The sequence below is a fragment of the Arachis stenosperma genome, chromosome 5, assembly GCF_014773155.1.
Source record: "Arachis stenosperma cultivar V10309 chromosome 5, arast.V10309.gnm1.PFL2, whole genome shotgun sequence".
NCBI classification, from domain to species: Eukaryota; Viridiplantae; Streptophyta; class Magnoliopsida; order Fabales; family Fabaceae; genus Arachis; species Arachis stenosperma.
Window position 1 is genome coordinate 18,814,977 of NC_080381.1, and position 136,130 is coordinate 18,951,106.

General features: G+C 37.5%; 5 protein-coding genes and 1 pseudogene across 5 annotated transcripts; 4 read left to right on the forward strand and 2 right to left on the reverse strand.

The window, feature by feature from the left end:
- The first annotated feature begins 58,622 nt into the window (after positions 1-58,622).
- Positions 58,623-60,966, forward strand: LOC130983094 (11-beta-hydroxysteroid dehydrogenase B). The gene is made up of 6 exons (XM_057907276.1): positions 58,623-58,862; positions 58,969-59,161; positions 59,379-59,464; positions 59,548-59,679; positions 59,782-59,946; positions 60,082-60,966. The coding sequence occupies exons 1-6, from the start codon at positions 58,680-58,682 to the stop codon at positions 60,382-60,384; spliced, it is 1,062 nt and encodes a 353-aa protein (XP_057763259.1). The 5' UTR covers positions 58,623-58,679; the 3' UTR covers positions 60,385-60,966.
- Positions 60,386-63,468, forward strand: LOC130980521 (pentatricopeptide repeat-containing protein At4g20770-like; annotated as a pseudogene).
- A 344-nt stretch (positions 63,469-63,812) lies between these two features.
- Positions 63,813-66,076, forward strand: LOC130981718 (butanoate--CoA ligase AAE1). The gene is made up of 2 exons (XM_057905368.1): positions 63,813-64,102; positions 64,519-66,076. The coding sequence occupies exons 1-2, from the start codon at positions 63,905-63,907 to the stop codon at positions 65,989-65,991; spliced, it is 1,671 nt and encodes a 556-aa protein (XP_057761351.1). The 5' UTR covers positions 63,813-63,904; the 3' UTR covers positions 65,992-66,076.
- A 2,832-nt stretch (positions 66,077-68,908) lies between these two features.
- LOC130982533 (ethylene-responsive transcription factor ERF014) lies at positions 68,909-69,715 on the reverse strand. The gene has a single exon (XM_057906570.1). It carries the CDS (start codon positions 69,681-69,683, stop codon positions 69,057-69,059), a length of 627 nt encoding a protein of 208 aa, XP_057762553.1. The 5' UTR covers positions 69,684-69,715; the 3' UTR covers positions 68,909-69,056.
- A 4,675-nt stretch (positions 69,716-74,390) lies between these two features.
- Positions 74,391-76,133, forward strand: LOC130980522 (uncharacterized). The gene is made up of 3 exons (XM_057904192.1): positions 74,391-74,713; positions 74,822-75,347; positions 75,453-76,133. Exons 1-3 carry the CDS (start codon positions 74,391-74,393, stop codon positions 76,131-76,133), a joined length of 1,530 nt encoding a protein of 509 aa, XP_057760175.1.
- A 23,197-nt stretch (positions 76,134-99,330) lies between these two features.
- On the reverse strand, positions 99,331-101,518 carry LOC130979215 (uncharacterized). Its single transcript, XM_057902597.1, has 3 exons — positions 100,976-101,518; positions 99,898-100,158; positions 99,331-99,797 (listed from the first exon to the last, which is right to left on the reverse strand). Exons 1-3 carry the CDS (start codon positions 101,426-101,428, stop codon positions 99,609-99,611), a joined length of 903 nt encoding a protein of 300 aa, XP_057758580.1. The 5' UTR covers positions 101,429-101,518; the 3' UTR covers positions 99,331-99,608.
- Between the last annotated feature and the right edge of the window lie 34,612 nt (positions 101,519-136,130).

Genomic DNA, 136,130 nt, shown 5'->3' on the forward strand with positions numbered 1-136,130 from the left:
GAGAAAGAGGAATCACACCAAGAAGTATCCTGATTCAGCTGCTAAGTGCAATGCAACCTACATCCAGTCTCCATCACAATAATGATATGGAATTTCACTATAATAATGCAGATTACAGACACCAATTCTCCCTAGGAACTACCCTTCCTATCCGGGACAAATCCAGAATCTATCCCCACTCCTGAACTTGACTTGGTCACCTACCAAGCTTTCAACTGCTAAGTGCTAACCCAACTTGTAAGGGGATTCCCACAGAATCATGAAACACAATACAGATGTACAAAGGACCTTTAGGACATCTATGATTTTTTCTTTTAATTTTGTATTCTCTGCCTTTTTCCGCTCTATAGCTTTTTTATAAAAATCTCACTGTTTGTCTTTTTTCATGAGACTTAAGACAGACAAAATTAAACAGAAAAACACAACATGAAACACATTGAAGGAGAAGAACTTCTGTTAGCTTGGGTAGCTATGAGAACTCTGTGCTTTCACTCTTTTCTTCTTGCCTCAAGCCTTGGCTATTCACCCTTATTATAGAAGGGGAAGCCTCCAAGGTTGAAACGGTTGAACCAAGCCAACTTCTTCTTCTTCAAACATCAAACCGGTTCGGACAGAGAGAGAAGAGAGGGAACCAACTGCAAAAACTAACATGCAATTACCTTTTCTTTATCCCTTCTCACCAAGCTTCATCAATCCGGGCCTTCCATCTTGACTTGCTCCCCAAGAAGGATTCCTGGCCCTTGATGAGTCCTTAATGCTTGACAGCTCCATCTGCTCTATCTTCTGCCTCTTCCTCCACGTAGCTACAGTAGCTACCTCCTATGATGGATGATAAAAAAGTAGAGACGAGCCATACTCCAGGGATCTTCTTCTCTGACCGAATTGGATTTCTTCTATTTTTTGGATATGGAGAGCTTGAGACTTCTTCACCACATGTTACCATTAGTGGCAAAGATCTTAGCCACACCATACTGTAGATCTTCTTTTTGCTAATGCCATCATCACAATGGCCTCTTGCTTGCACCTAGCTTCTCTGCTACTGTACTTAACTACTGATGGCTTGCTTCTTCTTCTTCTTCTTCTTGACATGACCGAAACTGGTGAGAGAAAAGAGAGAAGAGAGAGAATGCAGAAAAGCTTTCAATGTAATCGAAGAAAGAAATTAAAATTGAATTAATTCCCCACTCCCCATGCCTAGTAACGTGTAAGTAATTAAATGCCATCATTCACTTGCACTTTCTCTTTCATGTTACCAAGGCAATTAAAGCTAATTTATAAAATTTGAATTCAATCATAGATGAGAGGGGGTAACTGTGGAAAGCATGCAACCTAGCTTTTTTCCTTCTTTTAATTTCGGACCATGCTTTGTTGGTCATGCTTCAAGGATTATTTTTGGGCTTGCACAAAAAATTCTGGCCCAGCTATCATAGCAATAATTCAGCCACATATATTTTTACAACATTTTATACCAAAGGCTGAAAGTTAACTCCACATTGGGCTTTGTAATTTTCGGCCCAAAATAAAATCTGCACAACACAATTATTAATCAACTAATGTGAATTAAAATACAAATTAATAATTTTGTAATTGATCATTTTAATAATGTTTGATCATTATCAAATTAATTTGAAGTTTTCCAAACTCATCAATCTCCCCCTTGATTACAAACATTATTAAAAATTGAAATGAAAAGAGTAAGGATTAAGAGTACTTCCTTTGAAGGTTTGGAATCCTCCCCCTTTCCATCTGTTACATAGCTCTCCCTTAATATGTGCCATTTTATTAAAAGAAGCATTACCTGTAACATTCTTATAATCAAGCTTAAAGCCACAATGTATTCAACATATGAAATTTTAAATCATGTTGAACAGCTTGATTTATGAGCAGAAGTAACATGATAATCACCGCCTGATTTGTTATCATCTAATGATTATCTGCTCAATAGTAAACATAAAGTATGCCTGAGTACAGAGTACATTGCAATCAAACTCAGCATGTGTTCAAAACAGAGAGTTTCAAAAAAATTTTGTTGTCAAAGCGTGTAGACTAGAAATCAGATCATAAATACTAAATCATGAAAAATAAAATTAGAACACACGCACACGGGTAATCATTAATCAATTTGATTTCAGCCCCTGTTTTTCAATTTTTCCCAACTTTCCTCCCCCTTTTGTCATCAATGGGGAAACCTGCAAAACAAATGAGAATAACATACTAATAGCAAAATATTTATTTTTACTAAAACACAATGGTCCAGAGTATCCAAGAGCATGCAGCTAACAATTAGTTACAAAATACTAAAAAAAATAAACAGAAATAAAGTTCAAAAGGCCGGCTAATAGCATATCAATCATCAGAGAGATTAAAATCTGAGCCAAGGGATTCATCGTCCTCATCTGCAGCAGCCATATCTTTCTCAAAACTATTAAGCAGCAGGGTGATTCTTTCATTGCACTTAACCCAAGCTTTTTCATTTTCATATGCCTGCTTGCGAGCATCTTTGTATGAGCGTATCATCAGTTTTGACATGTTTGAAAATTCAGTTAGAACGTCCTTGATGGATTCAGCAAACTTTGTTGGCTCAGTAGGACGACTTTCAATATCACTTTTTGAAGATGCAGAGGGAACAGAGCATTTTCCTTTGTTACTTTTCACGGATCCAGAGACTCCTCCGCCTTTGATGGTGGACACCTTGTTTTCTACATGCTCATTAGTTAAATCAACATGAAAATATTCAAACATGCATGTAAGAAAAATGCCATAGGGCAAATTTTCCTTCTTGTCACTGCGTACACATTCCCACATGTGACGCACCATTAAGTAAGCAAATGAAATAGGAGAAGAAGTAATGATTGCAAAAAGAACTAATGTATCACAAACAGTTACTCTTTGGTAGGAACCACTCTGAGGCATCAAAATATGATTGATGATTCTGTGAAGTAGCGCTCTTACATGACCAAGAGCCTTATGCGTCAGAATCGTTCTATCCAGTGCAGAGAAATTTACACAAGTTTGATTCAGGCCAATCTGATAGAAGATCCCTACTTGAGAATCCCACTTTTCAGACATGTAGGCAGTTGCTCCTTCATCAGTATATCCTAATGTAGTGCTGATGGTTTCTCTGTTCAGAGATAAGTGAACCTTCTTGACATAGGAGTGAATCACTCCGTCAAGGTACATCATGTTCGCATAGAATTCGCGAACCAGGGATGGATACATAGGCTTTTGAATGTTGAATAAAGGAGTCCACTTCACATTATTAAACAGAGTGGCAAAGTTGATTCTTTTTGCAGTTAGTGTCTCTAAATTCACTATGTGAGAGGCACATAAGTGACGCTTAGCCAGAACTTGATTGTGAAACTCATATGCAACACAAGAGGTGAATCTGCCCGGATCAAAGTGAGAATGGCCCTTGTTGAACTTGTTTTTGAAATCCAGAGATTCCAAGTTTTTCGGTTCTCTAGTGTTGCGGAGAACATAGCTTTTTGCACGCTAAGAACTGCAGCCAGAAGCATGCGGAGTTGATTTCCTTGGTAGTGAATGGAGTGGAGAGGATTGTGACTCTTCTTCTTCTTCTATCACAGGCTCCTTTTCTTTTCCAGTTTTCTTGCAAGATGAAGACCTTGTATGCATAATCTTTTTTCTCATGGCTTTTGTTAAGTGGGAAGAAAGGGATGAAGATGATATAGAATGTATGTGAATGTGAATGTGAGTTTGAGGAATAGAAGAAAATTGAGGATTTTTAGAATGTGGGGTGCGGCTACTCCTTTTAGAAGCCACTTTCTTCTTCATGATATGAAAGTTAAGAATGGAGTGAGAAGATGAAAGGATGGCCAAAAGGATTGAAGAGTGGTGGAAGGTTACAATTGCATTTAATGCTGAGTGGAGAGTGGTTAAGTGGACCATTAATGACACGGTTATCAACAAGGAAGGTTTTTAAATTAAAAAAAATTGTTCCTAGAATCAAGGGAATAGGTAGGGGAAAAGATTATGATTTGACAAGAACTCCTTCCTACAAGATATGATATGACAATTTCCCAAAAAATATTATTTAAAAAATGAGGAACTCGAAACGGGCCAGAGTCATGCAGAAAGTCAAAGAAGGATTGGTTGGGCCCAAGATCATTAACATCAAATTCAGTCTCCTCTTGTATCATGGCATGATCATCACGTCCTCAAATTTGTCTCCTCCCTTACTATGAGACAAAACCAAACAGAATCATCAAAAATCACAATTTATCAACAGAATTCAATTCTAACATTCCCAAACTGTTTCTCAGTGAACAGAACCTATCTTCACACAAGGGTTTAGTGAATATATCAGCAAGTTGTTCTTCGGATTTCAAAAATTGAATATCAATAGTACCCTTTTGCACATGTTCTCTAATAAAATAATATTTAATTTCAATGTGCTTTGTTCTAGAGTGTTGATGAGCGGCTAATTTATACGCTTTTTGGCATTGTTTTTAGGTAGTTTTTAGTAGGATCTAGCTACTTGTAGGGATATTTTCATTAGTTTTTATGCTAAATTTACATTTCTAGACTTTACTATGAGTTTGTGTGTTTTTCTATGATTTTAGGTATTTTCTGACTGAAATTGAGGGACCTGAGCAAAATTCTGATAAAAGGCTGACAAAGGACTGCTGATGCTGTTGGAATCTGACCTCCCTGCACTCGAAATAGATTTTCTGGAGCTACAAAACTCCAATAGGCGCGCTCTCAACGGCGTTGGAAAGCAGACATCCAGAGCTTTCCAGCAATATATAATAGTCCATACTTTATTCGAGATTAGATAACGTAAACTGGCGCTCAATGCCAGTTCCATGCTGCATTCTGGAGTCAAACGAGAGAAACACGTCACGAACCAGAGTTGAACGCCAAAAATATGTTACAACTTGGCGTTCAACTCCAAAAGAAGTCTCTGCACGTGTAAAGCTCAAGCTCAGCCCAAGCACACACCAAGTGAGCCCCGGAAGTGGATTTATGCATTAATTACCTATTTCTGTAAACCCTAGTAGCTAGTCTAGTATAAATAGGACATTTTATTATTGTATTAGACATCCTGGATTGTATTTTTGATCCTGTGATCACGTTCAGGGGGGCTGGCCATTCAGCCATGCCTGGACCATCACTTATGTATTTTCAACGGTGGAGTTTCTACACACCATAGATTAAGGGTGTGGAGCTCTGCTGTACCTCGAGCTTTAATGCAATTACTACTATTTTCTATCCAATTCAGTTTATTCCTGTTCTAAGATATTCGTTGCACTTTAACATGATGAATGTAATGATTCGTGACACTCATTATCATTCTCACCTATGAACGCGTGATTGACAACCACTTCCGTTCTACCTTAGACCGAATGCATATCTCTTGGATTCCTTAATCAGAATCTTCGTGGTATGAGCTAGAATTGATGGCGGCATTCATGAGTATCCGAAAAGTCTAAACCTTGTGTGTGGTATTCCGAGTAGGATTCAGGGATTGAATAACTGTGACGAGTTTCAAACTCGCGATTGTTGGGCGTGATGACAAACGCAAAAGAATCAATGGATTCTATTCCGACATGATCAAGAACCGACAGATGATTAGCCATACTGTGACAGAGCATTTGGACCATTTTCACTGAGAGGATGGGATGTAGCCATTGACAACGGTGATGCCTGATGAGCGGATAATTTGTACCCTTTTTGGCATTGTTTTTAGTATGTTTTTAGTATCTTTTAGTTAGTTTTTATTATATTTTTATTAGTTTTTAGCTAAAATTCACTTTTCTGGACTTTACTATGAGTTTTTGTGTTTTTCTGTGATTTCAGGTATTTTCTGGCTGAAATTGAGGGATCTGAGCAAAAATCTGATTCAGAGACTCAAAAGGACTGCAGATGCTGTTGGATTCTGACCTCCCTGCACTCGAAGTGGATTTTCTGGAGCTACAGAAGCCCAATTGGCACGATCTCAACGGCGTTGGAAAGTAGACATCCTGGGCTTTCCAGCAATATATGATAGTCCATACTTTGCCCAAGATTTGATGGCCCAAACCGGCATTCAAAGTCACCTACAGAAATTCCAGCGTTAAACGCCGGAACTGGCACCTAAATGGGAGTTAAACGCCCAAACTGGCACCAAAGCTGGCGTTTAACTCCAAGGAGAGTCTCTACACGAAAATGCTTCATTGCTCAGCCCAAGCACACACCAAGTGGGCCCGGAAGTGGATTTTTATGTCATTTACTCATCTTTGTACACCTTAGGCTACTAGTTTTCTATAAGTAGGATCTTTTACTATTGTATTAGAGGGCTTTTGATCATGTTTTTATGATTGAACTCACTTTGGGAGGCTGGCCATTCGGCCATGCCTAGACCTTGTTCTTAAGTATTTTCAACGGTGGAGTTTCTACACACCATAGATTAAGGTGTGGAGCTCTGCTGTACCTCGAGTATTAATGCAATTACTATTGTTCTTCTATTCAATTCCGCTTGTTCTTTGTCCAAGATATCACTTGTTCTTCAACTTGATGAATGTGATGATCCGTGACACTCATCATCATTCTCACTTATGAACAAGGTGACTGACAACCACTTTTGTTCTACAAGCACCCAAGGCTTTAGTGTTTATCTCTTGGATTCCTGATACACGATGCATGGTTGATCGCCTGACAACCGAGTGCTCGCCTGACAAACGAGCCAACCATTCCGTGAGATCAGAGTCTTCGTGGTATAGGCGAGAACTGATGGCGGCATTGAAGAGAATCCGAAAGGTCTAACCTTGTCTGTGGTATTCTGAGTAGGATTCAATGATTGAATGACTGTGACGTGCTTCAAACTCCTAGCAGGCGGGGCGTTAGTGACAGACGCAAAAGGATCGATGGATTCTATTCCGGCCTGACCGAGAACCGACAGCTGATTAGCCATATGCTGTGACAGAGCATAGGAACATTTTCACTGAGAGGATGGGAGGTAGCCACTGACAACGGTGAAACCCTTGCATAAGCTTGCCATGGAAAGGAGTAAGAAGGATTGGATGAAGACAGTAGGAAAGCAGAGAGACGGAAGGGAAGGCATCTTCATTCGCTTATCTGAAGCTCTCACCAATGATATACATAAGTATCTCTATCTTTATCTTTATGCTTTATTCGTTTATCACTATACCCATTTGAGTCTGCCTGACTGAGATTTACAAGGTGACCATAGCTTGCTTCATACCAACAATCTCCGTGGGATCGACCCTTGCTCACGCAAGGTATTACTTGGACGACCCAGTGCACTTGCTGGTTAGTTGTACGAAGTTGTAGTGATCACAATTTCGTGCACCAATGCCCTACATACATCTTGCCATGAAAAGGAGTAAGAAGGATTGGATGAAGGCAGTAGGAAAGTAGATATCCAACAGGGACAAAGCATCTCCATACACTTATCTGAAATTCTCACCAATGATTTACATAAGTATTTCTATCTTTATTTTCTGTTTACTTATTATTATTATTCGAAAACCCCATAACCAATTATTATCCGCCTAACTGAGATTTACAAGATGACCATAGCTTGCTTCATACTAACAATCTTCGTGGGATCGACCCTTACTCACGTAAGGTTTATTACTTGGACGACCCAGTGCACTTGCTGGTTAGTTGTGCGAAGTTGTGAAGTTATGTTTGGACCATGGTATCATGCACCAAGTTTTTGGCGCCATTACCAGGGAGAGAACGAACATGAATGCCATTATTAGAGATCACAATTTTGCCTATTAATTTTTTGGCGCCATTGCCGGGGATTGTTTGAGTTTGGACAACTGACGGTTCATCTTGTTGCTCAGATTAGGTAATTTTCTTTTCAAAAAGTTTTCAAAAAATTTTCACAAATTTTTTTCTTTTTTTTCGTTTTTCTAAAAATTATTTTCGAAAAAAAATCAATAAAATCATAAAAACCAAAAATATTTTGTGTTTCTTGTTTGAGTCTAGTGTTAATTTTTAAGTTTGGTGTCAATTGCATGTTTTTTTTTAATTATTGCATTTTTTGAAAATTCATGCATGGTGTTCTTCATGATCTTCAAGTTGTTCTTGATAAGTCTTCTTGTTTGATCTTTAAATTTTCTTGTTTTGTGTTTTTTGTTATTTTTCATGTACATCTTTGCATTCATAGTGTCTAAACATGAAAGATTTCTAAGTTTGGTATCTTGCATGTTTTCTTTGCATCAAATTTTTTTTTCAAAAATATGTTCTTGATGTTCATTATAATCTTCAAAGTGTTCTTGGTGTTCATCTTGACATTCATAGTGTTCTTACATACATCATTGATTTTGATCCAAAAATTTTCATGTTTTGGGTCATTTTTATGTTTTTCTCCCTCATCATCAAAATTCAAAAATAAAAAAATATATTTTCCTTATTTCTCTCAAAATTTCGAAAATTTGAGTTGACTTAATCAAAAATTTTTTAAAACTTAGCTATTTCTTATAAGTCAAGTCAAATTTTTAATTTTAAAAAAAATCTTATCTTTTCAACATTTTTTCGAAAATCAAATCTTTTTCATTTTTTCTTACTATTTTTTCGAAAATTTTTAATTTGATTTTCAAAATCTTTTTCTTAATTTTATTTCATAATTTTCGAAACTTTACTAACAATTAATGTGATTGTTTCAAAAATTTGAAGTTTGTTACTTTCTTGTTAAGAAAGGTTCAATTTTTAAATTCTAGAATTATATCTTTTAGTTTCTTGTTAGTCAAGTAATCAATTTTAATTTTAAAAATCAAATCTTTTTCAAAAATATCTTTTTAATCATATCTTTTCAATCATTTCTTTTTCAAATAATATTTTTTTTCAAAATATCTTTTCTAACTTCTTATCTTTTCAAAATTGATTTTCAAATTATTTTTTTCTAACTTATTGACTTTTTGTTTGTTTCTTATCTTTTTCAAAACCACCTAACTACTTTTCCTCTCTAATTTTCGAAAACTTCTCCCTCTTTTTCAAAATTCTTTTAATTAACTAATTATTTTAAATTTTAATTTTAATTTTAATTCTTCTTTTAATTTTCGTAAATTACTAACCCTTTTTCAAAATTAATTTTCGAATTCTCTCCCTCTCATCTCCTTCTATTTATTTATTTATTAACTAACACTTCTCTTCATTTCAAAGAATCTGAACCTATCTTCACCCTTATGTTTGGATTCTTACCTTTTCCTTCTTCTATTCCCTTTTTCTTCTACTAATATAAAGGAATCTCTCTACTGTGGTAAAGCGGATCCCTATTATTATTTTCTGTTCCCTTCTTTTTCATATGAGCAGGAGCAAGGACAAGAATATTCTTGTTGAAGCAGATCCTGAACCTGAAAGGACTCTGAAGAGGAAACTAAGAGAAGCTAAATTACAACAATCCATAGACAACCTTACAGAAATTTTCGAAAAGGAAGAGGAGATGACAGCCGAAAATAATAATACAAGGAGGATGCTTGGTGACTATACTACACCTACTTCCAAATTTGATGGAAGAAGCATCTCAATCCCTGCCATTGGAGCAAACAATTTTGAGCTGAAACCTCAACTAGTTGCTCTACTGCAACAGAACTGCAAGTTCCATGGACTTCCATCAGAAGATCCTTACCAGTTTTTAACTGAGTTCTTGCAGATCTGTGAGACTGTTAAGACTAATGGAGTAGATCCTGAAGTTTACAGGTTCATGCTTTTCCCCTTTGCTGTAAGAGACAGAGCTAGAATATGGTTGGATTCACAACCTAAAGATAGTCTGGACTCATGGGATAAGCTGGTCGCGACCTTCTTGGCTAAGTTCTTTCCTCCTCAAAAGCTGAACAAACTTAGAGTGGATGCTCAGACCTTCAAACAAAAAGATGGTGAATCCCTCTATGAAGCTTGGAAAAGATACAAGCAGATGACCAAAAGGTGTCCTTCTGACATACTTTCTGAATGGACCATTTTGGATATATTCTATTATGGTCTATCTGAATTCTCTAAGATGTCATTGGACCATTCTGCAAGTGAATCCATTCACCTAAAGAAAACGCCTGCAGAAGCTCAAGAACTCATTGACATGGTTGCAAATAACCAATTCATCTATACTTCTGAGAGGAATTCCGTGAGTAATGAGACGCCTCAAAGAAAGGGAGTTCTTGAAATTGATGCTCTGAATGCCATATTGGTCAGAACAAAATGTTGACTCAGCAAGTCAACATGATTTTTCAAAGTCTGAATGGATGGCAAAATGCATCCAACAGTACTAAAGAGGCATCTTTTAAAGAAGAAGCTTATGATCCTGAGAACCCTGCAATAGTAGAGGTAAATTATATGGGTGAATCTTATGGAAACACCTATAATTCATCATGGAAAAATCATCCAAATTTCTCATGGAAGGATCAACAAAAGCCTAATAATGGTGGAAGAAATAGGCTCAGCAATAGCAACCCTTATCCATCATTTTCTCAGCAACAGACAGAGAATTCTGAGTAGAGCACCTCTAACTTAGCAAACTTAGTCTTTGATCTGTCTAAGGCCACTTTAAGTTTCATGAGTGAAACAAGGTCCTCCATTAGAAATCTGGAGGCACAAGTGGGCTAGCTGAGTGAGAAAATCACTGAAACTCCTCCTAGTACTCTCCCAAGCAACACTGAAGAGAATCCAAAAAGAGAGTGCAAGGCCATTGACATAATCAACATGGCCAAACCTAGAGAAAAAGGAGAGGACGTGAATCCCAATGAGGAAGACCTCATGGGACGTCTCTCAAGCAAGAAAGAGTTCCCTATTGAGGACCTAAAGGAATCTGAGGCTCATATAAAGACCGTAGAGATTCTATTAAACCTCCTTCTGCCATTCATGAGCTCTGAAAACTATTCTTCCTCTGAAGAGGATGAAGATGTAACTGGAGAGCAAGTTGCTCAATATCTAGGAGCCATCATGAAGCTGAATACCAAATTGTTTGGTAATGAGATTTGGGAAGGTGAACCTCCCTTGCTCATTAATGAATTAGATACATGGATTCAGCAAAATTTGCCTCAAAAGTGACAAGATCTTGGCAAATTCTTAATACCCTGTACCATAGGCACCATGACCTTTGAGAAGGCTCTATGTGACCTAGGGTCAGGCATAAATCTTACGCCACTCTCTGTAATGGAGAAGCTGGGGATCATTGAGGTACAACCTCCCATATTCTCATTGCAAATGGCAGACAAGTCAGTAAGACAAGCTTATGGATTGGTAGAGGACGTGTTAGTGAAGGTTGAAGGCCTTTACATCCCTGCTGATTTCATAATCTTAGACACTAGGAAGGAGAAGGATGAATGCATCATCCTTGGAAGACCTTTCCTAGCCACAGCAGGAGCTGTGATAGATGTTAACAGAGGAGAATTAGTCCTTCAATTGAATGGGGACTACCTTGTGTTTAAGACCCAAGGGTGTTATTCTTTAACAATGGAGAGGAAGTATGAAAAGCTTCTCTCAGTGCAGAGTCAAACAAAGCCCCCACAATCAAACTCTGAGTTTGGTGTTGGGAGGCCACAGCCAAATTCTAAGTTTGGTGTTGAATCCCCACAGACAAACCCTAAGTTTGGTGTTGGGAGTCTACAACATTGACCTGATCACCTGTGAGGCTCCATGAAAGCCCACTGTCAAGCTATTGACATTAAAGAAGCGCTTATTGGGAGGCAACCCAATTTTTATTTATCTAATTTTATTTTTTTATTTTATTATTCTTTTATGTTTTATTAGGTTCATGATCATGTGGAGTCACGAAATAAATACTAAAATTAAAAACAGAATCAAAAATAGCAGAAGAAAAAGCACACCCTGGAGGAAGAGCTTACTGGCGTTTAAACGCCAGTAAGGAGCATCTGGCTGGCATTCAACGCCAGAACAGAGCATGGATCTGGTGTTGAACGCCAGAAACATGCAGCAATCTGGTGTTTAAATGCCAGGATTGCACACTGAGGAAAGCTGGCATTCAATGCCAGAAACATGCTGTAGACTGGCATTGAACGCCCAAAACAAGCATAGAACTGGCGTTTAACGCTAGAAACAAGCATCAATCTGGCGTTGAACGCCAGGATTGCATGCAGAGGGCGTTTTACACGCCTCATTGGTGCAGGGATGTAAATCCTTGACACCTTATGATCTGTGGACCCCACAGGATCATCTCAGGATCTGTGGACCCCACAGGATCCCTACCTACCTCAACTCACCTTCTCTCCTCTTCACACAATCCAATAAAACTCTTCCCCAAAACCCTTCACCAATCACCTCAATCTCTTTTTTCTATCACCTTTTCACCACTCACATCCATCCACTCTTCCCCATAAACCCTACCTACCTTCAAAATTCAAAATCTCTTTTCCACCCAAACCCACCCTAAATAGCTGAACCTACTCCCGCTCCCTTCACTATATAAACCCCTCTATCCTTCTTCATTTCACACACCACAACCCTCTCTTCTTCACCTTGGCCGAAACCACACACCTCTCCCTTTCCTCCATATTTTCTTCTTCTTCTTCTCTTCTTTCTTCTTTTGCTCTAGGGCAAGCAATATTCTAAGTTTGGTGTGATAAAAGCATAGCTTTTTTGTTTTTCCATAACCACTTATGGCACCTAAGGCCGGAGAAACCTCTAGAAAAAGGAAAGGAAAGACAAAAGCTTCCACCTCCGAGTCATGGGAGATGGAAAGATTCATCTCAAAAGCCCATCAAGACCACTTCTATGAAGTTGTGGCCAAGAACAAGGTGATCCTGAGGTCCCTTTCAAACTAAAAAAAAAATGAGTATCCAGAGATCCGACATGAGATCCAAAGAAGAGGTTGGGAAGTTCTGACCAACCCCATTCAACAAGTCAGAATCTTAATGGTTCAAGAGTTCTATGACAATGCATGGATCACTAGGAACCATGATCAAAGTGTGAACCCAAATCCAAAGAATTATCTTACAATGGTTCGGGAAAAATACCTAGATTTTAGTCCAAAAAATGTGAGGCTGGCATTCAACTTGCCCATGATGCAAGGAGATGCACTGATAAACCCCATTTTTAGGGTTTATCCTGTATTGAATTTAGGATATTTTGATAACCTTTTCTTGCATTTAACCTATGGATTGGCATGGTTTTGTAATCTCTCCCGTATTTGTGCCTAAGTGTAAAAACATGCTTTTTAAGCCTTGTTTTGATGAATTCTAGTTCTTCTTTGATTCCATAAGATGCCTTGATGTGTTTGCTAGTAATCTCAGGATGAAATAGGTTAGGCATGGATCAAGTGAGCAAGGAAGAAAGCATGCAAGTGGAGAGAAGCACAAAAAGCCAAAGAATTGATCTAGGCCATGCACGCGCACGCGCACAAGGCGCTCGCGCGCACATTGCGAAACAAACCAGGGACGCGCAGGCGTACCGTGCGCGCACGCGTACCGTGCGCGCACGCGTACCGTGCGCGCACGCGTCGATGACGGCACATGACCTCATTAATGCAACACGTGCCTGGCGATTTGAGAGGGTTTCTGAACCCATTTTTGGCGCCAATTGCTAAGGGAAAAGAATAAAAGGATGAAGGATTAAGGGGAATGCATCAATTATCAATGAGGAATCAATTAGGGAAGCATAGAGAATATACTTAGAATTAGTTTAGGAGTAGTTTCTAGAGAGAGAAGCTCTCACTTCTCTCTAGAATTAGGATTAGGTTTAGTTCTTGGATCTAGGTTTTAATCTTTGCTTTCTTCTACTTCTATTTCTCAATTCCTTGTAGTTACATTCATTCTTCTCCTATTCTTTTGGTGTAATCTCTTTTATATTGTTCTTATACTTTGTTGTAGATCTACTATTGCTACTTTCATTTTCTTTCAATTCAATAAGAGGTAATTCATAATAATTGTTCTTTATTGCTTTTCTATTGTTGATCTCTTGTTTTTGTAGTTGTAGATTCCTTTAATTCTTGCATTTAATAATGTTTACTTGTATTGCACTCTATGTGTTTGATGAAATGTCTCTTCTAGATATAATGTAGGTTTTGTTCCTCTTGGCCTAGGGAGAGTAATTAGTGACTCTTGAGTTATCTAACTCCTTTGTTGATTGATAATTAGAAGTTGCTAATTGATTTGAATATCTCTAAAGCTAGTCATTCCTTTAGGAGATGATTAGAGCTTGAGAAATCAAATTGATTCATCCACTTGACTTCCCTCCATAGTTAGAGGTTAACTAAGTGGTAGCAATGAACAATTCTCATCACAATTGAGAAAAGTAACTAGGATAGGATTTCTAGTTCTCACACCTTGCCAAGAGCTTTGTTAGTTGTTAGTTTATTTTCATTGTCATTTACTTTCATGCACCTTATCCAAAACCCCAAAATAACTCATAATCAATAACAAGACACTTTATTGTAATTCCTAGGGAGAATGACCCGAGGTTTGAATACTTCGGTTTATAAATTTTAGGGGTTTGTACTAGTGACAAACAACTTTTTGTATGAAAGGATTATTGTTTGGTTTAGAAACTATACTTTACAACGAGATTTCATTAGTGAAATTCTAAACCGTCAAAAATCCAATCATCAAAATGGCGCCGTTGCCGGGGAGTTACAATGGTGTTATGTTATTGGTTATTGTACATATGTGAATAGTGTAAATAGTTTGTCTTTTGCTTGTTTTCTAGTTTTTGTTAGTTTCATTTTTGCTTTTCCACCATGAATTCTCACTTTGGCTATGAGTTTGGTTCCAACTATGTTGTAGGAAATGAGAGCTACAATGAGGATGTGTATCAAGGATGGGACAATCAAAGGCGGAAGGAGCCATATGCATATGATCAATCTTCATGGCAACAACCTCCACCAATGCACTATGAAGAAAAGCCATTCCATGATGCATACCAATCCAATGGCTATGGTGAATCTTCTTGTGACACTCAACAACCACCATCATATGCCTATGAATCTCATCCTCAACATGAACATCAACCATACTCACAAGCCTTTCCATACCAAGCACCTTCCTATGATCCATATCCATCATATGACCAATCATCCATACCATACTCTTATGACCATTATGAGCAAGAACCCTTAGAACCACCACAACCCTATCAAGAGTACTACCAAGAGCCACCTCAATACACACAATCTCCACAACCTTACCAAGAAGAACCACATTCCTATTATGAACCCTCTCTCCAAAATGATGAACCTTCCTACCCACCACAAGCCCCAATAGACGATTCTCTCACTTTGTTACTTCAAGGACAAGAGGCCATGAAGCGGGATACACTTGAGTTTGTGACCAACTTGACCAAGGTAGTGTCTACCTTAGCCTACCAATGCTTGAACACTCAAGGTGCTTCCGTAGCCCCATGTGAAAAGTCAAAAGAAGAACAAAGCATGAAGGAGAAAGTGGAAAATCCGGTGGAGAAGGAGGAGTCAAATTTTGTATTGGAACAATTGGAGGAGCCAATGATCATTAAAGAAAAGGAAGAAGTGGTTGAAGATTTAGGAGATGTTGAAAGTCCATGGGAATGTAGCATCACGGAGCACTCTTCCAAGAAGCTTGATATTTATGTTAAGGAGCGTGCGCAACCTCCAAGGCATACCATCGTTGGAGATTTGGAAGAAGCTTATCAAGAGATGGATTCAATCATGGATGAGTTTCTCTCTACAATGGAATCCTCTTCCCTCGGACATGAAGCTAGAATTATAGAAGAGTGTGCACAACCTCCCAAGGAAGACGGAAATGGCATGATGTATATTGAAATTGAAGAATATGAAGAGGTTGATCGAAAGATGGATTCATTCATCAATGAATTCCTATCTCAAATTGAATCACCTCCCATTGGCCAAGATGAAGTTCTTGAAGACGACACCAAGCCAAGCGGAAAAGGGGATAAGGTTGAAATCAAAGCAGTTTGTGAAGAGGTGGAAACAACCAAAGAAGAGCCTAAAGAAGTAGCCCTTGCATTGTCTAAGTGTGGGGAGGCCCCCCTTCCCAAGTCATCATCCAACATAACATTCAAGTGGGTAAAATTCTTATCCCTAAGCTTTACTTTCTCACTTGAATATGGTTTAATTGAAAATGATGGTCAACTTAGAGCTCTTTGTGGAGTTAAGAGTAGGAAAGAGTTGTGTAGTGGTTGGAAATTCGGTATAACAATCATAAAGGTCAAGACTCTAAGGTATAGGAATGAGGATGGAACGGAAATCACCGTATATGGGTTTAGAAGGAAGCATTGGTGGAATAAAGAGAATTCTACATGTCAATCACCCTTATGTCAACCACCCATCCGACAAAATTATGAAACTCAACTAACGGACGGGTGCGAAGATAAGGTATGGGATCCCGGCTCGCTTTGTGAAGACCAACTAAGGGAACTCATATCTTGGGTAGAACTTTGCCCAAGCTTGATGAAGATGGTTGGAAATTCTGTCAACCAATTGAGAAGCATGAATCCTTGGAGATTCAAGGATGAGCACAAACATAAACCACCATGACAACAAGCATCTCAAAATGTCCAACTTAAGGACTTAAACTAAAAGTGCTAGGTGGGAGACACCCCACCATGGTAAACTCTTTCCACTCTCTTTTAAATTTGCTTAATAAGTGATTTGAGTTGCCATTGTAGGTAGATGTTTCATACAAATTTGTTTGTACAACTTAATTGTTAGCTTAGTCACATGTATGTTGTGTTTAGTAGTAGATGAATAATATCAAACTGCATTTTTTTGTGAACTGTATGATGGTTGATTGAATAAAGAGTTGTGAACAGTATGGGGAGCACCCAGCTAATTTTTTCTGAAAAAAAAGGGGGGGTGGACGCGCGCGCACCATGTACGCGCACGCTGATGAGCGGATAATTTATACGCTTTTTGGCATTGTTTTTAGTATGTTTTTAGTATATTTAGTTAAGTTTTTAGTATATTTTTATTAATTTTTAGTTAAAATTCACTTTTCTGGACTTTACTATGAGTTTGTGTGTTTTTCTGTGATTTCAGGTATTTTCTGGCTGAAATTGAGGGCCCTGAGCAAAAATCTGATTCAGAGACTAAAAAGGACTGCAGATGCTGTTGGATTCTGACCTCCCTGCACTCGAAGTGAATTTTCTGGAGCTACAGAAGCCCATTTGGCGCGCTCTCAATGGCATTGGAAAGTAGACATCCTGGGATTTCCAGCAATGTATAATAGTTCATACTTTGCCCGAGATTTGATGGCCCAAACTGGCGTGGCAAATCAGCCTCGAAATTTCCAGCGTTTAACGCTGGAACTGGCATAAAACTTGGAGTTAAACGCCCAAACTGGCATAAAAGCTGGCGTTTAACTCCAGAAAAGGTCTCTACACGAAAATGCTTCATTGCTCAGCCCAAGCACACACTAAGTGGACCCAGAAGTGGATTTTTACGTCATTTACTCATTTCTGTACACCCTAGGTTACTAGTTTACTATTAATAGGATCTTTTGACATCGTATCTGTACCTCATGACACTTTACACGTTTTCTTTGTGTACCTTCCACGGCATGAGTCTCTAAACCCCATGGTTGGGGGTGAGGAGCTCTGCTGTGTCTTGATGGATTAATGCAATTACTACTGTTTCTTATTCAATCATGCTTGCTTCTATTCTAAGATATCACTTGTTCTTAACCCGGATGAACGTGATGATCTGTGACACTCATCATGTTCTCAACTATGAACGTGTGCCTGACGACCACCTCCGTTCTACCTTAGATTGAGTAGATATCTCTTGGATTCCTTAATCAGAATCTTCGTGGTATAAGCTAGAGCTGATGGCGGCATTCAAGAGAATCCGGAAGGTCTAAACCTTGTCTGTGGTATTCTGAGTAGGATTCAATGATTGAATGACTGTGATGAGCTTCAAACTCCTGAAGGCGGGGCGTTAGTGACAGACGCAAAAGAATCAATGGATTCTATTCCGGCCTGATCGAGAACCGACAGATGGATAGCCGTGCCGTGACAGGGTGCGTTGAACATTTTCACTGAGAGGATGGGAGGTAGCCACTGACAACGGTGAAACCCTACATACAGCTTGCCATGGAAGGAGCCTTGCGTGTTTGATGAAGAAGACAGTAGGAAAGCAGAGATTCAGAAGATGGAGCATCTCCAAAGCCTCAACCTATTCTCCATTACTGCGTAACAAGTACTTATTTCATGTTCTTTTGCTTTTCACAATCAATCCTGATAATTTCTGATATCCTGACTAAGATTTACAAGATAACCATAGCTTGCTTCAAGATGACAATCTCCGTGGGATCGACCCTTACTCACGTAAGGTATTACTTGGACGACCCAGTGCACTTGCTGGTTAGTTGTGCGGAGTTGCAAAAGTGTGATTGCAATTTCGTGCACCAAGTTTTTGGCGCCGTTGCCGGGGATTGTTCGAGTTTGGACAACTGACGGCTTATCTTGTTGCTTAGATTAGGACTGTTTTCTTTTTGTTGGTTTAGAGTCTTTTAGTTGAGTCTAGTTTCATATTTTAAGTTTGGTGTCAATTGCATGCTTTTGTTTTTCTTTTAATTTTCGATTTTGCATGTCCTTAGTCCCTTTTTGATTCATAAAAGTTCTAAGTTTGGTGTCCTCTTTATGTTTTTCCCTTAAAAATTTTCGAAAATTAGTGTTTGATTTTCTAAAAATTTTAAGTTTGGTGTCATTTTGTTGTTTTTCTCTGTCCTCTTTTCAAAAATCAAATCTTTATCTTAAAAATTTTTTCAATCATACCTTTTTAATTGCTACTTTCAAAATCTTTTTAATTAACTAATTGATTCAGTTCTTAATTTGCTTTGATCTTATTTTCTTTTTGATTTTCGAATTTTTATTTTAATTTCCTTTTGTTTTATTTTAATTTTTTCGGCTAATTCAAAAAAAAAAAAACAACAAAAATTTATCTATTTGCAATCCATATCATTTCCCTTTATCCATTATGGAACTAAGTGGGATTGATCAGTCCAGAAGGACTCTGGGGTCATATGCCAACCCCATTACAGCTGCATATGGGAGTAGCATATGTACACCTCCCATCAAAGCAAGCAGCTTTGAGCTAAATCCTCAACTCATTATCATAGTACAGCAAAATTGCCAGTATTCCAGTCTTCCACAGGAAGAACCTACTGAGTTTCTGGCACAGTTCTTACAAATTGCTGACACAGTACATGATAAAGAGGTGGATCAGGATGTCTACAGACTATTACTGTTTCCATTTGCTGTAAAAGATCAAGCTAAAAGGTGGTTGAATAACCAACCTACAGCAAGCATAAAGACAAGGAAACAGTTATCAGACAAATTTCTGAATCATTTTTACCCTCCAAAGAGGATGACACAGCTAAGGCTGGACATCCAAGGCTTTAAACAAGAGGATAATGAATCCCTTCATAATGCCTGGGAGAGGTATAGAGGTATGCTAAGAAAATGCCCCTCTGAAATGTTTTCAGAGTGGGTACAGTTAGACATCTTCTACTATGGGCTTACAGAAAAAGCTCAGATGTCTTTAGACCACTCAGCTGGTGGATCTATACACATGAGGAAGACAATTGAAGAAGCTCAAGAACTTATAGACACTGTTGCTAGAAACCAATATTTATACTCTAGCAATGAGTTCTCTCCAAAAGAGGAAGTCATGACAGTAGTCACTGATCCTAATCCTCAAGAACAGATGAATGAGCTTAATCAATAATTGCTCCTGATGACAGAACAGTTAGCAGAATTTAAATAAATGCTCCATGAGACTAAAGTTGCTAACAAGAACATGGAACTGCAGTTGAATCAAGCAAAACAGCAGATATCTAAACAGATAACAGGAGAGTGTCAAGCAGTTCAACTGAGGAGTGGGAAGACACTGAACAACATCACTCCAAAGAGTAAAAAGTCAAACAAGGAACAATTAACAGAGGATAACCAAACCACTGTTCAAAATCCCTCTGAGGACAGTAAGAGCCCAGAGAGGAATGCTAGTGGCGTTCAAACGCCAGAAAGGGAGGGAAAGCTGGCGTTAAACGCCTATTCCCTGCCCAGTTCTGGCGTTCAAACGCCAGAAAAGGGAGAGAAGTTGGCGTTTAACGCCCAACCTTCACCCATTCCTGGCGTTCAGACGCCAAGGGAGGATCAGACACCTGAGAGTGTTGACAGTAATCCCTCTAACAAGGCTTCTTCAACCACTTCTGTAAGGAACAAACCTGCAGCAACTAAGGTTGAAGAATATAAAGCCAAGATGCCTTATCCTCAGAAACTCCGCCAAGCGGAGCAGGATAAGCAATTTGCCCGCTTTGCAGACTATCTAAGGACTCTTGAAATAAAGATTCCGTTTGCAGAGGCACTTGAGCAAATACCTTCTTATGCTAAGTTCATGAAAGAGATCTTAAGTCATAAGAAGGATTGGAGAGAAACTGAAAAAGTGTTTCTCATTGAAGAATGCAGTGCAGTCATTCTGAAAAGCTTACCAGAAAAGCTTCAAGATCCTGGAAGCTTTATGATACCATGCACATTAGAAGGCGCTTGCACCAAGACAGCCCTATGTGATCTTGGAGCAAGCATCAATCTAATACCTGCATCCACTATCAGAAAGCTTGGGTTGACTGGAGAAGTCAAACCAACCAGGATATGCCTCCAACTTGCTGATGGCTCCATTAAACATCCATTAGGCATAATAGAGGATATGATTGTCAAGGTTGGGCCATTTGCCTTTCCAACTGACTTTGTGGTGCTGGAAATGGAGGAGCACAAGAGTGCAACTCTCATTCTAGGAAGACCTTTCCTAGCAACTGGACGTACTCTCATTGATGTACAAAAAGGGGAAGTAACCCTGAGAGTCAATGAGGATGAGTTCAAGTTGAATGCTGTGAAAGCCATGCAGCATCCAGACACACCAAATGACTGCATGGGCGCTGACATCATTGACTCTTTGGTGGAAGAGATCAATATGACTGAAAGCCTAGAATCAGAGCTTGAAGACATCTTCAAGGATGCTCAGCCTGATCAAGAAGAACCACAGGAAACAAAGGAATTTTCGAAAATTCCTCAGGAGGAGGATAAGCCTCCCAAACCTGAACTCAAACCACTACCACAATCCCTGAAGTATGCATTTCTGGAAGAGGGTGACACTTTTCCAGTGATTATAAGCTCTGCTTTGAATCCACAGGAAGAGGAAGCACTGATTCAAGTGCTAAGGACACACAAGACAGCTCTTGGGTGGTCCATAAGTGATCTTAAGGGCATTAGCCCAGCTAGATGCATGCACAAGATCCTGTTGGAGGATAATGCCAAACCAGTGGTCCAACCACAGAGGAGGCTAAATCCAGCCATGAAGGAGGTGGTGCAGAAAGAGGTCACTAAATTACTGGAGGCTGGGATTATTTATCCTATTTCTGATAGTCCCTGGGTGAGCCCTGTCCAAGTTGTCCCCAAAAAGGGAGGCATGACAGTGGTTCATAATGAAAAAAATGAACTGGTTCCTACAAGAACAGTCACAGGGTGGCGTATGTGTATTGACTACAGAAGGCTCAATACAGCCACCAGAAAGAATCATTTTCCTTTACCATTCATAGACCAAATGCTAGAAAGACTAGCTGGTCATGATTATTACTGCTTTTTGGATGGCTATTCAGGCTACAACCAAATTACAGTAGATCCTCAGGACCAAGAGAAAACAGCATTTATTTTCCCTTCTGGCGTGTTTGCCTACAGAAGGATGCCTTTTGGTCTGTGCAATGCACCTGCAACCTTTCAGAGGTGCATGCTCTCTATCTTCTCAGATATGGTAGAAAAATTTCTGGAAGTCTTCATGGATGACTTCTCAGTATATGGAGACTCATTCAGCTCCTGTCTTAACCACCTATCACTTGTCCTGAAAAGGTGCCAAGAGACTAACCTGGTTTTAAACTGGGAGAAATGTCACCTTATGGTGACTGAAGGAATGGTCCTTGGGCACAAAATTTCAAGCAGGGGAATAGAGGTGGATAAGGCAAAGGTAGAGGTAATTGAAAAATTACCACCACCTGCCAATGTTAAGGCAATCAGAAGCTTTCTAGGGCATGCAGGATTCTATAGAAGGTTTATAAAGGATTTTTCAAAAATTGCAAAACCTTTGAGTAACCTGCTAGCTGCTGACACACCATTTGTGTTTGACACACAGTGTCAGCAGGCGTTTGAGACCCTGAAAGCTAAGCTGGTCACAGCACCAGTCATCTCTGCACCAGATTGGACATTGCCATTTGAATTAATGTGTGATGCCAGTGATCATGCCATTGGTGCAGTGTTGGGACAGAGGCATAACAAACTTCTGCACGTCATTTATTATGCTAGCCGTGTTCTAAATGATGCACAGAAGAATTACACAACCACAGAAAAAGAATTACTTGCAGTGGTTTATGCCATTGACAAGTTTAGATCTTATCTAGTAGGATCCAAAGTGATTGTGTACACTGACCATGCTGCTCTTAAATACTTACTCACAAAGCAGGATTCAAAACCCAGGCTAATAAGATGGGTGTTGCTTCTGCAAGAGTTTGATATAGAAATAAGAGACAGAAAAGGGACAGAGAACCAAGTAGCTGATCATCTGTCCCGAATAGAACCAGTAGCTGGGGCGTCCCTCCCTTCTACTGAGATCTCTGAGACTTTCCCAGATGAGCAACTCTTTGCCATTCAGGAAGCTCCGTGGTTTGCAGATATTGCAAACTATAAAGCTGTGAGGTTCATACCCCAGGAGTACAGCAGAGTGCAAAGAAAGAAATTAATTTCAGATGCCAAGTACTACCTATGGGATGAGCCATATCTCTTTAAGAGATGTGCAGACGGAATAATCCGCAGATGTGTACCCAGAGAAGAAGCACAAAGGATTCTATGGCATTGCCATGGATCACAGTATGGAGGACATTTTGGAAGTGAGCGAACAGCCACTAAAGTCCTCCAATGTGGCTTCTACTGGCCTACTCTCTATAAAGATTCCCGAGAGTTTGTGCGTAACTGTGACAGTTGCCAAAGGGCTGGTAACTTGCCTCACGGATATGCCATGCCTCAGCAAGGGATATTAGAGATAGAATTGTTTGATGTATGGGGAATTGACTTCATGGGTCCATTCCCACCATCATACTCAAACACTTACATTCTGGTGGCAGTGGACTATGTATCTAAGTGGGTAGAAGCAATTGCTACACCCACTAATGATACCAAGACCGTGCTGAAATTCCTCCAGAAACACATCTTCAGCAGATTTGGTGTTCCCAGAGTACTAATCAGTGACGGGGGCACTCATTTCTGCAATAGACAGCTATACTCTGCTATGGTTAGATATGGAATTAGCCATAAAGTGGCAACTCTGTATCATCCACAGACAAATGGGCAAGCTGAAGTCTCTATCAGAGAGCTAAAAAGAATCCTAGAACGGACTGTGATAGCCCGAAGAAAGGATTGGGCAAAGAGCTTGGATGATGCTCTGTGGGCATACAGAACAGCATTCAAGACTCCTATAGGAACCTCTCCATACCAACTGGTGTATGGGAAGGCGTGTCATCTGCCCGTGGAACTGGAACATAAAGCCTACTGGGCAACCAGATTCCTAAACATGGATGCTCAGTTAGCTGGTGAAAAAAGATTACCCCAGTTAAATGAGCTAGAGGAGTTCAGACTCAATGCCTTTGAAAATGCAAAAATTTATAAGGAAAAGGCAAAGAAGTGGCATGACAAGAAGTTGTCAACCAGAGTCTTTGAGCCAGGACAAAAAGTTCTGCTCTTCAACTCTAGGCTCAAATTGTTTCCAGGAAAACTTAAATCCCGGTGGAGGGGTCCGTATGTGATCACAGGAGTGTCACCATATGGATATGTTGAGCTTCAGGATATTGATTCTGACAAAAAGTTCATTGTTAATGGACAGAGAATCAAGCATTATCTTGAAAGCAATTTTGAGCAGGAATGCTCAAAACTGAGACTTGAGTGAGTCTCAGTAAAGGTCCAGCTAAAGACAGTAAAGAAGCGCTTGCTGGGAGGCAACCCAGTCATTAGGAGGTTATATGATTTGTTTTTACAGAGGCAAGTATCAAAAATGAAGGAATTCACAGAGTTACAGAAGGATTCAGCTCAAAAAGTAGAGAAAAATAGCTTGCTGGCGAAAAAACGCCAGTAAGGGGGCATTTTGGGCGTTAAACGCCAGAATGGGTACCATTCTGGGCGTTTAACGCCAGGAATGGTGCCATTTTGGGCGTTAAACGCCAGAATGGGCACCATTCTGGGCGTTTAACGCCAGGTGTGCAGCATCCTGGGCGTTTAGCAAAACGCCCAGTGATAAAGGAATTCTGGCGTTTAACGCCCAGCCAGGTTGGGCATCAAATGGGCGTTAAACGCCAGAAAGGTGGGGGGACCAAGATTTCATTTTTCAATCAATTTTTTTAAACTTTCCTTTTCTTACCCAAACTCTTCTACATAAATACACTTCAACCTCTCATTATTCACTCTCAAATCTTCAAAAATCAAAACCATTCTTCAAATCTATCTCAAATCAATTCCAAATCTCATTCAAAAACTCACCCTTTTTTTTTCAAATTCTCTCCATATCTTCTCAAATCTCTTCTTATTTTTTTCGAAATCTCCTTTCCCCCCCTTATAAGAACACGTTCGGCCTCACCATTCCCCCACACCATTCGAATTTGCTCTTCTCCTCTCTCTTCTCCTTCCTTTCTTTTGCTTGAGGACAAGCAAACCTCTAAGTTTGGTGTGCTTTTCCGTGATCACTAAAGCCAAGATTCATCAATATCATGGCTCCTAAGGGAAAACAAACCAATTTAAGAGGAAAGAAAGAAAATAATCCAAAGAATCTTTGGAATCAAGAGAAGTTCTTAACCAAAGAACATGAAGACCATTATCACAAAATAATGGGTCTGAGGTCAGTGATCCCGGAAGTAAAATTTGATCTGAAAGAAGATGAATATCCGGGGATCCAAGAGCAAATTCGAAACAGAGGATGGGAAGTTCTAACTAATCTTGAGATAAAGGTTGGAAGGAACATGGTTCAGGAATTCTACTCAAATCTGTGGCTAACAGATAAGCAGAGAATGACTGGAACCGCTTACCATACCTACAGAACCATGGTCAGAGGGAAAGTTATGTACTTCCATCTGGATAAAATAAGAGAAATCTTCAAGTTGCCTCAACTGCAAGATGATCCTGACTCCTTTAATAGGAGAATGGTGAGAGCAGATAAAGGGTTGGATCAAGTTCTAGAGGACATATGCCTCCCTGAAACTAAGTGGATAACCAATTCAAAGGGTGTCCCAAACCAACTCAAGAGGGGAGACCTCAAACCAATTGCAAGAGTTGGCTAGACTTTATTGGGCGTTCCATACTGCCCACTAGCAACCGTTCTGAGGTCACTATCAAAAGAGCAGTGATGATTCATTGCATTATGCTTGGAAAAGAAGTGGAGGTGCATCATGTGATTGCTTGTGAGATCTACACAATTGCAAATAAGAATTCCACTGAAGCCAAATTGGCTTACCCAAGCTTGATCTCCTTGCTCTGTAAAGAGGCTGGGGTAAAGATGGGAGTAGATGAATTCATACCCATTGAACATCCAATCACCAAGAAGTCAATGGAAGGACAAATGCAAGACAACTCTATCAAAAGGAGGGCGCAGGAGTTCCTCCCTGAATTTCCTGAAATTGGCTACTGGGCCAGCCTAGAGGCATCTATCAACAAGTTGCAAGAGACTATGGAGCAACTTAACGAAGAACAGCAGAATCAGAACTGCATGCTCTGCAAATTGCTGAAGGAACAAGAGAAGCAGGGGCGTGAACTCCAAGAGTGGAAACGCCAAAAGCTCTCCTCCCAAGCTGAGGGAGCATCCACTTCTCAAAATCAAGGTTGTTGAGTCCTAACTCTGTGAAAACCTCTATCATTAGGAGCCTATTTAAATTTTTGTCTTCTATTTTTTAGTTTAGTTTCATTTTATATCTATTTTTGAGTCTTGTTCTTAATTCATAATTAATAAAATTTAAAGTTTATGCCTTAAAGCTATGAATGTCCTATGAATCCATCACCTCTCTTAAATGAAAAATGCTTTAATCACAAAAGAACAAGAAGTACAGGATTTCGAATTTAGCCTTGAAACTAGTTGAATTAGTTTGATGTGGTGACAATACTTTTTGTTTTCTGAATGAATGCTTGAACAGTGCATATGTCTTTTGAATTTGTTGTTTTAAGAATGTTAAAATTGTTGGCTCTTGAAAGAATGATAGAAAAGAAGAACTGTTATTGAGGATCTAAAAAATCATCAATTGATTCTTGAAGCAAGAAAAAGCAGTGATTCAAAAAAAAAAAACGAAAAAAAATATAGAAGAAGAAAAAAAAAGAAAGGAAAAGAAAGAAATAAAGTTGTGAACCAAGGCAAAAAGAGTGTGCTTAAGAACCCTGGACACCTCTAATTGGGGACTCTAGCAAAGCTGAGTCACAATCTAAAATGGTTCACCCAATCATGTGTCTGTGGCATGTATGTATCCGGTGGTAATACTGGAAGACAGAGTGCTTTGGGCCACAGCCAAGACTCATACACTAGCTATGTTCAAGAGTCATTATACTTAACTAGGAGAATCAATAACACTATCTGAGTTCTGAGTTCTTATAGATGCCAATCATTCTGAACTTCAAAGGATAGAGTGAGATGCCAAAACTGTTCGGAGGCAAAAAGCTACTAGTCCCGCTCATCTAATTGGAACTATGTTTCTTTGATATTTTAGAGTCTATAGTATATTCTCTTCTTTTTATTCTATTTTGATTTTCAGTTGCTTGGGGACAAGCAACAATTTAAGTTTGGTGTTGTGATGAGCGGATAATTTATACGCTTTTTGGCATTGTTTTTAGTATGTTTTTAGTATATTTAGTTAAGTTTTTAGTATATTTTTATTAGTTTTTAGTTAAAATTCACTTTTCTGGACTTTACTATGAGTTTGTGTGTTTTTCTATGATTTCAGGTATTTTCTGGCTGAAATTGAGGGCCCTGAGCAAAAATCTGATTCAGAGACTGAAAAGGACTGCAGATGCTGTTGGATTCTGACCTCCCTGCACTCGAAGTGGATTTTCTGGAGCTACAGAAGCCCAATTGGCGCGCTCTCAACGGCATTGGAAAGTAGACATCCTGGGCTTTCCAGAAATGTATAATAGTCCATACTTTGCCCGAGATTTGATGGCCCAAACCGGCGTGGCAAATCAGCCTCGGAATTTCCAGCGTTTAACGCTGGAACTGGCATAAAACTTGGAGTTAAACGCCCAAACTGGCATAAAAGCTGGCGTTTAACTCCAGAAAAGGTCTCTACACGAAAATGCTTCATTGCTCAGCCCAAGCACACACTAAGTGGACCCAGAAGTGGATTTTTACGTCATTTACTCATTTCTGTACACCCTAGGTTACTAGTTTACTATTAATAGGATCTTTTGACATCGTATCTGTACCTCATGACACTTTACACGTTTTCTTTGTGTACCTTCCACGGCATGAGTCTCTAAACCCCATGGTTGGGGGTGAGGAGCTCTGCTGTGTCTTGATGGATTAATGCAATTACTACTGTTTCTTATTCAATCATGCTTGCTTCTATTCTAAGATATCACTTGTTCTTAACCCGGATGAACGTGATGATCTGTGACACTCATCATGTTCTCAACTATGAACGTGTGCCTGACGACCACCTCCGTTCTACCTTAGATTGAGTAGATATCTCTTGGATTCCTTAATCAGAATCTTCGTGGTATAAGCTAGAACTGATGGCGGCATTCAAGAGAATCCGGAAGGTCTAAACCTTGTCTGTGGTATTCTGAGTAGGATTCAATGATTGAATGACTGTGACGAGCTTCAAACTCCTGAAGGCGGGGCGTTAGTGACAGACGCAAAAGAATCAATGGATTCTATTCCGGCCTGATCGAGAACCGACAGATGGATAGCCGTGCCGTGACAGGGTGCGTTGAACATTTCCACTGAGAGGATGGGAGGTAGCCACTGACAACGGTGAAACCCTACATACAGCTTGCCATGGAAGGAGCCTTGCGTGTTTGATGAAGAAGACAGTAGGAAAGCAGAGATTCAGAAGATGGAGCATCTCCAAAGCCTCAACCTATTCTCCATTACTGCGTAACAAGTACTTATTTCATGTTCTTTTGCTTTTCACAATCAATCCTGATAATTTCTGATATCCTGACTAAGATTTACAAGATAACCATAGCTTGCTTCAAGCTGACAATCTCCGTGGGATCGACCCTTACTCACGTAAGGTATTACTTGGACGACCCAGTGCACTTGCTGGTTAGTTGTGCGGAGTTGCAAAAGTGTGATTGCAATTTCGTGCACCACACGCGTCCCTGAGCTGATGCAACATCGCCCACGTACCCAAGAGTTGGGCCTCTCTTGGGCAAACATTATGCCCTGAGCCCAACATGACCCACGCGGACGCGCACTACGTGCGTGCGTGCCGATTATGCGAACATGGAAGTTCGCGCGGACGCGCACCTGCCGCGTCCACGTCGATTTGCTGCTGCAAGATTTTAAGCCAAGCCCCCGAGAGTTGAGCCAGCTCTGGGCCATCCTTAAGCCCCTGGCCCAACTCAACTCACGCGGACGCGTACATACCGCGTGCGCGTCCATGCGCCAAGAGAAGAAAAGGACGCGAGTGCACGCATCGCGCTTGCGCGCCCTATGTTAAACTGCCAAATATACGCGGACGCGTACATGCCGCGTGCGTGCAGGCCTAGTAGCGCAACCTCCAGGCCATTTTTCAGAGAGTTAGGCCTGATTTGGGCCAACTCTAAGCCCCTAGCCCAATTCCAAGCACGCATGCGCGCATGGCACGCGCACACGTCCTTGCCTATTTTGATCATCCACGCTTAAGCGCGTTGTACGTGCACGCGTAGGTCCCTAGACTCTTCAATGCACGCGGACGCGCAAGGTGCGCGCTCGCGTCGATTCAAAAAGATGATAACCCTAACACGCGACTGCGCAGTCACTCCTTTCCTTCTCCCATTTCCATCTTCTTCTTCTAACCCCTCCGCCACCTCTACTCCACCGGCAACCACCACCGGACGGCCATCCTTTCTTCTTCTCTCATCACCACCTGATCTCTCTCTCTCCCTCTCACCCATCCAGTTCGCCGCAGCAACCGCCGTCGCCGCCATCACCGCAGCCGCCATTGTTCACCATCAACCCTCTCTCTCTCATCCACTCACTCTCTCCTCTTCCTCTCGGACCTCAACCACCGTAGCCACCCATCTTCCCGGCCACCGTCCATGGCGGCGCGGACTTCTGCCCTGTCTCTCACTCACTCATCCCTTCCGCCCTGTCTCCCACACGCCGCCGTGAACACCCCTGCCCCATTCTTTGATTTTTGCTCTGCTCCAGGTTTCTGCTCTAACTCTTGTAAATTTTGATTCCGTTAGCTACTGTTAATTTTCTTTCATTAGTTAGAATTGATATTTTGCATGTTGGGTTAGTTAGAAATAATTGCAGTTAGGTAGCTAGGGCTGGATAGAGGATTCTAGGCCTGATAAGTGCTCTGTTTGTGCATAATTTGCTATTTGTTTCCTTGGGTGCTGTATGATTGATTTTGGGTTGCTCCTCTCTGCAATATGTGTTGCTAAATGCTATCTGATTGCTGCTGTACTTGATTGATGTTGTGATCATGCTATTTGTGCTATTTTGCTATCCGGGAACGTCCAATTTCAAGCCGGAATGCTGCCCGATTTTCAAGAAAATTAGTTTCATTTTGGTCTTTATTTCAATTTTGGGCAAATTTCCGTTTCCTTTCAACTTCCCGGATTTGCACAATCATTGTGAACATGAACCGCAACTTCTCTTTTAATTGAGCCTATATATCATCATATCACTAATCCACCTTTTTAACTCACTAATTTCTTTAACCATTTAACTTCGACTCACTTTTAACCATCTTTAACCATTTTTTCTAAAGTATGATGATTTTATGCTTAATGAATAGGAGTTGTTGACTTTAATGAAGATTACATTCTGGGTTTATTTGTTCACTTATGCTTACTTGTTACCAATTCTTTTCAAGTTCATTTCAACATCATGATTGTTATTAGCCATTTGTATCCTGAACATGCCTTCTCTGTTACATGCTAAGTGTTTCATTGCTTATATTCTATCATATTTTTCAGGATGTCGGATAAAGGAAAGGCTATAGCCACCTCTTCCAAGAAAAGAAAACACTCTGCACCTTCCATCCCCTCCATCTACAAGCATTATGCTAAGAATCCTTTAAATGACGAAGAAAAAGAAAATCAGCAGTTACCTTCTACCGATCCGACTAAGTTTCCCAATCTCTACTGTGAGCTTCGATTTTCCAAATATCGAACAACAAAGCTGAATATCAAGAAGAAATTGCTCCTACCCAATGATGTCCGACGGTCCATTACTAGTCGGATCCTTGAGTTGGGTCTCGATTTTATTGATAGAGATTTGGGAGATATTAACATCTCTTGGGTGAAGAAATTTTACTGCAACTTCTTCTGTCTGACTTTGGATTCGGTTCAGTTGAGAGGCAAAGAGATCATGATTACTGAGACTGCCATTGGGGAGGCATTACAGTGTCGACACATTCCTGATGACATGTGTGCCCATCAGCAGGAAGAGATGGCTATCCATACCATGACCTTTGATTATGAGGCACTTAGGCGCGTGATTGGGTTACCAGATGCTACTTGGGTCATGGATGCGACCAACACCAAGCCTAAGGGGATGCTGTTTGTTCACTTGACTAGAGAGGCCAAGACTTGGCAGATGATCTTTGCCCACTACGTCTTGCCTACCACTTACTTCTCTGAGATCCCCATGGAGATGCTTCTGCTGATTGGGTGTGTTATGGAGGGGAAGGATGTCTCTTTTCCTCGACTTATCCGACAGTGCATGTGGCGGGCGCATATTCGTGGCTGGTGCACGAAATTGTGATCACTACAACTTCGCACAACTAACCAGCAAGTGCACTGGGTCGTCCAAGTAATACCTTACGCGAGTAAGGGTCGATCCCACGGAGATTGTTGGTATGAAGCAAGCTATGGTCACCTTGTAAATCTTAGTCAGGCAGACTCATATGGATATGGTGATGAACGAAAATAACACAAAGGTAAAGATAGAGATACTTATGTAATTCATTGGTAAGAACTTCAGATAAGCGCATGAAGATGCCTTCCCTTCCGTCTCTCTGCTTTCCTACTGTCTTCATCCAATCCTTCTTACTCCTTTCCATGGCAAGCTCGTGTAGGGTTTCACCGTTGTCAGTGGCTACCTCCCATCCTCCCAGTGAAAATACGTCCCTGATGCTCTGTCACAGCATAGGCTAATCATCTGTCGGTTCTCAATCAGGCCGGAATAGAATCCAGTGATTCTTTTGCGTCTGTCACTAACGCCCCGCCCTCAGGAGTTTGAAGCACGTCACAGTCATTCAATCATTGAATCCTACTCAGAATACCACAGACAAGGTTTAGACCTTCCGGATTCTCTTGAATGCCGCCATCAGGTCCTGCCTATACCACGAAGATTCCGATTAAAGAATCCAAGAGATATTCACTAGAGCCTTGGTTGCTTGTAGAACAAAAGTGGTTGTCAGTCACCTTATTCATGAGTGAGAATGATGATGAGTGTCACGGATCATCACATTCATCAAGTTGAAGAACAAGTGATATCTTAGAACAAGAACAAGCGGAATTGAATGGAAGAACAATAGTAATTGCATTAATACTCGAGGTACAGCAGAGCTCCACACCTTAATCTATGGTGTGTAGAAACTCCACCGTTGAAAATACATAAGAACAAGGTCTAGGCATGGCCGTGAGGCCAGCCTCCCAATGATCTAAGAACTAGATGTCCAAAGATGAAAAATACAATAGTAAAAGGTCCTATATATAGAGAACTAGTAGCCTAGGGTGTACAGAGATGAGTAAATGACATAAAAATCCACTTCCGGGCCCACTTGGTGTGTGCTTGGGCTGAGCAATGAAGCATTTTCGTGTAGAGACATTTTCTGGAGTTAAACGCCAGCTTTCATGCCAGTTTGGGCGTTTAACTCCAAGTTTTATGCCAGTTCCGGCGTTTAACGCTGGAATTTCTTGAGGTGACTTTGAACACCGGTTTGGGCCATCAAATCTTGGGCAAAGTATGGACTATCATATATTGCTGGAAAGCCCAGGATGTCTACTTTCCAACGCCGTTGAGAGCGCGCCAATTGGGCTTCTGTAGCTCCAGAAAATCCACTTCGAGTGCAGGGAGGTCAGAATCCAACAGCATCTGCAGTCCTTTTGAGTCTCTGGATCAGATTTTTGCTCAGATCCCTCAATTTCAGCCAGAAAATACCTGAAATCACAGAAAAACACACAAACTCATAGTAAAGTCCAGAAAAGTGAATTTTAACTAAAAACTAATAAAAATATAATAAAAACTAACTAAAAGATACTAAAAACATACTAAAAACAATGCCAAAAAGCGTATAAATTATCCGCTCATCAGTGGCCTACTTCCATTTCCTACCTTGGTCACGAGTATGGCGGCCCTAGCTGAGGTCCCATGGCTAGACGATGATGTGATACCACCACCCCCTGATGCAGATGACAGGGAGGTTACTATTCCTTGGGGTGGTTGGGTACACGAGAGACCCCCTGCTAGACGCCGTTCTAGGGCCAGAGCAATAGTGGGGACACCTTCGCCATCAGCCCCTACAGCAGCCCCATCCTCTTCCACGGCAGCAGCTCCATCTTCATCTACAGTTCCTCCTGCAGCACCTGAGCCTACTTATCTACTGGTCCAGCGTCTATTTCGGTTTTTAGAGCGCGAGAGGCGCCATGTCAGACGCCGACTGGATCGGATGGACCAGACGCTCATTTCCCTAGGTGCTGAGTTACCTCCGCTTTCCGACTCTCCGGCCTCCGATGAGCAGGATCATCAGGAGGAGGATGCGGAGGCACCGATTCAGCAGGATGCCCCTCCAGTTGCTCCGGACACCACAGAGACACCACAGACTCATACAGAGCCGGTTCCACAGCCACAGCCAGAGCCAGAGCCTACCGTTGTACCTCCCACTGATCCTCCGGTTTAGCATCGAGGACGATGCTTGATCTTAAGTGTGGGGAGGGCACCGGTAGCATTATTTGGGGACCGGTGAACTTTTCGGCTACTCTCCTAGTTATCTTATTTTGCATACCTATTGTATATATTTTGATGCATTTTGAGTTTATTTTGGACACCTTTACTGCTTATTTTGGATTTTAGATATTTTGGGCTACTCTCCTAGTTATCTTATTTTGCATACCTATTGTATATATTTTGATGCATTTTGAGTTTATTTTGGACACATTTACTGCTTATTTTGGATTTTAGATATTTTGATGTTTTTGATGCTTATGGATATTTTTAGATGTTTTAGATGATAGATTTCATACTTTTAGTTGGATTTTTCTTTATGCATTTTTGCTTATCTTTCTTTTTAGTTGTGGTTGTGATTAGAAATCATACTTTGGATTGCAAACTTAGTGTCACCCTTTTTGCATAAGAAATTGGTTTTAAGAAAAAGGAAAGGGTAAACTAAGGAAATTTTTGGATTTTTTAATCACAACAATGCTTAGTCAAACATTGAGATTTTTCAAGAAGTTTAGACATAAGGCACCAACCCAATTGATTGAAAGAAAATTTTTTGTGAAACTTGCTTGAATTTCATACTTTGTGAATCATGTATTGAATTGAGAACACAAGCTTGTGAGACTTGAGCCAATTGATGTGGTTGCATTTTATAACCACTTATTTTCCATTCTTGTGTGAAATTGTTCTCTATTTATGATTGTGATCCTTGATTTGTTTGATTCTATATGTCCAATTATTTCTTGTATTTATGCATTTATATGATTGAGGCCATCATTTCATTAGCTCACTTATCCAAATATCCAACCCTTTTATATTCTCTTGTTAGCCAATTTGAGCCTACGATTAACCAACTTATTCTCATTTTAGCACATTACGAGCCCAAGGTGGAAAACCAATGAGAAGTCCTTGTTTGGATCTTTGATTAGCCTAGGCTAGTGAGAGTGTTTATTATTCAAAGTTGGTGAGGCTTGGGAATATTGGATGGGATAAAAGGGGTAGTACACTTTCGTGTTTAGGAATTGGGAACATATTCATGTATTGATTAAATGTATAGACCTTATGCATTGATGTTCTTGTATATAGTTTGAAAAAGAAAAGAGAGAAATGAAAAAAAAAAGAGAAAAAAGAAGAAAAAAAAAGTGAAAACGAGAAAAAAACAAAAAAAAGAAAGAAAAGAAAAAAAAATTGTATATAGAAAAAGAAAGAAAAAAATAATAAAGAGGGGACAAAATGCCCCAAAGTGAAGTCAATAAAAAGGAATCAATGCATAGGTGTTATGAATCAAATAAGAATGCATGAGTATGTAAGAAAAAGTGAAGAATGGGTAGTTAGAGTAGTTTGAATTTATATAGGTCATTATGTAGGTTAGTGGGAAAGTCTATACTAATCAAAGATTCAAATTCTAGTCCACTTAACCATAAATGATCCTACCTTGACTCTAACCCCATTACAACCTAAATGGAAGACCTCATGATGAATGTATGCATGCATTAAATAAGTGTTGATTGTTAGAAGGAAACCAAATTTTGGAAAACATGATTAGAAGAGAATTGAGTGGATTGACCCTTAAACACTTGAGTGAATAGAGCGGATACACATCCGGTGAGGGTTCAAGAGTTCAATCACATGTGTTCACCCATATTATCTATATTCTTGTAAGTTTGAACTCTTTTTGACAATTCAATACAATTGTGGTTTGGACTTAATTCCTATTGCCTAGCTCTTGTGCTTACACATGCTCTCTTGGGAATTGATTTGTTTGAACTAAGCATTTCCATTTGCTTAGATAATTGCATTTAGATAGGATTCATATAGTTTAGTTGCATTCAATAAATGTCATAACCCCTAGTTCCTTCTTATTTTAGCATGAGGACATGCTAAGGTTTAAGTGTGGGGAGGTTGATAAACCCTATTTTTAGGGTTTATCCTGTATTGAATTTAGGGTATTTTGATAACCTTTTCTCGCATTTAACCTATGGATTGGCATGGTTTTGTAATCTCTCCCGTATTTGTGCCTAAGTGTAAAAACATGCTTTTTAAGCCTTGTTTTGATGAATTCTAGTTCTTCTTTGATTCCATAAGATGCCTTGATGTGTTTGCTAGTAATCTCAGGATGAAATAGGTTAGGCATGGATCAAGTGAGCAAGGAAGAAAGCATGCAAGTGGAGAGAAGCACAAAAAGCCAAAGAATTGATCTAGGCCATGCACGCGCACGCGCACAAGGCGCTCGCGCGCACATTGCGAAACAAACCAGGGACGCGCACGCGTATCGTGCGCGCACGCGTCGATGACGGCACATGACCTCATTAATGCAACACGTGCCTGGCGATTTGAGAGGGTTTCTGAACCCATTTTTGGCGCCAATTGCTAAGGGAAAAGAATAAAAGGATGAAGGATTAAGGGGAATGCATCAATTATCAATGAGGAATCAATTAGGGAAGCATAGAGAATATACTTAGGATTAGTTTAGGAGTAGTTTCTAGAGAGAGAAGCTCTCACTTCTCTCTAGAATTAGGATTAGGTTTAGTTCTTGGATCTAGGTTTTAATCTTTGCTTTCTTCTACTTCTATTTCTCAATTCCTTGTAGTTACATTCATTCTTCTCCTATTCTTTTGGTGTAATCTCTTTTATATTGTTCTTATACTTTGTTGTAGATCTACTATTGCTACTTCCATTTTCTTTCAATTCAATAAGAGGTAATTCATAATAATTGTTCTTTATTGCTTTTCTATTGTTGATCTCTTGTTTTTGTAGTTGTAGATTCCTTTAATTCTTGCATTTAATAATGTTTACTTGTATTGCACTCTATGTGTTTGATGAAATGTCTCTTCTAGATATAATGTAGGTTTTGTTCCTCTTGGCCTAGGGAGAGTAATTAGTGACTCTTGAGTTATCTAACTCCTTTGTTGATTGATAATTAGAAGTTGCTAATTGATTTGAATATCTCTAAAGCTAGTCATTCCTTTAGGAGATGATTAGAGCTTGAGAAATCAAATTGATTCATCCACTTGACTTCCCTCCATAGTTAGAGGTTAACTAAGTGGTAGCAATGAACAATTCTCATCACAATTGAGAAAAGTAACTAGGATAGGATTTCTAGTTCTCACACCTTGCCAAGAGCTTTGTTAGTTGTTAGTTTATTTTCATTGTCATTTACTTTCATGCACCTTATCCAAAACCCCAAAATAACTCATAATCAATAACAAGACACTTTATTGTAATTCCTAGGGAGAACGACCCGAGGTTTGAATACTTCGGTTTATAAATTTTAGGGGTTTGTACTAGTGACAAACAACTTTTTGTATGAAAGGATTATTGTTTGGTTTAGAAACTATACTTTACAACGAGATTTCATTAGTGAAATTCTAAACCGTCAAAAATCCAATCATCATGCACGCCCCTACACTAGAAGGGTCAACTTTGATCAAAGGTTGGACCAAGTCCTTATGGACATATGTGTGGAAGGAGCTCAATGGAAAAGAGACTCCAAAGGCAAGCCGGTTCAATTAAGAAGACTGAACCTCAAACCTGTGGCTAGAGGATGGTTGGAGTTCATCCAACGCTCCATCATTCCCACTAGCAACAGATCCAAAGTTACTGTGGATCGGGCCATCATGATCCATAGCATCATGAATGGAGAGGAAGTAGAAGTTCATGAAGTCATCTCCATTGAATTCTACAAAATAGCCGAAAAGTCCTCCACCATGGCAAGGCTAGCTTTTCCTCATCTTATTTGCCATCTATGTTACTCAGCTGGAGTTATCATAGAAGGAGACATCCCCATTGAAGAGGATAAGCCCATTACTAAGAAGAAGATGGAGTAAACAAGAGAGCCAACTCATGGATCCCAAGAGATGCATGAGGAAGCTCATCACCAAGAAATCCCGGAAATGCCTCAAGGGATGCACTTTCCTCCCAACAATTATTGGGAACAACTCAATACTTCTCTAGAAGACTTGAGTTACAATATGGATCAGTTAAAGGTGGAACATCAAGAGCACTCCATCATTCTCTATTAAATTAGAGAAGATCAAAGAGCAATGAGGGAGGAGCAACAAAGGCAAGAAAGAGACATAGAAGAGCTCAAGGACATCATTGGTTCTTCAAGAAGAAAGCGCCACCATCACTGAGGTGGACTCATTCCTTGTTCTTATTTCTTTGTTTTTCGATTTTTATGCTTAAAGTTTATTTATGTTTGTGTCTTTCCTACATGATCATTAGTATTTAGTAACTATGTCTTAAGGCTATGAATAAATCCATAAATCCTTCATCTCTCTTAAATAAAAAATGTTTTAATACAAAAAGAACAAGAAGTACATGAGTTTTGAATTTATCCTTGAATTTAGTTTAATTATATTGATGTGGTGACAATACTTTTTGTTTTCTGAATGAATGCTTGAACAGTGCATATTTTTTATCTTGCTGTTTATGAATATTAAAATTGTTGGCTCTTGAAAGAATGATGAACAAAGAGAAATGTTACTGATGATCTGAAAAATCATAAATTTGATTCTTGAAGCAAGAAAAAGCAGTGAATAGCAAAAGCTTGCGAAAAAAAATATATATATTTGGCAAAAAAAAATTAAAAGAAAAAAAGAAGCAAGCAGAAAAAGCCAATAGCCCTTAAAACCAAGAGGCAAGGGTAAAAAGGATCCAAGGCTTTGAGCATCAATGGATAGGAGGGCCCAAGGAACTAAATTCCAGGCCTAAGCGGCTAAATCAAGCTGTCCCTAACCATGTGCTTGTGGCATGCAGATCCAAGTGAAAAGCTTGAGACTAAGTGGTTAAAGTCGTAATCCAAAGCAAAAAGAGTGTACTTAAGAGCTCTGGACACCTCTAACTGGGGACTTGACGATTAGATTTTTGACGGTTTAGAATTTCTCAAATAAAATCTCGTTGTAAAGTATAGTCTCTAAACCAATCACTAATCCTTTCGTACAAAAATTTGTTTGTCACAAGTACAAACCCCTAAAATCTATAAATCGAAGTATTTAAACCTCGGGTCGTTCTCCCTAGGACTTACAATAAAGTGTCTTGTTATTGGTTTGAGTTGTTTTGGGGTTTTGATAAGAGGCATGAAAGATAAATGGCAATGAAAGTAAACTAATAACTATAAAAGGCTCTTGGCAAGGTATGAAAATTAGAAGTCCTATCCTAGTTATCCTTCTCAATTGTGATGAGAATTGTTCATTGCTACCACTTAGTTAACCCTTACTAGATAAAGGAAAGTCAAGTGGATGAATTGACTCGAGCCACAAGTTTTAGCCAACTCCCAAGGAAAGACTAGCTCTAGTGCACTCCAAACCAATTAGCAATCTCTCCAATTATCAATCAACAAGGGAATTAGATAACTCAAGAGTCACTAATTACTCTACCTAGGCCAAGAGGAACAAAACCTACACTAAAATCCAACCAAGCATTTCATCAAACACTTGGAAGGCACAAAAGAAGAGTAAAGCAAATTGACAACAAGAATAGAATCTAACAACATTTATTGAAAGGAATTAACAACAACAATCAAAAGAAACACATTTATTATGAATTACCTTTTATTGAATTGGAAGAAAGTAGAAGGAACAATACTAGATCTACAACAAAATATAAGAACAACATAAAGGAAATTGCAACAAAAGAATAGAAGAAGATGAATGTAACAACAAGGAATTGAAGAGTAGAAGTAGAAAAAAGCAAAGATTAAAATCTAGATCTAAGAACTAATCCTAATCCTAATTCTAATTCTAGAGAGAAGTGAGAGTTTCTCTCTCTAGAAACTATCTCTAATTAAAACTATCTAACTAATGATCTAGAATTAGTCTATGGGTGTGTATGTGTTAATGTCATGTCAACCCCCTTCAATCCTTGGCTCTTATATGCATTTTGGCGCCAAAGTTGGTTGCTGAAACCTTCCCAAAATCGCCAGGCACGTGCTGCATTAGTGGGGTCATGTGCCATCATCGGCGCGTGCGCGCATGGTACGCGTGCGCGTCCTTGGCCTGTTTTGCAATGTGCGCGCGAGCGCCTTGTGCGCGTGCGCGTGCATGGCTGGTTTTGCTTCTTTGGCTTTTTATGCTTCTCTCCACTTGTATGCTTCCTTCCTTGCTTCCTTTGATCCATGCTTAGCCTATTTCACCCTGAGATTACTAACAAACATATCAAGGCATCTTATGGAATCAAAGAGGAAACAGAATTTATCAAAATAAGGCTTAAAAAGCATGTTTTTACACTTAAGCACGAATACGGGAGAGATAACAAAATCATGCTAATTTATAGGTTAAGTGTGACAAAAGGTTATCAAAATACTCTAAATTCAATACAAGACAAACCCTCAAATTGGGGTTTGTCAACCTCCCCACACTTAAACCTTAGCATGTCCTCATGCTAAAATAAGAAGGAACTAAGGGTTATGACATTTATTGAATGCACTAAACTACATGGATCCTATCTAAATGCAATCATCTAAAGCAATTGAAAATGCTTAGTTCAAACAAATCAATTTGTCAAGAGAGCATGTGTAAGCACAAGGGCTAGGCAATAGGAATTAATTCCAAACCACAATTGTATTGAATTATCAAAAAGAATTTAAACTTGCAAGAATATAGATAATATGGGTGAACACATGTAATTGAACTTTTGAACCCTCACCGGATATGTGTATCCGCTCTATTCACTCAAGTGTTTAAGGGTCAATTCGCTCAATTCTCTTCTAGTCAAGCTTTCCAAAATTTGATTTCCTTCTAACAATCAACATTTATTCAATGCATGCATACATTCATCATGAGGTCTTTCATTTAGATTGTAATGGGGTTAGGGTCAAGGTAGGATCATTTATGGTTAAGTGGACTAAGATTTGAATCTTTGATTAGCATAGACTTCCCCACCTAACTATATAATGACCTATACAAATTCAAACTATTCTAACTACCCATTCTTCACTTTCTCTTACATATTCATGCATCCTTATTTGATTCATGACACCTATGCATTGATTCCTTTTTATTGACTTCACTTTGGGGCAATTTGTCCCCTTCTTTATTATTTTCTTTCTTTTGTCTTTCCCTTTTTTTTTCTTCTTTTTGTTTTTCTCATTTTCACTTTTATTTCCTTTTCTTTTCATCATTTTTTTTCCTTTTCATTTCTTTTTCTTTTTGTCCAACTATATACAAGAATATCAATGCATAAGGTCTATTCATTTGATTAATACATGAGTATGTTCCCAATTCCTAAACACGAAAATATACTACCCCTTTTATCCCATCCAATGTTCCCAAGCCTCACCAACTTTAGATAATGAACACTCTCACTAGCCTAGGCTAATCAAAGATCCAAACAAGGACTTTTATTGGTTTTCCGCCTTGGGCTTGTAATGTGCTAAATTGAGAATAAGTTGGTTAAGCATAGGCTCAAAATTGGCTAACAATGGAGAGTAAAAGGTTGGCCATTTGGGTAAGTAAGCTAATGAAGTAATGGCCTCAATCATATAAATGCATAAATACAAGAAATAAATGGACATATAGAATCAAGCAAATCAAGGATTACAATCATAGAAAGAGAATAAATTCACACAAGAATGGAAAAATAAGTGGTTATAAAATGTAACCACATCAATAGGCTCAAGTCTCACAAGTTTGTGTTCTTAGTTCAATACATGCTTCACAAGGTATAAAGTTCAAGCAAGTTTTACCAAAAATTTTCTTTCAATCAATTGGGTTAATGCCCTATAATTAAACTTCTTGGAAACTTTCAATGTTCAACTAAGCATTGTTGTGATTGAAAAAAAATTCAAAAATTTTCTTAGTTCACCCTTTCCCTTTTTCATTTAAAACCAATTTCTTATGCAAAAAGGGTGACTAAGTATTTGCAATTTCAAAGCACGATTTCTAATCACAACTACAACTAAAACTAAAGATAAACAAAATGTATAAAGAAGAATCCAACTAAAAGTACGAAATCTATCATCCAAAATATCCAAAATATCTAAAAATATCCAAAAGCATCAAAATATCTAAAATCCAAAATAAGCAATAAAAGTGTCTAAAGCAAACTAGAGATGCATCAAAATATATACAAAGTGTGCAAAATAGAATAACTAGGCTGAAAAAGTTCACCGGTTCCCAAATAGTGCTACCGGTGCCCTCCCCACACTTAAAACTGAGCATCGTCCTCGATGCTGAACTGGAGGATCAGTGGGAGGTACAACGATAGGCGTAGGCTCTGTCAGTGGGACCGGCTCCTCATGAATCTCTAGTGGCTCTGTAGTGGCAGGGGAGTCCTGCTGAACCGGCGCCTCTGCAACCTCCTCCTGATGATCCTGGTCATCGGAGGCCGGAGAATCTGGGAGCGGAGGTAGCTCAGCACCCAAAGAGATCAAGGCCTGATCCATCCTGTCCAGGCGGCGCATGATCTGGCGCTTACTGCGCTCCATGTACCGGAAGAGATGCTGGACTAGGAGATATGTAGGCTCAGGTGCTGCTGGTGGATCAGTGGATGATGAAGGAGCTGCAGCAGTAGAAGATGATGGGGCAGCTGTAGGGGCTGAAGGTGAAGGTGTCCCCACGGGAGCTCTGGCCCGAGAACGGCGTCTAGCAACTGGTCTCTCGTGCACCCAACCACCCCAGGGAATAGTAACCTCCTTGTCATCATCATCAGGGGTCGGGGGTCGCACATCATCATCCAACCAAGGAACCTCAGCTAGGGCCGCCATACTCGTGACCAAAGTAGGAAATGGGAGTAGGCCACGAATATGCGCCCGCCACATGCACTGTCTGATCAGCCTGGGGAAAGAGACTTCCTTCCCCTCCATGACACACCCAATAAGTAGGAGCATCTCCATAGGAATCTCAGAGAAATGGGTGGTGGGAAGGACATAGCACGCAAAGATCATCTGCCAAGTCTTGGCCTCCCTAGTCAAGTGAGCAAACAACATCCCTTTCGGCTTGGTGTTGTTGGCATCCATGACCCAAGTAGCCTCTGGTAACCCAATAACAGTCTTGAGTGCCTCATAATCGAAGGTCATACTATGTATGGCTAACTCAGCCTGCTGGTGGGCACACAACTCATCCGGAACATGCCGGCACTGTAATGCCTCCTCAATGGCGGTCTCAGTGATCATAATCTCCCTACCCCTCACCTGAACCGAATCTAATGTCGGACGGAAGAAGTTGCAGTAAAATTCCTTCACCCAAGAGACATTGATATCCCCCAAATCCCGGTCAACAAAGTCCATACCCAAATCAATGATCCGACCGGAAATAGGACGTCTCACATCCATCGGGAGAAGTAGCTTCCTTTCAATGTTGAGCTTTGTTGTCCGATACTTAGAAAACCGGAGCTCACAGTAGAGATTAGGGAATTTGTCAGGGTTGGTTGAAGGTAACTGTTGATTCTCTATGTCCACATCATTTAAAGGGTTCTTGGCATAATGCTTATATGTGGAAGGAAGAGAAGGGGTAGAGTGTTTTCTCTTTTTGGAGGTAGTGGCTATGGCTTTGCCTTTGTCCGACATCCTGAAAAAAAATATGATAGAATTTATAAGACATTTAGCATTTAACAAATAAAGCATGTTCAGGAGACAAATGACAAAAACAATCATGATGTTGCCATGAAGGTGCACTAGTGAACAAATGACCCAAGAATGCAAATGTCATTAAAAGTAATAACTCATGTTCACAATGCTAGAATATCATCATAAATTTGAAAGAATTGTTAGAGAGTAAGCGGAAATTAGATGGTTAAAGAAATTAATGAGGTTAGAAAAATGGATTAGTAATATGATGATATCTAAACATGATGAAAAGAAAAGTTGTGGCTCACGTTCACAAAGAATATGCAAATCCGGAAAATCAAAAGGAAAAGAAAGTTGCCCAAGTTTGAAATAAAGATCAAAGTAAAACCAATTTCCTTGAAAATCGGACAGCATTCCAGCTTAAAATAGGACGTTCCCGGATAGCAATTGATCACAATAAGCATAGCAAACAACATCAAATAGTACAGCACCACTAGAATGGGAATCGGGCAGCAAGAAATACACAGAATTAGTCCAAGAGCATCATACGACTTCCAAATAAACAGACAGCAAGTAAGCACATACGGAGCACTTATCAGGCCTAGAATCCTCTATCCAGCCCTAGCTACCTAACCGCAGTTATTTCTAACTAACCTAGCATGCAAAGTTTGAATTCACTAACTAACATACACTGAAACTAACTAACAGAAATTGAAGACTAACAGAAAAAACAGAACAAAATTGAGTGGAACCTGGGGGCAGAGGAATCAATAACGGAAGGGAGAATAGGGAAGAAATAATGCTAAGCACTGCGCCGCCGTGAACGGTGGCGGGAAAGACGAGTAGTGGCGGTGAATGGTGGTTCTGCCGGAGGAGTGAGGAACCGAGGGAATGAATGAGAGAGAAAGAGTGAGAGGGGACAGAGCGGGAGGAGAGAGATGAGACTGAGTTGGTGAAGAGGAGGGAGGGAGTGAGAGAATGGGAGAAAGAGGGTTGTGGGTGAACAGTGGTGGTCACGGTGGTGGTTAATGGCGCTGCTGTGGCGGGCGTTGGAGGTTGAGAGAAGGAAGAAGATGATGGGAGTTGAGGGGGTGAGTGCGCGACTGCGCAGGATGCGTCGCGCATTAGGGTTATACCAAATTTTGAATCTACGCGCGCGCGCACCTTGCGCGTCCGCGTCTATGAAGAAAACTTGCGACCTACGCGTGCGCGTACACTGCGCTTACGCGTGGATGAGAAATATAGGAAGGTACGCGTGCGCGTACAGTGCGCGCACGCGTGCATGAGGTTGGGCTAGAGGCATAGAGTTGGCCCAAAGCAGGCCTAACTCTCTGGAGAATGGCCCGGAAGTTGCGCCATCCGATCGGCGCGCACGCGGCACGTGCGCGTCCGCGTACATTGTTGATGTATGAATCGGCGCGTTGGCGCGATGTGCGCGCTCGCGCATACCGAGTTGGGCCTGGGGCTTAAAGCTAGCCCAGATCTGGCTCAACTCTCTGATGTTTGGCTCAAAATCTTGCGGCAGTGAATCGGCGCGGACGCGGCATTTGCGCGTCCGCGTAAACGTCCATGTTCTTAAGAACGGCGCGCACGCACGATGTGCGCGTCCGCGTGGGTCGAGTTGGGCTCAAGGCATGATGTTTGCCTAAGGGAGGCCCAACTCTCGGGTGTGTTGGCTCGTGGTGCATCCACTCAAGGGCGCGTGCGCGTGCATGGTGCGCTCGCGTCCACCCCTTTTTTTTTTTTTTTCAGAAAACAATCTGCTGGGTGCTCCCCTCAGTGTTCACAACTCTTATTCACTCAACCATCATACATTTCACAAAAAATGCAATTTGATATTATTCATCTACCACTAAACACAACATGCATATGACTAAGCTAACAATTAAGTTGTACAAACAAATTTGTATGAAACATCTACCTTATTAAGTAAAATTAAAAAGAATGGAAAGAGTTTACCATGGTGGGGTGTCTCCCACCTAGCACTTTTAGTTTAAGTCCTTAAGTTGGACATTTTGGGAAGCTCCTTGTCATGGTGGCTTATGCTTGTACTCATCCTTGAATCTCCAAGGATCCTTACTTCGCAATTGGTTGACAGAATTTCCAACCATTTTCAGTAGGCTTGGGCAAAGTTCTACCCAAGATATGAGTTCCCAAAATTGGTCTTCATATTGTGATCCGGGATCCCATATCTTATTTTCGCATCCATCCGTTAGTTGAGTTTCATGGTTTTGTCGGATGAGCGGTTGACATAAATGTGATTGACATATAGAATTCTCTTTATTCCACCAGTGCTTCCTTCTAGATCCATACAAGGTGATCCTTGTCCCAACATCATCCCTATACCTTGGGGTCTTGATCTTGATAAGCTTAACACCTACTTTCCAACCACTACACAACTCATTCTTACTTTTAATTCCACAAAGAGTTCTAAGTTGACCATCATTTTCAATCAAACCATATTCAAGCGAGAAATTAAAGCTTAGGGATAGAGATTTTACCCACTTAAATGTCGTATTGGATGGTAACTTGGGAAGGAAGGCTTCCCCACACTTGGGCAATGCAAGGTCCACTTCCTTGTGCTCTTCTTGGATTATTTCCACCCTTTCAAAGTTTTCTTCGATTCCAACCTCATCGTCTTTGTTACGGGGTTTGGTGTCATCTTCAAGAACTTCATCTTGTCTAATGAGAGGTGATTCAATTTTGGATAGAAATTCATTGATGAATGAGTTCATCTCTTGATCAACCTCTTCATATTCTTCAATTTCGATGTACACCATGCCATTTCCGTCTTCCTTAGGAGGTTCTGCACACTCTTCTATAATTTCAACTCCACGTCCAATGGGTGAGGATTCCATTGTAGAGAGAAATTCATCCATGATTGAATCCAGCTCTTGATAAACCTCTTCTAAGCCTTCAATGATGGTATGCCTTGGAGGTTGCGCACCCTCCTCAACATCAATATCACGCTTCTTGGAAGAGTTCTTCATGATGCTACATTCCCATGGACTTTCAACATCTCCTAAATCTTCAACCACTTCTTCCTCTTCTTCAATGATCATAGGCTCCTCCAATTGTTCCAACACAAAATTTGACTCCTCATTCTCCACCGAATTTTCCAATTTCTCCTTCATACTTTGCTCTTCTTTTGACTTCTCACATGGGGCTACGGAAGCACCTTGAGTGTTCAAGCATTGGTAGGCTAAAGAGTGCACTACCTTAGTCAAGTTGGTCACAAACTCAAGTGTATCCCGCTTCATAGCTTCTTGTTCTTGAAGTAACAAAGTGAGAGGATCGTCTATTGGGGCTTGTGGTGGGTAGGAAGGTTCATCATTTTGGAGAGAGGGTTCATAATAGGAAGGTGGTTCTTCTTGGTAAGGTTGTGGAGATTGTGTGTATTGAGGTGGTTCTTGGTAGTAATCTTGATAATGTTGTGGTGGTTCTAAGGGTTCTTGCTCCAAATGGTCATAAAAATACGGTGTGGATGATTGGTCATATGAAGGATATGGATCGTAGGAAGGTGCTTGGTATGGAGAGGCTTGTGAGAATGGTTGAGGTTCATGTTGAGGATAGGATTCATAGGCATATGATGGTGGTTGTTGAGTGTCACAAAAAGAATCATCATAGCCATTCGATTGGTATGCATCATAGAATGGCTCTTCTTCATAGTGCATTGGTGGAGGTTGTTGCCATGAAGATTGATCATATGCATATGGCTCCTCCCACCTTTGGTTGTCCCATCCTTGATACATTTCTTCATTGTAATCTCCACTTCCTACAACATAGTTGTAATCACACTCATAGCCAAAATGAGAATTCATGGTGAAAAGAGAAAACAAAAATCAAAAGCTAATAGAAAATAAGAGAAACAAAATTCTACAACTAACAATTAAAGCAAAGGGCAATATATTCACAATATTCACATATATACAATAACCAATAACACAACACCATTGCAAATCCCCGGCAACGGCGCCATTTTTGACGATTAGATTTTTGACGGTTTAGAATTTCTCAAATAAAATCTCGTTGTAAAGTATAGTCTCTAAACCAATCACTAATCCTTTCGTACAAAAATTTGTTTGTCACAAGTACAAACCCCTAAAATCTATAAACCGAAGTATTTAAACCTCGGGTCGTTCTCCCTAGGACTTACAATAAAGTGTCTTGTTATTGGTTTGAGTTGTTTTGGGGTTTTGATAAGAGGCATGAAAGATAAATGGCAATGAAAGTAAACTAATAACTATAAAAGGCTCTTGGCAAGGTATGAAAATTAGAAGTCCTATCCTAGTTATCCTTCTCAATTGTGATGAGAATTGTTCATTGCTACCACTTAGTTAACCCTTACTAGATAAAGGAAAGTCAAGTGGATGAATTGACTCGAGCCACAAGTTTTAGCCAACTCCCAAGGAAAGACTAGCTCTAGTGCACTCCAAACCAATTAGCAATCTCTCCAATTATCAATCAACAAGGGAATTAGATAACTCAAGAGTCACTAATTACTCTACCTAGGCCAAGAGGAACAAAACCTACACTAAAATCCAACCAAGCATTTCATCAAACACTTGGAAGGCACAAAAGAAGAGTAAAGCAAATTGACAACAAGAATAGAATCTAACAACATTTATTGAAAGGAATTAACAACAACAATCAAAAGAAACACATTTATTATGAATTACCTTTTATTGAATTGGAAGAAAGTAGAAGGAACAATACTAGATCTACAACAAAATATAAGAACAACATAAAGGAAATTGCAACAAAAGAATAGAAGAAGATGAATGTAACAACAAGGAATTGAAGAGTAAAAGTAGAAAAAAGCAAAGATTAAAATCTAGATCTAAGAACTAATCCTAATCCTAATTCTAATTCTAGAGAGAAGTGAGAGTTTCTCTCTCTAGAAACTATCTCTAATTAAAACTATCTAACTAATGATCTAGAATTAGTCTATGGGTGTGTATGTGTTAATGTCATGTCAACCCCCTTCAATCCTTGGCTCTTATATGCATTTTGGCGCCAAAGTTGGTTGCTGAAACCTTCCCAAAATCGCCAGGCACGTGCTGCATTAGTGGGGTCATGTGCCATCATCGGTGCGTGCGCGCATGGTACGCGTGCGCGTCCTTGGCCTATTTTGCAATGTGCGCGCGAGCGCCTTGTGCGCGTGCGCGTGCATGGCTGGTTTTGCTTCTTTGGCTTTTTATGCTTCTCTCCACTTGTATGCTTCCTTCCTTGCTTCCTTTGATCCATGCTTAGCCTATTTCACCCTGAGATTACTAACAAACATATCAAGGCATCTTATGGAATCAAAGAGGAAACAGAATTTATCAAAATAAGGCTTAAAAAGCATGTTTTTACACTTAAGCACGAATACGGGAGAGATAACAAAATCATGCTAATTTATAGGTTAAGTGTGACAAAAGGTTATCAAAATACTCTAAATTCAATACAAGACAAACCCTCAAATTGGGGTTTGTCAGGACTTTAGCAAAGCTGAGTCACAATCTGAAAAGGTTCACCCAGTCATGTGTCTGTGGCATTTATGTATCTGGTGGTAATATTGGAAAACAAAATACTTAGGGCCACGGCCAAGACTCATAAAAGTAGCTGTGTTCAAGAATCAACAAACTTAACTAGGAGAATCAATAACACTATCTGAAATTCTAAGTTCCTAAAGATGACAATCATTCTAAACTTCAAAGGATAAAGTGAGATGCCAAAACTGTTCAGAAGTAAAAAGCTACAAGTCTCGCTCATCTAATTAGAACTAATATTCATTGATATTTTGGGATTTATAGTATATTCTCTTCTTTTTATCCTATTTGATTTTCAGTTGCTTGGGGACAAGCAACAATTTAAGTTTGGTGTTGTAATGAGCGGATAATTTATACGCTTTTTGACATTGTTTTTAGGTAGTTTTTAGTAGGATCTACCTACTTGTAGGGATGTTTTCATTAGTTTTTATGCTAAATTCACATTTCTGGACTTTACTATGAGTTTGTGTGTTTTTCTGTAATTTCAGTTATTTTCTGACTGAAATTGAGGGACCTGAGCAAAACTCTGATAAAAGGCTGACAAAGGACTGCTGATGCTGTTGGAATCTGACCTCCCTGTACTCGAAATGGATTTTCTGGAGCTACAGAACTTCAAATGGCACGCTCTCAACGGCGTTAGAAACTAGACATCTAGAGCTTTCCATAAATATATAATAGTTCATACTTTATTCGAGATTAGATGATGTAAACTGGCGCTCAACGCCAGTTTCATGCTGTATTCTGGAGTCAAACGCCAGAAACACGTCACGAACTAGAGTTGAACGCCAAAAACACGTTACAACTTGGCGTTCAACTCCAAAAGAAGCCTCTGCACATGTAAAGCTCAAGCTCAGTCTAAGCACACACCAAGTGGTCCCCGGAAGTAGATTTATGCATTAATTACCTATTTCTGTAAACCCTAGTAGCTAGTCTAGTATAAATAGGATATTTTATTATTGTATTAGACATCCTGGATTGTATTTTTGATCCTGTGATCACGTTCAGGGGGGCTGGCCATTCAGCCATGCCTGGACAATCACTTATGTATTTTCAATGGTGGAGTTTCTACACACCATAGATTAAGGGTGTGGAGCTCTGCTGTACCTCGAGCTTTAATGCAATTACTACTATTTTCTATCCAATTCAGTTTATTCCTGTTTTAAGATATTCGTTGCACTTCAATATGATGAATGTAATGATCCGTGACACTTATTATCATTCTCACCTATGAACGCGTGACTGACAACCACTTCCGTTCTACCTTAGACCGAACGCATATCTCTTGGATTCCTTAATCAGAATCTTTGTGGTATAAGCTAGAATTGATGGCAGCATTCATGAGTATCCGAAAATTCTAAACCTTGTATGTGGTATTCTGAGTAGGATTCAGGGATTGAATGACTGTGACGAGCTTCAAACTCGCAATTGTTGGGCATGATGACAAACGCAAAAGAGTCAATGGATTCTATTCCGACATGATCGAGAATCGACAGATGATTAGCCATGCTGTGACAGAGCATTTGGACCATTTTCACTGAGAGGATGGGATGTAGCCATTGATAACGGTGATGCCCTACATACAGCTTGCCATGGAAAGGAGTAAGAAGGATTGGATGAAGGCAGTAGGAAAGTAGATATCCAACAGGGACAAAGCATCTCCATACACTTATCTGAAATTCTCACCAATGTTTTACATAAGTATTTCTATCTTTATTTTCTGTTTATTTATTATTATTATTCGAAAACCCCATAACCAATTATTATCTGCCTAACTGAGATTTACAAGATGACCATAGCTTGCTTCATACCAACAATCTTCGTGGGATCGACCCATACTCACGTAAGGTTTATTACTTGGACGACCCAGTGCACTTGCTGGTTAGTTGTGCGAAGTTGTGAAGTTATGTTTGGACCATGGTATCATGCACCAAGTTTTTGGCGCCATTACCAGGGAGAGAACGAACATGAATACCATTATTAGAGATCACAATTTTGCCTATCAAGTGCATAGCAGGATTTTTAGAGATGTTTATAGCACTCATATTATCACAAAACAAGGGTATACTATTGATCTTTAATTTGTAATCCTCCAATTGGGTTTTCAACCAAATTAATTGTGAACAACATGCAGAGGCGGATATATTCAGCTTCGGCTGTGGATAGAGCTACTGTGGCTTGTTTCTTGCTTGACCACATGTTGAGTGAGCTTCCAAGGAAGCAACACATTCCGGATGTGCTCCTTCTATCCACCCGATCTCCCGCATAATCTGCATCACAAAATCCTACTGCACAAAAGTTATCAGATTTAGGATACCATAAGCCATACTCACATGTTCCCTTAATATATCTAATGATTTGTTTAATAGCCGAAATATGGGATTTTTTTTTGTGAGGTTGAAACCTAGAAGTTTAATAGCCGAAAGATGGGATTCTTTTGGGTGAGATTGAAACCTAGAACATACACCCACACTTTGAACAATATCCGGTCTAGAGGAGGTAAGATACATGAGTGAACCTATCATTCTTCTATACCGTATTTCATCCACATCTTTGCCATCATCATCCTTTTCAAGCTTAGTGTTTGGATGCATTGGTGTTCCCATAGATTTGGAATTTTCTAGGCCAAATTTCTTGATTAATTCTTTAGCATATTTTCCTTGGTGAATAAAAATGCCACTAGGAGTTTGTTTAATTTGGAGACTAAGAAAGAATGTTAGTTCTCCCATTAAACTCATTTCAAACTCACTAGTCATGAGTTTTCCTAACTCTTCACACAAGGATTCATTGGCCGATCCAAACACTATATCATCCACATAAACTTGAACAAGAAGAATATCATCATTAGATTCTTTGATAAATAAAGTAGTATCGGTGGTACCCCTTTGAAACCTATTTTCCAACAAGAAGGCACTAAGCCTTTCATACCAAGCTCTTGGAGTTTGCCTAAGCCCATAAAGAGCTTTTGAAAGTTTGAAAACATGATTTGAAAATTCTTCATTTTCAAAACCGGGGGGTTGTGCCACAAATACTTCTCTATCTATAAAGCCATTAAGGAAAGCACATTTAACATCCATTTGAAACATTCTTAACCCCTTATGGGCTGCATAGGCAAGAAGCAACCTAATTGCTTCCATTCTTGCTACCGGGGCAAAAGACATCAAAATCTATACCCTCTTTTTTATCATAACCTTGGGCCACTAATCTAGCCTTGTTACGAACAACACTACCATCCTCACCCAATTTATTTTTAAAAATCCACTTAGTACCCGTTACCTTCTTACCATTTGAATTGGGTACAAGTGTCAAAACCTCATTCTTTTCAAATTGAGCAAGCTCCTCTTTCATGGCTTTAATCCAAGAGGGGTCTTTTAGGGCTTGCTTTACGTTGAGAGGTTCTAATTGGGAGAAGAAAGCAACGTTGCTTTGATCAACTTACTTCTTGCATGAGAATCTAGTGGTCACGCATTGGGAAGGATCACCAATGATAAAATCATGGGGGTAACCCTTCATAAACTTCCATTCTCTTGGCCTTGGGGGTAAGGTTCTGCTTTGATGAGCTTCAACTGATTGTTCTGTTCTGGATTCTCTTACTGGATCAGGAAACAAAACTGAAATATCTCCTCTATCCTGACGAGACATTTTTGGACAGACAGGTTCTTCACTTGGGACGGATTTTGGGATTTTCTTCACTACCTTCTTGATTGACAAAATCTTCACAACATGCATCATCATCATCTACCACAACACTTGGAATTGAATTAGAATCACAAAAAGACACGTGTATGAATTCCTCTATGGTTCTATGTTCTTTGGGGTAAATTTTATAAGCCTTACTAGTGGTAGAGTATCCAACAAACATTCTCTCATAGAATTTTGGATCAAATTCACCCAGATTTTCTTTATTGTTAAGTACAAAGCATTTGCATCCAAAAACATGGAAGTACTTAAGATTAGGAGGGGTTCCTTTCCATAGCTCATAAGGGATTTTCTTTAAACCCTTTCTAATGATAATTTTATTCAAAATATAACATGCTGTGTTTACAGCTTCAGCCCACAAAAATTTTGGTACATCATTTTACAAAGCATTGCCCTAGTCATTTCTTGAAGACTTCTATTCCTTCTTTCAACTACCCCATTTTGTTGAGGAGTTCTAGGACAAAAGAAGTTATGTGCAATACCAAAATCATCACAGAATTTTTCAAAATCATGATTTTCAAATTCTTTTCCATGATCACTTCTCAAATGGGCTATTTTCAAATCCTTTTCATTTTGAATCTTTTTGCAAAGAATGGAAAAAGCAAAAAAAGCATCATTCTTATGAGCTAAGAAGAGAACCCAACTGAATCTAGAGTAATCGTCCACTACCACCAATCCATAGTGTTTACCTCCTAAACTTTGAGTTCTTGTTGGTCCAAAAAGATCAATATGTAACTTTTCCAATGGCCTCTTGGTTGAAATTCCATCTTTTGGTTTAAAAAAGGATTTTACTTATTTGCCTAATTGACAAGCATCACAAGTAATATCCTTATCAAATTTAATGTTTGGAATTCCTCTAATCAAGTTTTTCTTAACTAGCTTAGAAATTTAGTACATGCTAGCATGACCCAATTTCTTATGCCAAAGCCAATTTTCAGATTTAAGAGAGGTAAAACATGTCACCTTTTGATCTTTCAAATCCTCAAGAGTCAATCCATACACATTATTGCAGCTCTTAGCTTCAAACAAAATTTTCCCAGATTTTTCACAAATAACTAAGCAAACCAATTTTCTAAAAATAACTTCATATCCAAGATCACATAATTGGCTAACGCTTAGTAAATTGTGTTTCAAACCATCAACAAGAAGAACATCATTTATGAAAGAAGAGAAACTTTTACCAACTTTTCCAATGACCACTATTTTTCCTTTTCCATTGTCACCGAAAGTGACAAACGCTCCATCATACTCATCAAGCTTAATGAAGAAGGTTGCCTTTCCGGTCATATGCCTAGAACATCCACTATCCATGTACCACATATTGTCTTTCCGCTGGGATGCTAGGCAAACCTACAAAATAAGCTTAAGTGACCTTAGGTATCCAAATCTTTTTGGATCCTTTGACGTTAAACCATCTTTTTTGTCCCACTCCATTGTAATCACAAACAATTTTACAAACTTTATCACCAATCATTCTTTCACTAAAGAAACATTGAATGGGAAAGTGACCATTCTAGTTGCATAATCTATAAAATCTTGGAGTCGCTATTTTACTAAAGCTTGTTGGGTTTTGAAACCTTACATCATTATAAGATGAAGCCACATTTGTAAGAAAAGGTTTCTCAAATAATTTTGCAGTTTTATAAAACACCAACCCAGTTTTATCATAAAGAGGTTTTTGACTAGCCAATAATTGATTTAAATTTTCTGAACTTTGAGCAAAAGTGGCTAGGTCTTCTTTGAGTCTTTTTACCTCTTTAAGCAACTTCTCATTTTCTTCAAAACAGTTTAGATATGCAATCACAGAATGCTGTTTTTCACACCCTTTGATTTCAGCTTTCAACCGCTTGTTTTCTTCAACAAGATCAACAGCGGTTTCGGCTTCTCTCAATTTTTCTTTTAGAAAACCATTTTCAGCTTTAAGAATAGTAATTTGTGACTCAAGATCTTGGTTTTCAAGAAAGAAGCATCTAATTTTTTCAGAAAGATGATCTATCATGAGATGAAGATCTTCAGTGTTAGGGTTATGAAATACTACCTGTTCAACGTGATTTGCCATAAGGCACGGTTGAGACTTAGTTTCTGATTCTTCATCTTATTCTGAGTCATTTTCCAAGTCTTTCCAAGAAGCCATCAGTCATTTCTTCTTTCCCTTCTTTGGCTTCTCCTCCTTCTTTAACTTAGGGCAATCGAATTTGAAATGCCCAGTTTCTTTACAGTTGTAACAGATCACTTTGCTGAAGTCTTTCTTTTGTTTTCTTGAGCTACTTCCTTTGCTTCTTTCTTTCAGTTTCACCATTTTTCTGAATTTTTTTGCAAACAAAACAAATTTATTTTCAGAAGAGTTATCACTGGATTCATCATCCAAAGGGTTAGAAACAAATGTGAGAGCTATTCCTTTTCTTTTTTAATCTTTTTTCAAATATGTGTTTTCAAATGCAAGTAAATTTTCTCTCAAGTCATCATATGTCATAGAATCAAGACCACTACTCTCAGATATTACTATAGCCTTAGTTTCTCACTCTTTTGTGAGACTTCTCAAAATTCACCTCACAAGCACAGATTCAAGATACGTAATTCCCATAGCATCCAAGCCATTGATGATGATGTTGAAACATTCAAACAGTTCATCTATTGATTCTCCTTCCTTCATTGAGAATATTTCATATTTTCTATTTAGCATGTCTATTCTGGTCTTCTTGACTAAGGTTGTTACTTCATGAGTGACTTGAAGTTTGTCCCAGATTTTCTTTGCCGTTGTGCATCGTGATACCCATCGGTATTCCTCGAAGATGATTGCACAGTTGAGCAAGTTGATAGCCTTGACGTTGAGCTCCACCTTTTTTTTTTGTCTTCTTCAGTCCAACTGGCTTCGCCAATGAGAGAGACCACTCCTTCAGCACTTGTAGTGGTTGGAAATTGAGAACCTTCCAAGATTATCTTCCAGAGTCTGTAATCTACTGCTTGCACAAAAATCTTCATTCCTTCCTTCTAATAAGTATAGTTCTTTCCATTAAAGAGAGAAGGTCTGTTGCTTGACTGCCCTTCTGTCAGATTGTAGGACACCAGGTTTGAGCCACTGTTCTCTGCCTTCAGGATCTTTTCTCCAAGCTGCGAAGCTTGATCTCTTTGAGACCAAGCTCTTATACCAATTGATGGTTATCAGTGGCTAAGAGAAGGGGGTTGAATCTTAGCCCCTTTTTGCTGAGTAATGCTTTTTGCCTGTTTAGAATACTTTTAGGAGATATTTCTGCTTTTTGTCTCATCACTAGTCAAGAGACATTTTCTTTTTGTCTCATAACCAATGAGGATATATTTTTCAATTTTGTCTCATGTGCAACAGAATCAAAAATAGAGTAGAAGAGAAAGAGAGAATCACACTAAGAAGTATCTTGATTCAGCTGCTAAGTGCAATGCAGCCTACATCTAGTCTCCATCATAATAATGATGAAATTTCATTATAATCATGCAGATTACAGACACCAATTCTCCCTAGGAACTACCATTCCTATCCGGGACAAGTCCAGAATCTATCCCCAATCCTAAACCTTACTTGGTCACCTACCAAGCTTTCAACTGCTAAGTTCTAACCCAACTTGTAAGGAGATTCCCACAGAATCATGAAACACAACATAGATGTACAAAGGACCTCTAGGACATCTATGGCTTTTTCTTTTAATTTTGTATTCTCTGCCTTTTTTCGCTCTATGGTTTTTTCATACAAACCTCACTGTTTGCCTTTTTTCATGAGACTTAAGACAAACAAAACTAAACAGAAAAATACAACATGAAACACATTGAAGGAGAAAAACTTCTGTTAGCTTGGATAGCTATGAGAACTCTGTGCTTTCACTCTTTTCTCCTTGCCTCAAGCCTTGACTGTTCACCCTTATTATAGAAGGGGGAAGCCTCCAAGGTTGAAACGGTTGAACCAAGCTAACTTCTTCTTCTTCAAACATCAAACCGGTTCGGACAGAGAGAGAAGAGAGAGAACCGAATGCAAAAACCAACATGCAATTACCTTTTCTTCATCTCTTCTCACCAACCTTCATCAATCCGGGTCTTCCATCTTGACTTGCTCCACAAGAAGAATTCCTGACCCTTGATGAGTCCTTGATGCTTGACAGCTACATTTGCTTTGTCTTCTGCCTCTTCCTCCACGTAGCTACAGTAACTACCTTTTGTGATGGATGATCAGAAAGTAGAGACGAGCCATATCCTAGGGATCTTCTTCTCTGACCGAATTGGATTTCTTCTATTTTTGGGAATGGAGAGCTTGAGACTTCTTCACCACATCTTACCATTAGTGGCAAAGATTTCAGCCACACCATACTGTAGATCTTCTTTTTGCTAATGCCATCATCACAATGACCTCTTGCTTGCACCTAGCTTTTCTGCTACTGTACTTAACTTCTGATGGCTTGCTTCTTCTTCTTCTTCTTGACATGACCGAAACTGACAAGAGAAGAGAGAGAAGACAAAGAATGCAGAAAAGCTTTCAATATAATTGAAGAAAAAAATTAAAATTGAGTTAATTCCCCAATCCCCATGCCTAGTAACGTGTAATCAATTAAATGTCATCATTTCACTTGCACTTTCTCTTTCATGTTACCAAGGCAATTAAAGCTAATTTATAAAATTTGAATTCCAACATAGATGAGAGTAGGTAACCATGGAAAGCATGCAACCTAGCTTTCTTCCTTCTTTTAATTTCGGACCATGCTTTGTTGGTCATGCTTCAAGGATTATTTTTGGGCTTGCACAAAAATTTTGGCCCAGCTATCATAGCAATAATTCAATCACATATATTTTTACAACATTTTATATCAAAGGCTGAAAGTTAACTTCACATTGGGCTTTGTAATTTTCGCCCCAAAACAAAATCTGCACAACACAAAATTATTAAGCAACTAATGTGAATTAAAATACAAATTAATAATTTTGTAATTGATCATTTTAATAATGGTTGATCATCATCAAATTAATTTAGAGTTTTCCAAACTCATCAAAATCTATTAAATTTGATTTACAGATAAGGATTACATGCAAATTGGACGCATATTATAAATTGAAACAAATAGCTTCCATTTGTATATATATGTAAATCGAAACAATTAAGATTTCGATTTATGAACGTGAAGGTTAGCCTATGGTCAATCAAAGCCAATAATTTTGATTTAATGGTTTTTGTAAGACTTTTTTAAAATTAATTTTTATTTATTAAATTAGAAATAACATATAAAATAAAAATCGAAAACCAATTTTTTTTTTGTCAATAATCAACCAATATTTATTTATTTCTCTTAAATTTTTATTTCTTTCTTAACCTTTGTCCATCAGTATTTTGATTGTGTACGAAGAGAATTCGAGAAAATTGGAGGGGAGAGAGATAAAGATTGACCCAAAATTGGAGGGGAGAGAGATAAGGATTGACCCATTTCGTGTTCAGCTCCATTAAAGTTTCTATTTCACGTGTGTCAGTCACGGATTATTCTATTTTGTGGTTTGTATACATGACTTATTCCATTTCATAGCTATCTCTCTTAGAATGAATTTTCTGACGCTCACAATACCTTCTTACTCATTTTGTGTTCGACTAATTCTATTTCGTTAATACTTTACATAAAATGACCATGCGCAATTCAAAAACACTTTTGAACCATTTTCTCATGCGTATATAAATTAAAAAGCCTCAATCATAGCTTCCGATGACTAAACTAACATACAAAACAACATACACTTATTTTTATCTTTTGCTACACATAACGTAATATACAATATAATAAAATTACGTATCCATAAAAATACTATATATATATATATATATATATATATATAAAATAAATCAATGTGTAGATTTTAACCCTTTTTTATTATTTTATGACTTTTTTTTAAAATGAACTTTTTAGAATTTCTAACGAAAAAAAAAAGTCTTTTTCTTACAATTTTTTGGAAAATTGAATATTATATTAATTGATAAAATTAAATAAAATAACTAAAAACAAAATATAGAAATAATAAAAAAATTTACTAAAAAAATATATTTATTTTATTCCACATTTTATTCTAATCTAAAAAAAAGATTCTAATCTAATATAGAAATAAAATAAAAACGAGTTGGATGCAAATAATTTGCATTATGTATTTTATATTTATATATTAAAAATATAACTTTAAATAGAATTTCTATATTTCTAAAAACTATATATATATATATATATATATATATATACCATTGTGGTAAGTGAATATTAAAATTAATTATTTAAATTAATTATTAATATAAAATACATATTAAAATATAAATATATATTAAAAATAAATTTAATTATATATATTTATATATAAATATATTAATAATTAATTTTAGTAACTGATTTTAATATATAAATATTATTTTTAATTATATTAAACAAAATAAAAATTTATGTACAATTATTTTTACGTGAAGTGAATAAATAATTTAACAATTTTTTGTTATTAATTTTAGGCGAAAACAATACACATAAATCTTTACTATTAAATAAATATATCAAATTATGAAATAGATTATAATTATTATTTATATATAACAATATTTAAATTACAGATATGTCCTGATGTTTGTGAAGTGAGAAGGGAAACGGCAGCAGTGCATTTCCTAGAATAGAAGAAAAAAAAGAATTTGTGATATGATGACGATGATGATGATATGTCTGATGTATTCACACCAATGAATTCCATCCGTCACAATACAAGCTCTCTCCAAATCCACGTGTGTTCTCAGCACACTCTCCATTTGCATGTTTCAACATACACATTTTACCCACTTTATATTCCTCCCTTGCTTCCTCTCTTCTTTCTTTCATTCATCATCTTTCTTCTATCACTCATCATCATGGATTTGATAAACAGTGTGCTCAACTTGTTTGTCCCTCCTGCCAGTTTGATCACGCTGGCTTTCTCATGGCCTGCACTCTGTTTCCTCCATGCCTGCGAGTGGCTCTACAACACCGTCTACGGTGACAACATGGATGGCAAGGTCGTCATCATCACCGGTGCTTCTTCCGGCATCGGAGAGGCAAGTTCACTCTCTTTCTTTCTTCTTTGTTTCATGACATAGGATCAGAACTTCCATTTCGTGACAGTTATGTAATGATTTGGAAATTGGAATAATGAATTTGTAGCAAATAGCATATGAGTATGCATTGAGGAGAGCATGTTTAGTGCTGGTGGCACGAAGAGAGCACAGATTAAGAGGGATTGCGGAGAACGCCAGAAGAATGGGCGCAAGGCATGTCATGATTGTCGCAGCTGATGTTGTTAAAGAAGATGAGTGCCGCCGATTTGTCAATGAAACCATCAATTTCTATGGCCGTGGTATGTATGGATGTATCTACTTGATACCTAGATTATCATTATTTTCCATTAGCAATAATTGAAGTAATGGTTTTGTAATACCTTATCTATGTACTCCTACTACAAAATTAATTATAATTGAGCTTACATTATTGTTAATGAGAAATGATTTAGGTAATACTACTCATTTCTAACCAATAACTTGTTCATTTATGTTTCCATGGCGTTGATGTTGCAGTTGATCATCTTGTAAATACAGTAAGTTTGGGACACACATTCTACTTTGAGGAAGTTACAGACACATCAGTTTTCCCTGTTCTCTTGGTAATAAATAAAAAGAATTTATTTCCAATTCGCAGAATTAAGACTTCCAAATTTTCTTAAAATTTGTTACTTTAATTTTTCAGGATATTAATTTCTGGGGGAATATTTATCCAACACTTGTGGCTCTTCCTTACCTTCATCGAACCAACGGTCGCGTGATTATCAATGCATCGGTTGAGAGTTGGTTACCTTTGCCAAGGATGAGTTTATATGCTGTAAGAATTTATCAATTTAATTGACATTGACGTTCTGTGTTTTAATGATTTGTTGTCAATTGATTCGTTCTGTATTTTGTGTTTGTTACTTGGTGGTAATAGGCTGCAAAGGCAGCATTAGTGAACTTCTATGAGACTCTCAGATTTGAATTGAGAGATGAAGTTGGAGTAACCATAGCAACTCATGGTTGGATTGGAAGTGAGATGACAAGTGGCAAGTTCATGCTAGAGGAAGGCGCCGAGATGCAGTGGAAAGAAGAAAGAGAGGTAAGCCCTCGCGCACTAGCATTTACCATCTTATCTAATTTCACATTTATTTAGATGCGAAAGAGAAAGAGAATTAGAGGATGAATTAGGACTTGTAATCATTACTCATCTTGAATTGTTGTTGATTGATGATAGATGAATGTGATAGGCGGACCGGTAGAGGAGTTTGCGCGGTTGATGGTGGCGGGGGCATGTAGAGGAGATGCATATGTGAAGTATCCAAGTTGGTATGATGTGTTTCTACTATACAGGGTGTTTGCTCCAAATGTTCTAAACTGGGCATTTAGGCTCTTGATTGCACCACAAGGCACCAAAAGGACTTCATCCTATGTAGGCACCGGCAGATCCCTTGAGGGAAGGCCCATGTTGGAGGCACCATCCCCGAGAACCGCCCTCCTCGCTCCCTATAGCTTCTCCGGCGGCGGCCAGTTGAGTTAAAATGGATTCAATCAAAGGGATCCCATCCCCTCCAAGCAATGAAGGAAGCAAGGAAGCTGTGGTTTAACTTGTATTCTTGAATTCTTGTTGGAAGCTTGTTTTTGTGGACCTATTATTATGTCATGTAGTCTCAGACCTATCATCTCTTTATGTGAAACTACGAAAATAAATCTCTCTGGTAATGCATCTGTCGTATGAATCAAATATCTTGAGAACACTATCTCACCGAAATTGAATTTCCTGCCTTAGAGACTTAAAATGCGGAGAGCTTTTCATGAAACTGGCCACCAAATCTGTCATTACCTATATATTTGTATAAATATACATATTTTGTTTAATTTATTTTTAATATATATTTTATATGAATAGTTGATTTTGTGTGTGTATATTTTTGTGTACATTTAAGATGAATTAATAATTATAAAGCTAATAAAATTTATTACAAAAAATGTTTGATTTGCAACAAAGATGGCCCTTTTTAAAATTTTCAGTGCTGCTAAAAAATAGATTATATGATCTGACTTGGGAAGTTTAAACTTCAAAGTGAAGAAGTTTTTAATGGAAAGCAAGAGTTTTTATTTGGCAAAGCTACTTCAGTGGTGCCCGGCAAGGTTCTTCACCCGCGAATCCTCCGACTGGGCTTTTTCTCCGACACTTTTCTCTCCAAGAACCTCGTCCAATTGTACTCCAACAGCGATGACATCGTCTCTGCACATCAAGTGTTCGCGAAAATGCCTCAAAAGAGCATCTTCTCTTAGAATGACATCTTGGCTGCATACTGCAAAAACTGCAACTTGCAAGATGCGTGTCCTTGAACACCATGATCAGGACAATGCTACGTGCTGGCTATGAACGACAAGCATTGGATACCTATGATTTGATTAAGCAACAAGGTGTTAAACCTTCCCATATAACTTCTACTACTGTTTTTAGTGCTTGTGGTGCTCTTTTGGATGCAGGATGCGGTAGGAAAAATCATGGGGTTGTGATCAAGCTTGGTCTTGACGGTCTCATTTATGTAGTTAATGTCCTTTTGTCCATGTATGTTAGGTGCGACTTTTTCTGGGGATGTAATTCGTGTTTTTGATGACATTGATGAGCCTAATGAGGTTACCTTTACTACAATGATGGTTGGATTATCACAGATGAATAAAGTCAAGGAAGCTTTGGAGATATTTAGGCTCATGCTGAAAAAAGGGGTTCGTGTTGATTCTGTATCCTTGTCCAGCATATTGGGCGTGTGCGCGAAAGGAGGATTTGATGAAAGGGATATTGGTCTATGCAATCAGAGTTATGGAAAACAAGTGCACACATGCACTCTCAATTAAACTGGGATTTGAAGGAGACATCCATTTAAGCAACTCAACGCTGGATATGTGCGAAAATAGGGGACATGGATAGCCCCGAAAAGGTTTTCGCCAATATGAATTCGGCATAGTGTTGTTTCTTGGAATGTGATGATAGCTGGGTATGGCAACAAATGCAACGGTGAGAAAGCTATGGGTATCTCCAGAGAATGCAGTGCTGTGGATAAGAACCGGATGATGTTACTTGTATCAATAATTCAATATGCTAGCAGCATGTGTTAAGTCTGGGGATGTTGAAACCGGGCATGATATATTTGATAGCATGCCATGCCCGAGTTTGAGTTCATGGAATGCTATACTCTCAGTCTATAGCTAGAATGCAGATCATGAAGAGGCGCTAAAGATGTTTAGAAAAATGCAGTTCCAATGTCAGCATCCTGATCGGACTACATTAGCAGTTATTCTTAGTTCATATGCTGAATTGGGACTCCTTGAGACTAGAAAACAGGTCCATGAAGCCTCTCAGAAGTTCAGGTTTGACAAGGATGTGTATGTTTCCAGTGGTCTTGTTAATATGTATTCAAAATGTGGAAAAATGGAGTCTTCAAAGAATATATTCAGTAAATTGTCTGAAGTAGATGTTGTTTGTTGGAACTCAATGATAGCAGGTTTCTCAATAAATTATCTGGACAACGAAGCTTTCTCTTTCTTCAAGCAGATGCGCCAATGCAGCTTCTATCCTTCAGAGTTTTCCTTTGCTACCATTGTGAGCTCTTGCGTGAAACTCTTTTCGTTATCCTAGGGACGCCAGGCTCAGATCGTAAAAGATGGTTATGATATGACATTTGTTGGAAGTACTCTTGTAGAAATGTATTGTAAATGTGGGAATGTGGATCAAGCCAGATACTTTTTCGATATGATGCCAGGTAAAAACACGGTTACCTGGAATGAAATGATACACAGTTATGCACAGAATGGATATTGTGATGAGGCTGTTTCCGACTACAAGGACATGAACACATCTGGTGAAAAACCAGATGATATTACTTTTGTTGCTGTCTTAACTGGTTGTAGCCACTCTGCATTGATTGATGAAGGAGTTGAGATATTCAATTCAATGCAGCAAAGATTTGGAGTGGTGCCAAAGTCAGATCATCACACTTGCATCATAGATGTCTCTCGTGCAGGGCGATTCCAGGAAGTAGAAGTGATCCTAGATACCATGCCATGCAAGGATGATCCAGTTGTTTGGAAAGTGGTGCTGAACTCATTGTCGCATTCACACTAACTTGAGCTTAGCGAAAAGAGCAGCCGAGAAGCTCTTTCGGTTGGACCTTTTAAATTCAGCATCTTATGTGCTTCTAGCAAACATGTACTCTTCTTTGGGAAGATGGGAGGATGCAAGGGATGTCAGAGATCTAATGAGTGACAATAGGGTCCGCAAGGATCTTGGTTATAGCTGGAGTGAGCACAAGAATGATATTCAGAATATTAACATATAGTCTATTAATCTTCCACCTTATTGGGAATAAGTTCAATTAAGAAATATAATATCACTTTGATAGTGAATGGAATCAAAGCTATCTCTGCATTATAAATTAGTGATTACTAAGAGGGGTGCTCTATTTATGGTGCTGGAAGATGGTTAATTCCCTTGTGATAACTATCAGCAGAAATCCAACTCATTGATTTCTGGAAGACATGTTTCAGATGGCTACTAAACGCATTCGGAGGTTGCAAACTTGTATGAAATTCAATTTGTCAAGCCAGGAAAAAGGACAACACATGAGTAAATTGGTCACCGTCTCTCTCTGCTTTGTAGCACTCTAGTTTATTGATTATAATTCTTGCACCAATTGTAACTGGATAAATTAAAATTGACCACCTTTAAAATGAAGATATTTGTCCTCGTACACATAATAAATAAGACTTAGCTAGTTAGCTACATTGATTATGATGGTATCCGTAAAAATGTTTGATTTTTCTTTTTCTACCTGATAATTTAAAAAAAAATTTTACTAAAATTTTCTATTTTAAGACATGACTCATGATGCTGACACATTGCGTCTTCTCTTGGTGGACCATTTATATCTACGGAAATTAAGAAGGCTCTTTAGTCTTTAACAGTTGAACACCATTTATATTTATATTTATATATATCATAAGATAAGATCAACTTTGCAAAAAGTAAGAGGAGGCTGGAGAGGTTGACGATGGAGGGCAGTATCCGATGCTCCGCCAACTATGTTCCATTGACTCCGATCAGCTTCTTGGAGCGCTCCGCCGTCGTGTACCGCGACAGCACCTCCGTCGTCTTCGGTGACGTCACCTACACATGGTCTCTCACTCATCAGCGCTGCCTCAGACTCGCTTCTTCCATCGCCAACCTCGCTATTTCTCCTGGTCACGTGGTTTGTCACTTTCTTTCATACTTCGTCAATTTCGTGTATACATATCACACCCTTCATGTGCTGCTTCTGTTTTATTCATATATTCGGTTCTACTAATTTAAACCGAGTATTTTTGTTTTTAGGAGAAATGAAATAATTGACCGAGAAGTTAAAAATAGGATGAAAATAGTACCTCACCAAATTAAAATTAAGAGATACTCCCTTTTTTACAAGTAAAACTTTCAAATTAAAATTACAAAAGAAGATGAAGAAGATTTTCTTCTAATGGAGTTAGTTATCTTCATGTTAATCAAAACCAGATTGGAGAGTTCATCTCAAAAGAGTTCACTAGTAAAATTTTTAACTTGTAAGCACTTGTAGATAAGTGTTAAATCCCATGGTGATGGTTATTAGTTATTAAATATTTGATTGAGCAGGTTGCTGTGTTGGCCCCTAATATCCCAGCTATGTATGAGCTACATTTTGGTGTTCCAATGTCAGGGGCAATTCTCTGCACTCTAAATACACGCCATGATTCTGCAATGGTTGCATTGTTATTGAAACATTCTGAAGCCAAACTCTTGTTTGTGGACTACCAACTTCTTGATATTGCTAAAGGGGCACTGCAAATCATGGCAAAATCAAACACCAAGCTTCCACTTTTGGTCTTAATTTTGGAGTGTGGTCAGGCTTCACCGGACACGGCCAACATTTCGCCCCCTCCCGGAACATTGATATATGAGGATCTTATAGCTAAAGGAAGTCTTGAATTCGAGGTGAGGAGGCCAAAGGATGAATGTGATCCAATCTCACTCAATTACACTTCTGGGACCACATCAAGTCCTAAAGGGGTAATCTATAGTCATAGAGGTGCATATCTCAATTCTCTGGCTACAGTCCTTCTGAACGAGATGGGGTCTATGCCGGTATATTTGTGGTGCGTTCCGATGTTCCATTGCAATGGATGGTGCCTCCCTTGGGGAATTGCTGCTCAGGGCGGCACGAATGTCTGCCTAAGAAATGTAACTGCTAAAGGAATATTTGACAGCATTTTTAGGTACAAGGTGACACACACTGGGGGAGCACCAACAGTATTGAATATGATAATAAATTCGTCAAGTGAAGTCCGGAAGCCACTTCCAAGGAAGGTGGCAGTGATGACTGGTGCTGCCCCGCCACCCCCGGATGTGCTTTTCAGGATGGAAGAACTAGGATTCATTGTGACTCACTCATATGGCTTGACAGAAACTTATGGTCCGGGGACAATTTGCTCTTGGAAACCAGAATGGGATAGCCTTCCCCGAGATATACAAGCAAAAATGAAGGCCCGCCAAGGAGTGACTCACCTTGGAATGGAAGAAATTGATATAAAAGATCCAGTCACAATGAAGAGTTTGCCGGCCGACGGAAAAACAATGGGTGAGGTGATGTTCAGGGGAAACACCGTGATGAATGGATATCTAAAGGATCTGAAAGCGACCCAAGATACATTCAAAGGGGGATGGCTTAGGAGTGGTGACTTGGGAGTGAAGCATCCTGACGGCTACATAGAACTAAAGGACCGGTCGAAGGACATTATCATCTCTGGTGGAGAAAACATTAGCACCATTGAGTTGGAGGGTGTGATTTATAGTCATCCGGCAGTTCTTGAGGCGGCAGTTGTTGGGAGACCGGATGATTATTGGGGAGAGACACCATGTGCATTTGTGAAGCTGAAGGAGGGTAGGAGTGCCACAGCAGAGGAGATAATACAGTTCTGTAGGAACCGTTTGCCGCATTATATGGCTCCAAGAACTGTGGTGTTTTCTGAGCTGCCAAAGACTTCAACTGGCAAAACACAGAAGTTCATTCTCAGAGAGAAAGCAAAGGCCATGGGAAGCTTGTCTAAGAACAAGATTAGTCGCTTGTAAATGTAAATCATACTAATCAATTTTCAGTGTGGATGCATTGTTTTCCAATGACAGGTGCTTGAAATAAATGGTGCAAGTTTCATCATCATCTGTGCCAAAATCTGTCCATTAACTAAGTGTGTTTGGATTAAGGTTTGCAAATGAGTATTCTCATTTATGAATGTGCTATTTTAAAATTAACTTTGATTAAAATTGGATCAATATTAATGTAATTTTTATTTGAAAATCTTGTGTCAAACATAATTATGAAAAAATAAATTTTGTTTGGATGATGTTATTCAGAATTAATTGAAATACAAAATTACTAAAATAAAAGTAAAAACTTAAGACTAGCATGTTACTTTTTAATATAAAAGGTTGTAATAGGTAATTGACATCCTATTACTATTTTAACGTAATTCTCACATATGAAAAAGTAAAAATTTATTACTTTCACCAAAAATATATTTAGAATAAAATTTAGTGCATGTTGAATTAACCAAATACTAACTATATACAAATATATAATTGTATTCATTTAAAGCTAACTTTAACTTACATTGATAAATGCCAACTAAGGATGGCAACATATATCTTATTAGCGGGTACTTAATTCGACCTCATTCGATCGGGTAAGGTTGTCAATTCGATCTGTAGCGAATAGGGTAGGGTGTGGGTTGAGTTCTCGTGTAGGTCGGATAGGATGCGGGTTGAGTCTCAACCCTATTCGACCAATCTGCACTCTATATATGTATATGTTATATATTTGTATAAAAATATGTTTTAAGTGGATGTTGAACCTAAACCTCTCACTAAATATAAAAGATCATTAACTGATAATTTAATACTTTTTTTTACATAAAAATCAATTCTAAATTATCATGAAGTTATATAATAATTTTGCATTTTTTTTTGTAACCCACGAGTAGGTCGAATACTCGCGGGTTGAAAACGAATAGGGTTAGAGTTGAAATATTCTCAACCCGCGAATAAAATAGAGTTGGATTTATATAAAAATCTTAATCCGCAGATAGGATTAGAATTGACTTCAAACCGTACCCTACTCTACCCATTGTCGCTCCTAATGCCAACCAGTCAACCACAAACCAAACACACAAAAGTCTTCAAACGTCCATCTGTCGGAATAGCTTGGCTTCCCAGCTATATTATTTTCTACTAGTTGTTTGAACTTGTTTTTTAAGCAAAGTATTAATGACTTGTTATAAAACATAAATATTCAAGTGCTCAATTTAATGTTATTGTATTGTGTACAGGATTCATTTAATGCTGAGTTCCGGACAGAAATATTTGCAGTTTTCCAGCTAGAGGATACTATCATTATTCAATTCGATTTTGTTTAGAACAATTCGTTCTAATAAGTAATAAATGCCTCCCCGCAAAACACGTAATATACTCTGTTTTGAATAAGTGTAGGTTTAGTAGTTTCAATAGACCATTATTACAAAGGTGAATGCTATGATGTCTATTACTTTATACTTAAGTTATTAAAAGAAGTAAATAAATAATATTTAATAAATTTTACATGATTTATTTTTTATTTTAAACATTTATTTTTTACTTTAAAACAAAAATTAAGTAATTTAAGCACTATAACAAAAACACCATAAAACTCACCTATTATAAATTGACTTGTAAACAATTACAGAAGCAGATCCAAGGTGGACTACTAATGGATGAAATTACATATATTAAATCACATTTTTTAATTAATCTTTGGAATTTTAGGTCAACTCTTATTATTGTGTTCAGAATGGAAATCAGCTTCTAGACATTATTGTTAAGGAAATAAAAAAATTAACCTTTACAAATTAGACTTTTTAATTTATGTATCCTCACAATTTAAACTTCTCATTCCAAAAATTTTACCCTTAAATTTTAATTAAAATTTTGTCTAATCTCAAATGTGAGCCTAAAATTTGGTTTTGTAATTAAAAAAATTAAATTCATATTAAATTAAAAATCCCGTTTATTCATGATTAAAAATGGTAGTCTCCATACTCACCTAAGAGGTTGCGAATTTGAATCTTTCTATCTTTGATAAAAAGAAATAACACAATAATAATTTTTATTACTAAAAAATTGAGTCAAAATGTGTTAGTTACTATTTATTAGTAGAATTTATTATTTTTAATAAAAAATTATTAATATTTAAAATATAAATTAAAAATATTATTAAATTATTAAATTAAAAAATTTGAATTAATGATTAAACATAATAACAAAAACAATACTTAATTACTTAAATAGTTAAATGCGCGTTCGTGGTTGAGAATTAAAGAATGGTGGAGCCACTAGAGTTTTAGTGGTTTTACCAGTGAAGTGTGAAACCGAATTCATTCATCAAATGCTGACCAATTCAAACATTTTTCTTCTTTGACAGAATGGATAAGGTAGGCCTTACACAAGACAAAATCTTCTCATAACACTGGAAGGTGGAAGCATTAATAAAAAGAGCTCCAGCCTCCATGTACAACATCAAACATTTTCTTTTCTTCTACTAATTATTTTGAACTTCTTTTTCACCTAACTACTAATTTATACACGTGACATGTACCAGTTATAGTATATTAATATTAAATAATCATACACCTTAAATGTTAAATTATATTTTTTTAAATATATATATTAAAAATTAATAAATAAAATAATTATTTATATAAAATATATATTAAAATATAAAATATATAAAATAGCACAAATATATATAACCACTAATTTAATTATTAATTCTTTATATACAAATAATATTTTTTTTTTATTGTCTCAACTTTGAACCATGTTAAAATGAAAAATAAAAAAAAATGAAAAGAAAGCTACCAATTTTAAATAAGATAGATGAATCTATTTCTTAGTAATTAATTAAGAAAAATGCTATGTGTACATCAAAATTGATTATTAATGTATTTATATATAAATATATGTATAATTCAATTTTTTTAATATATATTTATATTTTAACATGTATTTTATAATAATGATTAATTTTAATCACTGATTTTGATGTACATGTAATATCTTAGATAACTAAGGTCCTATCAAAAACAAAGAAGGAGCAGAAGATGAAACTAAAGATAATCTTCAACAGAAATGCTCAATGGTGGATCCCCTTGTCCACCACCATGATGATGATCTTCACTACTACTTTCATGGAAAGCTGTTTCACCATTACCATCACCCAAACTTTGCCACCAAGAATCTCCTCCAAATCCAACATCATAACTGTTCATACCTACGCCAGTTTCAGGTAACACCTCGGAACAATAACTACCACTGCTAGTTTCTGCGACTGCGACAGTATTGGTGGTGGTAGCGAGCGTTGTTGATCTCCCATTAATGCTGCGCGCATCAACATCCATGGCAACATCTGAAGCGACCTTCTGAACGGACCTTGGTGACAAATCCTCTCTCTGCTGAAGACAGTGATGATAAGAAGACAAGGTGTCAGGGAAGTTAAGCTTCTCCAATGAAGAAGGCTTCTTCAGGCAATAAACGGCGACGTCGTGAGCCACCGCAGCTGCTTCCGGCGTGGCGTAGGTTCCCAACCAGAGACGCTCTTGGGTGCCCGGAACACGAATCTCCGACACATACTTGCCCCACTTTCGACGCCTAACACCCTTGAGCTTCTTATTATTGTTAGTGGTTGATGATGATGATGCAGAGTTATTTGCATGCAACCACGAACTGCGACTCATGATTATGATGACTCTGTTTTTGTGTCTTTAGAACATGGAGAAGCCTTGTGACCACAAAAGTCCTTTATAAAGGTTTTGAAGATTTTCAGAGTCAAAGGGCCTTGCAAGAATTTACGAAGCATTTAATATTCAATATTGCAAAGTCAATATTTTCAAAGTCAAAGTATATATTATTAACTACTTTTTACAATATTATTATATAAGTTTATTATTTTTTTAATTAAAATTAAGAAAATATAAAATAAAAATTAACATCAAGTTAACCCATATATTATTAAAATATAACAAGGTAAATGTAATATACACAACATTATTAATCTAATACTAAATTAGTACAATTATTTTCATACGTATTTATTATACATTAAAAATTATATATAATAATTAATTTAATAGTTAAATTTTGATATGGGTCAAACATTTTTTTTTTCTTTCTTACTAGCTTCGTGTTCCCTTAAAGTCCTGCAAGTTGGAGAATGGAGATCGAAGTTTGGGTTATTGGTAGCCAATAGAAATGACAGCATGGCAACCACAGTAGCTAACCTAGCTAACACTAGTAATATTCATCCTAGGTAGTAATTTTAATATGCATCAAACATTTTTTTTCTTTCTTATTAGCTTCGTGTTCCCTTAAGTATATGCTATCGTTCATATATTAAATCTATGCTTTAAGAATTAATAACTCATACAAATGAAAAGTGATTATGTTACGGCCCGGCCCAGAACCAGCTTTGGGCCGACCCGACCCGAGCAGTACCCGACCCGGACACGCGCCCTCCAACCGACCCGGACACGCGTCCTGTACGGTTCACACGCGGCTGCAGGACAGCGTCCTTGGGAATATGGGCCTGTCCCATAAGGGGCCCACTACTGACATGTATATAAGGGGAAGATTGGCTCTTCCCCCGAGGTACGTCACTTTCTACATCACTCCCCCTGCTTGTACGATTTCTGACTTGAGCGTCGGAGTGTCTTTGCAGGTGGCACCCCCCCCCCCCTCGTCCGTTCACCAACTCAAGTGCTCGCCAGCTCGGCAGACCCTCGATCAGCGCACCCAGGACTAAGACACCCTCATCTATCCACCTTCGCATCTTCTGTCCACCCGACCTGTTCAGGAGCCGACCAACGAACATTGGCGCCGTCTGTGGGAACGTCTAAATGGAAGCTGTACTGGGTCTTGGCGACCAAGGCCGGGCTGCCGGAGCGGAGGGGGCAGCCTCCGTCGCCTCGCAAGGGGGGCGGCGAAGGTCCCCCCATCGACGCACGGGGACACGACCATTCGGAGGAACAGGCGGCGATAGCGCCATAATAATGCAAGAGCTGCGCCACCGAGTCCAGAACCTGGAGCGGCAGCTTGCCGACAGGGAGCGGGACGGACGCTCTACCGATCCGAGCTATACCCCATCTCCCGGAAGCGAGGAGGAAGACTCTTACCGAAGCCGCCCGCGGACGGAGGCAGAGAGTTCGCGGGAGGAGTCACCCATAATGAGGAGACGAAATGACACGATCATCTACTCCCGAGGCAGACCGACCCATCGAGCGACAAGAGGTCGCGAAGACGGAAGAACACGACAACCTGTGATAATGGGCGCCACCCCGTTCCACCGATCTATCCTCGAGGTCCGGCTGCCGAAACACTTCGACAAGCCAACGGACATGAGGTACGACGGAACTCAAGACCCTCTAGAACACCTGACGGCCTTCGAGGCCAGGATGAATCTAGAGGGAGTAGGCGACGAAGTGAGATGCCGTGCCTTCCCGGTGACCTTAGCAGGACCAGCGATCAAATGGTTTAACGGCCTCCCTCAAGGTTCTATCTACAATTTCTCAGACATCAGCCGCGCATTCCTGGCTCAATTCACAACGCGAATAGCAAAGGCCAAGCATCCTATCAACCTTCTCGGGGTAACCCAAAGACAGGGAGAGCCGACCAGGAGGTACTTAGATCGGTTCAACGACGAATGCTTGGAAATCGACGGCTTAACCGATTCGGTGGCCAGTCTCTGCCTGACGAACGGCCTCCTTAACGAGAACTTCCGAAAGCACCTTACAACGAAATCGGTTTGGACGATGCATGAAATCCAAACAGTGGCCAAAGAATACATAAACGATGAAGAAGTCAGCCGAGTCGTGGCTGCCAATAAGCGGCAGTCTGGTTACGGCCAGGCTCGTCAGTTCGGTGGCGACGGGGAGAGGGCGAAAGAAAAGGCCAGGGAGGAGGCGCCAAACAAAGCACCTAGACCGTTCCCTCGAGTGGGGAAATTTACTAACTACACTCCACTCACCCTCCCCATCATGGAAGTCTACCAACAAATTGCGGAGAAAGGAATTCTCCCGAAGCCCCGACCACTCAAGGACCGCACAGGCGGAAACAAGAACCTTTATTGTGATTACCATAAGGGATATGGCCACCAAATGCAGGACTGTTTCGACTTGAAGGATGCATTAGAGCAAGCGATAAGGGAAGGAAAGCTGGCAGCGTTCTCCCATCTCATCAGGGAGCCGAGAAGGCGTTATCGCGACCAGGACGAGGAAGGCAAGACACGCCCGGTCAAGCGGCGACAAGAACCTGAAGACAGAGACCACGGCCTCACGGTGATAAACGTGGTAACGGCAAAGAACACTGCACCAAAATCCCGGTCGGCACACAAGAAAGACGCCAAGGTTCTGGCGATCTCATCTTCACCAGTGCAGAGTACCAAAAAACCCCCGTCCATTTCTTTCGGCCCAGAAGATCAATGGTTCAGCGACGCCCCGGAAAACCCTCCCATGGTCATCACGGCCAGAGTAGGAACCGGCCTCGTCAAACGGATCCTTGTCGACACTGGGGCCGACTCAAACATCATGTTCCAAAACGTGTTCGACGCACTGGGGCTGAAGGATGCCGACCTGACGACCCACCAGCACGGGGTTATCGGGTTAGGCGACCACTTCATCAAACCAGACGGAGTCATTTCCCTACCGATCTCGGTAGGACAGATGCAAGGCCGAAGGTCGGCGATGGCCGAATTCGTGATCCTCCGAGACTCCACAGCCTACAATATCATCTTGGGAAGGAAGACAATCAATGATTTTGAGGCCATAATCAACACCAAGCTACTAGTTATGAAGTTCGTCACCGATGATGGATCCATAGGGACCATAAGAGGAGACCTCGAGACGGCGGTCGCCTGCGACAACGCCAGCCTTTCCCTCAGAAAGAAGTCCAAGGAAGCATCCGGCGTATTCCTAGCCGACCTCGATGCCAGAGTAGAGGACAACCCGAGGCCGGAACCAGAAGGGGACCTGGAGAAATTTAGCATCGGTGACGAAGGGGAAAGATTCACATTCGTTAACAAGAACCTCCCGCATGAGTTGAAGGAGCCTTTGATTGAAATGATAAGGGCCAACAAGGACCTGTTCGCATGGACGCCAGCCGACATGCCGGGCATTGATCCACAAATCATTTCACACCACCTAGCCGTCAAGCCGGAAGCACGCCCAGTGGCTCAACGAAGAAGAAAGATGTCGGCGGAGAGAGCAGAGGAGGTAGCCAAGCAAACGGCCGGCCTCCTAGAAGCAGGCTTCATACGAGAAGTGGACTACTCGACGTGGCTCTCAAATGTGGTATTGGTGAAAAAACACAATGGCAGATGGAGAATGTGCGTGGACTACTCTGACCTTAACAAAGCATGCCCCAAAGATTGCTTCCCTCTCCCCAACATAGATGCACTCGTCGACGCTGCGGCGGGGTACCGGTATCTAAGTTTCATGGACGCCTACTCCGGTTACAATCAGATACCGATGCACCGACCAGACGAAGACAAAACGGCGTTCATAACGCCAGGAGGAACTTTCTGCTACAAGGTAATGCCGTTTGGCTTGAAAAATGCAGGGGCGACATATCAAAGGCTGATGAACAGGATATTCCACGACCTCATAGGGAAAACGGTCGAAGTTTACGTGGACGACATCCTGGCAAAAACGACACGACCTGACGACCTCCTAAACGACCTGGCAAGTGTGTTTGCGTCCCTCCGTCAACATGGTATGAGGCTGAACCCCCTCAAGTGCGCCTTCGCCATGGAAGCCGGCAAGTTCCTAGGATTTATGATAACTCAGAGAGGGGTAGAAGCCAACCCGGAGAAATGCCAGGCAATACTTCAGATGAAGAGCCCGGGCTGTGTCAAGGACGTCCAGAGGTTGGCAGGGCGATTGACATCGCTTTCCCGGTTTCTCGGGGCCTCGGCGACAAAGGCCCTGCCATTCTTCAACCTCATGAAGAAAGGGATGGCGTTTGAGTGGACACCCGTGTGCGAAGAAGCCTTTCAACACTTCAAGGAAATCCTAGCGGCACCTCCCGTTCTCGGGAAGCCAAGGGACGGGGAACCACTGTACCTATACCTCGCTATAACAAGCGAAGCCCTGGCCGCAGTACTAGTGCGGGAGGACGGGAGGACCCAACAACCAGTCTACTTCATAAGCAGGGCCCTACAAGGAGCAGAGTTAAGATATAGCAAGTTGGAAAAGCTAGCCTTAGCACTCCTAACTTCCTCGAGAAGGTTAAAACAGTACTTCCAGAGTCACCAAGTGGTCGTCAGAACGGACCAAGGGATCCGACAAGTTCTCCAAAAACCCGACCTGGCGGGAAGAATGATGACTTGGTCCATCGAACTCTCTCAATATGACATACGGTATGAGCCCCGGCAAGCCATCAAGGCGCAGGCGATGGCGGATTTTTTGGTTGAAGTAACAGGAGACCCAGGCGAAGACATGGGTACACGGTGGAAGCTCCATGTGGACGGAGCCTCCAACCAGACCTTCGGAGGAGCCGGGATCATCCTAGAAAGTCCAAACGGGGTCGTATACGAACAATCGGTCAGATTCGAGTTCCCCATCTCGAACAACCAAGCAGAATACGAAGCCCTCATAGGAGGCTTGACCCTAGCAACAGAGGTCGGCGCAAAAAGGCTGGAAGTATGCAGCGATTCCCAAGTCGTCACTTCCCAAGTAAACGGCAGCTATCAAGCCAAGGACCCCTTGTTGCAGAAGTACTTGGAAAAGGTCAAAAGCTTGAGCCAAAAGTTCGACGAGGTCACGGTCCAGCATGTACCCAGAGAAAGGAACACACGAGCAGACCTCCTATCAAAATTAGCCAGCACGAAGCCAGGGGAGGGAAACCGGTCTCTCATCCAAGGCATGACAAGGGAACCTGCAATTGCACTACACATAACAACCCTAAGTCCTTCATGGCTAGACCCCATCACCAACTACCTAGAACACGGCCAAGTCCCTGGTGACGAAAAGGATGCGGTGAAATTAAGGAGAGAAGCGGCCAAATACGCCGTCATCCAAGGACAGCTGTTCAGAAAAGGGCTCAGCCAGCCCCTACTGAAGTGCCTACACCCCGACCAAACGGACTACGTCCTCAGGGAAGTCCACGAGGGCTGCTGTGGGCACCACATCGGAGGAAAAGCCCTAGCAAGGAAGTTGATCCGAGCTGGGTACTACTGGCCGTCGATGATGGCAGATTCCAAAGAGTTTGTCAAAAAGTGCATAAAGTGCCAACAGAACGCCAACTTTGCCAAGGCACCGGCAAACGAGTTGAGCTTGCTGACGACCTCCCGGCCATTCGCTCAATGGGGAATCGACCTCTTAGGGCCCTTCCCTGTCGGCCCTGGGCAGGTCAAATATCTCATAGTGGCAATTGATTACTATACCAAATGGATAGAAGCCGAACCATTGGCTAGCATATCCTCAGCCAATTGCAGAAAATTCATGTGGAGGCAGGTGATAACACGGTTCGGGATACCAGAAGTCGTCATCTCGGACAACGGCACACAATTTGCTGACAAAAAGTTCACAGAATTTCTCAACGGCCTAGGTATAAGGCAAAGGTTCTCTTCGGTAGAACACCCTCGGACGAACGGACAAGTGGAGTCCGCCAACAAGGTTATCCTCTCAGGGCTAAAGAAGAGGTTGGACAACAAAAAGGGTGCTTGGGCCGACGAGCTAGCATCGGTCCTCTGGTCTTATCGAACAACCGAGCAATCCTCCACCAAGGAAACCCCTTTCCGACTAACGTACGGGTTGGATGCAGTAATACCCGTGGAGATCGGTGAACCAAGCCCGCAATTGCTTTTGAAGGGAGTAGAGGAAACTGTAGAAAAGGACCTGATAGAGGAAGCCCGAGAAATGGCCCACTTGACAGAAACGGCGCTAAAACAAAGAGTGGCGCTCCGCTACAACACTAAAGTGCTCAAGAGGGAATTCGGGGCAAACGACCTCGTCCTGAGGCGAAATGATATCGGCCTGCCGACCCCAGGAGAAGGCAAGCTAGCGGCCAACTGGGAAGGCCCATATAGAATCAAGAAAGTGATGGGAAAAGGGGCCTTTAAGTTAGAAAGGCTCGATGGCAAGGAGGTCCCGAGAACATGGAACGCGGACAACCTTAGAAGATTCTACTCCTAGAGGACGCAGCAACCTGCCGGCTAATCTAGCTAAGTAGTTAACTTGCCATTTGAATTTCATAGTAACTTTCAAGTCTTTTACGTGGATACCGAATAAGATACACTCGTGCAAATTCTCCATTCTATTTTACCTCCGTTTTTCAGATAAATCATCTTGTCGTGACTAGCAACGACACCTAACCCGGGACTGATCACCCCGGGAGGTCATCAACTACCGTTGTAACGAGCAACTACACGAGAGCCCACGGGCCGCCGATATAAACAACTATAAACCAAAAACGGTTACTAAAAACGATAACACGATCGGACGAGTAAGAAAAACGTCATCGCGACAACACGAGCAAGCGGCCAAAGAGTCATTGTTCACAAAGCCAAAATTAAAACGGCTAAGATTAAACTGTTCGTAAGCCAAAACGGCTAAAAACAACTGTCTACAAGCCAAAACAAAACGGCTAAACAAAAACGATGAAACAAAGAGTTCATTTCTTCGGAACATCAACAACCTGGCCATCCTTAATAATCTTAAAAACGCCAATTGCCGACGTGTCGAACTCAGGGGCAACAATTTTAATTTGAGCCTTCAGGGCCTCCTCGGTGCCCAAAATCGCGCCTTTACCCTGTTTGACGACGTCTTTATACTTGGCCTTCCACGTTGCCAGATCGGCCTCCACGGCCTGCTTCTCCTTCTCGACTTCGGCCGTACGCTTCTGCGCCTCGCCGACCTGTTTCTCCAGAGCCATCTCACGCTCGACCAGACGTTCAATCGTCGCGTCCGACTCTTTCTGTTTTTTCTCAGCAGCTGTTAACTTTTGTTCGGCGGAGGTAGCTTTCTGCTCAGCGGTGGTAGCCTTCTTCTCGGCGGCGTCCAACTTCTCCGAAGATTGAGTCAACTGCTGCCGGAGAGTTTCCACTTCACTTTTCAATTCATTGTTGGCCTTCCCAGCGGAGTCCAATTTCCGACGGAGAGACTCCATCCCGGACAGCTCAAACTCGGCCTTCCGGGCTATCACGGCGTCCCGCAGAAGAGTTCGGTACATCCACCTCGCCTGCCCGGCAAGGGAAGACTCATGGAAGTACTCCTCAGTGCCAGGAATGAGTTGGGTATCTATAAAGTTACTTGCATCAAAATTCCTCTCCATGACGGTGAGGACCCCCTCGGGACTAGAAGACGCCGGCCTCTTCCTTTTAGGGGTAGGGACGACCACCTCCACGTCATCATCAGGAGCGGACGTCGAACCCCCTTGACCTACCACTTCGCGAGGGGGAGAGTCATGAACCGTTTTCCCGACCTCGACCTGGGCGGCTTGCGTTGAGGTCCCGGTCCCCCCAACAACGGCCTCCTGCCCTGAAGAAGTTTTGTCCTCTGGGGGAGCTGCGGACGTCTCAGCAACAGATTGATCATTATCCTCTTCATCATCACCACCACCAAGGAAAGTCTGAAACAGGTCGGGAAGACCAGTCACTGACGCAGACATATCCACTGCAGGAAAACAAAGGAGGTCGGTTAATCGTCACATAATACCAACAAAAGGGAAAAAAGATAAAGGGAAAAGTGAAAAGCATCTCACAAATATAGTTACGGCCGGACTCCCGATCACCCATAAGGAGATGGGGATTTACAGGGTTCTTCCCAAAAACCGCGTTTAGCACCTCGGCAATCTGCTGATCTACTGCCGACATGTTTTTATAAACCACCTTAATAAAACTATTGGCTCCCGCCCCGAAGCTCCAATAAGTCGGGATGAGCCGTGCCCCCTCCAGAGACAACCAAAAGGGGTGACGATCTTTGGCCGGGCGGACCTTAAAATACTTGTCCTTAAACCCATGGTAAGAATCTTCGAACAAGCCGAAAATCTTCCGACCCTGAGCAGCCCGGAAGGACATGAACCCTTTCCTATGTTTCCCCTCCTTGGAAGGGTTTGTGAGGGTGAAGAAAAAGAGGAAGACATCTACGGACACCGGCAGGTCGAGATATTCACAGACCATCTCGAAACAGCGGATAGAAGCCCAACTGTTCGGATGCAACTGCGACGGTGACACGGAGATTCGGTTTAAGAGTGCCATCTGAAAGGCGGAGAACGGAATGCGGACCCCGACTTGAGTGAACATGGCTTTATAGAACCAATCCAGTCGGCGACCTGGCGGGGTTGGAAGTTGATTTCGTACAAACGCTCGTGGGGAGCCGGGACGAAGACGTCGTAGTTGGCCTCCTCGTCAGTCCCGCCGCATAGATACCCGGCTTGTCGGAACTCGGTGAGCTCCTCTTCGCCCATTTGGTTGGGTGAATCCCTTACATCAGAGACGACCCAAGCATATTGGTCGTACGCCGCGGGGTTAACGGATGCCCGGGAGACCGTGCGAGCCATACCTACATGGGGGTACCATCCAGTTAGTCTAAGAGATCGGTTGCTCAAGCCGAACACACACACCGCCCTCACGACTTCCCGGCTAAGGCCAAGCAAGACTAAATGGCTAAGAGCGAGAAAAAACCTACCCTGGAATGGTACCTTTCCCCCTAACACGTCTACTCGCAACTAAGAGGCTACACGATAACTTCAAAGAACCAAACAACAAGCATACAGGAATAATGCATAAAAAGGGGATGATCCAAAAGTTACCTGAATCGATGAAAGGAAGATGAAGTTGAATCTGGGAAAATGCAAGAAACACGAACGGAGGCACCACAGCAAAGCCTTGTAGCAAGGAGGAAGAAGGGAGAATAGGGAGTGCGAGAAAAGTGCATAAAGTGCAGAAGTATCAAAACCACTCGTTTAAAAACTGCCTCCAGAGCGCGAAACGCCGGGGGGCAAAATGGTCTTTTCAAACGGGGTTTTTTACCCCATTATGAGCATTCAATGCTCGGCACAGGAAACGAAGTGATGAAACGGTTGTTTGAGCAACCAAGAGACGCGCGTTGGGGACACGTCCTCCCCACGAGCGACCGACCAGACGAGATGCGAGACGACACGCCATTGGTAGCTCCCACGACTACCATTGGCGCGTGGGGGCACTGTTACGGCCCGGCCCAGAACCAGCTTTGGGCCGACCCGACCCGAGCAGTACCCGACCCGGACACGCGCCCTCCAACCGACCCGGACACGCGTCCTGTACGGTTCACACGCGGCTGCAGGACAGCGTCCTTGGGAATATGGGCCTGTCCCATAAGGGGCCCACTACTGACATGTATATAAGGGGAAGATTGGCTCTTCCCCCGAGGTACGTCACTTTCTACATCACTCCCCCTGCTTGTACGATTTCTGACTTGAGCGTCGGAGTGTCTTTGCAGGTGGCACCCCCCCTCGTCCGTTCACCAACTCAAGTGCTCGCCAGCTCGGCAGACCCTCGATCAGCGCACCCAGGACTAAGACACCCTCATCTATCCACCTTCGCATCTTCTGTCCACCCGACCTGTTCAGGAGCCGACCAACGAACAGATTATAAATATTTACCATCACATCTCAAGTATGTTTTAAGAGATAGTTAAGATTACTCTTATTACTAAATTTTGAAAAAGTATAAGAATTAATTAGTGAGATGGTCAACTAAAAAAATCTAAAAAATTAACTTAATTTCATTCGCACACTCAATTTTATTTATTATAAAAAAAACAATCACACAAATCCTTTATTAAATCATTCTTCTATTTTAACCTATGATATATAACAATAAAAAAATTTTATGGTCTACAACTTCAACTTAACAAAATATATAAATTCTATTACAATTTTAACGTTTATCATCTTATCTTATTTTTATGTTACCTTCTTATCTTATCTTTGCTTTTATCTTCTGTAAACAATACTTATATATATTTAGTTTTATCTTCATAATTATAAATATTTCTTAACTATTGTTGCTGACTTTAGTCGCTTTACATGAGTTATTTTGTTAAAATCAAAAGGAAAAGTACAAAATCATGTAAAGAATTTTATTGTTTTAGTTGAAATACAATTCAACTCTAAAGTCAAAACTGTCCGTTCTGATAATAGACCATAATTTATTTTACATGATTTTTATGCTTCAAAGGACATTATTCATTAACGTAGTTGTGTTGAAACCCCTCAATAAAATAGACGAGTAGAATGAAAGTATCAACATATTTTAAATATAGCTCGTGTTCTTATGTTTCAATTTAATTTGTCATTATCTTTTTGGTCTTATGCTGTTAAATATGCTGTTTATTTGCTTAATAGAGTTTCATCATCTGTAATTAATTTTCAAACACCATTTGAGATTTTATTTAATCATCCACCAAATTATCATGACCTTAAAGTTTTTGGATGTTTATGTTTTGTTTCTACCCTAATAACAAATAGATCAAAATTTCATCAAAAGGCAAAAAGGGTATTTTCATTGGTTTTCAAAATGGTTTTAAAGAATATATCATTTATCTTTTGGATGACAAAAAGATTGAAATTTCTCAAAATATTATATTTTATGAATTAATCTTTCCTTTGGTCTACACAAATGACTCAATTTCTTTTTTCAACCCAATAGCAAATTCTGAACCAAACAATTTTTCTGTCAATACACATAACCCAAAAATACCAACTCTTCCAGTTGAACCCTCATCCATATCCATTGACCAAACTCCATCTAATTCTTCATTTTCTCCAACAACCTCTCCTTTCTCACTGTCGTGTCCTAACCAACATGAACCTATGACAACCGAATCTCTTTCGAGACCCAAACCCTCCTTTCCTTTCGCACTAGACACTAGTCCACTATCACCTCCTCATCCCCCATCACATTTCTCACCACCTGAGCAACCACATCGTCATCATTCCGACCGACCTCATCGACTTCCAGCATATCTCTCTAATTACTTGTGCAATTCCTCTCTCACCTTTACAAATCAATCTCCCTCAAAGTGTAGGTATCTTTTATCTTCAGTCATGTCTTTTTCTTCTCTTTTATCTTCACATAAAAGGCTTTTTTATCTCTATATTCTGACGTTGAGCCAAAGTTCTTTAAGGATATCAATCGACACCCTAATTGGCATAGTGCTATGAAAGATGAGCTGGATGCTCTTGAGTTGTATAAAATTTGGCGTCTTGTTGATTGTTCTGCAGGTGTTAAGCCGGTTGGCTGTAAATGGGTCTATCGCATCAAATGTAAGTCTGATGGTTCAGTTGATCGATATAAGGCTCGCCTTGTGGCTAAAGGATTCACCCAGACTGAAGGTATTGATTTCTTGAAAATCTTCTCTCTTGTTGTCAAGCCTGCCACCTCACTAAATGAATATTCGTTCAATTGAAATCATAATAGTCAAACTCTTCAGATTAGTTTTGTCATTGGCCTCTATAAAGCATTGGACCATACATCAGTTAGATGTCAATAATGCTTTTTTACATGGGGATCTTTTTGAAGATACATGACTCTGCCATCCGGGTTTACATCTTCTTGGTCAAATCAATGATGCAAGTTACTAAAGTCATTGTATGTTTACAACAATCTAGTCGTATGTGGTATGACAAACTTTCTCATCTTTTGCTATCTCATAGATATCAGCAGATCTTATTTGATTATGGTCTATTTGTTACATTTACTGGTGCTCAAATTTCTATACTTCTAGTCTATGTTGATGACATCGTTCTCACTAGTAATTCTATTTCTGAACTTACTGCCATTAAGTCTATTTTGCACCAACACTTCTGAATTAAAGACTTGGGCACATTAAAATATTTTCTGGGTATTGAAGTAGCTCAATCAGCAAAAGAAATTTGCTTATCTCAGAGAAAATATTGTCTTGATCTTTTGGAGGATTCTGGTTTATTAGGTGCTAAACCTGCCTCTGTTCTGATGGATAGTACCACAAGACTATATCAAGACAAAAGTCCCCTGCTATTTGACCCTTCTGTGTATCATCGTTTGGTTGGGCATCTTATCTACCTTACCACTACTTAACCAGACATCATGTATGCCACTCAACAATTAAGTCAATTTATGGCATCTCCTACTGAATCTCATCTTTAAGCTGGCAAGCATGTGTTACGATATTTGAAAACTAGCCCCGGCAAAGGACTCTTTTTTTCAAGAGAATCAGAAATTCAGCTTCTCGCCTTCAGTGACTATAATTGGGCAGGATATCCTAACACTCGGCAACCTTTAACAGGCTGTTTTTTTTAGATAACTCTTTAGTCTCTTAGAAGACTAAGAAACAAACCACCGTTGATCAAGAAATACATAACAAAGTGTTCTTTATCTTTACGTACTCTTTCAATTTTATTACCCTTTTTCCTCTCTCCTCCCTACGGCCGCACGCCGCTCTTCCCTTCCATAGCCACACACGCTCTTTTCTCCTACCGCAGCACACTGCGCCCCTCTCCAACAGCTGCATGCCGCGCCCCTTTATTCGTCAGTCGCACACCGCTTCCTTTTCTCCCAAAGCCAATTGTCGCACGTCCAGTCGCAGAGGGTCGTTGCACGTCGATGTTATTGCTGCATGTCACTATGATTTGCGATGGAACGACCAACGAGAAAGAAGGTTGCTGCTATTGCCGCACGCCACCGCGACTAGCAGCGGAAGGACGTTGTGGTGCTCCGCCACATCCAGACATCGTGATTTGCAGCGTTGCTTTTTCTTGGACAATTCTTTTTACTACTTTTGGATGCTTGTTTTTACTAAATTTTAGATGCTTTTTCTCTTTATGTTTTTAATGTTTTTTTTCTTAAGTTTTGAATTTTTTTTATTCATGTTTGGGAGGGTTTTTTTTTTGAATTTTGGATGATTATTTTAATAGTTTTAGATGTTTTTTATTTAATTTTCGAATGTTCTTTTTACAATATTTTTTGGATATTTTGTTTTGTCAGCTTTTAAAAATTTTTAAATGATTTTGAATATCTATTTTTTGTTAAGTTTTTAGATGTTTTTTTGGTTAGTTTCAGTTTTTTTTATTAAAATTTTTTAGAATAATTTTTAAAATAATTTTAAAATTTTAAAAGTTTTAAAATAATTTTAAATTTTTATATTTTAGATCTTTTTTATTAAATTTTAAATTTTTTTTATGATGGTTTGAACTTATGTTTTTTTCTAAAAAAATAAAAAAATTACTAATTAGCTTCAGATTGTTGATCACCTAGCGGAGTTGCTGATTTTTTAGTTTTTATTTTCTTAATACATGTTTCATGACATTTTAAGGTGAATGCTTTTATTTTTAAAATATGAATTAGCATTTTTTAAATTAATGGTGCATTAAACTAATTTAAATTGAAACGAGAGGAGGAGGTTTTAGTCATGGGGCCTCGTGAGTCGTGACTTGGTGGCAGTATGGTCTAAAAGGGAATGGAGAATTCCAAACTCATTGTGTTTTCATGTTCGTGACTCGGAGGCCTTGCAGGTGAAATCACGCGCGCCCAGTAATGAGTTTTAGTAATATCAAATTGCGATTAATCCATTGTGTTCTCTTTCCTGGTCGGTGAGGTATGGGCCGCGAGTGGAGATAGATATCATGTTACGTCACCTATGACGTTATAAATCAAAATTTTACGTCACTCAATCTCATGGTATATCTTTCATGGATTTATTATATAATATAAGAAAATGTGTTTAATGTCTTGTCTTAATTAGTAATATTAAATTATTAATATAAACGTGCCCTACCATCTCGCTGGTCGTCCTCACGACTTTCTTGTCTAAAAAATAATCCAAATATTATGACACCAGTTAATTAATATTTTTTTTTCCTTCTAAGATAAATTTTAGTTCAACTCGTCAAAATTCATCCGTTATAGATCCGATTTTATTAAAAAATTTGTAATTAATTAATAAATTATTACATATAAAAAATAATATTTAAATTTTTAATATTTTTGGAAATCAATTGAAATTGATTAGTTAATTAATAATATTATAATCTAATATATACATACATACATATATATATATATATATATAGTTTAATTTTAGTTACCGTATTACCATTGTACTTTGAGAATTTGAGGCGTATTAAATAAAACGATGAGCTAAATTGTGATTATTTAATTATGTATTGATATATTAATCTATTAAAAATTTTGACCCACAAAGTAATTATTTTATAAGTTTCATACAAAGTATGTAATATACTTGAGTTAAAAATTGACATTATCTCTAGGGTAAAGAATTTTAATATGTAATTTAGAGGTAAGTTTTATTTGGAAATGGAGGTTTATTTTTGTTGTATATACAAGTGGTTGGACATTGCTGAAATGTAGATATAATACGTAGGTAATGTGCTAACTCAGCATGTAATTAACATATTGGATACGTGTCACAATTGCACGCAACATGCAGGTAATGTATTGCCACATGGCGCTCATTCCTTCAACACGTAGGTAATGTGTTTTACACGTGACAACATGGCAAATAACACGCATTCAGCGTGTTGCACACGTGGCAGACGCTGGTTGGATGGCATTGTAACACGTAGTTTGCGAGATGAGTTTTCTGTCTATAAAAATTAAAATTTGTAACCATTTTGCTTCATTGTGAGAGAGGTGTTTTTCTCCAGAGTCGGTACGATGGAGGGCATTGCAAATATAGTGATTTACCATAACGGAAAGGTCGTACGAAATATGTATGAGGATGTGAGTTTTGCGTGTGAGAATATGTTTTTGTTTGTGGTTCCGTGCACTGTAACATTCATGGAACTACAGTACGGGTTCTGTCAAATCATATAGGCTGATATTTTAAAGATGGTGACCAACATTCTCTATAAGAGTCTGGTTGTTGTATTGGCGGCCTAATACAGTTTGAGGTTATGCCAATCATCGACGAAACTAGTATTCGGCGGATGTTTCATATTCACCAGCAAATTCAGGTACAACACCCGAGGATTGAGTTATACGTTGAGTTTGAGCATATTGCTGCAGATGAGGTTCAACATGACACAGATGTGCAGGATGACAGAGCTGAGGCGTAGTTTGAAAATGAACGATGATAGCGATGAAGATTTTGAAGCTACGTACGAAACCGGTGATGAGGACGAGGATGACATTGAGGGAGGTGAGGCAGTGGCGGAAACTTTAGTGGTTCCAGCCTTCATTAGTCAACCGATGGACGTTCCACCTTTTATATATAGCTTGGATCTTGACGCCATGCATGCACCGGAGTTTTTCGAATATGCAAATATAGGTACGTGAGCTTTGGGTAGTATGTTTACTTGATTTTGTTTTAGCGGATCGATGAGTGACAAATTTGTTTTCTTATAGGTGTTGCTGATCCTAAGAATGGGGAGTTTAGAATCGGAATGGAATACGGCTCAAGAAAATCAGTCATTGCGGCACTTCGGAGTTACACTATCTCCAGAGGAGTCGATTACGTTGTTTATAAATCTGAGCCACAGACGTTTTATGTAAAGTGCAAGACTTATGAACGTGGGTGCGACTGGCTTATCCGAGCCAACTTGATACAGAAGAAAGCCTGTTGGGAGATTCGAAGATACAACGAGAGTCACACGTGTTCCATGGGAACGATCTCACAGGATCACTCCAAGTTAGATTCGGACACGACTGCTGAGGCTATGAAGCCATTGGTTGAATTCGACTCATTCATAAAGGTCAAATCTATAATTGCAAAAGTTCAGGCAAGATTCAACTACACTATTAGTTATCGAAAGGCTTGGCTGGCAAAGTAGAAGTCGATAGCCAAGGTTTTCGATGGATGGGAAGAATCTTACCAAACTTTGTCATTGTAGTTCTTGGCAATGTTTCAGAAGATGCCTGGTTCACAAATCCAAATAGAAACACGACCTCTGTATAACGAGAGTCAAGAGGTGGAAGGTGTTAGGATATTTCATCGGGTATTCTAGAATTTCAATCCATGCATAAGAGCAGCTAGCATCGCAGAATGTCATCTGATCACTCCAACTCTCGAGTGCTGGTAGAATCCAGTGGTTCGTAAGGCTTCATCAACTATTGGATACCACGTCTCTGGCTGGTCAAGCTTACGGGGCAGAAGATTCTTATTAGCCTGGTAAAGTTTAGCCACAAAAAAAAAATCAATTTAATAAATAATTTAAAGAATAAATTAATAACTTCTTTTAACAGAAAATAAAATAAATAATAATTAAACAAATTCGAATATCTTATTATTCATATTTATAATATCATTTTATTAATTAAAACAAAAAATAAAATAACATATAATTATATATTATTGGCTAGCAAAATATATGTTTATAATCCTAATATGTTGAAACAAAAAATAAAATAAAAAATTACATGAAATTTGAATTTTTATGTATAAATATTTTTTATTATTTTTCAATTTAATCATTAAAATTTACATAACATAACAATAACCACAATATTATACCAAAAAATTAAAAAAAAATATGTGTCTTATTTATTAATTTAAAAATTAACAAAAAATCATATTCTAATAAAGAATAAAAAGAATAATATTCATTAATTTTAATAATTATTAAAAATATAAAATATCATATTCAAATAAATAATAAAAATTAAATTATACTGTTAGTCCCTATAGTTTCACTAAATTTTTAATTAGGTCCCTATACTTTTTTTTTTCTTTCAATTGGGTCCCTTTATTGCTTTTAAATTTGTAATAACATCCTTTTTATGTTAAAAATATTAAAATTAACATAATATTTTTACCAAAAATACATGCGGTCAAAGATTTAATTAAGTTTTTAATTATAAATACCTTCAATTTGCGAAGAAATATTTAGTTAATTCTAATATTTTTTATACTAGAAAAAACTTAATTACAAAATTAAAGCAGTGTAAGGACCCAATTGAAAGAAAAAAAGGTATAGAGACCTAATTAAAAATTTGGTAAAACTACAGGAACTAACAGAATAATTAAACCAATAATAAAAAATATATACATACTAACAACACAAGAATAGAAAAAGAAAAACATCATAGGATTAATTTTGAAAAAAAAATTATTATTAATTATATTATTTATTTATATTTATATTTAACAGTACATTTAGAATAATATTATCTAAATAAATAATAACAAACTATTAAACTTATGTTAACCAAGTAAATACTAATAAATTAATTAAAAATAACAAACTTATATAATTAGGTTGTCCCAAATAATTAATAACATGATCTTTAGGAGACGTATAATTATGTACCATTTTAAATGTTCTAATCTCACTCTCAACTTTAAAACTAATTCAAAACATAAAACCCAATGAATAAAATCCCAAGCCCCAACATTCCATTACCCCACCACTCTCAACGATGGAATGAAACGAAACCCCAGCCCCACCACTCTTTAATACACCCGCGGAACCAACCCTCAACACTTATTATAAATGACTGCTATTTCCGGAGTCGGGCCTGCTGCTACATGGATGACACGTGGCGCAGCGGAATTAACAGGCAGCCTGTGTGCTATTTGGATGAAGACAAGTGGCATTCGCGTATTTGGAGCCACTGATCAACGCACCTTGACTTGATGAGCTGAGAATGTATGGTGTATGGTGATAGTGAAGGGAAACAAAAATGATATGCAGCCCAACCCACTCTTCCTCCATTTTTATACACCAGGGGTGGGTCTAAAGCCATAATGTCACTTGCTCCCGGAGTAAGGTTGCCTCTTGCATGGAGATAGTAGGCAACACGTTACCTGCGTATTGCTGCATGGCTGACACGTCAAAACGTTACCTACGTGTTGAGCAACATCTAACTCGCGTGTTGGACTGCGTTTCTGACACCTCCTCACCTCTGTAAAATACCCCAAACACCAATATTTAAGCAAAATATTATTCTTTTCTCCATATCTAAAATAATTTCTATCATATCTATTTATTGTATATAAAATTAGAATTTGGAAGTGATTCAAGCCAATTCATAAGTCAATTTGAATTCAACTTGTTATTAGTTTAATAAGTTGAGTTTCTGAATTTGTGAACAAAATTTTGAGTTCATATATAGTCTGCTGATGTGTGATTGGATTGCGGCAATTTGATTGAAGAATGCAGCAAACTGAGTTGCGTTCATGGCGAGAAATTGCACTCCACTAGAACTTGAATCAGAGCTCATAACGACAGAAATTGTGGATCTGGTGCTCAAATCTGAACCTTCCTCTTTCAATCTCGTTGATCGGAACACCTAATCGCTTCGATATGACTCGTCGAGCTAGGAAGCAATTAAGCTCTCATCAAGCTTTGCGGTGTGAGTTTGAAAGAGGAGAAGAAGTTGTAGGAGAAGGAGAAATTGGAGATCGAAAAAGAAATTACAGAAAGAGATGAGATCGAAAATCGAAGAATCTTGAAAAAAAGAAATCAAAATGCTCGAAGAGAACTTGAACTAAGAGAAATCAGTCTTGAAGAGGAACCTGGATCCATCATCTCTCTCCAACCACGATTGATTCTCGTGAATCAAAGATCAAGCCACCCTCTCTTCAATCGTTCACTACACCATGTTGAAGGTTGCGCATGAGAACGAGAAAAGAATGCAGGGGATAGGAAAATCAGAGAGAAGAAGGAGTGGAAATGTGAACTTGTATTAAATGATGAATCACACTTTTACATAACTGACCTTCCTATATTTATACACAGCTAACTAACTACTGATTAGCATAAATATCTAACTACTCTAATCAGTTTTCTCTAACTAACTATCAGCAGACTCTCTTGTTAAGTAACATGACCTCTTGCTTACTAAGTAGAGCTAGTAGGGCTTTCCTTTGATTTGGAGTTAATCCAGCCCCTGTGATTTCACTCGCTCCCAATTGGCATTGACTGGTACTGAACTCATCATTAATACCCTCAGTACCTGCATTTGCTGAGATGCAATTGAGGACTGGTGTGGTAGTGTTTTGAGAGTTGAAATATTCATATCATTGTCTAAAGTTGGGGGGAACCCGTGTTTCTTATAACAGGTATCAACACCATGTCCAGTCTTGTTGCAAAAAGTGCATTGCAGCCTACTTCTGCCACCTTGTCCTCTCCCAGGCTGAAATCTACCTACTCTGCCTCTTCCTCTTTCTCTACCTAGCAAAGGCGATGCAGTGTTCAAGGGATGAGCAGCGCTAGCCAAAACCTTAATGTCCGAGGTAGAGTTAGGACTGAGAAACTGTCGTTCTTGCTGTGTGATCATAGTAAAGACCGCATTCAGATTTGGTAAATTATCTATGAGCATTATTTGGGATCGAACGGTGGAGTGTTGTTCATTTAAACCTCGAAGGAACTTTGTCACCTTATCTTCCTCTCTTTACTTTCTAATTATAGATAAGGTGCATGAACACCTTTTATCACAGTTACATTGTGGCAAGATTATGAAATTGTCGATTTCTTCCCAAACTGACTTGAACTTGGTATAGTAATTCGTCACTTCATGTCTTCTTGCCTGAGTGCATACACTTTCTCATATAATTCAGCCACTCGAAATTTGTCCTCCTGATAATATCTATGCTTTAGCTCATCCCATATTTTATAGACTAAATTGTTTCACAAAATACTTTGGTAGATATCTGGACTTAATGAGAGGTTAAGCCAACCAACGATATATGTGTTGCACCTCTCCCACACCTCAAACAGTGGATCTGAGCTATCTGATTTTTCAATACTACAATCTATGAATTTTAGCTTATTTTTTAATTTGAGAGCTAACAACATAACTCTACTCCAGACTCCATAATTCAATCCAGTCAGAACAAATGAATCGAATTTAAATTTGAATAAGTTACTTATTATAATTATTTATATTAAGAATATATTATAAATTTTATACTTTAACATTATAGTAATGATATATAATTTGACACACGTATATAATGCATATAATTGTAATAAATGATGTAAATTATAATTAATAGATAGATAATATATATAAATGGTAATTTTTATATATATAAATTATAATTTATTTATATAAAATTATAGATTATATTTTTTTATTTAAACTAGTTTGTGAGTTTAAGTTAACTCGTAAATATTTAGTTCGCATAGTTTAAATTTTATAAATATGTTCAATTGTTAATGAGTCGAGTTATAAGTCGAGGTCAATTGCCATGAGCCCAAGTGATTAATTCATATTAAATTATTAATATTCATACATAATTTAAAAAGTCAGCGTCACTGGCTTGTGGAGAAATATATAAATTTGGATGATATATTAATCTTATGCAATTCAAAGTCAACGTTGAAACCCTAACTTGCCACTATGTATATCTTGAATTCTTGATAGTACAAGACATGCAACACGGCACGATCAGCCTTGTTCAAAATGTTCCATGATTTTATTTTATTTTTTTCAATTAAGAATAATGTAATTTATATGATGTCGGCATATTATCAAAGATGGTCAAGAAGTAAGCAAAGCATGGTAGTTGTGGAAGTAAGCAAACATGGTAGTTGTGTCACAATCATTGGATCATCACATATCTAAACCTAACTTTTCAAAACATAGAGAGGCATAAATACATTTAATTTAACCTCCCCCCACTTGCACTTGTGCAAATTGCTAATTGAGAATGGTTCAAGCTATGTAGTGCAAGTTGGCATTCAAACTTTTATTAGAGCCACAGCTTATAATAAATATCTAAGCTTCATTCACTACTTGATTTATGATTTTGTTGACCACCCAAAAGTGTAAATTTGTTTTTTCTGTTTAATTTCTATTCCACAATGCATATGAATGTTGGAATTATGGAATTATGGAATATAATACCTTTCTTTAATTTGCCCGTCATTTTCAACTATAAAGAGCTCATTCATTCTCACCAAACACAAAATTAACTTAAAAGCTTGAGTTAAATACTACTTCTGATCTTTATTAAAAGATAATTTTTGTTTTTCTTTTTAAAAAAAAACGAGGGGTTCTACTCAAAAATCAAAATACTAGTTAGAAATAACTAAGCAATTCGATGGTTTATGATTTCAAGAGTCCTTCAACTTTTAAGAACTTGTAAAAGCACACGTGCTCTGATCCAGCTGTGCCCACCTGTGTTTAAGAATTATAAGACGCATCGTTGAAGACTTCAACTTCAAGAGTGCATCATCGAACTTAGACGGAAATGGACGAATGCTATGTGTATTTTAATTTTTATATTTTTTTATGTTATTCTTTTCATTAAAAGCTATTAATAAGAAGCGAGAGAGATAAAAAAAATTTATTTTTTATGCGATAAAATAAAAATTTACAAAAGAAATGTAAACAAAAAATTGTATAAATACCATATTTTATTACTTGTTAGTATTAATTATTTGTTCCGAATAATTATTTTCATACTGATTAATACGCCCTCATTATTAAAATAAAGTTTTCTTGTTTTTTAAGTTTATTAAAAAATTAACAGATTTAAAAAACCTTCATGATATACCCTATTTCGAGAGTGACACGCACACAGACCATTACTAGATATTTAACGGTATTTTACAAATTAAGATCCATCCAAATCAGAAGCTTTATTAGGAGTTTAGGAATTTGGACATTGCCTGCAGTCCCACACGGTCACCACACGGGTCCAAGCTTCACATATCTCAACTCCCTTTTAATCTTAAATTTGAAATTCGAAAAATTTAGTTTTGCCCTCCTTTTCATATAAGCATCGTACAATCCTAAATAAGAGTGTTCATGAGCCGGGTAAAATCATATTTATCCTAACTCAAATCAGACCTTAAATATATATCGGATCTATTTTTTAGATTTTAATTCGGTTCTAAATTCGATAAAATCTAAATATTTTTTAGCTATAACTATATCGGGTCTAAACTGAGTAAAAATCGTGTCTTTAAAACCTTAACAATAATTTATAAAAAAACTTATTTATGATGCACTTATTTACAAGGTTCTGAAAATCAGTTCGAACCGGCTAGTCGAACCGTAAACCGAGAAAAAAAGCAGTTTGAATAATAAATAAAACCGCAAATTTTGAAAACCGTGATCAAACTGATGAATCGGTCAGTCAAATCGAACCGTGATCCGACCGATTTTTAGAGAACACAACTAAATGTCGCCGTTTTTCACTGATTCACTCACTGAACCAGCAATCCCTAATCTAATCTTACTTCATCGCGCAAGCCCTAGCCCCTAATCAATCTCCATTCTCATCTCCGTCTCTCACACACACTCAATCCAGGGAGGAGGGCTGCCTCTCAAGTCTCAATCTTATTGAGCTCACCTCCGTTCAGCCACCACCTCGTGCCGCCGTCGTCGTCGTTCCTTCGAACAGCCACCGCCTCTTGCTCGCTCACTTCCCCTCCATCGCGCAGCAGCCATCGCAACCTTCGAAGCCTCCGTCGCGCAACCTTCGAAGCCTCCCTCGCGCAGCAGCTATCGCAACCTTCGAAGCCACCGTCTGCTCTACCAGTCTTGCATGCTCTGTCTCTCGTGGTGCTCTCGATGTCTCTGTCTCCCTTGGTCACGTGGTGTCTCTGTCTCTATCTCTCAGTGTCTCTGTCCCCCTCCGAACCACTGGCTCTTGCATGCTCTATAGGTAATTTTTTTAATTAACTATGAATTTATGATTGAACTCTGATATAGTGAAGCTCTGTGAATTCTGATATAGTGAAACTCTGTGAACTCTGAATTTATGATTGGCTGATATAGTGAAGCTATGTGAATTCTGATTCAAGTAATTCAACTGTGAACTGAAATGGTGATATAGTGATATAGTTTTTTTGTGAACTGTGAAGTGTGAACTGATATAGTGATATAGTGATTGAATAAATGATTGAATATTGTTTTTGTTATTTTGATTTTCAGTTTTAAATTGATTTTATTAACTTGTTAATTTGATAAATTATTGTTTTGGTGTTGTTCTTGATCTTTTGATTGTTATATTGTGTTTTGCTGTTGTTGATTTAATAAATTGTTCATTGAGTGAAAGATAAAAACCTGCCATGATAAACCTACTCCTGCCATGTTAAACCTGTCATATTAAACCTACTCAATTCATTTCATTCTTGGAATTCATAACAAGGCTTTTCATTTCATTGCAAGAGTGGTGGTACATCTTGATAAAGCTATAATGATGTAAGCATGGATAAATCACAAGTTTGATATCTAACACACTTTATTCCACAAACAGAAAATTCACATGATAGAAAAAAGAAGAAGAAAGAAAACACATGAAGCTTTGCATGGCCTCTAATCTCCTCTGGTTGTTCTGTTAGGCATATCTACAAACATGTCTCGCAAGCCACAATGGTTTAGATAAGTGAGGGATTAATGTAGCAAAAATGCAGCAAGTTATGGCGGATTTTGATGATTGATGATAAACTTGGATATCGGCATTTTATGTTTAGTTGGTTGTTTTTGTTATTTGATTTTTGAGTTTGTATTTGAATAAGATTATAACATTCTGGTTTTTTCATTTGGATGGTATTTTAAAATTTATATTAGACTATAATTATATTTTAGTGTGTTTATTTATATTTTATTTATTATTTTATTATAAAATGGTTTTTTCGGTTCAACCACAGTCAAATCGGTTGAACCTAGAAACTAGTGAACCAGTAGCTAGAACGGTTCAATGACCGGTTCAGTTTTCAGAACCTTGCTTATTTATAAAGAAGAAACTTGTTACCGAAAAGTTGATATCCATATTTAAACTTGAATTTGTCCATAAATTCTAATTTGATGCTTCTTTGATCTATTTTCTAATTCAACAAGTGTGATTAAAAATAAAACAATAAACTTATAATTAATATAACATAATATTGAAATTAATTAAAAAATATATATCTTTTTTAGTTTTCTTAGAGTGTACATGTGCCGAGTGAAGTCGGATTCGCCTTGACCCGAACCCGACCCAAAATAATGATCGGGTCTATTTTTAAGACCCTTACCCGGCTCTAAACCTGGTAAAATCACACCAAATTAGCCCTTAACCCAAAGCCACAAACCACTCCGTATATGCACCTTCCATCCTCTCTCTCTCACGCTCTTCCTCTTGTCAATCTCCTCCCACATGTTGCGCTGCTGTCGTATCTCTGATGCGCCACCATCAATCACCCTTCCTCGCGTGCAGCTAGCGCTCCCACTCGCCGCCTCTTCGCTGCACATCCTCCATCGCAGCTGTTATGCGCCGTGCCTTGTCCTTGCACCAATCATCCCTAGTCGCCGCGTTGTCATCCATCGCAGGAGAGCTCCCGATGAAAGACAGCCACCACCTCGTCGTTGCTCACCGATCAGCATTCTATCGACGTTAGTCTGTGAGGGAACAACCAGTGACGTCCACGCCTGTGCCATCGAGCATGTCATCGCTACTACAAGAAAAACGTTGAGTACCATCGGATTTACTGTCAGATTTAACGTTTGACATTAGCAGCTAGTTTGCCGTCGAATTTACAGTTGGATTTGGTTATAAACTCATAACTGTCAAATATTATCGTCGGAATTGTTGTTCCGATGGTAAGGTTGATGGTAACAGGTGGTGGGAAAAAAGGAAATTATGGCACTCCCCATTACCGTCCGATGGTAACCTTGTTTAGTGAAACGATGTGTTTTGGGCACACAAAAAACGTTATCGTAAAAAAAAATCCGACGATAACGTACCCTAAATGATAGCGTGAACTTTCGTCTCCGCCATTTCGAATTTCCTCCTATCTTTCTACTTCTCCACCCCCTCTCTCTCATCATTGCCTCCACCATTGTTGCCAGTTCTCTGCACCCTTCCGTCGTCGCCACTGCCGCTCCACCATTCTCGGCGAGTCCGAACCTCCACGCTCAACGCTCTCTCCACCGCGAGCCAAGCCTCCACCACCACGACGTCCACCGCTTTCTCCACCGAGGCGCACTCTGGCGAACCACCTCCACCGCCGCAACCTCCACCTCCATTCTTCTTGCTTTGAGGTTGGTTTTGGAATTTTGTCAATTTTTAATTTAATCTTCTCTATTTTAAATTTATTATGGTTTAATTAGATTTTAATTTTTCGGTAATAATTTAGTTTAATTAAACTACTTTTTGCTGTTAGGTTGATTTAGAATAAAATTAGAATTTTTTTATTAGGATTTCTCTTGGTTCATAGGTAATTTAAGCATGCTATTGTGATTTTTGGATTTGTAATTTGAATTATTTTAGGGTTTGTAATTTAGTTTGATTAATTTAGATTAGATTCAATACATTAGATTTTGAATTGTTCAAGTGTTTGGAATTCGTTAATTTAGTTTTGCTAAGAAATTGTTGGATGACTGTTGTGCAAAATCCGACGATAATTATCGTTGGATGAAATAAATTCGACGGTAAATATTTATTGGTGAGATTTATACCATCTGATTATTTTTTACAGTGAATTAATTGTCGTTGGATATATTTAAAGAATCCCACAGTAAATCCGACGGTACTCAGCGTTTTTTTTGTGCGCCCTCGCCGTCCACACAGTGCTGTTGAAGATGTCGTCGCCAGCCACCCAGCATGCAGTCGCCTTCTTCCTTTCCGTCGTTCCTCCCTCACATTGTTGTCATCCATCACACCATGCCCCCACCCTCACGTCACACCTTCCGTCGCCGTCAGTCTTCTTCTTCTTTGATGTGATTTGGATTTTTTTCATATAATTTTTTTCGATATAATTTAAATTTTTTTATATTTGGATATTTTTTTATATAATTTGGATTTTATTTGGTATATTGTGAATTTTTTTGTCCCTTTGTAAGAAATGTTTTGGGATTTATGATGCAAATCTTTTTTTTACAAAGAAAAAAACATTCAATTACAAATGAATAAATATGCACAATCCCTTGAGAATGAATTTAATGTGATTTAAATTTTTTTGATGAGATTTGGATTCTTTTCATATAATTTAAATGTATTTTTCGATATAATTTAGATTTTTTTGTGTATTGTGGATATTTTTTCGTCCTTTAGCAAAAAATATATTGGAGTTTATGATACAGATGTTTCTTTTATAAAGAAAAAAATCCACAACACCATAAAAATGAATTTAATGTAATTTAATTATTTTGATGTGATCTGGATATTTTTTCTATGTAATTTAGATGTTTTTTAAATATATTGTGGATATTTTTTTTCATGGGCCTTGGGGTGCAACCAAATAGGACTTTGATGTTTTTCTAATATATATATATATATAACCCCAATCTTTTCAAAATACAGAAAAAGTTTTTTGTAGAAACTACCGATCATTTGTTAACTATTACAACTATTCCAATTATTTAATTAATTACTTTTTGAAAATGCTAAAAGTATTACTCAATTTTTTTATATGATACCGGAATTGATATTAAGAATCAGAAACTCATATATTGGATATTTAGGGAGAATTCACTTAGAAAGGACTAATCCCTAGATACATCTTTGAACCTACTCTCACTATGTAGATTTTTTCTAAATTTTTTTAAAGATAAAGATTTAAACTCCATATTTTTATTTTTTTCTTTCTTTTATATATATATAAGCAAAGAAATACTGGTATTTAGATAAGATTAAATTTAACAAACATAAATGGATCGAATAGTTAATTTATTTGTCTATTTAAATAAATATTGAAGATTTAAATTCTACTTTATACATACAGCAATTTATTGGTCAATAATAAATCTGTTGCAATGGATTAATGTTTGACTTATTAGACTGAAAGACATAAATAAAAAAATTAGAATAAATTTGAAAAGACAACAAGTTTTTTTAAAATTGTTAAAAAATGCTCTAAGGAGTGAGGGCATTGAATAAAAATATTAAAATACATTATCAATAATTAGCCCAAATTTATAGTATTTTTAGAAAGTATTTATAGGATCCTTGTTACCAAATCAAGATTAATTTCGTCACACCCTACCTAGTTTTGCTGCTCCTAATTCGGTTTACTTTCAAGTGGTCCTTAAGTACTTTTTCTTCCTAAATCACATAAAAAATAATTTTAAATCCAAAAATCATCAAATGACCAAATCTCACTCAGCACGTTAGGAAGGGATTTTCCACCTTAGAGTTGCTGGAAATTAACGTTTCTTGGCCCTCAAGTCAAGTTAAGCATGATTCCTAAGGAAGAACATCAAGAAAACACATGTTTAAACATGTTTCTTTGAAACCGAATCAAAAGGGAGATGGTGCAGCCAACTCACCTTGATTCCGGCCTTTATAAGTCATATGATCATGTTGAGAAAGAAGAGAGGATCATTTTGGTCGGATTGGAATTTTGATTTGAGTTTTAGTTCAGCAGAAATCAAGCTTTGAATATTAAAGTGTCATGAAAGTTTCTCTCTTTTTCTCTCTTCTCATTTTCGACCAAAGGGAGTAAATGAGCAGCCTTGGAGTGCCTTGGGGGTGTAGGGAGAGTTGTGATTGGTTGGCTTGGAGGTGAGTTAAAATAATATTAAAATATCTCAGGTGTATAACTACTAAAACTAGATGTATCGGAACACTTGTAAAAACATCTCTAAAAATTTTTTTCTGAGCTACTAGCAAAAATGACACTAGTAACATATTTATTATGAGAATAGAACATGTATGATGAGGCCTTAGCATTGCTAAAGTCATCAGAGAGTGCTGGTGCTAAGCTGCACTAGTAAACTGTGAACCCGGTTAAACTGATTTTCTGTTTTTAACTAAAATTAACCAGGTAACCTTATAATATCATTCAAGAAGCTTCTAATACTCATATAATGATAATATTATCCTATCATATCTCTTCTCTCATGAATCAAGTCCGTTTCGACAAAATGAGACTATTTACGGAAACCAGAATCAAAACTTATAACCGATACGGTTCAAAATCTAGGTTCTTCGTGACAGCATTATCGAGCTTGCCTCAGAAAAGGTTCTAACTTAAAGATGACATAATGACAATGAGGATTGAGATGCTTGATGATACATCAAAGGTGTTCCCTTTACTGATCTTTTGGAGAAATCCGTACTTTCAGAAAAGTTCTCGCGTACTCGAAAATCAGAGTTGTCACACCAGCCGTTCATCATGGTCCCTAACCTCAACTACATGCCGCCGTCCCCGGTGACGACATCGCCTCCTATCGCTTAGTAGCCCACATCCACGACGACACCAAGTCCAGTGACGGATGCCGCGGCCCTGGAGTCCAGCAATGACAGTGAGACAATAGCTGATGCCCCTTCATCACTTACTATCGTACAGTTGCGCATTTGGCCTGATGGTAGTACGGAGTAAAAATAGTTAAAAATTGGAATAAATTTGACTTATTAGGCTGAAGGACATAAAAAAAATGAAATAAATTTGAAAAGACAATAAAAATTTTAAAAAATAGTTAAAAAATGCTCTAAGGAGTAAGGGCATTGAATAAAAATATTAAAATACATTATCAATAATTAGCCAAAATTTATAGTATTTTTAGAAAGTATTTATAGGACCCTTGTTACCAAGACTCAAAATTAAATTAGCCAATAATCAACAAACAAAAATTTTAAATGTATGATTCTTGAACGTAAAAGGTTCTGCCAATTAGTAATTATTGACCAATTACAAAGCCATCTTCGTCTAATACCAAGAGCAATCATGTATAGATTACGCTTCAGGTTGAAGATGGATAAATAAGATACTGCTTTCTTTTTAAATTAACTATTTCTTTCATTTTTTATTTATTAAAAGATTAATATATTTAAAAAGAATTCAGCTAATAATGTTTTTTTATTTTAATATTATAGTCATTAAAGTTATTATTGATAAAAACTTTCAAAATTTCTTTTGATAAATGTATTGAAAACTAAATTTTACATGTTTTTAATTAGTAATCTTAACAAACAGAACCATTTAAAAATAATTTAACTAATAAGTACCTTAAGAATACTAGTTAAGGTATTAAATATAAGAAGTTTGTAATGGTAGACTAAAGAGTTCAAGTTTCCAATTCTTTTATTGTATTAAAAAAGCTATATAATAACTAAAAACTAAAAAGAACTTCTAACACAGATGACTTTAACAAGTAAAATCTATACATGATTGCTCTCTCAAGCCAAAAATTATTCGCCAGCTTAATAGTTGTTCCAATAGTCCGTAAGAAAGACAGGAGAATCGAGCACGTTATAAGTTATAACCGATATTTGTCATCAATACTACTTCATACGTCTTGGTTTTTACATTTCTAGAATCTAGATCCTAGAGAATATATATTGTAATGGAATTGATGACTTTTTGGCATATCACATTTGCTACATGGTGAATTTGTGACTTCTTTGCTATGCTATTGATGACTGCTTGTTCAACCACCCATATTCCTGTGTTTTATATTGCCTGCTTAATTTTGTTAACTGCAATATAAATCAGATTCTAGAGAACATGATTATCCATTATTGAAAAAGTTGATAAGGATAAAAAACACAAACTCTGGAATCACTTTGTCACCTTTTGAATTACAAATTATGAGTAGTGTACAATCAGTGACATTGAGGCAGAAAGTGAGTTAAGAGGGAACAAAAAATAAGAAAAAGAAAGAAAGGTTGCAGATATACACTATGAGATATAGGGTGTCCCAAAGCAAATTGTGATGACTAAAAAAAGGATATAATTATAAATGTATAATGTTGCTATGTCTTGGAAATGCACATAAATGGTGACGGTGATGACGACAACAATGACAATATCTAGTTGAGAGCATTAGATACTGAATATATGAAGTCCAAGAAGCCTGTTCCCTTCAAAAGACCCTTGCCTGTTAATAGCTCAAAATCCAACAACAAAAGGAAGCCAATAACAGCTGCTTTCCCATTTATCAATTCATTTTTACCAGTAAAACCAAATCCCTCTGAATCCTCGTCAACAACCATTCTAACCTATAATCACACACACAAATCATGGAAGCAGTAAGATAAGAATGTAATTTGCATGGATCCCAAAGTTAAAAATAAAAACAGAATGTCTGTTATTTGTTACCTCATCGACATTGACATCGCTCGCTGTTAAACCGGGTTGAGCCTTCCCACTGAAGACAATTTCGGCCGAGGCGTCAGATGTCACACCTCCTCTCATGCTGATATATATATTCTGTTCATCTGTTTTCACAGGATACACAAAGAGTGACCTGAGAGCAGGCGTGAGAACTCTCAGAACAGGATTTTTGGGATACCATTCCTTGATTTCTCCTGTTCTTAGATCAAATGTGCTATCAGTTGTTGGGCAAACTATGCATCCATCCTGAAAAGTAGAAAGAAAATGGAAAAAGATTAGCTTGTTTCCAAGTCAAACTAGCCAGAATTGTGAGTTAATTTGCATGGATCAATATTGTCTATATTCATCTCACAAAACTTGTCCAAAGGTTCCATATTTACAAAAATTTTCAAACCGGAAATAAGAATGATCTCATCCAATGCAGAGTGTGCATAGAGAGGGAGTTTGGAATGCATAATTGGATATAATTCAATTCACCGAAATTTAATATTTCTTCTGTTATGAGTTAAACCTTAATAGAGTACACACCAAGAATGATAACGAGAGTGCAGTTAGTGATCAAGAAATAATCAGTAGGGTAGTTAATTCTGTTACTTAATGACTAAGTCACAAGCTATTCTGTTATTGCTAATTCTGGTATAACAGAATCTCTGAGTAGTTAGGACGGTTTTTTCCTTTCCTCATATGTAATCAATTGTGCACAGCGAATATCATAATGCAATACAATCTCTCTATTCAGTTTCCTTTCACATTCATCTTCCTTATATAATCCGTCAAACCTTTGTTAGTTTGGAATGTAACTTCATCATGAATTGAATCCTTTAGTTTAACAATAATTTCATCATCTAATGAGACCTCATGAACTGAATTGAATTCTATTTGAATCTTAATTCACAATTAACCAGTTCTAAAAGAAAAAAACTGAAGTTAAATTCTAGAGCAACAGAACTAACCAATCTCACATCTTTAGCAGCAACTACGAACAATTCATTATAATGATGCAAAACCCTAAGCTAGATAGAATTGAATTGCGTAAGAAAGTAGAAAACGGAAGAAGCAGAACCTGCGTGAGCTTGGCATTGAGCAAACCCTCGCTGTAAGCGCCTTCAGCAGGAGAACGATTCTCGATTGCAAAGACCTCATCTTTGTACCAAAGCAGCAGAATCGTCTCTCCCTCCTGTATTATCACGCGCCGCTCCCCCTTCGGCAGAGCCCCCAGCGGCACCACCGGCACCCAATTCTCCCCTCCCGACGACGACGACTCCTCCGCGATGGAAACCTGGGCGGCCTTGCACGCCACTCGTCGGCGAGAAGAAGACCTAGGGTAGTAGCAGAGCAGAAGAGAGTTGGTGTGATGGCGGTGGCAGAGAAGAAAGGGGTGTTTGCGGTTGCGAGAAGGAGAAGAAGAGAAAGGAGCGGGAAAGTGGGATTTGGAGGAAGAGAGGGAGAAAGGATTGGTGGTGGCCATGGCCATCAGTGGAAGGAGGAAGGTGTGTGAGAGAGAAAGTGAAGTCATGAAGCAGCACCACACAGAGAGGATAATGCAATAGCCAATAAGTTATGAATTATGAACCACAATTGTAGTGTTAATGCTTGGCACCATTTTATTCATTCATCCACATCAAACTCTAAATTGCAGTGTTCTTATGTAAGTGTAACTACCAACTACCGTAATGCATTTTGTAACACCAATATTCATACCCTTGTAACTACCTTAATGCATTATGTTATAGGTTATTTCTTATCCTCTCAAGCAAAAAATTTTAAATATTTTTATTTAACAAATACAAAATAAATACATCAGAAACTTAATTTTTTTATATTTTTAATAAAAAAATTTAATATATAAACTTAACATATACTTTTAGAACATAAGATGAATAAATTTATATTAATATAATCAATATAAAAAAATAAATAAAACTACTAAATTAATTATTATATATTTGTTTATAAATATATACTATTTAATTCATTTTTAAATATATTTTATTTCAGTGTTTGTTTAGTTATTAATTTTTTTATACATGTATCATAATTATTCTGAAATATCTTTTTATATAATTCATTTTGAAGTTAATTTTTATTTTCCTTTCTTAATTTAAATTTGAAATAATGATAAATCTATAATACTGTTGTGCTAAGCATTTAATGGTTCAGAGCGCAAAAAACATTTGAGTTACTTTTGAAGCACCTAAATTTTATTTTTTATTTACTTATTAAAGTGTTAAAAAATATTAGTATATTAATAGACTAAGCGTATAATTATTTCTTGTTTATCATTTGCAATCAGTTTTTATTATTTGTTAAAATTGTATAAATATAATCCAATTTTTTTATGTTATTATTAACATGTGAAAGTGAAATAGTAGCAAATAAAAATTAATTTTCATGCACTATTTATGTAAAAATTTTATACAAATATTTAATCGAGTATGATTATATTATTAAAAATAAATAATTTTTAAATTTATTACGGTCATATATATACATATAAAACTATTTATGTATGGACATACATGAATATCTAATTATGTGTTTTTTAGTTATTATAAATAATTAGAATGAGATATGTGCAATGTGCAAGACGGTAAATTAATGATAGTACATAATAAATATTAAAAATTACTATTTTTGTATAATTAAATTAAATAAGTGTAAATTAAAGTTAAATTTAAAAGGTGTTTTATTTAAAAAAAATTATAGTACAAAAGATTTGGATGTTGGAGTTGTAAAAAGTAATATTTTTATTTGGTGGTTTGATTTTTGCATTTGTTTTAGTTGATAGACTTAGTCTTCTTATATGACGCTCATTCTCCTTTTTCTTTATTGGTTGTTGTTAGAGTTGTTGCTTTCTTTTTTTTTTGTGTAGGTTCTTGTGAAAACATGTTCTTTATGAATTGTTGAGTTGTATGTACTTTCTATTGTGTTGCTTGTTCCATCTTTACATATATGTTCTTCTTTCGAAGATGTGTCTTAAATTTGTATGATTTTCTTTCTCCTTAATCTCTTGATGGGTATGTGATATTTGTCGGATGATAATAGTGTTGGCGAAGTTGGTTCCTATAATCAATTTAAATTAGAAATAAAAATGATGTCTTGAATAAATGATTTTTTTGGAGTATTACCTGTTTTATTTGTTGTAATGGGTGTTGAGATTCAGTGTTTTTTGTTGGAACAAATGTTTTGGTAACAGTGTATTGTTGAGAACCTTCTTTGAGATTAAAATCATTTACTTTGACTTCAAATATAAGTGTTAGGTTGCACAAATTTTTTAATTGGGGAGGTACTTCAATGTCATTATTTTTTTGGAGTGTCATTAGATTTGAAGCAATTATGCCCAACAATATTTTTGCTTCCCCATCAAATAGTACAAAAGTTGTTGTAGCACTTTGATATAAAACCTTTAATTGAATTCTGAACCTAAAATAAGTATTGGGTTAGTAACTAATAAGGGATAAGTATTATTTTGGTCCCTAACGTTTAGGGTCAGAATCGAAACCGTTTCCAACATAATTTTCTATTTATAATCATCCTTAATGTTTTATTTTATATTAAAATTATCCTTTTTAATAAAATTTTTAAATTTTATTTCTAAATTACCCCTATTCTAATAAATAAAGAAAATTATAAAACTTAAAAAAAAGAGAAAAGAACGCAGGGGGCGGGAGAAAGGAAAAGGGAAAGGTGCCGGGGGAGGGAAAGGGGGACGGCGCCGGCGAAGCTTGGAGCCGCCGTCGCCGTTGCTATCAGGAATCACCATTTATCCCACTGCCAAAAGAAAGAAAGAAAGAAAAAAAGGAGAGAGGGGTTGCGATGGGGGAGAAGAGAAGAGGGAAAGGAGATGCGCCGGCGCTGCTAGGGCTCACTGCCGCCGTCGCATCGTCATCGGGCCTTGGAGGGAGATCACGCCACTGGGCCGTTGCTGTCGATTCGCCCACGAGCTGCCGTCGGGGAAGCAGAACAGCGAAGAGAGGGAGATGCACGAGGAAGGAGAAGCATGAGACGGTGACGGAATGGTAAGAGGCACGGGCGATGCTGGTGGTTCTGCTTCGGCTTATACATCTGCTTCTTCTTCTGCATCTGCTTCTGATTCTGCTTCTACATCTGCATCTGCATCTGCTTCTTCTTCTGCATCTGCTTCTTCTTCTGCATCTGTATTTTCTTCTGCTTCTGCATTTGCTTTTGCTTTGTTTCTACTTTTGATTCTGATTTCGTTGTTGAATTTGATGTTATTGATTCTGAATTTGATATTGTTGAATTTGATTTTGTTGAATTTGATATTGTTTCTGCTTCTGAATTTGATTCTGATTCTGATTATTAGTATTGATGGGAATAAGGGAAGTGGTGGTGGTGGAGTAAGGGAAGTGCTGGTGGTGGTAAAGGTGCTAGTAGCGGTAAAGGGTATTTTTGTCCGTAAAAAGTTAAAAGGATGATTTTAATACGAAATAAAACGTTAAGGACGATTCTAAATAAAACATTATGTTAGGGACGATTTCGATTCTGAGCTTAAATATTAGGGATCAAATTAATACTTATCCCTAACTAATAATTTGATAGATGAAATTATGAAAAGTATATAGAGTTACCTTATTGTTAGATATTGTGGTGTTTGATTACATGTGTCACAAATATGGTTGTCTCTTTTTTATATGCTTTCTTCTGACACTTTTTACGTTCAACATAGTTCTATCAAAATTTGTCATCAATTTCATTTATAGTTGCTAAAATTGTGAAGATCTTTTCTTATTCCAAAATTCAATTTATATTATCATTAGGTATATGCTATTTGTGTAAGTATGAATGTATAATGCATGTTGTGAGTTTTTTTTATCATACCTGATCATCAGATTCCCATTGAATGACCATTAGATCTTGGATAGTTATTCGATTTCTAATCATTCTGTTATGAAGATTTGTGTTGGTGTTGTCTTGGCTTGATATCTCCATTACTTCTTCATGTTGATCAGTTTTATTTAGGGTTTTTTTTATATTTGTTAAATTGAATAATTAAATAAATGAATTAATTTTTTAGAGACTTATTAGTTATGAAATATCCATAAGTCAGCTGCGCAAATTCTTCAATTTGTGGATTGATATAGATTTGTGTACTCGAAGTTGTGCTGACCGAATAATCACCTAAAATATTATAATTTATTAAGTTATATAAAATAAGATTGTGTTGTATTTGTCTCATTTAATGTATTATATAAAATATAATTGTTTGAACTAAGGAAAACAATAGATATAAATATTTTTGAAAAAGATCGTATCTTTGTATTTACTAACCAATGTTGATATGAGTGCAACAATTTTTTGGCCTTTTATTTGTGTTGTAATTTCTTTATTTATCTGACTTGAGAGATTTCTTCACAACGTGACTTTTAACATGATGTTCCTAAAATTATTAGTATTTTGTTAATAACTATATCTGTAAATGAAAAATGAATTGCTTGTATATTTTTCTATTCTTTAAGTATCAATTTTATTCTTCGTATTTTTGTGGATTTTTCTTTAACATCTACTTGTTTTTCTTTTTTTAGTGCATGCAGTTTTTCAATGGCATCTATAATAAAAAGAATAAAAATGTGTAGACTTTTTTTGAATTAGTTAGTTTTAATAAAAATAATTGACATAGTATAAAGTTAAATTACCTGTTAATATTTTTCTTTGATCCATTTTGTCAGACAATATTTCAAGTGATGCAAATTTAAAATAGTGTTGGAGAATGTTTAAAACTGCATCTTTAATTTCTTTCACAACAACTGTGAGTAAAAAGTTTGCTTTTATTGTACCTTTAATTGGTCTATATAAATCATTTGCATCTTCTATTTTTAAACTTTTTTATAGTATATACTTTTCTTCTTGTAACAAATGTTTGAATTTGTTCATTATATTTTTCTTCACAATTATATGAAGAGGTATTTTCTGCAGTTTTAGTAAATCATAGTTAATAATTAGTTAAAAAATTAATTACATTTATTTTTTTTAGTTATTAGAAAAGGAATAATGAATAGCATATTGAAAGAAGTATAATTGTAACAATATTAAAATATAATTATATATAAAATATTATAAAATAATATAAAAAGTATAAAAAGCAAAAATAATTAAAGTATTTATTTTGTAAATTTAATTTAAAAATATAATAAATATGTTTGTTTTGTACCTTTTCATCTAATATAATCATTTCTAAGCAAAGAGGCTCTTCTTCATTTGTGGGTATTAATTTTTTCATAGACGAACCACGCAAACTTTGATAAACTAATTGTCTATTTGTTTGGTGATATTGTTCAAAGAATGATGCTCTATCGAGTAAGTTTGAGATGTTGTGTAGTTTGAAAATAAATTTCTAGTACTAAATTTGATGTTATTTAAAGAAATAGTGATAAGAGACGTTTATAAGTAATTCAAATAGTATAAACTTTGAATATTTGTAACGTAAAATTTATTATGATTAATAATATTATTATGACATTTGTAATATGGATGTTTATTATATTTAATGAGTTATTTATAGAAATTAATAAATTAATTATTCGAATTATAAATTTATTGTATTGTTTATAACAGCAAGATATAATAAATATAAGAATATACATACGACGTCTTTGTAGGTTACAAATTTAGTTAGATACTATTAATTTCTAATTATTATCATTAGTAATTTTACACCCTAATTTGTATATATTTCTATTATTTTTATATATATATATATATATATATATATATATATATATATATATATATATATATATATATATATATATATATATATTCTACAATTTCAATTCATGTGTGAATTTATGTATGTAATAGAATACTTTTTTATTAGCTATAATTAAATACTTATTACTTATAGTTTATACTTTCTTATTACTTGTATATACTTTTTAATATATTGTCATTATTAGGTATACTTTTTATTTTGGTATGTTTATTTAAAAAAAAAGGAAAAAGTGTAAGCAAAACAGGGGATTATACATACACATATTCATACCACTATTTTTTTTTTAATTTTACTGCATTTACAATTAATATTGTTATATATATATATATATATATATATATATATATATATATATATATATATTTTATGACCGTTAGTGAAGTAATATGCAATAATAATGATATAAATTTATTTACGAACTAATAAATTATTATAAGTTTTAAATACAATTTTGACCCAGTAAAATTGTTATATGTGATTAAGAATATTGCATAAATTTTAAAAACCAATTTTAAGTGATTAAAATTATGGTTTATAAATTATGTGATTAAAAATTTTGCAAAAAAAAAAAAAATCTGTAGCATTATGTATAAATAAATTTGGAAGTATAATGTACAAAGTTAAGAGGAAAAAATATCTAATATCCTTAAATTCACCCGATGCTTATATATGCTGTGCTAAAAAAATATTGAGATTCAATTTTTGGATTAGTTGGAGCATTGTGGAGTTCAACCTTAATCTAAAACGTGTCATACTTGTAGATACAACCATTTTCACAGAAAACATATATGGGGGATTTTAAAAGAAAGAAATATGAACATTACTCCATACGTAAGAAACTGATTACTTATGAAGAAATATATTATCGTAAGTTTGTTTAAAAGAGTTTGGTTTGAAATTACTCGTTGACTCACAATATTTAAGAGATGACTTACTTTATAAAAGATATATTCTCATGAGTTTATTCAAATGTCATTACTATGGAATTAAGTACTGCAAGCATAAACGACTGGTAAAAGATAAATTTATGAATAAAAAAGATAAAAGATAGGTTAATTATATTAATATTTCTTATATAAAATTACCTTAATATTGTATAAATTCAGAAAAACCTACTACAAAATTTTCTTGTACACAATATTTAAGATTGTGTTGTTTGTTGGTTGGTCTTTGTCAATGGTGAGAATACGCAGACTGTTTCTAGTTGTGACCCTTGACACGGCGACGTATAGTTATCTATGAGTAAATACTCGCTTTGGGATGTATAGCCCAACATGTTGAAGGGATTGTCCATGACTTTTATTGATTGTCATAACAAAGCATGCTGATATAAGATATTGCCTCCTTTTTAAGACAAATGGCCACTTAGATTTTGAAGGAGACAATGTAATTTTTAGAATTAGAACTTTTTTTTCCACACTTGAACCAGTCAAAATTTTCTCTTCAATAAACCATTTTCTAAGTTGTGTGATTTTTAGTCTTGTGCCATTGCATAATCCAAATTCCTGGTTTAGATTTCTAAGAAGCATTATTGCCGCTCCTTTTTTCAACCTTAGTGTGTGTGGTGGAAATCCTGAAAATTTAAGTGTGTTAAGAAATTCTATTGAATAAAGTAGGTCTTGATCTTCAACATGAAAATTTGCTTTACAAATTGAATCAGAAGAGAAATAAATGCTTTCTTCAGCTGGTATCCTTTCTAATATATGGTCATTTATTAGATTAACCGTCTCATTTGTTGGAGTTAAGATTGTTCTAGGCACTAACAAATCTAATTCTCCAACATAACCCTCCAAATCTTGATATATGTTGTTAACAATAGAGCAAATACCACTATCAATATTTTTAATCATCGATGCTTCTCACTATCCGGGCAATGTTTTTCATTTTCAATATCAAAAATCCAATATGTAAAGTGTTTCATCTGTTCTTTTGATATAAAATCTAAATTATCTGTCTTTAACCTCATGTTTTGTTGTAGTGAACGGACCTCACAAACTTGCCAAAGATAAGAAGTCTTAATACATGCCTGGATGGTGTCTTGTCTATCACCCTTGGGAATAACTGGCAACATTTGCCTGAAATCACCTCCTAACACATTAGTTATCCCTCCAAAAGGCTTTGTTGACAATTCTTCTCGGACGCTTTCATAATATCATGAAGGCTTTTGTCTACAGCTTCGAAGCAATATTTATTTGTCATTGGCGCCTCATCCCAAATGATTAAAGATGTTTGCATGATCAACTCATCAAGTTGTGTGCCTTTTTTTATGTCACATATTGTTTCTTCTGTTGGGTCTAAAGGTATTTTCAGTTTGACCACCCGGTAGAAGTAAAGCAGCAATACCAGAAGTAGCAACAACAATTGCTATTTTTTCTTTGGACTTGACTTTTACTAGGAGTATTCTCTAGAGATATATTTTTCCTGTTCCTCCTGAACCACTTACAAAGAACAACTTGCCCAAACTCAAATCAATAGATTGAAGTACAATATCATGAATTCCTTTTTAGTCTAAATTTAAACCACATAATAGTTGAACATATTCATGATGCATTTTTATCCTGTCGTAGTTTAACTCTTGAAAAATAAGACGGTTGTTCATTTCGCTCATTAATGTGTCATTAGGAATTGGCATTCCTGAATAATTTTCTAATGATTTTCCCATCTTTATCAGAACTTGCTCAATCTCTAAAAGAAAATAGTTTTGCAACTGTTCATCTGACAACTATAGGTTTAGGAGATCTAATTATACTTGTATAAAATATCCTCTAAAAGTAACTTCCGATTTGATTCCCAAAGGTGATGGATCAACCACTTCACAATGCACTAAAATGGTGAAAAATAATTGACAAAGCTGGTTTCCTGTACCCCACATCAAAGCTTTTTTAAGGCATTCATCCCATTCTTTATCATCTTCTAATAATCCAAGTGCATAGCATGCATCTTTGAAAGTGTCGTATAAAATACCATCTACTATATTATTTGTTCATAAGAGTAACTTCCTCGAACAATGTTGAGTACCATACGCAAGTAATATTTTTCTCCAGCGATAGGAGGCACATAGTACATTCATCCAATACATCTACGTCTACGTCTTCTTGTCCATAATTTTTCCTTCTTATTCCAAACATATTTCATAGGGAATTCAGAGTATGTTAGTTGTCTGGTCTCAATGTCCTCAGAATTCACTTTAATCCACTCAGTAAGCATTATTGCCTCAATTCTTGAACGACTCATAATGTTGTCAAGTGACATATGCCCTTGGAAATAATTTGGTTGTTGATAAGGAAAGCGGAATGATAAATGCTCTACAGCTGGTTCTCGATAAAACATATCAAATTGGTAAATTCTCCAAGTAATTTCGGCAGTAGAAATATATCTACAATCCAAGTATGCCTTTATCTCATCATGTTCTTCAATTCTAATTTTAGATGTGGAGGCAGAATTTTGTTCATCTAAGATAACTACAGTAGCACGATCAGGTCCTTTATTGATATATTTGAATAAATATTTAACCGATCTAGATCAGTTACAAAGCTCAACATTAAGATGGGCGTCATACTTGACCAAAAGATTCCTGTTATATGGAACGACATGACGATTGTCAAGTTGGACACCATTCTTCAATATATATCTGCCATTATCTCTCATCATGTATATAGAGAATCCATCATTATCAAATGATGTACTATCATGAAATCTTTTCGGATAATGCTTTGAGCATTTGTCATTAATCATGCATGAAGAATTACGGTTTAAAATCTCACAATGTCCATGAACCTTTAAATTGGAGAGTGTTGGCTATCATTTAATGATGGATTTTTAAAATAAAATTTAAATTTTATCTATGGGAAAAAGTCTTTATAAATATTTGCTCCTAAATTGCACATTCGATAGATCATTCATGTAAGATTAAAATTTTGCTTATGTGGTAACAGATTCATTTGCAAGAATGGGTAAATATTATATCCGGGTATTTTATTTCAAAAAGTAGATGTAAATAACATGAGTAAAATATTAGAGTAATAAATAGATACATTACCGACAGTGACTCTCCCAAATATATGTCGACGTTTAATATCATTGATTAGCTCTATTAACTTTATAGAGAAAACATGACTGACAATGTCAGGTCTAACAACGCTTTTTTTTCCTTCAATATCTTCCAGCATATAATTATTTTCAGACCACTTTGAATTACAAGTAAAAGTTAGAAATAAGTCTGAATATCCAACATAGAGACATATTGCCATTGTATTCTGTACATAAATGAAATAATTTTTTTAATTAACCATAATATTAGCAACCAATATTTTAAATTGGAAAAATTGCAATAATTATACACTATCAATATTTGATTTTGAAAATATTGCCCAAAGAATAATTAATTAATTTTTAAGTTGTCTTAAAACTTCTCAAAAAAATAATTATGGAATAAGTCAATTATTTACCTGATAGTTTTGTACTTGATATCAAAGTCCACCCTTGTAATTTGAAGGTAATATTGTCATTTTGCCAACATTATCTACCATTACATCTCATTGATTGATTGCATCTCTCTTAATCCACTATACAATTCAACTCGCAATTATTTTTTATTATTTGTAATCCAATGAAGTCTCTCTTATTCAATACAAGCATAAGTATCAACTATGAATTGTTGTAATAAACGTCCACCTCACAACAAAGTTTGGGATTCTCCAATTCTTTGCTGAAGACGAAAAGCATAGTATTATCTCATAGTGATTGTTTGTTATTTGTACCTTCTACATGTTCATATATTAAAATGACTTATCCCTGTCCTGAAGGCATCTTCTCCATACGGAAACAGTAAAGGATATTGTAGGGCCATAAAGCTTGGATGTATTTCAGTTATTCTTTGAAGACCATCTTTTTTATGTTCAATAACTATATCACGGTGGCATTCTTCCTCATTAGAGTACTAATCAACAAAAAGTGCTACAACTTCTGAAGAAGAAGGTAGGTTATATTGTCTTCCATTTGTTGCCTTTTTACTTATCAACTGAAGTTTGAAATCACGAATTCCATCTTCTTGATGTTTGTCTCTAGCCATTCTAAAAGATTGAACCAAGACATTATGTTTATCAAACATACGAATTAGATCTCTCACAACTTTCTCTTCAAGGGGGCTACTCCCATCATCATTGTTGAACACTCCTAATCTATTTGATATCTCATTATCTATGTCATGTATATAAAGTTGAGAAAATTTAGCTTTTCTCCCATTTAAAGGAACCAAAGATCCAAGAAAATGGTAAATTTGACCATTAATGCGAAAAGTATATGGGCCACCATGTTTATTAATTTCATGGTCAATTTTTTCACCCATAGATGTAAAAACAAAGGCTGCATTATAGATGCGAATATGGTTCCTAAAATTTTTTGCAATGTTGCTTTCATGATAATCTAGTAAATTATGTAGCAAAGAAGGAGGGGGTTTTAACAATGGCAATTGGACTCTTCCTTCCAAACAGCAAATGGAGAATTTCAGATGAGTTGTATTTGTAATTTTGTAGGTCCTTTTTTCATACCAAAGTGTTGCATCATAATACTCACAAACGCATGTTGGTCTTCCAAAATTTCATACTTCATTAGTCAAATCTGCAAAAATTTAAATAAAAAACATAATTTAAATGATATATTTGCAACCAAATTTAATTAGTACTTATTACCTAAAGAATCAATTTAATAAAATATTATTTGTAATAAAAGAGTTCACTCGAATATTTAGTTACCTTAATTTTGAGCTATAATTCTAAGAAAAAATAAATAAAAACTTGGCCACTTACTTGGGCGTTGATTTGCTCGATTAGAAGCAACCCTCGTTGAGAAGGAAGTTGGTTAAATTTCAGGATTGCATGCTACAGTATTAAAAAAGGAAAAGAATTTATTATGAGTAATAAAATTTAAAATTTACTTTTGGAAAAAAAGGGAGAAACTATTGGTGAATGTAGATATACTTGAATTTTGAGTAGATCGAACACATCTCTTTTGATTTAATAATTGCCTTCTTTTGCATCTTGTCTCTCGAAAACACAGCATATTTTTCTATCTCATTTTTTGTATTATCTGTGGAGTGGAAGATATACAATAAAACCTTAGTAAATATATAAATATTATTATGTTGCAAGATTTATATTATACCATAAGCTCACCAATATAATTATGCTCCGTGGCAGCCACAATAGTTCTTGAAAGTGAGCTATGAATAGATGATGATTGTCCACTTGTAAACAAAAAATTTCGATGAAATAAAATTGAAAGTAGAAAATATACAATGAAGAAGTATTAAAAATACAAATAGGCTTCTCAATTTCTTTCTCAACAATTGGATTTAACTAATGGATTGGACAATATTATATAATAAAATTAGAAGCATAGCCATATTTTTCTACGGGTTGCAAAATTACTATTGATGTGATTTTTTTAAAAAAGATTTATCCCTTTTCTCACAGATTGATATGATTTTAAATATAATTCAAAAGAATTCATTTTCATCCTACATAATGATAGTGAATAATTACAATAAACTATACGGGTTTTCCCTATTAATTAGCTATAAGTAGCAACAATCAGAACAAAATATTTTAAAAATAATTTGTACTCACCTGAAGTGGAAGCTGAATTGGCAATACTCCTTAACTTAAGACATTTCTTCTCAAGGGTTACAAAATTATTATTGAAGTAAATTTTTTTAAAAAAATTATCTATTTTTTCACACATTGATAGAATTTTAGATATAATGTAAAATATTTCCTTTAAATGCTACATAATGATCTAAACAATTACAACAAATTGGTTTTTCTATTAATTAGCCATAAGTACCAAAAATCAATACAAAAAACAGAACAAAACATGTTATAATACAATTTGTACTAACCTGAAATGGAAGCTAAATTGGTAGTCCTCCTTGACTTCAGACATTACTTTTTTCTCATCCTTGCTTGTCTAAATTAGATAGATCTAAGTGTTCCAAATAATTATATTTTTTTAATATTTTCAAAATAGGCATCAAAATCATATTATGAATCAATTTACAATAAAATAAAAAAGTACAATTAAAATTATGTTAAATAAACCAAGCTCCATAATCATATGTTGAAGGCACGTATCCTCGTGTCTTCCTTTTTTTTTTTTTTTTTTGCAAGGATTGCTCTCCGCCTCTTTAATTTAGCTATTTTGGATATTAAGTCTTCCGCTCTGTTATTGCCACTAAAAATTCTCCTACAAAAAAGAGAATAAGACATGGTCAAAGAATGATAATCCATTCCAACCAAATTGTTGCACATGTAAAATAACAATTTATATTTTGATGTTGAATATTGTAATCAACACTATACAGGGAGCAATACTTTTAAGTAAACATTAATTTTGGTTGTGCCTATTGTACAAAATCCGTTTAAAAAAGAGAAACACATAAATGTAAATTGTGGAAGTAATACTCCACATGTAGAATAATAATTTATATTTTGATGCTCAAATGTTGCAGTTGACAGTATACAGGGAGCAATAATTTTAAATGCACATTAATTTTGGTTATGACTGTTGTACAGAACCCGTTAAAAAAAGAGAAATACATAAACCTGTGCTATTTGCAATAATTTCACAATTTAAAAGTTACTATTAATTACAAATAAAGAGGGCAATTGAAAATGTTATTGAACAATAGAATGAGAAGAGTAAACGGCAAATTGAAAAATCTATAGGAAAATACCTGGGACGAATTTCCTACGTTGGCGGCACCAACAGCGCCGGATGGTGATGTTGTCCTGAGATCCGGAATCGAGCTCTGGTAGGGATTGATAGGACGCATAAGTGAAACTGCAACAGAAGGGGTGACCGTGCTGAATTTTGGCCTGGTTTCTGTAATTTATGCAATTGGGTTCTACTCGAGATGGACATTGCGATGAACAATTTGTTTCGAGAAAAACGCAGTGGCTCATGGGACTGCAAGATGATGCAAGAAATAGGATCTTGGTATGGAGAGGTACCGAGAGAAAAAGGGTTTCCAGAGAGCGAGAAGTATGAGAAAGGTAATAGGCTCTTTGGTTTTCTCTGGTTTTTTTTTTGGGCAAATGTTAATTTGTTTTTTTGCTGTTTTAGAAATAAGGATTGATTTAAAAAAAGTTAAGTTGTTGGATTTTACCAGTGTTTCTTAGTTTTTTTTTGTATATATATATATTGCTGATTTGGAAATAATAGTTGATTTGGCAAAAAGTGAGTGGTTGATTCTAAAATATTGCCAAGTAAACGATGTTGCTGACATGGCATTATTAGGAGGAGAAAGATGTCTTAAAAGCAAAGTGGGTAAATGGTGCACGAAATTGCAATCACACTTTTGCAATCCCGCACAACTAACCAGCAAGTGCACTGGGTCGTCCAAGTAATACCTTACGTGAGTAAGGGTCGATCCCACGGAGATTGTCGGCTTGAAGCAAGCTATGGTTATCTTGTAAACCTTAGTCAGGATATCAGAAATTATCAGGATTGATTGTGAAAAGCAAAGGAACATGAATTAAGTACTTGTTTTGCAGTAATGGAGAATAGGTTGAGGTTTTGGAGATGCTCCATCTTCTGAATCTCTGCTTTCCTACTGTCTTCTTCTTCAAACACGCAAGGCTCCTTCCATGGCAAGTTGTATGTAGGGTTTCACCGTTGTCAGTGGCTACCTCCCATCCTCTCATTGGAAATGTTCAACGCACCCTGTCACGGCACGGCTATCCATCTGTCGGTTCTCAATCAGGCCGGAATAGAATCCAGTGATTCTTTTGCGTCTGTCACTAACGCCCCACCTTCAGGAGTTTGAAGCTCGTCACAGTCATTCAGTCATTGAATCCTACTCAGAATACCACAGACAAGGTTTAGACCTTTCGGATTCTCTTGAATGCCGCCATCAGTTCTAGCTTATACCACGAAGATTCTGGTTAAGGAATCCAACAGATATCTACTCAATCTAAGGTAGAACAGAGGTGGTTGTCAGGCACACGTTCATGGTTGAGAATATGATGAGTGTCACGGATCATCACATTCATCCGGGTTAAGAACAAGTGATATCTTAGAATGGAAGCAAGCATGATTGAGTAAGAAACAGTAGTAATTGCATTAATCCATCAAGACACAGCAGAGCTCCTCACCCCCAACCATGGGGTTTAGAGACTCATGCCGTGGAATGTACACAAAGAAACGTGTAAAGTGTCATGAGGTACAGATACAATGTCAAAAGATCCTATTAATAGTAAGCTAGTAACCTAGGGTGTACAGAAATGAGTAAATGAGGTAAAAATCCACTTCTGGGTCCACTTAGTGTGTGCTTGGGCTGAGCAATGAAGCATTTTCGTGTAGAGACCTTTTCTGGAGTTAAACGCCAGCTTTCATGCCAGTTTGGGCGTTTAACTCCAAGTTTTATGCCAGTTCCAGCGTTAAACGCTGGAAATTCTGAGGCTGATTTGCCATGCCGGTTTGGGCCATCAAATCTCGGGTAAAGTATGAACTATTATACATTGCTGGAAAGCCCAGGATGTCTACTTTCCAATGACGTTGAGAGCGCGCCAATTGGGCTTCTGTAGCTCTAGAAAATCCACTTCGAGTGCAGGGAGGTCAGAATCCAACAGCATCTGCAGTCCTTTTCAGTCTCTGAATCAGATTTTTGCTCAGGGCCCTCAATTTCAGCCAGAAAATACCTGAAATCACAGAAAAACACACAAACTCATAGTAAAGTCCAGAAAAGTGAATTTTAACTAAAAACTAATAAAAATATACTAAAAACTAACTAGATCATACTAAAATCATACTAAAAACAATGCCAAAAAGCGTATAAATTATCCGCTCATCACAACACCAAACTTAAATTGTTGCTTGTCCTCAAGCAACTGAAAATCAAATAAGATAAAAAGAAGAGAATATACTATAGACTCCAAATTATCAATGAAACTTAGCTCCAAATTAGATGAGCGGGACTAGTAGCTTTTTGCCTTCGAACAGTTTTGGCATCTCACTTTATCCTTTGAAATTCAGAATGATTGGCTTCTTTAGGAACTCAGAATCCAGATAGTGTTATTGATTCTCCTAGTTAAGTGTGATGATTTTTGAACACAGCTACTTTATGAGTCTTGGCTGTGGCCCAAAGCACTCTGTCTTCCAGTATTACCACCGGATACATACATGCCACAGACACATAATTGGGTGAACCTTTTCAGATTGTGACTCAGCTTTGCTAGAATCTCCAATTAGAGGTGTCCAGGGTTCTTAAGCACACTCTTTTTGCCTTGGATCACAACTTTTATTTCTTTCTTTTTCTTTCTTTTTTTTTTCGAAAATAATTTTTTTTTTTTGTATTCACTGCTTTTTCTTGCTCTAAGAATCATTCTTATGATTTTTCAGATCCTCAATAACATGTCTCTTTTTTCATCATTCTTTCAAGAGCCAACAATTTTAACATTCATGAATAACAAACTCAAAAGACATATGCACTGTTCAAGCATATATTCAGAAAACAGAAAGTATTGTCACCACATCAAACTAATTAAGCTAGTTTCAAGGATAAATTTCGAAATCCTGTACTTCTTGTTCTTTTGTGATTAAAGCATTTTTCATTTAAGAGAGGTGATGGATTCATAGGACATTCATAGCTTTAAGGCATAAACTCTAAATTTTATTAATTATGAATTAAGAACAAGACTAAAAAATAGATATAAAATGAAACTAAAAATAGAAAAAAAAAAGAAAATAGAAAATTTAAATAGGCTCCTAATGATAGAGGTTTTCACAGAGTTAGGACTCAACAACCTTGATTTTGAGAAGTGGATGCTCCCTCAGCTTGAGAGGAGAGCTTTTGGCGTTTCCACTCTTGGAGTTCACGCCCCTGCTTCTCTTGTTCCTTCAGCAATTTGCAAAGCATGCAGTTCTGATTCTGCTGTTCTTCCTTAAGTTGCTCCATAGTCTCTTGCAACTTGTTGATAGATGCTTCTAGGCTGGCCCAGTAGCCAATTTCAGGGAATTCAGGGAGGAACTCCTGTGCCCTCCTCTTGATAGAGTTGTCTTGCATTTGTCCTTCCATTGACTTCTTGGTGATTGGATGTTCAATGGGTATGAATTCATCTACTCCCATCTTTACTCCAGCCTTTTTTACAGAGCAAGGAAATCAAGCTTGGGTAAGCCAATTTGGCTTCAGTGGAATTCTTATTTGCAATTGTGTAAATCTCACAAGCAATCACATGATGAACCTCCACTTCTTTTCCAAGCATGATGCAATGAATCATCACTGCTCTCTTGATGGTGACCTCAGAACGGTTGCTAGTGGGCAGTATGGAACGCCCAATGAAGTCTAGCCAACCTCTTGCAATTGGTTTGAGGTCTCCCCTCTTGAGTTGGTTTGGGACACCCTTTGAATTGGTTATCCACTTAGTTCCAGGGAGGCATATGTCCTCTAGAACTTGATCCAACCCTTTATCTGCTCTCACTATTCTCCTATTAAAGGATTCAGGATCATCTTGCAGTTGAGGTAACTTGAAGATCTCTCTTATTTTGTCTAGATGGAAGTACATAACTTTCCCTCTGACCATGGTTCTGTAGGTATGGTAAGCAGTTCCAGTCATTCTCTGCTTATCTGTTAGCCACAGATTTGAGTAGAATTCCTGAACCATATTCTTTCCAACCTTTATCTCAGGATTGGTTAGAACTTCCCATCCTCTGTTTCGAATTTGCTCTTGGATCCCCGGATATTCATCTTCTTTCAGATCAAATTTAACTTCCGGGATCACTGACCTCAGACCCATTATTTTGTGATAATGGTCTTCATGTTCTTTAGTTAAGAACTTCTCTTGATTCCAAAGATTCTTTGGATTATTCTCTTTCTTTCCTCTTAAATTGGTTTGTTTTCCCTTAGGAGCCATGATCTTGATGAATCTTGGCTTAGTGATCACGGAAAAGCACACCAAACTTAGAGGTTTGCTTGTCCTCAAGCAAAAGAAAGGAAAGAAGAGAGAGAAGAAGAGCAAATTCGAATGGTGTGGGGGAATGAGGAGGCCGAACTTGTTTTTATAAGGGGGGGAAGGAGATTTCGAAAAATTGAAAAGAGATTTGAGAAGATATAGAGAGAATTTGAGAAAAGGGTGAGTTTTTGAATAAGATTTGGGATTGATTTGTGAGGATTTTAAAGTGAATGATGAAAGGTTGAGATGTATTTTTGTAGAAAAGTATGGGTAAGAAAAGGAAAGTTTGAAAAAATTTGATTTGAAAACAAAATTGTGGTCCCCCCACCTTTCTGGCGTTAAACGCCCAGAATGGCACCCATTCTGGCGTTTAACGCCCATTTGTTGCCCCTTTTAGGCGTTTAACGCCCAGCCAGGTGCCCTGGCTGGCGTTAAACGCCAGAACTCCTTTATCACTGGGCGTTTTTCTAAACGCCCAGGATGCTGCACACCTGGCGTTAAACGCCCAGAATGGTGCCCATTCTAGCGTTTAACGCCCAAAATGGCACCTTTACTGGCGTTAAACGCCCAGAATGGTGTCCATTCTGGCGTTTAACGCCCAAAATGCCCCTTACTGGCGTTTTTTCGCCAGTAAGCTCTTTTTCTCTGCTTTTTGAGCTGAATCCTTCTGTAACTCTGTGAATTCCTTCATTTTTAATACTTTTCTTTGTAAAAACAAAACATATAACCTGCTAATGACTGGGTTGCCTCCCAGCAAGCGTTTCTTTACTGTCTTTAGCTGGACTTTTACTGAGAATCACTCAAGTCTCAGTTTTGAGCATTCTTGCTCAAAGTTGCCTTCAAGATAATGCTTGATTCTCTGTCCATTAACAATGAACTTTTTGTCAGAATCAATATCCTGAAGCTCAACATATCCATATGGTGACACTCTTGTGATCACATACGGACCCCTCCACCGGGATTTAAGTTTTCCAGGAAACAATTTGAGCCTAGAGTTGAAGAGCAGAACTTTTTGTCCTGGCTCAAAGACTCTGGTTGACAACTTCTTGTCATGCCACTTCTTTGCCTTTTCCTTATAAATTTTTGCATTTTCAAAGGCATTGAGTCTGAACTCCTCTAGCTCATTTAACTGGAGCAATCTTTTTTCACCAGCTAACTGAGCATCCATGTTTAGGAATCTGGTTGCCCAGTAGGCTTTATGCTCCAGTTCCACGGGCAGATGACATGCCTTCCCATACACCAGTTGGTATGGAGAGGTTCCTATAGGAGTCTTGAATGCTGTTCTGTATGCCCACAGAGCATCATCCAAGCTCTTTGCCCAATCCTTTCTTCGGGCTATCACAATCCGTTCTAGGATTCTTTTTAGCTCTCTGTTAGAGACTTCAGCTTGCCCATTTGTCTGTGGATGATACGGAGTTGCCACTTTATGGCTGATTCCATATCTAACCATAGCAGAGTATAGCTGTCTATTGCAGAAATGAGTGCCCCCGTCACTGATTAGTACTCTGGGAACACCAAACCTGCTGAAGATGTGTTTCTGGAGGAATTTCAGCACGGTCTTGGTATCATTAGTGGGTGTAGCAATTGCTTCTACCCACTTAGATACATAATCCACTGCCACCAGAATGTAAGTGTTTGAGTATGATGGTGGGAATGGCCCCATGAAGTCAATTCCCCATACATCAAACAATTCTATCTCCAATATCCCTTGTTGAGGCATGGCATATCCGTGAGGTAAGTTACCAGCTCTTTGGCAACTGTCACAGTTACGCACAAACTCTCGGAAATCTTTATAGAGAGTAGGCCAGTAGAAGCCACATTAGAGGACTTTAGTGGCTGTTCGCTCACTTCCAAAATGTCCTCCATACTGTGATCCATGGCAATGCCATAGGATCCTTTGTGCTTCTTCTCTGGGTACACATCTGCGGATCATTCCGTCTGCACATCTCTTAAAGAGATATGGCTCATCCCATAGGTAGTACTTGGCATCTGAGATTAATTTCTTTCTTTGCACTCTGCTGTACTCCTGGGATATGAACCTCACAGCTTTATAGTTTGCAATATCTGCAAACCATGGAGCTTCCTGAATGGCAAAGAGTTGCTCATCTGGGAAAGTCTCAGAGATCTCAGTAGAAGGGAGGGACGCCCTAGCTACTGGTTCTATTCGGGACAGATGATCAGCTACCTGGTTTTCTGTCCCTTTTCTATCTCTTATTTCTATATCAAACTCCTGCAGAAGCAACACCCATCTTATAAGCCTGGGTTTTGAATCCTGCTTTGTGAGTAAGTATTTAAGAGCAGCATGGTCAGTGTACACAATCACTTTGGATCCCACTAGATAAGATCTAAACTTGTCAATGGCATAAACCACTGCAAGTAATTCTTTTTATGTGGTTGTGTAATTCTTATGTGCATCATTTAGAACACGGCTAGCATAATAAATGACATGCAGAAGTTTGTTATGCCTCTGTCCTAACACTGCACCAATGGCATGGTCACTGGCATCACACATTAATTCAAATGGCAATGTCCAATCTGGTGCAGAGATGACTGGTGCTGTGACCAGCTTAGCTTTCAGGGTCTCAAACGCCTGCTGACACTGTGTGTCAAACACAAATGGCGTGTCAGCAGTTAGCAGGTTGCTCAAAGGTTTTGCAATTTTCGAAAAGTCCTTTATGAACCTTCTGTAGAATCCTGCATGCCCCAGAAAGCTTCTGATTGCCTTAACATTGGCAGGTGGTGGTAATTTTTCAATTACCTCTACCTTTGCCTTATCCACCTCTATTCCCCTGCTTGAAATTTTGTGCCCAAGGACAATTCCTTCAGTCACCATAAAGTGACATTTTTTCCAGTTTAAAACCAGGTTAGTCTCTTGGCACCTTTTCAGGACAAGTGCTAGGTGATTAAGACAGGAGCTGAATGAGTCTCCATACACTGAGAAGTCATCCATGAAGACTTCCAGAAATTTCTCCACCATATCAGAGAAGATGGATAACATACATCTCTGAAAGGTTGCAGGAGCATTACACAGACCAAAAGGCATCCTCCTGTAGGCAAACACGCCAGAAGGGCAAGTAAATGCTGTTTTCTCTTGGTCCTGAGGATCTACTGCAATTTGGTTGTAACCTGAATAGCCATCCAAAATGCAGTAATAATCATGACCAGCTAGTCTTTCTAGCATTTGGTCTATGAATGGTAAAGGAAAATGATCCTTTCTGGTGGCTGTATTGAGCCTTCTGTAGTCAATACACATACGCCACCCTGTGACTGTTCTTGTAGGAACCAGTTCATTTTTTTCATTATGAACCACTGTCATGCCTCCCTTCTTGGGGACAACTTGTACAGGGCTCACCCAGGGGCTATCAGAAATAGGATAAATAATCCCAGCCTCTAGTAATTTAGTGACCTCTTTCTGCACCACCTCCTTCATGGCAGGATTTAGCCTCCTCTGTGGTTGGACCACTGGTTTGGCATTATCCTCCAACAGGATCTTGTGCATGCATCTGGCTGGGCTAATGCCCTTAAGATCACTGATGGACCACCCAAGAGCTGTCTTGTGTGTCCTTAGCACTTGAATCAGTGCTTCCTCTTCCTATGGATTTAAAGCAGAGCTTATAATCACTGGAAAAGTGTCACCCTCTCCCAGAAAAGCATACTTCAGGGATGGTGGTAGTGGTTTGAGTTCAGGTTTGGGAGGTTTATCCTCCTCCTGAGGAATTTTCGAAAATTCCTTTGTTTCCTGTGGTTCTTCTTGATCAGGTTGAACATCCTTGAAGATGTCTTCAAGCTCTGATTCTAGGCTTTCAGTCATATTGATCTCTTCTACCAGAGAGTCAATAATGTCAGTGCCCATGCAGTCATTTGGTGTGTCTGGATGCTGCATAGCTTTTACAGCATTCAACTTGAATTCATCCTCATTGACTCTCAGGGTTACTTCCCCTTTGTGTACATCAATGAGAGTTCGTCCAGTTGCTAGGAAAGGTCTTCCTAGAATGAGAGTTGCACTTTTGTGCTCTTCCATTTCCAGCACTACAAAGTCAGTTGGAAAGACAAATGGCCCAACCTTAACAATCATATCCTCTATTATGCCTGATGGGTGTTTAATGGAGCCATCAGCAAGTTGGAGGCATATCCGGGTTGGTTTGACTTCTCCAGTCAACCCAAGCTTTCTGATAGTGGATGCAGGTATTAGGTTGATGCTTGCTCCAAGATCACATAGGGCTGTCTTGGTGCAGGTACCTTCTAATGTGCATGGTATCATAAAGCTTCCTGGATCTTGAAGCTTTTCTGGTAAACTTTTCAGAATGACTGCACTGCATTCTTCAGTGAGAAACACTTTTTCAGTTTCTCTCCAATCCTTCTTATGACTTAGGATCTCTTTCATGAACTTAGCATAAGAAGGTATTTGCTCAAGTGCCTCTGCAAACGGAATCTTTATTTCAAGAGTCCTTAAATAGTCTGGAAAGCGGGCAAATTGCTTATCCTGTTCCGCTTTGCGGAGTTTCTGAGGATAAGGCATCTTGGCTTGATATTCTTCAACCTTAGATGCTGCAGGTTTATTCCTTACAGAAGTGGTTGAAGAAGCCTTTTTAGAGGGATTACTGTCAGCACTCTCAGGTGTCTGATCTTCCCTTGGCGTCTGAACGCCAGGAATGGGTGAAGATTGGGCGTTAAACGCCAACTTCTCTCCCTTTTCTGGCGTTTGAACGCCAGAACTGGGTAAGGAATGGGCGTTTAACGCCAGCTTTCCTTCCCCTTCTGGCGTTTGAACGCCAATAGCATTCCTCTCTGGGCTCTTTCTGTCCTCAGAGGGATTTTGAACAGTGGTTTGGTTATCCTCTGTCAATTGTTCCTTATTTGGCTTTTTGCTCTTTTGAGCAGTGTTATTCAGTGTCTTACCACTCCTCAGTTGAACTGCTTGACATTCCTCTGTTATCTGTTTAGATATTTGCCGTTTTGCTTGATTCAACTGCAGTTCTATGTTCTTGTTAGCAACTTTAGTTTCATGGAGCATCTCTTTAAATTCTGCTAACTGTTCTGTCATCAGGAGCAATTGTTGATTAAGCTCAATCATCTGTTCTTGAGGATTAGGATCAGTCACTACTGTCATGATTTCCTCTTTTGGAGAGCACTCATTGCTAGAGTACAAATATTGATTTCTAGCAACAGTGTCTATAAGCTCTTGAGCCTCTTCAATTGTCTTACTCATGTGTATAGATCCACCAGCTGAGTGGTCTAAAGACATCTGAGCTTTTTCTGTAAGCCCATAGTAGAAGATGTCTAACTGTACCCACTCTGAAAACATTTCAGAGGGGCATTTTCTTAGCATACCTCTATACCTCTCCCAGGCATTGTAAAGGGATTCATTATCCTCTTGTTTAAAGCCTTGGATGTCCAGTCTTAGCTGTGTCATCCTCTTTGGAGGGTAAAAATGATTCAGGAATTTGTCTGATAACTGTTTCCATGTCTTTATGCTTGCTGTAGGTTGGTTATTCAACCACCTTTTAGCTTGATCTTTTACAGCAAATGGAAACAGTAATAGTCTGTAGACATCCTGATCCACCTCTTTATCATGTACTGTGTCAGCAATTTGTAAGAACTGTGCCAGAAACTCAGTAGGCTCTTCCTGAGGAAGACCTGAATACTGGCAATTTTGCTGCACTATGATAATGAGTTGAGGGTTTAGCTCAAAGCTGCTTGCTTTGATGGGAGGTGTACAGATGCTACTCCCATATGCAGCTGTAATGGGGTTGGCATATGACCCCAGAGTCCTTCTGGACTGATCAATCCCACTTAGGTCCATAATGGATAAATGGAAATGATATGGATTGCAAACAGATAAATTTTTTTTTTTGAATTAACCGAAAAAAATAAAATAAAACAAAGGGAAATTAAAATAAAAATTCGAAAATCAAAAAGAAAATAAGATCAAAGCAAATTGAAAACTGGATCAATTAGTTAATCAAAAAGATTTTGAGATTATCAATTAGAAAGATATGATTGAAAAAAAATTTTATGAAAAAGATTTGATTTTTGAAAAGAGGAAAGAGAAAAACAACAAAATGACACCAAACTTAAAATTTTAGAAAATCAAACACAATTTTTTTCGAAAATTTTAAAGGAAAAACACAAAGAGGACACCAAACTTAGAATTTTTAAGGATCAAAAAGGGACTAAAGACATGCAAATTCGAAAATTAGAAGGAAAAACAAAAGCATGCAATTGACACCAAACTTAAAATATGAAACTAGACTCAACTAAAAGACTCTAAACCAATAAAAATAAAACAGTCCTAATCTAAGCAACAAGATAAGCCGTCAGTTGTCCAAACTCGAACAATCCCCGGCAACGGCGCCAAAAACTTGGTGCACGAAATTGCAATCACACTTTTGCAATCCCGCACAACTAACCAGCAAGTGCACTGGGTCGTCCAAGTAATACCTTACGTGAGTAAGGGTCGATCCCACGGAGATTGTCGGCTTGAAGCAAGCTATGGTTATCTTGTAAACCTTAGTCAGGATATCAGAAATTATCAGGATTGATTGTGAAAAGCAAAGGAACATGAATTAAGTACTTGTTTTGCAGTAATGGAGAATAGGTTGAGGTTTTGGAGATGCTCCATCTTCTGAATCTCTGCTTTCCTACTGTCTTCTTCTTCAAACACGCAAGGCTCCTTCCATGGCAAGCTGTATGTAGGGTTTCACCGTTGTTAGTGGCTACCTCCCATCCTCTCATTGGAAATGTTCAACGCACCCTGTCACGGCACGGCTATCCATCTGTCGGTTCTCAATCAGGCCGGAATAGAATCCAGTGATTCTTTTACGTCTGTCACTAACGCCCCGCCTTCAGGAGTTTGAAGCTCGTCACAGTCATTCAGTCATTGAATCCTACTCAGAATACCACAGACAAGGTTTAGACCTTCCGGATTCTCTTGAATGCCGCCATCAGTTCTAGCTTATACCACGAAGATTCTGGTTAAGGAATCCAACAGATATCTACTCAATCTAAGGTAGAACAGAGGTGGTTGTCAGGCACACGTTCATGGTTGAGAATATGATGAGTGTCACGGATCATCACATTCATCCGGGTTAAGAACAAGTGATATCTTAGAATGGAAGCAAGCATGATTGAGTAAGAAACAGTAGTAATTGCATTAATCCATCAAGACACAGCAGAGCTCCTCACCCCCAACCATGGGGTTTAGAGACTCATGCCGTGGAATGTACACAAAGAAACGTGTAAAGTGTCATGAGGTACAGATACAATGTCAAAAGATCCTATTAATAGTAAGCTAGTAACCTAGGGTGTACAGAAATGAGTAAATGAGGTAAAAATCCACTTCTGGGTCCACTTAGTGTGTGCTTGGGCTGAGCAATGAAGCATTTTCGTGTAGAGACCTTTTCTGGAGTTAAACGCCAGCTTTCATGCCAGTTTGGGCGTTTAACTCCAAGTTTTATGCCAGTTCCAGCGTTAAACGCTGGAAATTCTGAGGCTGATTTGCCATGCCAGTTTGGGCCATCAAATCTCGGGCAAAGTATAGACTATTATACATTGCTGGAAAGCCCAGAATGTCTACTTTCCAATGCCGTTGAGAACGCGCCAATTGGGCTTCTGTAGCTCCAGAAAATCCACTTCGAGTGCAGGGAGGTCAGAATCCAACAGCATCTGCAGTCCTTTTCAGTCTCTGAATCAGATTTTTGCTCAGGGCCCTCAATTTCAGCCAGAAAATACCTGAAATCACAGAAAAGCACACAAACTCATAGTAAAGTCCAGAAAAGTGAATTTTAACTAAAAACTAATAAAAATATACTAAAAACTAACTAGATCATACTAAAATCATACTAAAAACAATGCCAAAAAGCGTATAAATTATCCGCTCATCAGTAAACTTATCCATTTACTTTTATATATTAAGAATAGATTAATGTTTAAATTTATTATTTAAAAATTGAGTATATTATTGAAATAATTGCCGAAAATTCACATCATTGATTGAAATAATTTCAAAAGATGTTAACGATAATAAATTCCTAAAAGATTTAAAAATATGACTAAAGGAACTAGATATTCAATTATATCTTCTAAAAAACAAACTTTAGAGATCATATTTTAATGCAATTTTTTTAAGAAAAATAAAATTTTTTCATTCCCAAAATTTTGTAATTTGATGTCAAGTGAATTTTTTTAATTTTTTTATTGTGAATGACTAAATTATTTTGAAAAATAAAAAAATCTATAGATCGGATTTTGCTCTAAATATGTTTGTGTATCTTCTAAATATATATTTAAATATTGACACACAAAATTAGATTAAATGGACAAGTCGTTTGCTAAAGACGAAAGTTTTTTATTACTTATCTATTCTAAATATAATAGTTAGCCAGTTAACTCAATAAGGCAAATCCACAGTGTTCCCTCCAATTGAGCATAGTCCCTGGTGACGACACGTCGCAGCCAAAGAAGATGGTTCACTCCTTGAAACTTAAAATTCGAGACAAGTGGAGAGTAAAATGCGAAGCAAGTGGAGGGTTCCCTTGATGACACTCAAAATGCGAAGCAAGCCGAGGTGGACATGTGGCTAGGGTTCGGCGAAAACTAATCTCACGGCGAAAAGAGAAGGAAACTAAAATGTTATAACAACAGGGCCCGTATCCGAAAAGAAATAGATGTCCTGTCAATAGGCCTTCTTGCTGATATTGCATCGTAGTGAACGAGGCTGCCAGTGTTACTTCCAAAAACCACGCTAATGTGACGGCTTGCTTGGTGAGAGATGCTGTAAAAATTCAAAATATCTGTATAGGCAAAATCTTTTGTAGTGCATGATGAGTAACTTGCGTTTAATAAAGCACTCGACTTGGTACCTACCACTTAGGCGCTCTCCCTCGGGTATTCAAAAATCACGGATTTTCCCACTTACCATAGTCATTGTGAGAGGAATAGTTGTGTATAAATATGAGGTCCCTAGAGTTATACAGAAGATAAATGTGTATTGTTATTTGGACCTGCTATAGCTTGAGCTTGATATTCTTAGTTGTGGGGGTTGCTCGATTGTATGAGTTTCCCATCAATGGAACAAGAATGTGGTGTTTAGCTTGGAGTTGATTTTGCAAGATGAGAAGGTATTTGCATCATTCATACTTATACCTTGCAGCTTCTTTTTAAGTGCATACTAATAAGTTGTGTTCATGTTGTTTTTATCCAACTTACAGGGTGGTAGAATTCATGTAACCATTTGCAAGTCTGCGTTGGAATTGTTCAATAATAGGATAAAGGAGCATGCTGTTTATAGTATGCAAAATTTTATTGTGAAGCTTAACAATGGGAAGGTTAGGAAAACTCCTCACAAGTACAACTCCTCACAAGTAAAAGCTTAACAATGGTGGTTCAGCTCTTTAAGTCCAATATATACTTGAGTTCTGTCAATATTCAAAGCACCTACTATGTATCTAGATGTTACTTCAATCCAAACCTTCCTGAGGTTATTGACTTCAAGAAAAGGTGTGTCATTAGTGCACAAATACTTGGTCTATTCTGTATTTAGATACCAGTTTTTGAGTATGATATTAATGTATGTTAACTTTTTTGCCATATGCACATATTGGCAATGGATTTTGTTCCCTGTTCACAACGAATAAGTCAGCTGGAAACTCAAACTCAATACTCAATCATAGATGAGATCAATGCCGACATTGTACCTGTGCGCACTATAGAAGAGGTTCTTAATATGACTGAGTGAGATTGCAACCTGATAACTTAGGCCGTAAGTATTTCGTTGCTGACTTAGACCATTTTTGTTAGGAAATCTCGTGCTAGATTGTTGGGACCATTGTTTCTCTAGAGGTTGGTAAAGATTATTGGTCATATACGTTGTGTAAGACATATCCCAAGAAGGTTGCACAGAGCAAAGATAGGTATTGGTGTGATAATTGTAGGCGGGTAGGCTTCAAGGTTATGCTAAGGTTAGTTGTTAGATCAACAAATTTTCCATCTTTTCTTAATGCGTGTTTTACATATTCAATTTGCAAATATAGTGTAGTTGTATGTAGTTATCTTTTAGGGTTAGGGGTAATGTGTTGCTGAGATGTTGATGCAGGTATAGGCTCCAAGTAATTATGATTGATGGAAGTAGTTGTCTCAAGCTCTTTGTGTGGAACAAAGAAGCAGATCAAATGGTAGGAAAGGTTACTGAGGAAGTTAAGGAATTATTTGTAAGTCAAATTGATTCGAGCTTAAAAAAATTTTGTCATGTCAAATATATTTATGCGGCTGAGTAAAAAATTCTAATATCCATGTAAAGAAATGGAAGAAAGGAGAGTCATACCTTAAATACCTAGATTCTGGAGAATATGATTGACAAAAGGTTCTTATTCAAAATTAGCATCACATACAAGAATATCAATGCCGTAGATGGGGTGTACAACGTCATAAAACTTTCGGACGATGAGTCCCTCATGTCCAGTTATGGTGTGGCCAACCCTTCTTGTGATGCTTCTGTAAGTGCAGGATGTTATGATAAGAGCTAAAACTCTGCTCTACTGTTCAATGTATTATTGAACCTAACATAATTTCTTAAATTCATCTTGCTTCCTATAGTATTTGTAGATGCTAGCTAATATCCCTATAGCTGAAATAGACGAAAATAGCAATGGACATGCTGCAGTTTCTCTGTCAAGGATAAAAAGTTTATGCATGTCACATAATATTGTTAGCTATGGTAAACAGAGATAACTATATATAATAAAAAGGCTACTATGAAGATAGTTTCTAATTGTGGAGTATGTGTGAAACTTATGATTCTGCTGTTGAGAGCAATGGCACTAGCTCCTATCAAACTCCAGCCAAAAGAACCTCTTCTGATGCAGCTAATGACTCCACTGTAGAAACAGTCCTACTTCTAGATGTTCAAGCATCAGCTAACAAAACCTTTAAGAGGAACTGTGGAAGAAAAAAGATTGGTTGAAAAGTTTGTATGGAAGTTACAGTGTTGGATTGTTTAAGTTTGTCTTGAGACAAATCTTTTGTTAGCATTATAGCTTAATATTTTCTTAGCCTTTCAATCTGGTTGTAGTTGACATTGTGTATTGTTGCAATGGTCTTCCTTTTGTGATGTGTCTTGTCTTCTCAATTTAGTTGCTTTATTAATTAGGTTCTTAGGCGCATTATCTGCACCTTGCTGCATCTGGTAATGTTGTCTGAGCTTTTAAGCCTTACAATTTATCTTATTTATTAAGCCATTTGCCACAAAACTCTTTCTCCTTATCGCACATTCACATCACTCTCCAATCCTCCATTGAAAAGTATACTAATTAAATCATTATAAATCTGTTAGATTATGCAACAAATATTTCTCAATTGATTGTATATATGGAAACTCAATTTAGATATCGAAACTCTATTATAAGGATAACTAGGAATAGTCTTAATCACTTATTTCAATTTTTACTCAGATTGTATTTACTTACATAAAAGGAATGTGATATTATTGACAAAAGAAAGCTAAATTGTTCCATCTTTACACATTGTTTGAGTATTTCAACAATATCATTTATACTCAGTAAATTCTTTAATGGGAGCGTAGCTCATACATTGACCAAGTGTTGTAGCAATTAAAGGGAAAAATTGCTATTCTGAATGATCAGAGTTCTGAATGATAACCCCACAATAACGTGCAACATTTAGATTAAGCTACAAATTATTCTGTATGGTTTTTTCCAAGTTGTTACAGTTACTAAAATTAGATGATGGAACCCCTTCCATTGTGGATCACAAGTGCCATTTCAAGTTAGCTTATTATAAGAAGTGAGTTAATATTAGGTTTTACACTGAGGAGTGTTTACCAAGTTAAATAACTTTAAGATATCTTGACAATTTGGTGAAACGGGTATCAGGCAAAGCAAAAAAGTGAATGAAGCTAAAATTGTTTCTTGGTTTCCCAGCAATAGTTTAGCTTGTTGAAGGCATTTTTATTGTCAACAAATGAAATATTTGGAATATCATCATGAAGACTAAGCAGAGGCATGCATATGCAGAACTCCAACTTGAAATTAAGACTAAGCTGGCTCATAGGCAAAATTAAGTTTGTTATAGATAAATGCATAAATTACTTGCATCAAAATAACACAATTAACTCAATTTCAAGTGCATAAATTTATTTTGTAGAAACTCCACTATGGTTTATGTTGTGTGGTACCTCATGGAGCATCTTTGGAATTATAGAATGACATCTATTGTGGTAAAAAGCTACCAAGCTTGCATGTGGTTAGAGACCCTTAACTAAGTCCATCGGCACAGTGTAACCAATAATCTCAAGATTTTACAATACATTTAATCATTGTAGTTTAAATTTTAATTTTAATTTAATACCGTGCAAAGCTAGCCTACTTTCATTTTGCAACATACTGGGTCAATCAGTCACTGAAGCAACTCAATTGAAATGCATTGAAATGGGAAGAAGAAGTAATACCACTGCCAGATTGGATCCCATTTTGTTAGCTTCCTTTATAGAAATGTAATGGTAGAGATCATGCTGTGAATATCCTGCAATCAGATTTGGAAAATTCAAGATCATTATCTATTGTCATTTCTAGCAAGCCTCTTCAACAATTTAATTTGGAAGTTTGCCGTCGCATTACTAATGGTGGGCTTGCTTTGTTATATTAAAGGAGTCAAATGGCAAGGGCAAGTTATTTTAAATGTCAGACTTAACTCATTGCAAACTAGGAATTTTCATTAGTTAAACAAATCAAGCAGGGGGCTAGAATGAAGAATACACATACCTGGGTAAACTTGATTTATTAGTCATGTCAGCATTAATAGTGAATCTTCACTAGGATTATCTGTCCCCTGCTTTGTAGCTTGATTTAATACTTGCTTTTATTGCACTAAAAGATGCCTTCTATATGCTGACATATGAACTTCTTGCTATTGTATCTAATTGACCTTAACTTACTCTCCAGGGATTTCGCCATTGCAAGCCTCGAGGTGAGCTTCAGCAGAAAAAATATTTGTCAGCTGTATATGCAAAGTCAATTGATTACTTTATTTTGGATATGCCAAAATACTATTTACTTATTGATCATTAGAAGGTGACTAAGGGAGTTGTTGGCCCACCATCATTGGCTTGAGAAACTCTAACTTTCCTGCCAAAAGTATCCGTCAAAGTTATTCCCCTTTCAACTATGAGATCTTCTAAATTTATCAACCTTGAATATTACCTATAAAAGACTAAGCAATATACTTCTCTTTCAATTTCTATTTAGTACGAATGCATAAATATAAATAAAAAATAGTTATTGTCTCATTAATTATATACTCCTCTCTACTCCTCTATAAATGAAGAGGAGTCCTCAGAGCACATGAACACAAGTCATACACTGAAAAACACCTATCCCTAGCACCCATATCTTTCTCCTCCTAGATATCTAACTTCTGCAATCCCCACATCTCAGACACAATGAATGATATTCCTCCCATCTCTATTCTCCTGCCCGATCTCCCAAACGAGATTTTGTTTAACATTTTCCACCTTGCTGATGCTTCAACCATTTTGAAGGCTCGCAACACTTGTTTCTACTGGAGAGCCAAACTAAGCAGCTATGACTTTATGACATGAGTTTCTCAAAGGTGAAAACATCATGGCTACTCACTAATGATGCCTTTTTTGCTATCCATCCTCTCTAATAAACTCAGTAGATTAGGTTAGGAGGATGGATGCTTCGAGTGGTTACACTATACCATTTCACTTTCCTTTTTTGTTGACATATGAAGGTTAGTTCCACATTATTGGCGTTGAAAATGGGATCCTCTGCATAAGATACAGTTCCATGGGCAAGAAGTCTTACTTGCTATCTTGGAACCTTGTTAGCTGAAAATCCAAAATTCTCCAGGATTCTGTTTATATTTTCCAGCCTGACTTGGTATATTTATATGTTTTGGTGTGCTTTTCGTACACTCTGGATTATGCCACCCTTTATATTTTGAAATAGAGTTCAGAAAGTCCTTCATGCACACTTTCGATATATACAGGCTTTTAAAGAAATTGGAATGTGATCATAACATGTCCACCATATGTTGTAACCTTAGATGCTACATATATTATATTTGATTGATCAATTTATTGGTTAACATGCTCAGTTGAGGATGTTGAAAGAAGATCCCCATATATCGTATGCTTCTCCTTATTATCTAACACTTTTCAACAAATTTTCGTTCCTCAACAGGCTTTGGCTCATTGCTATATGCTTATGCTCCTAAACCAAAAAGGTTTGCCTTGCCTAATCTAATCATGATGAGGAAGTATTCAACACTTCTATTTGGCATGTTACTGTTACTAAGGAGGAGCCAGCATGGACAAGGTTATTCATGTATATTGGCGTTGCCTCTCTCTTTACTCCTACCATCTTTGTTGATGAATATATAATACAAATAAAGGAAAGGCATTTTGAAGAAGATGGCGTAGATGATTCACACTTTTCACACTTTTACATCTATCAATACACTCCCATGGACAACACTAGGAGAACTCTTCACTGGGTAGAATATGAAGATAAAGTAAGGATTAGGTTACTGCATGTGTATCATGAGACATTATACCTGGGTTGAAGTCAAGATCTGAGAGTGCATTTAGTTTGAGGAAGGTTATAAGGAGCCACATGGTATGGTTAGTCTGAATTAACTTTGCCATTTGTAATCAACTTAGTTTTAGGGTTAAGTATGGTACATGTTTTGTATCCTATTTTTAGAGCCTACTTTTAGTGATTAATTCCATCTTTTATGTCGTTATCCTTAGTGAAAAAGGATATATGTTAAATCTTATTATGCAGTGTTTAGGTAATGCATCTCTGGTAGGCCACATCTACTAGAATATCATGTACTTTTATGTTTTAGTAGTTATAACTTATCTAATGGACTAATGTTTGTAACATGAACATGTAAACCAATATGATTTTCTTTTTTCTCTATAAATGATTATTAGTTGAGGTAAATTTTGTTATACTCCATCATAATTAAGGAAGCAATAAGGTATAGATGAAATTTTGTTATACTCCATCATAACCAATATGATTTTTTTTTCTCTATGCTTTTATCTCGTGATTATATACTGCTCCATATGCATAAGGTATAGATGAAATTGAGGGAAAATGACTACAGTTTGAAACAAAGTGTAACTCTACATAAGTTGTTAGCTTAGTTGCAGATATTGTGGTTCTTATAGCTTACTGGCAAAAAGGATATAATTTTATTGCATCACTTTTTATGATTAGTTTCTCATGCCATGAATTACTTCCTTCTAGACCTTGTCTTTATGTCTGCATAATATAGTTGGACCTATGTTCCTCAAGTTTTCATAACACAATTGTTTTACTTTAACATTGAATAAAATAATTTTTTGAGGGAATAAGGTGTAATGATATACATTAATAAAATATTTTTTGTGCAAATATTGCCCTCAAATGTGCGCTTCTAAGGAGGTACTCATTACATTAAGCATGACAACGACAATAGATTGAGTTATATATGTATTTGGAAGCATGAATGATAAACCCTAGATTCTTGAATTGTTCAAAATTTGATTATCAAAGTAGTTTAACATCGGATTAATTATGTTCTTTACTTATGTGTTGAGAGATAAAGTAGACGGATCCGAACTGCTCATAGCAAACTTTGTCTATTCTTTGATCAGCATTTCATACTTACTTATATAAGAGCAAATAAATGATAAGATGCATACATATGGATAAAATTGACTTTTCTTAGTAGTCACTTAAGTCATAAGTGATTAGCCATGACACCAGTCTCAGTTGATTCTTTGGCTTACAGATTATCCATGACCTATGATGTCCAAACACTGACACGGACACGACACGGGACACGCCGACATGTGAATTTTAAAATCTTATAAGACACGAAGACACGTACACATATAAAATATAAAGTATTTTTTAGATAAATTGTTATAATATTTTGATATTTTATTGAGATTAAACATAAATTAATTTTTTTAATTATTTTTAATGTCTTATTTTAATTATATAAATTATTTAAAATATTTTTTGTTTTAATAAATAATAATATATACTTTTTTTAAATTTATTTTAAAAATATATGTTAAGAATAAGATTGGACACGTTGACACGTGATGATATTTAGGTGTGTCCTCGAGTGTCCAGAGAAGAATTTTTTTATTTTTTATTAAGACATGATTAGACACAACAGACACGCAGTGTCATGTCCAAAATATGTCCGACACACGGACCGCAAATCAGTGGAGTGTCTGTGCTTCATAATCCATGACTAATGTTTTCAATTTATAATTCAATTTTGTAGCAAAAATGTTCATTTTAAATTTTTAATCCTGTGAACAAAAATTTGGTGTCATGTTGTAGGAATAAAAATTAAAATATAATATTCAGTTCATTAGGTTGATACATAATTAAAATAGCACAATTGTCACATTTGAAGTTAGATTCAATTTAAAACCAAAGGATGGTCATGAATAGATTTTTTGTTTTTCTATAACATGACTAAATATCAAGTTTATTCTCAACTATTGTTACTTACCAACTGCATGAAAAAGATATATATAGTTACAACTTGATGTTGTGCCTAAAGAAGCAAAGTTGGGTTTAAACTAGAAAATTTACATTACTTTTATATTTGGTTCACATCACTTTAAATGCCAAATCAGAGCAGTATAATGGGCACACTAAGTTGTTAGCTTAGTTGCACATATTGTGGTTTTTATAGCTTACTGACAAACAAGATATAATTTTATTGCATCCCTTGTTATGATTAGCTTCTCATGCCATAGTTTACTGCCTTCTAGGCCTTGCCTTTATGCTTACATAATGTACTTGGACCTATGTCTCTCGAGTTTTCATAACACAATCATTTTACTTTAACTTTGAATAAAATAACTTTTTGAGGGAATAAGGTGTAATGATATACATTAATTGGTGCTAAAGAACGAAGGCCTAGAGGGCTTTGTGCAAATATTGCCCTCAAATGTGTGCTTCTTAGTAGGTACTCATTACATTAAGCATGACAGCGACAATAAATTGAACTATATATGTATTTAGAAGCATGAATGACAAACCCTACGTTCCTAAATTGTTCAAAATTTGATTAATAAATTAGTTTAACATCAGATTAATTATGTTCTTTACTTATGTGTTGAGAGAGAAAGTAGACATATCCGAACGGCTCATAGCAAACTTTGTCTATTCTTTTATTAGCATTTCATACTTATATAAAAGCAAGTAAATTATAAGATGCAGACATGTGGATAAAATTGACTCTTCTTAGTTTTCCCTTAAGTCATAAGTGATTAGCCATGACACCACTCTCAGTTGATTCTTTGGCTTACAGATTAGCCATGACTAACGTTTTTAATTTATAATTTAATATTGTAGCGGAAATGTCATTTTAAATTTTTAATCCTATGAACAAAAATTTCATAACTTATTTTAGGAATAAAAATTAAAATATAATTTTCAATTCATTAAGTTGATACATAGTTAAAATAGCACAATTGTCACATT

What these genes read in the sequence shown, in the direction of transcription:
- LOC130983094 (XM_057907276.1), top strand. Translation starts at nt 58,680, where the DNA reads ATGGATTTGATAAACAGTGTGCTCAACTTGTTTGTCCCTCCTGCCAGT. An exon ending in CTTCTTCCGGCATCGGAGAG is followed by an intron (nt 58,863 to 58,968) that starts GCAAGTTCACTC and finishes ATGAATTTGTAG; the next exon opens with CAAATAGCATATGAGTATGC. An exon ending in CATCAATTTCTATGGCCGTG is followed by an intron (nt 59,162 to 59,378) that starts GTATGTATGGAT and finishes TTGATGTTGCAG; the next exon opens with TTGATCATCTTGTAAATACA.
- LOC130981718 (XM_057905368.1), top strand. Translation starts at nt 63,905, where the DNA reads ATGGAGGGCAGTATCCGATGCTCCGCCAACTATGTTCCATTGACTCCG. An exon ending in CTATTTCTCCTGGTCACGTG is followed by an intron (nt 64,103 to 64,518) that starts GTTTGTCACTTT and finishes TTGATTGAGCAG; the next exon opens with GTTGCTGTGTTGGCCCCTAA.
- LOC130982533 (XM_057906570.1), bottom strand. Translation starts at nt 69,683, where the DNA reads ATGAGTCGCAGTTCGTGGTTGCATGCAAATAACTCTGCATCATCATCA.
- LOC130980522 (XM_057904192.1), top strand. Translation starts at nt 74,391, where the DNA reads ATGGCGGATTTTTTGGTTGAAGTAACAGGAGACCCAGGCGAAGACATG. An exon ending in AAGGACCCCTTGTTGCAGAA is followed by an intron (nt 74,714 to 74,821) that starts GTACTTGGAAAA and finishes AAAATTAGCCAG; the next exon opens with CACGAAGCCAGGGGAGGGAA. An exon ending in TCCCTGTCGGCCCTGGGCAG is followed by an intron (nt 75,348 to 75,452) that starts GTCAAATATCTC and finishes ATGTGGAGGCAG; the next exon opens with GTGATAACACGGTTCGGGAT.
- LOC130979215 (XM_057902597.1), bottom strand. Translation starts at nt 101,428, where the DNA reads ATGACTTCACTTTCTCTCTCACACACCTTCCTCCTTCCACTGATGGCC. An exon ending in TCAATGCCAAGCTCACGCAG is followed by an intron (nt 100,159 to 100,975) that starts GTTCTGCTTCTT and finishes TCTACTTTTCAG; the next exon opens with GATGGATGCATAGTTTGCCC. An exon ending in GCGATGTCAATGTCGATGAG is followed by an intron (nt 99,798 to 99,897) that starts GTAACAAATAAC and finishes GTGTGATTATAG; the next exon opens with GTTAGAATGGTTGTTGACGA.